Source organism: Notolepis coatsorum (assembly GCF_963971535.1).
Source record: "Notolepis coatsorum genome assembly, chromosome: 19".
NCBI classification, from domain to species: domain Eukaryota; kingdom Metazoa; phylum Chordata; class Actinopteri; order Aulopiformes; family Paralepididae; genus Notolepis; species Notolepis coatsorum.
Window position 1 is genome coordinate 55,271,110 of NC_140183.1, and position 113,497 is coordinate 55,384,606.

A 113,497-nucleotide genomic window follows, 5' to 3' on the forward strand; every position below is an offset into this window, starting at 1 on the left:
CTGATCTGATCTTTATCTGATCCTGATTTTTCTTGAACTCTACACTTGAGACAACTGACTAGCAAAATATTATCCTGTTGATCACTCCATACCATAATGTATTACACTATGGATGGAAAGAGTCAGATAAAGGATGATGTAGCAATCTACAGTAGACACACATGGACCAGTCCTATATTAAGAATTATTATAAAGATATTAAGATGAAATATCCACAGTTTACCACCGTTCACCTTTGCTCTGATGATCTAAGTAAACAGTATAAGAACAAGAATAACTGTTTTCTTCTGTCTTGTATCCCTACTGGGTTATGAAATTGTACATCAATCAATCAACCACGTAGACAAGTGATATATTTATATTTATGTATTAACACATGTGCTGGGAAAGTAAGACAATTATTCAATAAGCAGACCACAGCCTGCCCATGCTCTAAAAGTCAGAAGTGTATTGTAATGCATGTTATTATATGCACACTTCTGTGCAGATACAACTCTGAAATAACATTTAAATCCTTTACCATGTTCAAAAATAGTATAATAATAGCATATTATGAGGTTATTGATGGATTTGTCAACTCCGTCAGCTTACACGTCAACTCCGTCAGACACAAAATCTGACGGAGTTGACAAAAAGGCACACATTTTCCCTCCAAGCCTGTATTGTGCACTGCAGCTAGCTAGTTTTTTGGCAGTTGCTAGCTGTCTTAATAATCTCACTGAAACACTTGAATTCAATCCACTATTGTTTTTTAAAAGTATAATAACGGAGAGATGGTGTTGACATGTTCCAGCTGTGACCATAGGAATATTGACATTGTTTGTCTAAAATATCAAAACGTATCAAATTTACCAGACCATGTGTGGTAGTGTTGCATTCACCACAGGCAGGGAAAGGAAAAGGGGTCCTCAGGGATAGAGCTGGCCATGCTATTGCCTGATTTAATTAGGTTTATGAAAAAGTCTGACTGAGTTGACATAAACTGAGGACACAACTTTGATAGGCAGATTTCTATGGAAAATATTATTTGAGTTTCATGGCATGCATTGTTTTATACATTTATAACCCTTATCCTTGATTTGATATGTATGTTTTCACAAGTGGAGAGGTTTTTCAAGCTTTTTTGGGCTGGTCAATAATGTGACCCTTGCTGAGGACAAGGAAATTAACATGGGAGCTTCTAACCACAGATTATACATTTAAAGAAATATCCCCCAAAAAACAAATATATGTGCTAAAACATAACATCAGTATACACAATACCTTTAGATTGAACTTTGAGTATGTCAATCATTATTAATTTCTTTATTTTTTATATAAATTTGACTTTTCTATGTAGGACATGTTTTGTCCCGACTCTCAAGAATCAGTGGTATACAAGGAGGAGAGAACCATTTTAAATCGGGTATTCATGCTGGCTAACAAGCTGGGTAGCTATGAGCTAACTAGCGCTACAAGCTCAAACACCCTACAACCACCACTATTGTCGCATCCACAAGCTCCCCCGGCAGAACACCCGCAAGGACAAAGGCACACAAAGAGGAGAGAACCACCCCAAATCGGGCACTCATGCCGGCCAACAAGCGACCTGCGTCTATGCCTTCTACATCGGGCATTCATGCTGGCTAAGAAGCTGGGTGTCGTGGTATGGCGTTAGCACAACAATAGCTACCAAGCTAAGCTACGTTAGCTTCTAACTGTGTATACACAATATGTACGACACAATGATTTACATTATTACATATGGTAACGTGGTTGTGGCTTTTACAAATAGTGGTTAGCTTTAGAGATGGATGGCTATGATCACGGAGCAATAGTGCTGTTAGGTGAAACAGATAGAGCTTCATTCATCACTCGGCTAGTAGTAGCAAGGCTCTCTGGCTGCCGCTAGCTGTGTGTGACTCTCAGGCGTAAGCGGCGTAAGGGGGGCGTGCTAGCGTAGGGTCACATGGGCTTAGTGGCCAATCAGGCGAACCCGGAAACCGAAATCCGACTAAATCCGTTGCGGAAGTGATACACGCGCCCAGAGCAGAGGAAGACAACAGTGTGGGGGAGGGTCGTCACAACACGTAGCATTGCGCATCTTAACCTGTTAAGCCTCTAGGTCCCCCAATTGGGCGACCCTGCTTTTCTTTATCATAAATCGATAAATAGAGACTGTATTAGATCCCCATCATATCATGGGTATCATTGGAAAGCCACACTCATTGGCTACAACCCTGTCCAAAATGTTTTGAGATCGCCAAATGATTGACTGAGCTAGAGCCCCCGGAGGTCGGGGGTGGTAATGTGTACTTTGGCACACGCCTCACATATCGGCATGTAACTCGAGAACCGCTGAACGGATTTTGTCACCTGAAAGGGCAATTGACAGGCAACAAATATGGCTAATTCTATCCATATATTGTATTAAAAGAAATGCACACCCGAGCCGCTAGAGGTCAGCAAAGTGGCGTGTTGCGAATCGTCATGTGGGCCCTTTGGATGTTAACCCATCCACCGCCATAAACGGCTTACGACGGGTTTGCTGATCATGCGAATTCCGCCAATCCACGGCGTACGACGTTTTGAGATCATATTTAATTTTTTCGCCATGGTATTCATAATTCCGCCACCCAGCCTCTGCTGAGACAGTGGAACTCGGCACAACCGTGCAACACTTCAATACCGCCGCCTGGTGGATGATCGGGCGAGTTACAACCGGAAATGGATCTCTGGTGATCTCGGTGCATCTCGGAGATCCTTGTACATTTCTTTATTTACAAACCATCTGATCAATAAATCAACCCATACTACATAAAGCATTTACTGACGATCACGGAATTATAAACGACCCCCCCCCCTTTCATCCGCGCATGATGAGTCATAACGTTTAGGAACGTATTCAGTTGGATTTTTTAATATAGCGTGTATCGCGAATAAACTGCAATCGATAATCTATATTATGCGTTTAGGCCTATAACTAGCGTTCTAGGAATTACTGCAGAAAACGATAATATTCTAGACTGTATTTTCGTATGAATATATGAATGAAAAAGTATAACGTTCCTACATTCTGAACGATAGATAATCGATGTTGAATGGGCCATAGTAATGTCAATTTAGCAATACAATTTAAAAAGTTATAGCCCTGCAAAGAAGGTGAACATCTCCATAGGCTTAGACTGGTGGCAGTGATCATACATTGATGGATGGAAGCGTGGCAGTTAATGTGTTAAGAGGTTTGTTTTTTTAACCAAGAGTAAAGACCATAACCCTACCAAAACAGCAGTCAAAGTGTATATTTTCATTTTTACAGATGTTTTGTAAGATTGACCGAAAAATGCTAATTATATCTCTTTTATCGTAAAACCGTGAGGAAATGACTAAATCCAGATGTAACCCTGCCATTGGAAAGAGGAGCATTTTCCCTATCCATAGGTGTATGATTTGGCCATAATAAGGTCAAGTTCAAGGTCGAATATGAATTCATAATTAAAATCGATTATCATTTATTACTGTATCTACAAATCTTTCTGTTTAATCATCTTCCCTTTATTCATTTGATTAGATTTGTAATATGGTGTTATTCACCGGCACAGATGCAAAAATAAATAATTTATATTCTCCCTTTTTTCATTACAATTTACTCAAGCCTAGTAACAGACACACTATTTCTGACACTGGAAATGCATACCCTCAGGTCCCTAGATACCAAGAACATGCTAATTGGCCTTGTAGAAGTGGAGCAATCTTCCATTTACTTAGGCATACATTTAGGCGAGATTTCTGAAAATAGGGCTACAGCTTAGATGTGAGCTGAATGCGGGAAAAAAATCCAAACTGAAACCGAGCCATCTCGAGTCATCTTAAATAAATAGTCATTGTAAAAATGAGGAACACAGGATTATCTGCAACAAGGTTGTTTTTATTGCTTTGGGGAATTCAGTGTGACAGACGTTTCTTTAATAACTGCATTAGTTTAGTGGAATCCATGGCGAAATGAGAAGTAGTGGTATATGGGGATGGCCATAAACAGGCCACCATATTCACTTTATCATAGCTGATAATAATGTTCATTTTCGACCTTGTTTGCACACGCTGGGTGTGATGGTCACACTGAGCCGCAGGCCACGGTGAACGGCTGGAGGTTCTTCGTCTCTGTCATTTACCGTACTTTTCGGACTATAAGCCGCGGCTTTTTCCCCCATTTTTCGACCCTGCGGTGCGGCTTATATGTGGACCAAACCCGAAAATATTGCTTTTTTTACTGCATTGAAATGTTATTTATCTGTTCCCTTATTTGCTAAACTTAATACAACTTGTAAATGAGTTCATTCTTGTTATTTGTCCGACAGTATTGTGACAATCCCCTCTGTGCACGAACCCTTACATATGGTAATTAAACATTAAAACACCTGCGGCTTATAGTCCAGTGCGGCTTATATATGTACACATCATTCAATTTAGCTGCTGCGGCTTATAGTCAGGTGCGGCTTATAGTGCGAAAAGTACGGGTACTTCGTTTGCGTTTCTTTTTGTAGCAAAATGGACGTATACAGGCAGCACAGTTGTCTTTTTGGAGTGCACCCATTTAGATCACTTTCTTTGTCAATGTTGCTTATTTGTTTCCATTAACTTAAAGGGGAACTACTCCCCTATTTCAGAATCCATACATGTTATTGCACTGGTCTAAGACGGTACAAGAATATCGGTATATATATATACTGTATATATATATATTTTTTTATTATAAAAAAATAACTATTCTAAACCACCTGTGTCTCTCTGGTCTACCAGCTCAGTCTGTGACACCAGAGAAGAAGCAAAACAAGTACGTAATTTTTTATGTCAGGAATTCAAACATCACCAATGAATAAAATTAATTCCGTCTCACATTACATACATTTCTTTTATATATATTGTATTTGGGTCAGCTGTAAAATGGAAAAGGATAAAACAATCTTGACATGTTTGAGATCATACACATATTCAAGATGGAATAAATTTAATATCACTCAAATAGCTCAAGGGTCACTTCACCTAATTTTGCACGTAATCACACACATCCAAAAACTAAACAGTTTTGCACACATTCATTTAGTTTAGCAGTTATTGAGAGTAAATGAGTTTGAATATGGCCACCAGTGATCTCATCAGGGACATTGGATCTTTGTGTTGTGTTACTTAATGAGTGTGTGCAAAACTGTTTAGAGTTTTGAAATGTGTGCAAGATTATGTGCATCAGCATTGTTTTTTTGGTGAAGTGCCCCTTTAAGCCCTCATACATGCGGTTGCTGAGTTTGTAGACTGTTCAGTAGAACAGAACATTATGCGGTGCTTTCTTCACCATGTCTCTGAGGACCTTGTCCACAGACTCGTAGTCATCGTCACTGTCCACATCTGCCTGGACATCACATAACACCACTGTGGGGAGATAGGACTTAAGTTCACATAAAGAAGTCTGAATACCGGTAGTTTACTGTTAGATTAAATGCAGTCCTTCAAAACATGGAAACAAATTGTAAAAGGCCAAATGCCACCCATTTTAATAACTCATGTCACCTGGATGTAAGAAAATAAATCAAATGTTTGCGTGAGCTCTCGCACCCAGAAAATATTTTAATTCAGGTTAAATCAGACCCCTTAGTAATAACATCCTATAGAATATAAATGTCATTTGGGTTTGAGAAACATTTTATGTCTTCACAAAGTCAACAGAACAGCCCCCAGATCTTACATCCAAGTTACATCTTAATGTCTAGCACTGGGAGAGAGTACTTGCATGTTCAACGACTAAACTGTCCCGGGGGAACTGGAATCACAGGAATTCTTAAAAAGGTTTATTCTAACGATGTACATAAATGATTCATATTAATGGTGGGGGAACATTGTGTATTTTCAATAAGGAAAATAAAACTGCATCCCACACAAACTATATTTCTGTAATATGCAGCCAGGGCATATAGAGCCTCACCTTTCTGCTTGGAATCGTCAATTGTCACGTAGGTGTTGGGCAGGGCCTTTCCTGACTTCACTCTGGCCATGAGCTTTCTGGGTCTGACTGGTGGAGGCGGGTCAGCTGAGATACTCTGCATCAGAATTAGAATCAGAAAGGTCTTTATTGCCAAGTGGTTTACACATACAAGGAATTTAATTTGGTCGCTTGATGCGACAATTAAGGTCAAATACAAATCAAATGGAATATAAATTAAATTAAAATAGAAGTACAATCGAATAGAATACAATTCTAAAATACAATATGCCAGGGCTGTACAATTGAGGAGGACGAAAGCGTGCATTCTTCTTGCACACAATTTAAAATAGGAACCACATTTGATATGCATTCGCAATAATAATAATCTAATAATAATTATTATAATCTAATAATAATGATTTATTTGCTGAGATGTCAAAAGCCCACAGTGGTTTTTCCTACGACTCGCTCAAATGACTTCTGATCTTGGAAAGTCTTCCTTTTCCTTTAGCGCTCCTGACTCATGGAATGACCTTCAGCACAACCTAAAGATTGATACTCTTCCAACCTACCTAATTTTGCACGTAATCACACACATCCAAAAACTAAACAGTTTTGCACACATTCATTTAGTTTAGCAGTTATTGAGAGTAAATGAGTTTGAATATGGCCACCAGTGATCTCATCAGGGACATTGGATCTTTGTGTTGTGTTACTTAATGAGTGTGTGCAAAACTGTTTAGAGTTTTGAAATGTGTGCAAGATTATGTGCATCAGCATTGTTTTTTTGGTGAAGTGCCCCTTTAAGCCCTCATACATGCGGTTGCTGAGTTTGTAGACTGTTCAGTAGAACAGAACATTATGCGGTGCTTTCTTCACCATGTCTCTGAGGACCTTGTCCACAGACTCGTAGTCATCGTCACTGTCCACATCTGCCTGGACATCACATAACACCACTGTGGGGAGATAGGACTTAAGTTCACATAAAGAAGTCTGAATACCGGTAGTTTACTGTTAGATTAAATGCAGTCCTTCAAAACATGGAAACAAATTGTAAAAGGCCAAATGCCACCCATTTTAATAACTCGTGTCACCTGGATGTAAGAAAATAAATCAAATGTTTGCGTGAGCTCTCGCACCCAGAAAATATTTTAATTCAGGTTAAATCAGACCCCTTAGTAATAACATCCTATAGAATATAAATGTCATTTGGGTTTGAGAAACATTTTATGTCTTCACAAAGTCAACAGAACAGCCCCCAGATCTTACATCCAAGTTACATCTTAATGTCTAGCACTGGGAGAGAGTACTTGCATGTTCAACGACTAAACTGTCCCGGGGGAACTGGAATCACAGGAATTCTTAAAAAGGTTTATTCTAACGATGTACATAAATGATTCATATTAATGGTGGGGGAACATTGTGTATTTTCAATAAGGAAAATAAAACTGCATCCCACACAAACTATATTTCTGTAATATGCAGCCAGGGCATATAGAGCCTCACCTTTCTGCTTGGAATCGTCAATTGTCACGTAGGTGTTGGGCAGGGCCTTTCCTGACTTCACTCTGGCCATGAGCTTTCTGGGTCTGACTGGTGGAGGCGGGTCAGCTGAGATACTCTGCATCAGAATTAGAATCAGAAAGGTCTTTATTGCCAAGTGGTTTACACATACAAGGAATTTAATTTGGTCGCTTGATGCGACAATTAAGGTCAAATACAAATCAAATGGAATATAAATTAAATTAAAATAGAAGTACAATCGAATAGAATACAATTCTAAAATACAATATGCCAGGGCTGTACAATTGAGGAGGACGAAAGCGTGCATTCTTCTTGCACACAATTTAAAATAGGAACCACATTTGATATGCATTCGCAATAATAATAATCTAATAATAATTATTATAATCTAATAATAATGATTTATTTGCTGAGATGTCAAAAGCCCACAGTGGTTTTTCCAAGACTCGCTCAAATGACTTCTGATCTTGGAAAGTCTTCCTTTTCCTTTAGCGCTCCTGACTCATGGAATGACCTTCAGCACAACCTAAAGATTGATACTCTTCCAAGCCATAATCACAAACCACTGTGTATCAATGTGTAACTGCTTTAGCTGATCTTCTTTGTTTTTATCATTGTTTTTATCTTGTGTTTTGTGTAACTACTTTTGACTTGTCTGTCACTCGACACCACTGTAAATGAGGGCAATCTCAGTGAACCTTTCGAGTTTAAATAAAGGTTTGCATCTAGAACACATTGTCTAATAAGGCAAATGTACATTTGTTAATTTCAAAAAGACACATTTCAAGGAATCTGTAAAGACATTTCTAAAGCTCTCTTGGACACCATAGTAGATATCAGGGCCTGTATTTATCATACTTCTAAGATTAGTAGTACTGATCTACTGATCAGGTGTCATGGCCATATGACATATGAGCCTAACTGTTCTCAGATCAGCACTTCTACCTTGAGATACTTAATAAATAAAGGCCCAGGAGAGCAGCATTTACCGGAGGTGGGGGAGAAGGGGGCCTCTTTTTGTTGACAAGGGCGAAGTTGTTCAAGCCTGTGGCCAAGATGCCGGGTTTTGTTGGAAGATCAGGCAGGTATTTGGGGGAGGAGCCTTTCTCACAAGACTTCCTTGAAGATGAGGAGGGTTTTCGCTTTGGTGGCCGTGGTGGTGGCGGCTCACCTGAGTCACTCTTCTTGCGGAACTCACAATAGAATGAGTCTGTCACCTCGGTAACTGTATCCAAGTGACGTTTTGGAGGTTGACCCACAGGCCATGGCAGGGGGTCACGGGTGAAAGAGATGGACATAGAGAGCCAGCGAGTTGGGATGTCAAAGCAGCGCTGTGGACTGCCTGGAAGGCTGGCCTGGACGACAGGTTCAAGAGTAACCTCCTCTAGTGTGAGAGAAGGGAACCCAACCAGAGGATCCATCTCAAGTTCTCTATCACGACTCACCACCTTAACGTCCAGTGGCAGAACAAAGTCCTTACCCAAATCTTTCAGCTTATACTTCTTTTTATCAGTGATCTTCTCCACAAAGTGTCCCTGCATGTACAAAGGCAGAATAAGCTCCTCGCTCTCGTCCTTTTTCTCCACATCCACTTCATCGTCATCATCATCATCTTCATCTAGCTCTTGGAGTCGCAGACAAACGAGAGCCTCAGTGGACTGCTTCTGCCCGTCGCTGCCTCCACAGGCCAACTCCACCCTCTCGCAGCGTAGAACCTCCAGCTGTTCTCCCACGCCGAGGGCTGGCAGGCTCTCCTCCTCTATCCCCTCACTCTGCCTCGTTACACTAACCCTGAGACTTTGCGCCCGAGTTGAGGCAACATATAGTTCGTAAACCGAGCTGAACTCCCGTGGCCTTCTCCTCAGCCATCCGCCGTACTGCTGAGAAACCAGGAAATACTGCCGTGCCTTCCGGCCCTTCATGCTGGAGACCAAGACCATGGCGCTGGTTCCTTTACTGTGGAGAACCAGGTGGCGGCCCTGGCACAGTTCTGGCAGCCAGCTACAGTGGAACAGGGGCAGACTCTCTGGGCCCTCGAGGATCTCTGCCATGGTGGGGAAGGCTTCGTCCGGCTGGGACAGGACGTCCGTCAGAGTGAGCGGCGTTACGAAGGTTGCATCCTTACGTTGCTCAGTCACGTCTAACACGTCCACGTCTAAGCTAGAGGGGAACTTCAATATATTCTTCCTCACTGAGACAAAAGGGAAAAGTTACTTTAGGGGCGTGAAGGGAGGTGAAACATGGAACAGAACTTAAAGGAACACGCCAACATTTTGGGAAATTAGCTTACCGTCTTCTCCAGAAAGAAGAAGATAGATACCAGTTTCCTCTCTGTGCATTCAGTAGAAAGCTATCTGGCTGCATGTTAGCCTAGTTTAGCACAATGAATGGAAGCAGACATGACCGGTTAGCCTAGGCATTGTCCAACTAATACCTCTCCCGGAGGCTACCCGTCACTGTCCGCTCCCATTCATTGTGCTAAGCTAGGCTAACATGCAGCCAGATAGCTTTCTACTGAACGCACAGAGAGGAAACTGGTATCTATCTTCTTGTCTCTCTCTGGAGACAAGACTGTAAGCTAATCTCCCTAAATGTTGGCGTGTTCCTTTAAATCTATGATGTACAACAAAAATAAATGTAATACAAATGTAGGTACATTCTGATCAATATCCATAATTCAGAGCATTCATTATGTGATCCATTACACAAAATATGTAATGAAAACGGAAACGGAAGTTCCCTGTGCCCAGGCTGATAACTAAATGTTACTGGGCCTTTGTCATCAGGTCCCCAGGCTTTAGAATGTTCTCCCAGTATCATCTTTTAAAAATGTTTTGTCTTTTTTTTTATTTTGCTTTTTTTTTTAAATGTATTCCTGTTTTAATCTATTTTAAGATTTATTTTTTATTTATTGGTTTTGATTTGGTTGGTATTTCTTTTTTTAAAGATATATTTCTAGCGTTTTTCCAGCTTTTTCATGGTCAGACATGACCGACAGAGGAGGAGAGGGTGAACGGGAGAAGAGGTGGGGAAGACATGCGACAAATTATCCCCCTGGAGTCGGAGGCGAACCCGGGACGGCCACGTGGGTGTGCAAGTATAGGCTACTCACAGTGCATGATGGCCTGGACCTCGTATATGGGGCTGAGGACAAGTGGTCCACCACACGCAGTCTTGCTGAGGTGAAACGTGCGGCTACTCAGGTGAGGTGAACACACGATCTCCTGGGCGGTGAAGCGTTCGTCGCTCTCGCACTCGTGGAACTCCCCGCGGCAGGAGAGAGGGATCCGCACCTCCGCAGACGCGCCATGTGGCCCTTTGATGTGGCAGCGCACGTGCCCCTCCTCCCCCTTAATATGCTGCTCCACGGACAGCATGGTCACTGCACTCCCGGCACGCAGGGTGAAGTTCTCAAAGCTCAGCTCACAGCGGCTGGTGAAGGTGAAAGGGAGGCAAGAGTCGAGGCCCACCGGCCTAAGACTCACCATCTCCTCCACCGTAGTGTAGGGCATCTTCTCTGCAACCAGCTGGAACAAGCCTGGGAGACACCACAAGGTCTCATCATTAAGATCAAGCTGTTTTATTTCATGAGAAAATAATGGCACTACTTTTTGCACGTGTTCAATATTATTTGGGCTTACCTCTATGGTTAATAGGTAGTTCAAACTTGTCATTGTTGCTGATATCTTCACAGCTGATTGATAGTAGCTCAATGTCAATAACCTTTATTAAATCCCCAGTGGACAGGCATACCTCACACCCAGAGAGCTCATATACAGACCCTGGAACAGAAAGACAACCATGAGCAGATGCAAGCACACACACACACACACACGCTCATGCACAAACATGCACACACAGCAATAGGACTCCCAATCAGACATGAAGACTAACAAGAGATTTGTATACAAGACTATCACCTGAACCCATATGCAACAGGTCAGACCTCTCCTTCACTCAAAGAACATCGCTTATTCGTAGGTGTTCTTTATCGAGTTGTTGTGGTTGATGTCTGTTCAATCCCTTGTATTTAGGGGTTTGTTTGTGCTCACTGTGTTCACACACATCCTGTTGTGCTCTGGTTCCTTCTGCTATTTACACAGAAGGTGCAACTCAGTCCAATGGTTTAGAATAAACATCACTTTGATAAAAGCAATTGTCATTTTAAAACTTGGAGCAGCAGTACTCAATTTATGTTTTCTTTAGTTATTGTCAAAAGTAAGTGTCTTTTCAAAATAAAGTGTCTTGGCTTTGTAATTTGGGCAGCTTATGTTTTTATAGTGAAAGAGTATTTAACTTTATGGAGAGGTTCAGGATGTACACGTAGCATTGCGCATCTTAAGCGATGTGTGCTGAATGCGGGAAATAATAAAAATCCAAACAAACGGATCCATCTCGAGTCATCTTAAGTATGAATGAATTTATATAGCACCCTTCACAGCACGAATGCACAGGGTGCTTTACACTACAGCTTAGTATATAAAAAACAACAAAACTAAATCAGAAATAAATAACAACAACAACAGACAGCAGTTAAAAAACAGTGAAACCAGATAAAAAAAGTAGAATAAAAGAATTTGGATAAAATCATGAGTCACTAATTAAAAAAACAAAACTATAGGAACAGTGAGGACAAGAAAGAGTGCCTATGTATGACCAAAGGCCTGTCTAAATAAATGTGTTTTTACTTGTTTTTTTAAAAGAGATTTCAGAGGGGGCAGTTCGCAGGTCCAGGGGGAGAGCGTTCCAGAGCCTTGGTGCTGTCACCTCGAAGGCTCGATCACCCCTTGTTTTTAGCCTGGACCTGGGGACCACCAGGAGGTGCTGATCGGCAGATCTGAGTGAGCGGGTGTTGGTGTAGTAGGGATGGATGAGTTCAGTGATGTAGATAGGGGCCTGACCGTGGAGTGCTCTGAAAGTAAAAGTGAGGACTTTGAAGTGAATTCTATAGTGTACACTGTACAGGTGCCAGTGCAGGGATACCAGAATGGGAGTGATTTTTTTGACCTTGTGAGTAGCCTGGCTGCAGCATTTTGGACCATTTGTCGTTTGTCTGTGGATGATTTGGTGAGACAGGTGAAAAGTGAGTTGCAGTAGTCAAGCCTAGAGGAAATAAAAGCATGCACGGACAGTTCTAGTTCAGAGTGAGATATGATGGTGCGTAGTTTTGCAATGTTTCTGAGGTGAAAAAAGCAGGCGAGTGTTTTGACATGTTTGTCTAGGTTCATGGCCTGGTCGAAGACAACACCCAGGTTTCTCAGGTGGGGACGTATGTTGTCTTTAAGGGACCCCAAGTGAGTGGCCACTCTAGCTGCAGTCTTTTCAGCTGCTACGATCAGCACCTCCGTTTTTTTTGCATTTAACTGGAGGAAGTTGCTCCCCATCCAACTCTCAATGCTGAGCAGGCACTCCTGGAGAAGGCTGAGTTTCTCCAAATTGTCGGGTTGAAAAGAGCAGAGTAGTTGTATGTCGTCTGCGTAGCAGTGGTATTTAATGCCGGTGAAGTCATTGTAAAAATTAGCAACACAGGATGATCTGCAACAAGGTTGTTTTTATTGCTTTGGGGAATTCAGTGTGACAGACGTTTCTTGAATAACTGCATTAGTTAGTGGAATCCATGGGGAAATTAGAAGTAGTGGTATATGGGAACGACCTTAAACAGGCCACCATATTCACTTTATCATAGCTGATAATAATGTTCATTTTCGACCTTGTTTGCACACGCTGGGTGTGATGGTCACACACTGAGCCGCAGGCCACGGTGAACGGATGAAGGTTCTTCATCTCTCTCTGTGTAATTTACTTCGTTTGGGTTTCTTTTTGTAGCACTACACTCAAAATGGATGTATACAGGAAGCACAGTTGTCTATTTGGATTGCACCCATTTAGGTCACTTTCTTTGTCAATGTTGCTTATTTGTTCCCATTAACTAAAAGGGGAACCTAATTTATGCAAATGACATGTCGTCAGCTTGTGACTGCAACTTGGTCCTGTTCGCGGACGACTCAGCCCTGCTGGTCTCTGACAAGAACAAGTTACAAGTTGAAAAAACCCTCAGCTCGGAACTCAGGCAGAATCTGCACCTGGCTCGCTGACAACAAACTATCATTATCAACTATCATTACACCGGCTGTAGATGTATTCTTACTATTCTGATATAATATCACCATAGTCAATAATAGGAAATAAAAGCTGTTGAACAATAAATGTTCTCACTTTAGAGTAAAACAATTAATTGATCTGTATAGTATTCTAAGACTGGCATTCACTTTATTCCCAATAAAATCAATATGAGACCTAAAGGAAAATTCTGAATCAAACCAAAGACCAGTTTAAATTTGTGAACTTTAAATGGAAACCATCAGTAAAAATAATAGCTAACTTCATAGATTAATAATTGAGACAATGGATTGCACCTAACATGACTTTTTTTTAAATTGTTATATGAAACAATTTTTTAACACTTTTTTTTAACACATACTCAACCACACACACACACACTAACTACAATAATGAATCACAAGCCAACGCTTTGAACTAAGGCTGACCTTCGATTTTTTTTTTGGAATTCGAAGCTTCGGGGCCGAGATACGATTTTAATTCGAAGCTTCGAAATAAAAAATAATAATAAAAAAAGTATAACTTTTTTTTTATTATAACTTAAAAAAAATTATGTTGTGGGACTTGTACAGCACTTTGTTCAACTTTGTCAGTGCTGTAAAGTTAAAATCTTAGACAAACTAAACACTTTGCTTCCATGAAATATTGTAAGCCGTCATTTGAGGCTTTATAAAAGCAGCACAATGAACACAAATCTGTCAGTGCCGAGTCCGACCTCATCTTAAATAACAAACAGCATTGCTTGTTGTAATTAACAGAGAGGCAGAGTTGATTTTGCAACAAAAAAAATCAATACATTTTTATTTTTTTTATATATTCTAATTTTATTTTCATATTCGAATCCCATGCCCATCGAACGAAGCTTCTAAGTATTTAAGACAGCCCACTTCATTTATCTTTTCCTTTGTTGTAGTTGCTCTACTCAGCTAAGCCTTCTGTCATTATCAGGCCTAAGTGGGTCAATTCAGAATATGTAATGAATTTAGGCTATAGAATATCCACAGTAGGTGGTATCTAATAACAGTGTAGGCTACATTGAATCCAATACAGTGTACACTGACAATGGTATAAATCAAACTGATAATAAAATATCTTGTATAGACAATTAAACATCTTTAACATAAAAAAGAAAAAGTAACAGTGAGAGAACTGGGTTTGACTTTGCAGAGTGACGTCATCCCCCAACCTGTCTGTTTCTGGTCGATGGGTCTAGCTGGGTCCAGCAAAGGGTAATATCTCAGGAGGAGGAAAAGGAAACGCATACCTTGGAAGTACACTCCAGAGCACACCTGCAGTATCCTGGGTAGACAAGTTTTATCCAGTGATGCTATGAATTCTTGCAGGCACCGAGACGTCCCTGTGGCTGCCATCACTGCCGCGCCGCCTAAATGAAGTGCAGTCAAAGTGTAGAAAAAATACAGCACATGAAGGGTGTGTGTGCTTTCACTACTGTTCCTAATTTATGCAAATGTCATGTCGTCATCAGCTTGTGCACGACTCAGCCCTGCTGCTGGTCTCTGACAAGAGGCGTGTTTGAGATTCATTTCGGCTAGCCTCGAAATTAGACGAGAGTAGACGATTGCAGCCGGGGGAGGAGTCAGAAAGTCGAACACGTCAGAGTTCCAATAGGGGATATCTGCAGAGCCGCAAGCCCAACGTCTGGGCGGGGCTTCGGGTTCTGTACTTGGTTTGAGGCGGGACTCGGGCTTGTAGTCGGTTTTACTGTGCGTGGGCGGGGCGTCGGGGCCTGTACCTTGTTTTGTTGGGCGGGGCTTCATAGTGCCTATTGGCCATTGGCTGACAGATCTGTCCACCCCCGCTGCTGGACTGTAGTTGCGACCCAAACGACTGAGGCGCTCTCAATACTAACCACACCACAGGGGTCTCTCTCTCTATCTCTCCCTACGTGTTACTAGTGCAACAGACACGAATACAGTACATTGGAAGAGGTTGGGTAGGTGGGGGAAACTACATTGGAGGTGGTTGGGTGGGGCGGGGGGGACTGTGCATTGGAGGGGTTTGGACATTTAAGTTTGTGACATACAAGATATGCAAATATGGTTAGAGTTACATAGATGGAGAGACTGTTAACTGGTTAGAGTTACATCAGAATCAGTAAATAAGAGGTTGAATAAAATTATATGGGATATAAACAAAATTAAATATAGCACAATGTAACACAGTGGGGGGTGTCAGTGAGGGTCCCGAACCTTGTTGATGAGGCTCACTGCAGAGGGGAAGAAACTGTTCTTGTGGGGTGAGGTTTTGGCCCTGGTGTACCACAGCCTCCTTCCAGAGGGGAGTGACTCAAACAGGTTGTGACCGGGGTGGTAGGGGTCGGCCACAATCTTACCTGCACGCTTCAGAGTTCTGGAGAGACGTCCAGGTCCTGGAGAGATGGCAGATTGCAGCCGATCACCTTCTCAGCAGAGTGGATGACACGCTGCAGCCTGCCTTTGTCTTTGGCTGTAGCGTACCATAGTGTGATGGAGGTGAGGATGGACTCAGTGTACCTATAAATACTAACTAGATAGTTGATGATAAACATTTAATTTCATTATCTGAAATATTCTAAAATCAAATTGTTTTACCCCGTGCACCCCAGACACAAACGTTGGTTACAATTTTAATAATTTTCCAGAGGTTTAAATTGGTGGGGTGAAATTTACCTCAAGGAAACCAAATGTAATGTAAATAGTAAAATTGAGGGTAGCAGGATGTTAAATGCACACAAGATTACTTTATCCTTTCCTGAGCTAGACATTATCAAACAGATCTATAAGCAGATGTATGGATGTCTGGCATATTTATGTCATGACAGCTAAAGCTTCTTTCGGTTTAGTGTCTGTGGCTGTGCAGGGATTCATGGGAAAAGAAACGGGTTGGTACGTAATGAGCTGCTGGAGTTAAAATGACTTGTACCTGAGGCCTGCCTGGACACATGACATCAGTGGTGGTCCACCCGTCACCTCTCACTTTACCATGACTGCACATTAACCTGGCACACAACATACTTGTTGTTTTCTTTCACTCAAAGGAAATATGTCTCACATACAGGAGACCCCCCCCCCCCCCCAGTACTTTGTGGAGACGAAGATGCGAGGCCCGTCGGTGGACCTGCTGATGAGTACCAGTCTTCTCCTGACATATAAAATCAGTTTTTCACATTAGGATCTAACATCCCAACAAGCCACCTTGTTTATGGTTTGATTCAGTTTTAGTAGAATGTGAAAGACATGAATGATGTGACATACTATAAAATCTGTTTATTTACAGTGCAATGAAATAGTTCTGGATTACTGTACAGTTCAAAGTAATGTTTACCTTCTGTTGGTATCCACAGTTTAAAACCTGCGTCTTCCCTCTTGTCTGACACCCACTTTTAATGGTTTATATGGTATATATAGTAAACACAGTAAACACAATGGGTTTGATAAGCGATTGTTTTGATAATCAACCATGTGAGAAATTACTGTATATCAAGTGCAATGCTGCATATTTCCATCTCTAGATTCCACATACTATAAAAATACTGCCAACAATGTAGAATGCATTAGTTACCAGGAATGGAAAGATCGTCTACTTAACTTCAACGAAATTGATCTACCCATGTGCCTTTACTTTAGGAATGTTACAGGTTGGAAACTGGCTGACAACTTATTAAATGTACATGGACATTTGAGGCTCTTACAGATTGAAACTTTATTAACAGATGCAGAATACAATACAGTACGACTCAAGACACAGAACATGAGTATGCAAAATAAAAAATGAACACAGATTTGAGGGCGAATAGAGTTACGAGGTTTTGACAGATGATCTGTTTAATGCTTTCTCTTTTACAAGTCGATTATTCATTTCGATATAGAATATTCGTTGACAGCCCTACAAGTATAATTAGTTATTGCACACTACATCACCCCTGAGTGGAACATGGAAAGCCAAACTTTCCCCCACTGTACCGAAAACACGTACCGAACTTCAAAACCGAGGTACGTACCGAACCGTGGTTTTTGTGTACCGTTACACCCCTATTTCCCATTGTTTACTTTGTAAAACCACACACACATGGAGGATGATCTACAAAGTTGATTTATAAAAAATAAAAAATGATATCCTGCTTTCGTGGAAACATGTGCCAAACCTTGTCATACCATTGCCATTGTGTGAATGAGTGAATGAATGAATGAATGAATAAATTAATGAAAACTTTATTTAACAGATTGCAGAATGGGTACAATACAGTACGGCTCAATACACACAATTGTTAAGGGGATGCAGACCAGAGAAAGGAAAGCAGCAATGGCGCAGATGTCCCAGGCGTCCTCGCGGTTGAAGCCCGATTCCTCCAGGGCCAGGAAGTGGTCTTCTGTGATGGTGTCACTGCGACACACGTATAGTCCAGCATGGCCCGCTACCGAGGAGACAGCTCTGCCTTCTCATAGTTCACTATGACCTGGGTGGAGGGGACAGGGAGAAGAGTTGGAGTAAGACCAGGTGAAGACAAGCAAAGACCTTCTTCTTAGGATTCACATCCATAGGAAAGGACAGCAACACACAATGGACAATTAAGTAAATTCAGTGATGCATTGTTATTCCATTTGTAACAAGAGAATGGGATGGGCGTGAGGTCAGAGTGACTTTGGACTACCAAAATAGTTTCCAGTGATACCTATATCTTTGTTCTAGCTTCAGAATTGCTACAAACTACTACAAACTATGTTAGCCATATCACTATTTTGTTATTGTTTTAATGGGCCGCCAAATGAGTACCATTTAGACTTATCCGCCATTAAACCGGCTGTATCTTCAGCGATACGGTCAGCATGACTGTTTTTAAGAGGTTGTAGTGGGCTAAACCTAGATAGAGTTATCATTGGAAACTAGGTATATTGAGTAATCCGTAGGTACCAGCTGTTTTATGCTAGCTTGTCCTGAAAAGGCAGAAACTGTGTTACAAAGCATGTAACACCGGGCGAGTCTAAATGGTCTGTCTTGAACAACAGCATCAATGTACACTTGCTGTTGAAGACTTCTATTGTCCAATCCACCTCCCCGCAAATCAGTTCGGGATGCTCTTTAGTATGGCAAACACTTCACATGAAAGCACAGAGTGGATAGGGTGAGGGTGTAGTGAATGGAATGAGATCGAGCCCGTGAGAGTGCTGAGGGTGCTTCCCATCAAATACTGTAAGTAGACAAACCATTATGTGAAAGAGCACTGGCGGTATCTGTACTTTAATCTCAGTCTAAATTATTGACCTGAAGATGATATGCCGCCATATACCTGGTCAGCAAGAGTGGGCTTCTTGGAGTAGATGCGGTGCAGTGCACTGTGGGATACCACGCAGTAGAGGCACTTGTTGTAGATACTGGTGGCCACAACTATCAGCTCCCGGTCTGCCTTAGTCAGTCCACCTGGAAAATAAAACACAACTGATTTCAAACCTTTACCCCAGGTAGATTTGCTGAGCGTGTATGCCCTCTTTCAGCAATGCCATGGTTAATAAACACTCCCAGTTAACACACATCAAAAAGATTTTTTTTATCAATGACAAAACCGAGGAAAACAAAAACAAACCACGTGAACTTTGGAAATGACTCAATAACCAACTAGGCTGCAGTAAAAAACTTAAAACCAGATTCTCAAACATAAACATAAAGACGGACAACACGCTCATCACAGACAAGCTGGATGTAGCCAATTACTTAAACAGTTTCTTCACAAACATAGCCACAACACTGGTAAACAAACTACCCTCCCACTCAGGGCAGTATGGGGTAGAACACATAGTAGCATACTACAAGAACCTAGGGGTCCACAAAGACGACTTCAAACTGGAAATGGTAACAACAGATGAGGTACTCAAAAAACTGAGTGCCCTCCAACCTAACGCCGGCGTGCTCGCGCGAGGTGCCCGCGCATGCGACACGAGCGGAGCTCAATATATATAAGTCACCGCCCCTTATTCAGTATCTAGCAAATAGCTCAATTGGCAAGGACACATGGCTGTGGATCCTATGGCTTGTTTGCTGGCGAGTTCGAATCCCATCGAAAATATTTTTTAACGTGATTTTTTTTTAACGTGTATTCTTTCGCCGATTAAGGTTAGGCATTGTTTCGGAGTTGGTTAAGGTTAGAACGGTTAAGTTTAGGCGCTGTTAAGGAGCTGGTTAAGGTTAGAGTTTGTCAAAGAGAATGGCAATAGACAGCCTATTTCCGCGCGACCTGGGCGCTGGGCGGCGGAAAATGAAAGGCGCATTACTGCATGCCACTACGGTAAATTTTTGCACTGCTTGCTTGGCATAAAGCTACACGCAACAAGGCCACTGGCCATGACAACATCCCCTCCAAATTCCTCAGACAGCCGCCATCACCCCAGTCATCACACACATAATAAAACTCTCCATAAAACAGGGACACGTCCCCAAGGACTTCAAAATTGCGAGAGTAACACCCCTGCACAAAAAAGGCAGTAAATTAGACCCTGGCAACTACCGCCCTGTTTCTATCCTAACCTCCATCTCGAAAGTCATGGAAAAAATTGTATACGAACAGGTCGAAAAATACCTTGCGGAAAAAAATCTAATCTACGAATTCCAATCTGGCTTCAGAACATCCCACTCCACTGACACATGCCTTCTCTATTTAAACGACCACATCAAACAAGAGGTGGCATGTCCCCCCCAAATTTGGAAAAATATGAATTGCCCCCGTACCCCCCTACTCTGCGTCCCCCCCAAACCTGTCATGAGTTCTGCAGCGCTGACCATCCCCCCTGTTTTTTTTTCACAACTCGAGTACTGGTTATGATGAATTGAAAATGGGGGACCCTGATGTAAACAAGACTAAAGTCTTTCTCTGGTCTGCATCCCCTTAACAATTGTGTGTATTGAGCTGTACTGTATTGTACCCATTTTGCAATCTGTTAATAAAAATTTCAATCAATCAAACTATATACCTATAGTGGAATAGACTGTATTAATATACCTTCTCTATTTGAACGACCACATCAAACGAGGTGGATGGGGCAAATACTGCGGGCCTGTGGCATGGTCATTGGTCATGCTGGACCTACAAAAGGCCTTCGATACTGTCAATCACTCCATTCTGATTGACAAGCTAAAAGCAATTGGTTTTGTTTTGATAGTCTATCAGTGAGCTGGATGCAATCCTACCTGGAGGGGAGAGAACAGATGTTGGAGGTAAACAGTACCCTATCCCCCCCGCCCCCCTCCCAGTGAGCTGTGGTGTTACAAGGAAGCATACTAGGACCTCTACTGTTCCTAATTTATGCAAATGACATGTCGTCAGCTTGTGACTGCTACTTGTTCCTGTTCGCGGATGACTCAGCTCTGCTGGTCTCTGACAAGAACAAGTTACAGGTTGAAAAAACCCTCAGCTCTGAACTCGGCAGAATCTGCACCTGACTCGCTGATAACAAACTATCATTAAACCTGGGTAAAACAGAGTCCATTCTCTTCGGTTCAAATAACAAACTCAGCAAGACCGACAGCTTCTCAGTTACAGTGGGTGACAATATTGTCACAAGGAAAGATGAAATAACATACCTAGGTTCCATCCTAGAGGCAAATCTTTCCTGTGACAAAATGGCATCCAATATAATAAAAAAAGTCAACCAACGAACTAGATTCTTGTACCGGATCTCCTCTCTGGTAAACAAGAATACCCTGAAGACTCTGGCAGGAGCACTCATTCAAGGGTACTACGACTATGCTTGCACCTCATGGTACCAAAGCACCTCAAAGGCACTAAAAACAAAATTACAAACATCACAAAACAAACTGGTCACTACTGCTTGACCTTACTCCTAGAACCCACCTCACCCCTGCCCACTTTGACAACCTATAGGATGGCTTAGAGTAGACGACAGAGTACAGCAACTTGCAATGGGCCTGGTCTACAAGATACACTACACCACACAGGTACTCATTTACATGTCTAAATACTTCCCAAAGGTCAGTGAATACCACGCCCACAACACCAGGGAGTTCCACAAATCATGTGCAACCCAGATACGGCACATACAAGGGACTAAACACATTTCGCAATTATGCCACAACAATGTGGAACGCCCTACCCACAGCCGTAAAATATGTGAATCCCTACCCTACGGGAGGCTGCCATTCAAAACTGGCCACCGTAAAGGTCCAACCCCCCCCAAATAGACAGTCTCCTCCCCACCGTATGTATATATCTTTTCCCCACCATGTGTATATAATTTTTTTTCTCCCACCCGCCCACCCCCTCCTAATGTACAGTCTCCTCCCCATCATATAATCTCTGTTAGGATCTATGGGTAACAGTACTGTATATTTGCATATCGTATATGTCACAAATGTAACAGTATATACCTGTATGTCCCTATGCCATAAATGTAATTTGTCATGTATGTTGTGTATGTCATAAATGTCACTATGAATTGAAAATGGGGGACCCTGATGTAAACAAGACAAACATCTTTCTCTGGTCTGCATCCCCTTAACAATTGTGTGTATTGAGCCGTACTGTATTGTACCCATTCTGCAATCTGTTAAATAAAGTTTTCATTCATTAATTCAATCAAAAACCACAAAAATGAACAAGGAAGTTGGTTGTTCGCACAATGCGTTAATTTCTTGGGTTCTTTTTTTATTATCACTTTTGTGCTTTTTTAAATAATATTTTATATTCAGATTCAGTTTTTATTGCCTATATTTATTGTCTTTCTATTACCCTGCCCATACCTGTACCCCCACCCCCCTCCCATGTGCTGCTATATGAGGCCTGCATTTCCCCTAAGGAATACCTTATCTTTTAGGAGTTAAAATTGAATTAACAGGACTAGCTGAATTGAAGTGTGTACAGATGAAGTGCATCAGCCTGTCTACTTCCTCAGACGTCTGTGGATGTTCAGAATGGCCCCTAAGATACTAAAGAACTTTTATACCATAGAGAGCATTACCATGTCAGGTATTATCACTGCCTGGTATGGAAACGGGACCGCAAGGCCCTGCGGAGAGTGGTACGGTCAGCCAAGTGAATTCCAGTCAGCCAAACAAATTATACAACAAATTATACCTTGAACCTGGGTTACTGGAATAATTCCTTGTACACTGGGTCTTGAGATCTAGCCTCGTGAAACTAGGGCCTTGTGGGCAGAAAACTACTGCTCTAATGGACTCCATAATTTTTTCTGGAATTTGTTATAAAATGATAATTGTGTATCTATGCCAACCGCCAATAAAAATTGGAAGAAGTATGCTAATAAATAAAGTGTAGGCTGAATACTGAGATGTTGGTGGAACAGCAACTCCCAAGAACCGAAGGCTCCCTTTTACCCAGCATGCAGTGTGGGTTGTAGAAGATGAAGCAAACATGGCGACTAAAACAAGCAAAGAAAGTCTTCCCAGTGCTCCACCTTTCGATTGTCCATCATGGTGAGCAGACACATCATCAAACTGCGCGTTTTATTGTATGATGTTAAAGCTCAGTCGGCTACAAATCCATCCATGCGTTACTTCGCTGTGGTTGAGTCAACCTCGGCTCAGCTACTTAACGGACGCTTGCCTGCTGAGGTTAGCTCATGCTAGCGATTGGTTGCTAGCTAATGTGATATTACACTGCAGTAGGACACTACTCCAGTTAAGTTAACGTTACACACATTAGTTAATGTTAGCTACAGGACAAGCTTCCCCTAATCCCCTGTTGTTGTTATTATTGTTGAAGGATCCCCCAGTGTTTCATTCCCCCAGTGTTTCATAGTCAAATCTTCATTGAAGATTCCCTGCGTTTCTGCTTTCCTCGTTTTCTCTTCTTTCTTGCACCCTTGAGCTGGGCTTACTGTTAATGTTTGCTAGTAACTAAGGTCATGTTATACTTAAAGATCTGCGAAGTGAGGCAACCATATTAGTCGCCATTCATTCATTCATTCATTCATTCATTCTGTTGTGCGTGTTATTATTTCCGCTTTTCAGGGCAGGCAAGCCGCCCCCCGGGCTCCATCTAGACGTGATGAAGGGGGACAAACTGGTCGAGGTAATAACTTTGTCTTCGTCATCAAACGTCTTACATTGGTTGGACATGTGTGTGGCCATTAACATATCTGGTGGCTGGTAATTGGGGTATACAAGTCCATCTCTGTTTTGAAATCAAGACTGAAAACTCCCCTCTTCAGCCATGATTTTCTTTGATGTAGTTCTCCCTGTTGTTTGCTGTGACTTCTGTTTTTCTTTTCTTTTTTAAAGCATCCTTGGGTTACATGAAGGTGCTTCAAATTAAGTTTATAATAATAATTATTACAAGTTCTTCATATCACTGATTAGGCTTCAGATGATGCCTTTGAGCCAGTCGCACCAGATACAGGCTTGGCAGCCCTCCCCTCTGCCCTGCTGTGTTGCACACTCGGTATGGAGTTCCATGGCTGTCTGGCTACAACGCCGTGCCACAGCAAACATGAGCCCTGATATTTAAGCTTTTCAGTGAGAAGTGACACTGTTGAGTTATGGCTCAGAGGCACAGAGACATTTGAGGTCTGTTTTTCACATGTGTCTTATCTGTGAGAACACTGTTGTTACGCATGTGAAACGTGTTGTTTGTGTAGAAACTGATCATAGACGAGAAGAAGTTCTATATGTTCGGGAGGAACCCGGACTGGTGTGACTTCACCATGGACCACCAGTCGTGCTCCCGTGCCCATGCCGCGCTGGTCTACCACAAGCACCTGAAGAGAGTCTTCCTCATAGACCTCAACAGCAGTAAGATGTGCATTAATTCCTCCTACTTAGAAACACGTCATTCGCTGGTGAATGCGCAACTGCACATCAACAACTTATTAATGTTCCACCGTATGACAGACACAAGGCACATTTACTACAGTACATTACATGTAGTGCACAGGGATAACATGATAACACCCGATACTACAGGCAGTAGACTATTACATAATGTATTTATAACTACTTTACTTGTGAAGATAATTTTACTTTACCCCCTTAAGTCAACCCTAATATGGCATTAAAAACTGCATCCATGCATTCCCTGAAATCATTCAGTCCCATAAAATATTCTTACCTCTTGATGTTTAGGTGAATAATCTGTCCCATCGGCATGTGAAAACTAGGGATGCACGATCCGACTTTTTCAGTCCCGATACCGATACCTGGGCTTTGGGTATCGGCCGATACCAAGTACCGATCCGATACCCATTGTTCAATTAATAAACTGTATGCCTCACTGTGTGGAAGAGACTGGGATAATTATTTTGTGCAAGGCAACATCAGGCTTGACTTAAAACACTACTTTCCTAACTTAGTGAAACAAAATGTAACAAATAGATATAAATGTCATCTGTACATATATATATATATATATATATATATATTACATTATATACTATTATATTATATTTTATATGTATTGAATAAAGCATAAAAAAAAAGGTCACCGATACCCAATCTAACTATTTTAGTCATATCGGGGCTGATATCAATATCAGATCGGTACATCCCTAGTGAAAACTCAAGACGTATCTGATCACCCTCACCCCACAGCGCACGGCACCTTCCTCGGACACATCCGTCTGGAGGCCCACAAGCCTCAGCAAGTTCCCATCGACTCCACCCTTTCGTTTGGCGCGTCGACGCGGACTTACACCATCAGAGAGAAGCCCCAGACCCAAGGCCCCGCTGGCGGAGGAGAAAACAAGACTGGAGAGGACGAGGAGCTGAAAGGACTCCTGGGACTGCCGGAGGAGGAGACGGAGCTGGAGGTGAGCTGGTGGACTTACTGGAGACAGGGTTTGCACAAGGTCCTTGAAGTGCTTAAAGTGCTTGATTGTTTACAAAAAAAAGTCAAGGCCTGGAATTCCTTGAAAACAGCCAATTTTTTAACAAGGTGCTTAAAAAGTCAGTGAAATTCAAATCACATTGAATGTTTTGTTCATCTATGATAAAATTGTTCTGAATCAAGAAATTGCATTTTTTGATCTAAAGTGTAACTAATTGTCGGAAATTATCCTTGATAATATTTTTTTTTTATCCACTTTTTTCTCCCATTTTCTATATTTTCTCCCATCCCAATTTCGTATCATCCAATTCAACCCTCCCCTGTCACGAACGCTGTTTCTTGCCTCCCACAATCCGGCTGCAATGTGGACTACCGTAAGTCATACATAGCACAAGTCCCCTCCGGTAACAGCAGTCGCATCTTTTCACCTGCGCAGCTCGATCTCTCAGTGGCGAGGAGTAACGCGTGGGAGGCTCACGCTGCCCCCGATACTTCCTGATTCTGCTGTACAGGCGCACCAACCGACCTGTAGGAGTCGCTGTCCACAACGTCCGATCCCCACCCACCGGCTTTCCCACCCCCTAATACTGCCAATTGTATTAGTATGAACGACCAGTGGCGTCGCGTGGGTAAAATAACAGGGGATGCCACATTTTTTTTTATTTATTTTTTTATGTATTAAACATTTGTATTACATTTTTTTTTCTTTTTTTTCTTTTTTTAGTCAAGCAGTCACCATGTACAGTATGGCTCGGCGGCCAGTCAAACTTTATTTTTATTTATTTAACAGATTGCAGAATGGGTACAATACAGTATGGCTCAATACACAACATTTTATAAGGGGATGCAGACCAGAGAAAGACGTTTGTCTTGTTTACATCAGGGTCCCCCATTTTCAATTCATAGTGACATTTATGACATACAAGACATCATGACATTTATGGCATAGGGACATACACAACATACATGACACTATTTCTGACACTGATCCATATATGTCCCTAGATTCAGATACCAAGAACATGCAAATGGGCCATTTAAAAAAAAATTGTAAATGTTTATTCTACGTCATTATGGAATGAGTGACATAAAAAAAAAGAAAAAAGTAAAAAAATAAAAAAAAAAATAAAAAAAAATTTTTTTTATTTTTTTTTATGGATGGAAGAGCCGCACATTGACGGGCAAAGAGCCGCATGCCCGCATGCCCGTCAATGTGCGGCTCTTCCATCCATAAAAAAAAATAAAACAAATTTTTTTATTTTTTTTTTTATTTTTTTTTTTACTTTTTATTTTTTTTATGTCACTCATTCCATAATGACGTAGAATAAACATTTACAATTTTTTTTTAAATGGTCCATTTGCATGTTCTTGGTATCTGAATCTAGGGACATATATGGATCAGTGTCAGAAATAGTGTCTGTTACTAGGCTTGAGTAAATTGTAATGAACCAAAGGAGAATATCAATTCTATTTAAAAAAAAAAAAATCTTTGACTGTAAATAACACCATGCTAAAATTGACCAGACCTGAAAAATCTAAGCAAATGAATAAAGGGAAGATGATTAAACAGAAGGTTTTGTAGATACAGTACTGAATTCTGCCATCTTTTTTATAATGTAAATTTCTCCACCATTTTTCATCATATTGCAACACCGTTTTTTGCAAGACGTTCACAGAAAGGTAGAGAAACTAACTGCGTTCTGTTTTATGGCAATAACGTTCAGGTTTGTGGGAGATAATCCCAAAAAATAAGAGAAATTAAAAAGTAAATACAGAAGTCAGATGATTGACAGGGGCTGGTGTGAGCTGGGTAGGGTAGTTTTTCGAAATTTGAAAGCCCTGAGTCTCTTCCTTCAAAAGACTACACTCACTTTTGGCTGTGCCACTTCCTCCTGTCAATATGCGCCGGTTTCCGACTCAATGCCCTGAGATTTCTATAATCTTATAGCTAATAACAGTTAAAATAATTGGTAAACAAACATAATGCTGAAAATATACACTTTTACTGTATATCTCGGGCTTAAGAGGTTAACCCTGTGAGGCCCAAATTAAAAAGAAATTAGCAACTTCAGAGGCCAGAGGGTGGGACATATAAACACATTTACTATCAAATAGCATTGTGAGGCTGAACAACAGGACCAATTGACTATACATGTGCTTAAAGGGGAACTATCTTATAAATGGCTTTTTTCAGTGTTTACCATTGTTTCTTAGCTATGTGGACTTATATTAATAGGATATATGTCTCTAATTCTCATATTGGCGAATTCTTCCAATTCTCCTCTCACAATATTCACCCTGAAAATGTGCATATCTGTGATGTCAGAGATTTCTCAGCTGCATAATAATGTGGCAGTTGATGTGGCTCTTGAGGTAGAAAAATGCGGTTTTTAGTACTTGATTAGAAATACAAAACAATGCATTTTTTTGGAAAAAAACCTAGGTGTTCCATAGACTCACAGGAATTGTGTAAAAGTGCCCAAATAGTGAAAGAAATAGTAAAATAGTTCCCCTTTAACATTTTTTAAATAAACATTATTTTTTTAAATGGCTAAAAGTGATTTTGTAATTTTGCAACCGTGGGTCTCACAGGGTACTTTTAACCCTGTGAGGCCCAAATAAAAAAGACATTAGCAACTTCAGAGGCCAGAGGGTGAGACCTATAAACACATGAAGGGTGCCGTGACTGAAAAAAAAGGTTGAGAAACGCTGGTATATGGTGTGGCTCTTTGTGGTACCACAGTCATTTTTTTGTGGCTCTTAGTCTCTGACTGGTTGGCCACCCCTGGTCTAGAGTCTAGACAAACAAGACGAGACAAACGTATTTCTCTGGTCTGCATCCCCTTAACAATTGTGTGTATTGAGCCGTACTGTATTGTACCCATTCTGCAATCTGTTAAATAAAGTTTTCATTCATTCATTCATTCATTCATTCACGTGTCTGTTGCGCGGCGCGCCCAGCCATCAGAGCGCTCCTACTGTAAAATGCGGAAGCAGCCTCAGCCTCAGTTTTACTCGTTTATAAAAATGATTTAAAATGTTTATTAGCAACGCCGAGCTTTCAAACCCTGCCGCATCTGTGTGTGAAACCCTAATGGAACGCTGGGTACCTTGACATTTATATCCGATATATTTTGGACCCACCGCTAGCTTTTAAGCAGTGCTTGATGGTGCACATTAACCTGGCTACTACGGAGGAATAAGTGACTGCGTATTCCAGCCCCTGGCTTGCATTGCAGTCATGAAAGGGTCTACAAGCTTGCCTGATAAAGTTAGTTAGAAAGTTAGTCAGGCTGCTCAGTGCTTACCTGGTCAATAATGTGGTCCTCCTCTTGGACAGATAGAATAATATCCACAGTGGTGTGCTCTGCTGGTCCTCAGTAAATGTCCCGCCGGCGAAAATAAGTTGCTATTAAAGTGCTAAATGTTAGATACACTAATAGAGGATTCGAACGTGCCCGCTCTGTTAATAAAATTTTCAATCAATCAATCCCGCGAGGGGATGACGTTCAGACGTGTTTTTTTCTTACAATGGCACTGTAGTAGACTGAGTGACGACAGACAGTTTGATTGACAGTTTGATACTACTAATGGTTGTCACGTTAGGTAGTCAGGTGGAAACGTTCTGACCTGCCCCGCCTCCAGGGCGAAAAATTTACAGAGTGCAGAGGGGATGCCACACTCATGATTCTGCTCACAGCCCCGTTTTAAACTTTTAAGGTGTGGCAGTCAGCTCGAATCTGATTGGCTAGGATCTGTTTTGGACTCTACATACATGAATCACATGGTTGAGGCTGGAGAAAGAGACCTACCCCCTGCCTCCTCTCTATAGCTGCAGTGAGCACAGTGAGTCTGACTGTGTGTTAAGAGGGAGTGAGAAGGAGAAGAGGGAGACATAAAAAAAAAAAAAAAAAAAAAAATGTAAACTATATTAAAAAAAATTATATATATATTTTTTCATATTTCATATTTGATATTAATTCATATTTTAATAGGGAGGCCTGGCTGCGTGTAGCTTCTGTCAAATGAGCCATACCATTTTCCCCATAGCTAATATAGAATATATAAATAGCTCCGCAAAGATCATGAATTATTGCGAAAACAGTAACGAAAAGCCGGCCTACTGACCGCAAGATGCGCGGCCAGCGTGGCAGAGAATGAGTTGATGGTTATTTATTCATCTGAAGCTTCTATTGTGATGAACCTTGAATTAATCTGTATCCTCTAGGGATGTACCATATATCGGTGACTATATCGGTATCGGCCGGTATCTGTGATTTCTTTTCATATATCTGTATTGGTCCGATGAGCAAAACTGGGTAGACATTTACATTTAGCTAACGCTTTTATCCAAAGCGACTTACAAGTTTGTACGACAAGTCATCAGGAAGGGTACAACTCTATCAGCTGAGTAATGTTCATCAAAGTGTTGCATGTTACAGTGTAGGTTAGTTTATTAGGACAAGTGCATGACAGTAAGGTTAGTTAGGGTTAGAGTTTTATTTTTTTAATTTATATTATTATTTCAGATAATGGTTGAAGAAGTGCGTCTTAAGTCGACGGAGGAAGATTGGACGGTTTTCGGCTGTCCTAACTGGGGTGGGTAGTTCATTCCACCATTGTGGGGCAAGGACTGAGAATAGGCGGCATCTCTTTGATGACCCTCCCGGGGCTTGGATAGGAGTAGGTCTGAGGCGGCCAGAAGATGCAGAGCGTAGGGGTCTTGGGGGTGTGTAGTTAGAGACCATTGACCGGAGGTAGGCGGGAGCGGTTCCCTTTGCCGCACGGTATGCTAGATCGAGGGCCTTGAAGCGGATACGTGCAGCAATGGGGAGCCAGTGCAGGTCCCTAAGAAGTTGGGTGACATGGGCCGACTTCGGTAGGTTTGAGATCAGGCGGGCCACTGCGTTCTGAATGAGTTGAAGAGGCTTGGTGTCAGTGGCCGGGAGGCCAGCGAGCAGTGCGTTGCAGTAGTCGAGGCGGGAGATGACTGTTGATTGGACGAGGAGTTTGTGAGTAGATATATACTGATAAACAAACATATCGGCCCGTGATAGTGATTTCTTTATTGATTGCATCGGTCCGATGGGCATAACTGGGTAGGGATGGGTACCGAATTCGGTACTTTTAAAGGTACTTACCGAAACACGTCGGTACTACCGAGTATCGATTCACGGGAGATACCGTTTACATTTTTTATTTTATTTATTTTATTTTGTAACTTTTCTGTTCATGTCAACGCTCACACGCACAATATACGCTTACCTAGGATTTGACTTGATTCAACAACAAAGCAGTCGGGGCAATGGCAAGCCGAAAACGGTAGAAAATGTGGTTATTTGAATTTTTTTTCACAACCGAGGTAGGTAGATAACATTTTTAGAGACTAAAGTACAGAAAAAAGGTACCGTTGGGTACCGGTATCGATTCACAGGTACCGGTACCGTATCGGTTCAAATGTGAACGGTACCCATCCCTATAACTGGGCCGATGTGAACAACTGATGATTATTTCTCTGTCTAGCTGCTGTGTGCGTGTGTGTTTTCTTTTTTTGGCTACGCAGTTTGTTTGGATAACGTTACTTGCATGTGAAATTGACACAGCACAGGATTGTGGGCTGAACATTGTTTCAGTATGTACAAAATTATTATTATAATTTTTTGTGTGTCTTTCTCAGATTTTTCTCTGTTTTCTCCCCGTCCCAATTTAGTCGTTATGCCAATTCCCCCCCCTCCCCTACCTGGTTGTTGTGCTCATGTTCTCCTACTGGTCGGTACAAGGGAACCCTGAAGTATCCGCACGCTTCCTCCGACACGTGCGGCGACAGCCAGTGGCTCTCTTCTCACCTGGCAGCGAGGGCTCTCATTGGTGAAGTGTAACGCGTGGGAGGTCACGCTGCCTTCCTCAAGTCCTGCCTCCGCTGAGCAAGCGCCCAGACCTGACCTGTCTACAACGCCAGTTTCCCACCCACGGCTTCTCTCCCCCTAACCCAGCCAAACGAGTTAGTATAGCGATCAGCCCAAGCCAAGGCAATGCTGACTCCGGGAGTCGAGAGACCGCAGTCTCTTGCATTGGTGACGAGCGCAATCTCCGCTATGCCACCTGACCGCTGTAACTGAGGGGTACAATTCCCTGACTGTATTGATAAGTATGGTATTATTAAACCACTACCGCTTGTACTTTAACTTCTGGCCATCCAGTACATGATATAGATATGATGAACACTTTCCCACCTGATGAAACGAAGTCCACACAAATGTATAAATCGAATATTTTATATAGCAAAGGGTATATACAACGTTCACTTAATGACATTTATGATTTGAAATGCACTTGTAAGGCAAATGAGTATTCGTAGGTAAATCAACATTGAATGTCCAATCTCTGGTTACGCAGGGAGCAAGTATACAACCTGGTTCTTTAGGGAACTATAGCGATGGTACTTAAATGATTATAGCTGGATACACTAAAGGGGGGGTCCCGCTGGTTGTAAGTCAGTAGGGGGGGGGGGGTTAGAAGAGCCGCTGGCGGTATCCCATCTGGCCGACGATTTCTTGGGAGAATTCAGAGTGCTGAACACGGTGCCCACAGAACCTCGGTCCACAGATGAATACAGCTGGACCCTCTGGTGGACGGTAGCTGCCGGTCCACAACGAAGAGACGTGAGGCGACCTCACTCGGGGTAGAGCGCCGTCTCACCTGGACTCCTCTCCGGGGGGTAGTTCCAACACTCAGCAGTGTTGGCCGTTATCCATGGCATAATCAAAGCACCCAAAGCATGTAGATAATCCAAGCCGTGGAAGGCTCGCCGTCGTCCGGGTAAAGTAATCCAATGTACAGGTCCACTCGTCCTGGCCCAGAGCTCCTCGGATGCAAGCACCACACGTGGTCTGCCCAGCCTGGTTAAGACTCCAGATAACGTCAGGAACGATGGGGGTACTGCTCACTTTATAACTCTAACCGAACGATGCACCATACATAATAGACTATTATTAGCTTAATAGAAATACGTCCCACTCGACGGTATAGTGCCAAACTATGACAATTCAACTATTAATCCACACAATGTCTCAATGCCTATTCTGAGGCCAAGTAGGCCTTACTGCACCACACGTGCGTCGTGGGTGAGGCTTCGCGTCTGTTACTAGGTTGGAGGGTAAAGGACTAATGGACTAAAAGAAAGTTCTACTTTACTTGCGCCATATATATATGCGCTGTGAACAAATAGTACCATTCGTATTTCGCCAGACGTATTCCTACGCGGAACCGGGCTTGTAACGACATGTTGGTTGGCACGATTGAACTTGAACCAAGGGGCTTGGCTGCTGGCGCCAGGTTCTCGTCCAATGGTAGAATGAAACTATTATGGGCTGTTAGTAGACTAAAGGGATATTCAGTGCATATTGTACAAGGAATATACAGGGGATATCAAACGATATACAAATACTATTAAATATATATCCATAAATAAATATATATATTCGGTTTAATCTGATCCTTCACAACAGCCGCCCCCTAATTAGTCCCACCTAATTAGCTAAGCAGAGACAGATTAACCGCACTGTCTACCACTCAAGGTCCGCTGTAAGGGTCAGTCAACTCACAAAGTCATGGGGTCATGGTCATCATCGATAGTGTCTGGGAGTCGGGGCAGTTCTATTAGCCTCGCCACGGGTCGTGTGTAAGTTCGCCCTTGGATGAGCACTTCAGCTGCTCGGACCTTGCCATCGGCACCGGTGATCACTTTGCTTACGCGGCCAGCCGGCCACATAGCTCTGGGTAGTGACTGGTCGATAATCATGACGACTGTTCCTTCTGTCAAATTGTCTCTCTCTTTTACCCACTTCTGGCGGGTCTGTAGAGACGGTAGGTAGTGGAGTAGGAAGCTGTTCCAAAACTTGTCAGCTAGCACTTGACTGTACCTCCACATTCTTCGGCCGTTCGCTTCTTCAGGCCTGTACATTGTCTGGGGTAGCGCGGGGTCCAGCCGCCCCATCAAGAGTGTGTTGGGGGTGACTGGGTCGACATCTGCTACATCACTGGAGACGTAGCCGAGGGGCTTGGATAGGGCTGGGCGATATGGAAAAAAATCATATCGCGATAACGATATGATAATTTTATTTTATTTCTCGATATTGATAATTATCGAATTGTTATAAGTATAAAAGAATTAAAACATTTTTTTTTATTTTTTTTTAACAACAGATGTATGTTTATTTTGCAGCAATTCTTTGTCATTGCCGCCATCTTTAGTGTTACATCCCCTCACACTCCAGTTCTCAGGCTGCAGCTGGTTTAAAAGCTAAAGTAAACCGGCTTCTCTGCTGGCTGTGGCTCCAGAGGAGTTGAACAGTTCTGGCTCTGCTAGTTTATTTTTGATCTTTTGGCGCTTTTTTGGTGGACAAACCACCGCACATGTGCACTGTGACTCGTGACTGGAGTCTAGTTCTGCTAGCACACATAGCCTACTGTGTACAGACGGTTTCAAAATGTATTTTAAATTAGAAAGCAAACAAAATAAATGGACAAGAGAAAAAGAAATCTGAATTTGGTCAGTATTGTCATTTGGACAAGCACAGCCATTACTTTAAGTTGCAGGCAAGAAAGACAAGTCTGTCCACTGTCTCTGGTTTTAAAACTGCCCTGTTGCAGGTAAGAAAAAAAAAAAAAAAAAAAAACTTTTTCGATTTTTTTTTATTTCCGATATTCGATATCGATTATTAAAATATATCGCGATATTTATCGTTATCGTTATATCGCCCAGCCCTAGGCTTGGAGTTCAATACTCCCTCGATCTCCGTGAGGACTGTCATTAGGACTTCCTCCGCCACAGTCTGGGCCCCAAGCACGGCGTACAGGGCTGTCTTTATAGAACGTACTTCTCGTTCCCAGGTTCCACCGAAGTGGGGTGCGTTCGGGGGATTAAACTGGAAGTCAATCTGGGATGGAGCGAGGTGGGTCTTAAGTTCTGGGCCCATAGCTTGGAAGCTCTCTCTCAGCTCTCTTTCTCCGCCTTTGAAGTTTGTCCCGTGATCAGACAACAATGTAGACGGTTTTCCTTTCCGTGATGTGAATCTTCGGAAGGCCATAAGGAATGAGTCTGTGCTCATGGTCGGAAGGAGTTCGATATGGATCGCTCTGGTGGTCATGCATTTGAATACAATACCACACCGCTTCTCGGTTCCTCTTCCTCTCTTTATATACAACGGGCCAAAACAGTCCATGCCTGTGGAGTGGAATGGCTTGTCGCCGAGTCGGAGGCGACAGGGAGGTAGGTCAGCCATCCGGGCTATGCTGGGCTGCGCGCGCCACTTTCGGCAGTCTAGACAGGTTCGCTGGAAGCGTCGCACCGCTTCTCTTCCTTGAAGTATCCAATAGCGACGTCTGATCTCCGCGAAGACTCTCTCTGCTCCTGCGTGGTGTACATCCTCGTCGTATTTCTTTATGATCAGCTCTGTGACCTTGTGTCGGCTGTTCAAGACTATCGGGTACTTAATGTCATCCGGTAGATCGGGGGCTCTCCGCAGGCGACCACCCACTCTGATGAGATTATGGGCGTCGCTCTCGGGTGCCAGGTGGAGCAGTCTGCTGTCTGATGGGACGGGCTTTCCTCCCTGTAGACAGTCTAGCTCATCGGGGAACGAGTCTCTCTGGGCTCGTTGTAGTAGAAGAAGTTCTGCTTCTTCGTAGTCAGCTGCTGAAATGTCAGTGGTGGACTGAATCTCTGGGTGGTGCCACAGGAATGTCTTTAGCTGCGCACTCTGTAGGGTAATGCAGTCATCTATGTTGGGGTCTGTGGAGGCGACTGTGCTCAGTCCACAGAACATAGGTTTCTTGTTCTCAGCCTCCTCTTTACTTGCTTCCCGTGGGGTGGGCGTAGGCCACTCTTCTTCCGGGAGCTTGAGGAATTCTGGTCCGTCACTGTAGATGTTGCGACGGGTGAGGTCATCCAGGGACATTCCCCGGGTGATGACGTCAGCTGGGTTGTGTTTGGTGTCCACATACCGCCAGCTCGCTGCTTCTGTTAACTCTTGAATCTCGGTGACTGACTCCCACGAAGACCTTGTATCTGCATGAATCAGACTTGATCCATGTGAGTACTGTCGTGGAATCTGACCACAAGATTGTTCTGTGCACCGGAATGGTGAGTTCACGTTGGATTAACGTGGCTAGATGCGCTCCTGCTAGGGCTGCGCAGAGCTCTAGACGCGGGATAGATTGTTGCTTTCGTGGGGCTATTCTTGAGCGAGCCAGGATGAAAGCAGTGTGTATCTCTCCTCCCTTCTCTTGGGCACGCAAGTAGGCCACCGATCCATAGGCTACTTCGGAGGCGTCACTGAAGACGTGTAGATCCATCTTGCATGTCTCTGGCCTCACCGTGGGTGGGAAGTAGCTACGGCGTATATTGATGCCTGGGAGTGAGCGGAGTTCCGTCTCCCACTCTCTCCATGTGGAGGCAAGGTGTGCGGTTATTGGGTCGTCCCAGCCCTGGTCCTTGTCCCATAGTGCTCGTACAATCATCTTTGCCCTGGTGGTGTAAGGTAGAATACATCCCAACGGGTCATATTGTCTGGCGAGTGTTCTGTACACACTCCGTCTGGTGGTCGGTATCGCCGTCGACCTTCCCTGCTCTGGAGTCAGGGGTTTGTGTCTATAGTGGAGCGAGTCTGTTTTGAAGCGCCAGACTAGTCCTAGTGTCATTTCTTGGGCTTCTCCTGGGATGGTCGCCATCCAGGTCTCGCTGCTGGCAGCCTTGTCCGCGGGGGAGAGGTTGCGCAATACGTGCGGGTCACTGCTGGCCCACTGCCTGAGATCAAAGCCGCCTTTGATCAGGGAGGCGCGTAGCTTGATTAGGAGAGCCTCGGCTTCTTCTTGAGTCGAAACGCTTTGTAAACAGTTGTCCACGTAGAAACTGTTCTTCACACTGTGTCGGACCTCTTCATCTGCTGCTGGGTCCTCTGCGACGTGTTTCTGTAGTGCAAATGTAGCACAGCACGGGCTGCATGTGGTTCCGAAGGGGAGTACTTCCCACTGGTAGATGGCTGGGTTCTCATCTCCGATCCTCTCTCTCCATAGGAACCGCAGCAGGGGCTTGTCCTCCTCCACTAGTCTCACCTGCAGGAACATCCCTTTGATATCCCCGCTGATAGCCACCTTGTCCTGGCGGAAGCGCAGTAGCACGCCCAGTAGGGAGGGGCCGAGTGTGGGGCCGGGCAAGAGCTCTTTATTCAGATTTTGGGATCCGATCTGGTAGCTGCAGTTAAACACAATGCGATCCTTGCCGTTGTGGTGGACCTTGTGGTGCGGCACGTACCATGATTCGGTCGTCTGATCGGCCTCTTTAATGTCAATCTTTGTCACGTGTCCCGCTGTGATTAGCTTCTCAATCTCAGCGCGGTACACACTCTCTTGAGCGGGGTCTTTGGCTAGGCGCCGCTCTGTGTTCAATAGATACCGCTCCGTGGCGTCTTTCTTTGCGTGAAAGGTGGGCATTCCCTCTCGCCTCAGGAGTGGAGTTGCGTATCTCATCACTCCGCCGACTGTGACTCTCTTTGTCCCTTGCTCGAGTAGGTTGATGGCGTAAATGTCTTCTTTAGAACGAATGTCTTTCTTTTCGTTCTTAAAGGGCATTGTCTCTAGTGTCCATAGCCTCTCGACATGCTGCAGGAGAGTGGTGTCTTCTTCTGTCGTTCTGGAGTGGAGGCAGCTAGTGGCTGCTGTTCGGTTGAGAGATTTAGCGAGGGGGCCTTGTAGTGTCCACCCTAGGCGGGTCTCGACTGCTGCAGGACAGCCTCGGGGTCCTGTATGGACCCGGTCAATCGGGACTATGAGTTCTGCATGGTCGGAGCCTATCGGCAGGGTCGGGGTGGCGCCGTCTATGAGCGGGATAGGTAGTTGACGCAGGTGCACATATTTATCCATCAGCTTGGCGATGGGGTAGGTGTACTGCGATAGTCCTATTTCTTGGCTGGTGAAAGCATTTGTAATCCTATACCGTCGCTCTGGCTGCCCGCTTGCTGCGATAGTGAAGGAGACATTCTCGCCTTTTATCGTCTTTAAATCTCTTCTTATTGTCCGAATCGTCATTTGGTTCTCGCTCCCCCGCAGTCCCAGCTGGGCCGCAGCGGACGCGAGCAGAAGGGTCTTCTCTGACCCGTCATCAAGGACGGCGTAAGTGTCCATGACTTTATCTTGGTAGCTCAATGTCACACGGACTACCTTTAAGAGCACTTGGGCGCCGCTGCTGCTGGCGGGGTCAATGTACATGACACTTGCCCTGGTGCCGCTCGATGGTGCAGGTGCAGGCCTTCTTCTGTTACTGTCGTGTAGTATATCTAGATGGGCTCCGTCACACCGACTGCACCTTTTCTTTAGGCGGCATTCGGCTGCCATGTGACTGTGCGCACATCGGTAACAGCGCCTGTTGGACTTTATCCATTGACTCACTTCTTCTGCATTCATCTTTGTGAACAGGTCACATTGTGACAGCCAGTGTTCCTTCTCACAGTAGGGGCACACCATCTTCCACTTCTCTTTTCTCGAGGGGGTACTGTGGCTCTTACTGCTCGGTACTGACTCTGATTGGTGCATGACAGTCACCGATCTTCTTCCATCGTTTATTCTCCTGGGTCCCTCTCTGGAGCTTGGCGTGCTCCGCACGAACGTATCCAGTCGTAAGCTGCTGACTTCTCTCGCCAGGAAGTCGGCTAGATCGAGGAGGGATGGTTCGGGACCGTTAGGATCACGGTGGTCTCTCTGCCGCCTAAAACGCTCTTGTCTTGCGGGTGGCAGCTTCTCTAGAATCCTCTCGACGTTAGAGTTGGCGTATAGCTCATGCATGCCCTTTTCCCGTTGCGCTCCCAGCATCCCTACCAGGGACTGCACTTTGATTGACAGGTCGTCTAATGAGCGATTGTCTGTTGCTGGGGGTAGGCGATCAATATGCCTCATCTCTTGGATTACGTAATCCCATATACGTCCATATCTCTGGTCCAGCGCTGCTAGAGCCGCGGTGTATGGGGTCGTAGAGGTGGCATAGGCTAGCGCTATATTGTGCGCTCGCGGTACTTTCAGGTGCTTCAGTAATATTGCATACTTGTGGCGTTCATCAACGACGTCCACCATCATTGTCTCTAAGCACATCCGGAGCTCCGTGTACTGTGCTCGATTCTCATAGGTGAAGTCTGGAAACGTCGGCGTGGCAATGTATGACGCCGCGGATGGCTGATACATCGGCGAGCGTTGGGGGAGAGACCTCCTAGGCGAGTCTCCTCTTGCGCCTCTCTGTGGGCTGGTACCGACAGGGTACCATGGCCCGCTGGTCCAGGTGCTATTCCTCGGGGCTGGTCGTGCGTCGTGCTCACCCGTGAATAGAGTCGGGGGTCTGTAGCGCAGCGCCGCGGGGGTATAGCCTGGGCTGTACTGGACCTCCTGGTCCGGTGGAGTACTGTGCTGTCGTCGGGCTTGGTTCTCCTCCTCTCCCTCTTCTTCTTCTATCAGGTCCTCTAGATCCTGTAGTCGTTTATTTAGCTTCTCCGCAGTGTATGCCGCTCCTTCCTTGTAGCTGGGTCTCGCTTGGACCGGTCTGGGAAGGGGGTCTGCGGGGGGTATAGGCTTGGTCTGTTGGTCAAGTTCAGGGTCGCTTGCTCGGTTAGGAGACGCTGCCCTTGACTGTTGTCTCGACGAGTTCCTTGAACCCCTGGCGGAGGGAGAGGGTGTTGCCTTGAGGATCAGCTGCTCCATTAGTTGCGCTTGTAACTTGTCGCGCTCGGCTTCGCGCTTGGTGAGATCTGCTTCTCTTTGGGCACCGGCAGCGGCGCGCTGTGCGTCGGCCCGGTCTCTTGCCATATTCTCTTCCGTCTGAAGGCGTCTCATCTCCAGGCGTATGCGCTCTTCTTCGCTCCGTTGCTGCGCTTGGAGTTGTTCGCGCTCGATAAGCATCTGTGCTTGGAGTCGATCGCGTTCGCCCTGAAGTCGATCGCGTTCACCCTGAAGTCGATCGCGTTCGGTAGAGGCTGTCAGGCTGACGAGGAACGCCTGTTGTAGCATCCTCTCCGCTTCGCTGGGGGAAGACGGTTGTAGAGGTGAGCCGCTCCTGGGTGAGCCGCTCCTGGCTGTACTCGTTGGGGAGTCCTGGCGCTCTATTTCCTCGGCGCTCTCCTCCTCTTCTTCCGTGCAGAGTTCTCTCTCTGTAGGGTTGTCTTCCTCCCGGGGCTGGTCGGGGACTACTTCTTCGGTATTGGCGGGGGGGGTAAAGGCATGTCAGCTCCCTCCTGGTCCCCACCGTGAGCTTGGTCAGTTACATTAGAACCCACTAGGGCCTCTGTGGTTGGGGAAACCTGGTCGTTAAGGTCAGACATAATTTTACTTTCTACTTTTACCGCGTTTACCGTTTGTCGAAGGCTAGGTAGTTGACTGACAGCGTAATCCTCTAAGTACTGAGGTGGCTGTCGTCTGCGCTGCGGGCGTTCTACGTTAGGAGGACCGTTTCGTGGAGTGTTCATCATAGGCCATTTCAATATTAATAACACTATATTAATATTACACTAGTTACCCTCCGGCTCGAAGGACCAATTGTAACTGAGGGGTACAATTCCCTGACTGTATTGATAAGTATGGTATTATTAAACCACTACCGCTTGTACTTTAACTTCTGGCCATCCAGTACATGATATAGATATGATGAACACTTTCCCACCTGATGAAACGAAGTCCACACAAATGTATAAATCGAATATTTTATATAGCAAAGGGTATATACAACGTTCACTTAATGACATTTATGATTTGAAATGCACTTGTAAGGCAAATGAGTATTCGTAGGTAAATCAACATTGAATGTCCAATCTCTGGTTACGCAGGGAGCAAGTATACAACCTGGTTCTTTAGGGAACTATAGCGATGGTACTTAAATGATTATAGCTGGATACACTAAAGGGGGGGTCCCGCTGGTTGTAAGTCAGTAGGGGGGGGGGGTTAGAAGAGCCGCTGGCGGTATCCCATCTGGCCGACGATTTCTTGGGAGAATTCAGAGTGCTGAACACGGTGCCCACAGAACCTCGGTCCACAGATGAATACAGCTGGACCCTCCGGTGGACTGTAGCTGCCGGTCCACAACGAAGAGACGTGAGGCGACCACACTCGGGGTAGAGCGCCGTCTCACCTGGACTCCTCTCCGGGGGGTAGTTCCAACACTCAGCAGTGTTGGCCGTTATCCATGGCATAATCAAAGCACCCAAAGCATGTAGATAATCCAAGCCGTGGAAGGCTCGCCGTCGTCCGGGTAAAGTAATCCAATGTACAGGTCCACTCGTCCTGGCCCAGAGCTCCTCGGATGCAAGCACCACACGTGGTCTGCCCAGCCTGGTTAAGACTCCAGATAACGTCAGGAACGATGGGGGTACTGCTCACTTTATAACTCTAACCGAACGATGCACCATACATAATAGACTATTATTAGCTTAATAGAAATACGTCCCACTCGACGGTATAGTGCCAAACTATGACAATTCAACTATTAATCCACACGATGTCTCAATGCCTATTCTGAGGCCAAGTAGGCCTTACTGCACCACACGTGCGTCGTGGGTGAGGCTTCGCGTCTGTTACTAGGTTGGAGGGTAAAGGACTAATGGACTAAAAGAAAGTTCTACTTTACTTGCGCCATATATATATGCGCTGTGAACAAATAGTACCATTCGTATTTCGCCAGACGTATTCCTACGCGGAACCGGGCTTGTAACGACATGTTGGTCGGCACGATTGAACTTGAACCAAGGGGCTTGGCTGCTGGCGCCAGGTTCTCGTCCAATGGTAGAATGAAACTATTATGGGCTGTTAGTAGACTAAAGGGATATTCAGTGCATATTGTACAAGGAATATACAGGGGATATCAAACGATATACAAATACTATTAAATATATATCCATAAATAAATATATATATTCGGTTTAATCTGATCCTTCACAACAACCGCCCTTGTACAAAATTAGTTTATCATAGGAATTAGTTTTGTTTATACAGATATCGGTGCATCCCTAGTATCCACCCTTGTAGCCTTGATTAGAACGTGGCCTTGGCGTGACTTTGTGGCTGATGCTACCACATTCTTTACATTTAGTCATTTAGCTGACATTTTATCCAAAGCGACTTACAACTCTTTCAGCTGAGTAACAATGTTCATCAAAGTGTGAAACTAAGTGCTGCAGTGTTGAGTGTATAGTAGTAGAGACATATTTGTATATTAGGAAGAGTTGGGCTGGGCGATATAACGATAATTATCGCGATATATTTTAATAATTGATATAAAAAAATATATACCGTATATAGATTTTTTTTTCTTTTCTTTTTGTGACCTGCAACAGAGCAGTTTTAAAACCAGAGACAGTGGACAGACTTGTCTTTCTTGCCTGCAAGTTAAAGTAATGGCTTTGCTTGTCCAAATGACAATACTGACCAAATTGAGATTTATTTTTCTCTTGTCCATTTATTTTGTTTGCTTTCTAATTTAAAATACAGTTTGAAACCGTCTGTACACAGTAGGCTATGTGTGCTAGCAGAGCTAGTCTCCAGTCATGAGTCACGGTGCACATGTGCGGTGGTTTGTCCACCAAAAAAGCACCAAAAGATAGAAAAGAAACTAGCAGAGCCAGAACTGTTCAACTCCCCTGGAGCCACAGCCAGCAGAGAAGCCGGTTTACTTTCGCTTTCAAACCAGCTGCAGCCTGAGAACTGGAGTGTGAGGGGATGTCAGGGTTTCCGTTAGAAAAAATTGTTGCCGGTCTCTGCGTCCGGCAAGATTTCAATCTACCGGACAAATGGGATCAATTCAAGTTTATTGAGCTTAAAAACAATTGATAGGCAGGCTATTTTTATAAAGAATGACATCCTCAAGGCATGTAGATTTATAATATTTTAACTTAAAACTAGGCTACTTTTGCGTATATACAGTCATTAATATATTCCAAATAAAATAAGTCACTCGAGACTTCGTGCTGCTGCCGACTTGAAATCAAATGGGTGTCGGTGGGCAGTCGGCCCAACATTAACACTGGTCGCCAAAACCGCCGTACGACGTCTTTCCTCGCCATGCTCATTCTGCCAAAGACGGCGTACCAAGTCTTTGATATCAATATTTCAAAAATCTGTGATCGAAATCATATTTCTCCCCCGGAGACTTGAGATCTACTGTTGAGCCCCTCTCAACTCTCCAACGGTTCAAGAGCGCCATCTGGTGGCCGATCGGATCGCTCAGGGCGGAAACAGGAAATGAAAGCTGGTGCTCATTTCAATTCGGTCCGATCACTCGGTAATAGTCTCAGGACTCGAGCTGATCACAACGGATAGCAATCCGTTACCAATAACTCGATAAACAACATGATTTGGACGTATATACTATTATACAACCTGGAAATGGATCGAATATTTCTACATCCCATAATAGGAATATTTCTGTTCCACGCTCATCGCCCAACGGCGCGAGGAAGCTACGGTAAGATTCAACGTTATTTTTTAACGTGTTCGATACTAACTGCTCTAATGATCATATCACCCACACTAGATTAATCATCTAACGTTGGCCACGGAATTATAAACGACCCCCCCCCCCCCATCCGGTCATCATCAGATCATACGTAGTAACTTCTAGAAGTACGTCCATTCCTATCAAACTGTATTTCATCATCAATATAATGCATTTGGAGCTATAAATCACGTTCTGGAGAAAGCTGCAGAAAACGATAAAAACATACTTATACTTTAGACCGTATTTTAGTATGAATATGTGAATGAAAAAGTATAACGTTGCTACACCCTGAACAATAGATATAGGACGTTGAATGGGCCATAGTAATGTCAATTTAGCAATACAATTAAAAAAGTTATAGCCCTACAAAGAAGGGGAACTTCTCCATGTTAAATAGGGCTGGCGAAGGATGGTAAATTATGAATTTAACCCTGGCGATCAAAGTGTTAATAAACGGCAGTCTGTTATAATCACATTTTTATGAGCTAACGAATTCCGTTATATTGGACATTTGTATTAATTATATCAAGCGAAGAACTGAGAAATTTGGCAGAGAGAGACTGCAACATTATCGTGGGTTTGCGTGATGACTATCTCCGCCTCCCAACGACTTGGTGCTGGATTTGCGAGAGCGTGCAGCTGCAGAGCCGCAGAGCCAGCGGTGCTTTCAGGTCCGGTCTGGGGACCGCTCAGCAGCGCCCCCCACCCAACAGCTGAATTGCCAATGGCTGAATTGGAGTATTGCACTGTGCGGGCACAGCTCTGTGGGCTCTGCGGCTCTGCAGTTGCATGTTCTCTCAAATTTAGCACCACGGCCAAGCTCCCGCTGACGCATCGTTGTCATTATTAGACCTGCTTGGTGAAGCAACAATGAAACAAATGTAACTATTTTAATACAATTCAAATTGTGCTTAGAGGGAATTATTTTCACCGGACATTATGACCGGATAGATTTAAATATGTCGGACTTCCAACAGATTTTCCCGGTCAAAAACCGGTAATTACCGGACAACGGAAACCCTGGGGGATGTAACACTAAAGATGGCGGCAACGTCAAAGAATTGCTGCAAAATAAACATACATCTGTTGTTTAATTAAATTAAATGAAAAAATATTTTTTAATACTCTATTATTTTTTTTATCAAGTGATATGATATTGTTATCGATATCGTTATCGCAATATCATTTTTGGCCATATCGCCCAGCCCTAGGAAGAGTGCATGATGGTATAAGACGGTAAGAAGGTTAGTTTTTTATTATGTGCATCATTCTGCTTCCTCTCCCCATCTAACCGGGTCAGAACCTGACTGAGTTCAACACGGCCCACAACAAGCGCATCTCCCTCCTGACCATCGAGGAGGGGAACCTGGAGATCCAGAGGCCCAAGAGGAAGAGGAGGAACTCCAGGGTTACCTTCAACGAGGACGATGACATCATCAATCCAGGTACAAATTAGGGCTAGACTTGTAGGAATTTTTTTTACTCCAATGCCAAGTTTGTTAAATTTCCAGTAACCTGTGTAGACAATTTACAGGTTTTACTCTAAGGTAATTTATGTACAATCGCATCACAAAACTGTATAATCTAATATGCTGTTGAAATTGATTAAATATGTAATACATTTATTATGTTTTAAGGTAGATGTAATTGTAACTGTTTAAAATCAGACTCATACTTTGCTTAAATACCATTATTTGGACTAAGGTCATAAGAGCAAGATGCTCTTGCCTAGTGAATGATCAAATACAGTAGAGTAGACCCCTTTACTGTTTGTGAATGGTGATGCCGTTTACTGTTGGAAGCGTCCAGGTAAAGTCTGGATGAAACCATGCAACGTTTGAAGACCTGTAGTGTTCATGCGCCGGGTTACCTTCGCCAAGTCAAATGCTTTCATCCAGAATGTCCCAGGAATCTTTACGGGCAGAAAGACAGCAGAGTGCAGTAATAGTCTAACCAGGTTTGCAATTTAAACACCAAAGATCCCGACCAGCTCTGATGCTGACTGCAGCAGTTTCACATTTTGAGAGCTAATTCTATTATTCCAACTCAAAACATATGTGTGCATTTTGGACATGGAAGCAGAATTTCGCCTACAAGATGATGTTGGTGAAAAAAGGGGTCTGTAGGCAGATTCCACCATATTTGCACGAGATGAGGTAGATATGCAGGAGGTCATGGATGTTAAATGATTTGCATGAGATGAGGTTGATATGAATATATCATCTCAAGGGACACCAATGAACTGAACAAGTCTCTGGAGCGTAACAGTAAGAAGCATTTTGTATAAAAGTATTCTGTACTTCTTAGTGTTGTCAAAAATATCGAAGTATCGATACTGAATATTTAAAACTGCTTCGATACTCATTTCCCGAAATACCGATACTTTCTGCAGTATCGGTACCAGCTGGCGAGTGTTCTACAGCAAGTTGTTGACGCGCTGTTCCGCCTGCTCCGAGTCCAGCCCTCCCCCTCACAGAGCAGTCTTCAGTTTGTATTTGTAAACAAGAGCTTTTAGCTGAAAATGATGGCAAATGCAGAGCCTCCGCAACTTGTGCTTGTGGATAAAGAAAACAGCAGAAGTGCTGTTTGGAGGTACTTCGGGTTTGAAGTAAACAACGAAGGACAAGCTAAAGCTTCCCCAATGCTATTTGCAAGCGGTGTTACAGAGCAGTGCCAGCGCGGATCTCCATAAAGAAATTAAAGAGGTTCGTGACAGCTGCTCTTTCAACGTCACTGTGACTGAAGCATTAAACCATTAACTCTAGTTTAATACATGATACGTTGTCTACTGATGGCGCATAATATCAACAGCTGATTCGTTGTAACGTTACAGCTACCAGCTAACGTTAGCTACTGCTAGCAGTAGGGGTGGGACGATACATCGATCCAGATCGATACATCGATGTAATTATCAACAATCGAATCGGATCGATGCGATGTAATAAGATCGATTCATATCGATACTCTTATTTTGAAAATCCTGTGGCGAGTCTCATATCCGCCCAAGAACAACAGCAGTAGCTCCGTGTGTGTAGACGTTACAGCATAGCATTCTCCCTTTCTGTGTGTGTGTGTGCGCGCGTCTTTGGAAAGACCAGATGAGGTCAGAGGAGTTTGATGTTTAAATGTTATTTAAACATAAACAATATAATACATAATAAATGTAGGCCTATACATGATCATGCAACATCAACAAATTGTTGTAGGAACGGTTTGGGAGAGGGAGGTTGTGAGTTTTGAGTTCCAAAAAATGTAGCTTAAAGTTTAAAGCTCAATATATAAAAAGTGGCACTTTACAGTGAACAGGAGGTCTATTTGTATTAAAAACAATAGATTGATTTTCCTTTAAATGTCTGGAAGAGCTCAAAAATACAAATGTCAAATGATATTTTCATTACCTTTTTTTTGTTGATCTAAATGTTACTGATTGTGTTAAATGGGCATATGATATCATCTCATATCGATCGCAGGCACCTGAATCTAATCGTATCGTATTGTATCGTGAGAGACTTTGTGATATCGGCAAATATCGTATCGTTGTCCAAAGAATCGATATCGTATCGTATCATGATGAAACTGGTGATTCCCACCCCTAGCTAGCAGTTAGCTCCCTTAACTTAGCTGGCCACCGTTATAAATACTGCATGGAAACGGAGTAACGTTAACGTGTAAACGTTATGTCGAGGTCATACAATACTACAGTCGACATAAGGTTAACGTTACCCCGTTTCCACCAAGTGTTTAAATAGCAGCAATCTTGTTGAAAATGTAACATTACTAAAATGCTCCGAGCATAGCCTCTCTCTCTCTGTCTCTCTCCATCTACCGCTACCTCTCTCTCTCTCTCTCGCTCTCTCTCTCTCTCTCTCTCTCTCTCTCTCTCTCTCTCTCTCTCTCTATCTACCGCTACCTCTCTCTCTCTCTCTCTCTCTCTCGCTTGCTCTCGTTATCTTTAAATAAAAACTGTTACTAACTGTTCAGTTTGTGAGGTACATGCAACACAGATTACAGTGTTTACATCTGTCTGCTTGAGAAAATACCATGTTCTGCATTTGCAATAAAAATGATTGAAGTGAGATGAACAGTTATTTTTAAATGTGTGATCTAAAGATAAACAAAGGGTTTTAAAAGTGTTATATTTATCTTCTCTTATAGTACCAGACTCGAAGCTGAGGAGAATCAACCAGCAACAAAAGCTAAATTTGTTAAAAAAAAGTTTTTTCTTTTTTTTGGGTATCGAAATGGTATCGAAGTATCGATACTTTTCAAGGTATCGTATCGAAGTCGAAATTCCAGTATCGTGACAACACTAATGTGCGTTTGATGGTTGTTGTTGTGTAGTGTTCATTGTTCGTTAAGCAGCCTGATGGCCTGGGGATAGAAGCTTCTTCTGAGTCTTTCTGTGCTCGCCTTGAGACTCCGGTATCGCTTGCCTGACCGCAGCAGTTCAAAGAGGCAGTTGTTCGGGTGGCTCGAGTCCTTAATAATTCTCTTAGCCTTCCCCCTGCACCGCTTGTTGTAAATGTTCTGGAGGGTGGGGAGCCCCCCCTCCGATTGTGCGTTCGGCTGAACGTGTCACTCTTTGTAGTCTGCTTCGGTCTTGTGCAGTGCTATTCCCAAACCAGGAGGTGATGTTGCCAGTCAGGATGCTCTCTATTGTACATGAGTAGAAGTTCTTAAGGATCTTCTGACTGACTTGGAACTTCCTTAGGCGCCTGAGGAAGTAGAGGCGTTGTCGTGCCTTCTTCACAACACTGTCAATGTGTGAGGTCCATGTCAAGTCCTCGGATATGTAGGCTCCGAGGTACTTAAAGCTGTTGACTCTCTCAACCGGTGCCCCGTCGATGCTGAGGGGGCTGTAGTCCTTGACCCCCGACCTCCTGAAGTCCACAATCATCTCCTTTGTTTTGCTGACGTTCAGGGAGAGGCTGTTTTCCTGGCACCATCCCGCCAGGACCTTGACCTCTTCCAGGTAGGCCCTCTCGTCGTTGGCAGAGATCAGGCCCACCACCACTGTGTCGTCGGCAAATTTGATGATTGTGTTGCTACTCCGCTGAACCACACAGTCGTGTGTGTACAGGGAGTAGAGGAGGGGACTCAGAACACAGCCCTGGGGGGCCCCTATGTTGAGGGTGATGGATGAGGAGGTGCAGTTGCCTGCTCTCACCACCTGGGGTCTGCCCGTCAGGAAGTCCAAGACCCACTGGCAGAGGTCATAGTTCAAGCCCAGGTCCCTGAGCTTGGCTATGAGTTTGGAGGGGACTATGGTATTGAATGCCGAGCTGTAGTCGATGAATAGCATTCTCACATAGTTCCCCTTCCTCTTGTCCAGGTGTGATGCTGCTGTGTGCAGCACATGGGCTATGGCGTCCTCCGTGGACCTGTTGGGGCGGTATGCAAATTGCAGGGGGTCCATGTTGATGGGGAGGGAGGAGCAGATGTAGCCCTTTACTAGCTTCTCAAAGCACTTCATGGCTATGGAGGTGAGAGCTACAGGGCGGTAGTCGTTGAGGCAAGCAGGCTTGGATTTTTTGGGTACAGGGATAATAGTGGACTTCTTCAGGCAGGTGGGGATGACAGCCTGTTCTAAGGACAGGTTAAATATGTCAGTGAATACCGGGGCCAGTTGGTCGGCACAGACTTTTAGGACGCGGCCGGGGATGCCGTCCGGTCCTGCTGCCTTCCTGATCAGGGGAGGAAATTAGGCCACTTTACTCGCCAAATGCGAGTATTTTTTACGTTTGGAGAGTAATTCATGAAGAGCACTCGCCAGTCTGGCGAGTACTAGTAATTACAAAACAAAACAAAAAAAATCATTCTGCAATCTGCTGATTCGCTCACTGGCACAAGCCGAACTCTGACTCCCCCCTTGATTCCTCCCATTTGCGCCTCATAATAATCCAACCATAACCAATGAACATCATCGTTGTACAGATGCGCTCTAAGCTCCTCCAATGAACACTCATTTTCTAGAAGATGCCGCCCATCTAGGGGAAGTGGACAGATCACTGCGCGCGGACCTACAGACTCCTGCCACCGGCTTGACAACGTAGACAAACTTAGACAAAAACCCATCAGTGGATGAAAATAATTGCATGTAGAGTCGTCGCTTTCGGATATCAGTGCGGTCTGATGGGGGCGAACAACAGCATGCGACGCGTCTCCTTCGAGTCGGATGAGAATGACAAGTCAACCAGCATTAGCCGGCTAGCTACCTAGCATGTAACAAGCTACCATAACGCGCGTTCAACATAGTGGACTATACTGAGCGAGCGGCTTTGCTTAAATGCAGCCGAGTGACATTTTATTATTACCGGGTTTCCCCCCATATCACCACTCGCCCATATGCCCTTCACAACGGTGATGTTGTCATACTTGGCATTCAGAATACACCTGCTGAACCCCTAGCGTTGTCGATTCGGTTCCAATGTATTGTCATCTTACAGCACAAGTACAGTACAACCAGAATACATTTGGCATACAACCAGAGTGCAAATGTAACAAGTCAAGTTGTTTTATTTAGCCATTACATTACAGTGAAATGCTTGGTTCTTTCACTGCCCAACTCAGTCCAACCTAGACCAGCCCAACCCAGTCCAACCTAGTCCAGCCCAGCCCAGCATCTTTCACTGCCTAGTTCAGCCCAACCCAGTCCAGAATAGTTCCCTCTTTCATGTTAATATGTGATATCCTAATATTTTGAAGAGTAGAGACAGTGTGATTAATACATGTTGTATGATAATATTGTGAAGAGTAGAGACTGTTATTAATGTTTTATGCTAATAAATATTTTAAAGAGTAGAGACACGTGTGATTTTTACTATGATTGAAAATCAATTTAGACGAAGACATACAAAGAAGTAATTATCACAATTAGCGATTTTTTTTGGCTGGTAAAAAAAAATCAGATACTCGCCAGTTGGCTGGTAAGCCAAAAAGTTAGTTTCCTCCCCTGTTCCTGATATTCACTTTTTTAAAGGTCCGCCTCACCTCATGCTCTGTTACCCTGAACACTGAGTCTCCATCAGCAGCAGACCCCCCCCCCCCCCATTGCCGTGGCTTGTGGGCTGGTGTTGTTATTACCAGCATCAAACCTCGCATAGAAGGTATTGAGGTCATTTGCTAAGGAGATGTCACTGTTCAGTTTGAGGGAGGTGCCTTTGTAGTCTGTCATCGTTTTGAGCCCCTGCCACATAGCTCTGGAGTCAGCCTGTTCAAACTGGAGTTCAATTTTATCTCTGTAGCGCCGTTTGGCCGGTCACTGTCCTCCTTACGTTGTATCGCGCCACCTTGTGGTCATTCATGTTGCCTGCCACCAGGCTGTCGTTGTATGCTTTGGTGCGCGCTTTCAGAGCTTCACGGACTGATTTGTCTACCCAGGGTTTTTGATTTGGGTCAACTCTAATTGTGGTAGTGGGGATTGTTTCTTCCACCAAAGTACGAACATAGTCCAGCACTGTCTCCGTGTAGACATTAATGTTATCTGTGTCGCGGAACACGCTCCAGTCTGTGCACTCAAACGCAGCCTGGAGCGTCCCCTCCGACTCCACATCCCATTTCTGCACCTCTCGCGAGACTACAGGTGTGCTCTTGATTCTTTGTTTGTACTTTGGAGAAAGAAATATGGCCGCATGATCAGACTTCCCAAAGCCACTAGCAGAATGAGCCTTGTAGCCACCCTTGAATTGCGAGTAACAGTGATCTAAAATGTTACCGCCTCTGGTGTTACAAGTCACATGCTGATAGAAGTCAGGCAAAACCTTTCTCAGATTGGCGCTATTGAAATCACCCACTACTACAATGGCCGCGTTATCGTTCGCGGCTTGGAGTTTGTTTACCTCATCGTGAAGTCTGGAGAGCGCAACACTATCGCTGGCTTGCGGTGGAATGTACAACCTACAAGGATGATCGCCGTTAACTCTCTCGGAAGGAAGAAAGTACGACACTTGATTGTTATATATTTCAGGTTGTTATATATTTCAGGTTGGTGCAGCAGTGAAAAGCATGCATGCTGTGACATCCAGATTCGCCCAGACATCCAAACCATTATTCCTAGAGAAAAGTTCCTTGACAACAAGAACAACAAGGCCCAGCTTATCCTGCTTCTAGCTGAGACATTCAGTAGTAATGGAATCCGTGTACATCAATGCTCTGATGATGCAGACACTTCTATCGTCCAGGCAGCTCTAGATGAGGCAAGAGAGTCCGCTGTTGAGGTGAGAGCTGAGGATACGGACATCCTGGTTATGCTCATTCATCATGATGCAGACCACTCAGTCTTCTTCACAATAGCAAACAATGTGTCTTACGATGTTGGAAAGATACAAGAGGCCTTCAGAGAAATACAGGAAATATCTGCTCTTTCTACACAGCTTCTCAGGCTGCGATACCGTGTCTGCAATTTCTGGCTTTAGCAAACCAACTTTGCTACGCACACACTGCAAGACGGACCAAGCTGAGAAGGCCATGGACGTTTTTCTTGACATCCAAGCCCAGAAAGATACCATCACAGCCGGCTGTGAAATATTCAAACTCATGTTCCATGGGAAACCACCCAAAGGCTTGGGGGACTTGAGATTTGAAATGTTCAGCAAGCGGGCTGCAGCAGGGAAAATCAGAACTGAGAAACTGCCCCCGACTACAGCAACAGCAGCACAACATTCTCTCTGGGCATATCTCCAAACCAGAGACTGGCTTCTACTACAAAGTCCATCACTGGATGTTCTGGACTATGGCTGGAAACTAGGAGAAGAAGGCTATGCACCAGTCCCTACCACAGACATCAGGAACATTGACTCCATCATCCCATTTAAAACCCACCTCAAAACCCACCTGTTTAGGCAGGCGTATGTCTGATTTTATATTTTAATGGATTGTGATTGTGAATTTAACTGTTTTAAAATTGTTGTACGGCGACCTTGAGTGCCTTGAAAGGCTTTATTATTATTATTATTATTATTGCCCCAGACTATCTACTGAAATTAATCAGCTGCAACTGTGAGGGAGACTGCAGTACACACAGACCGGCTGCTGTAAAAAACAGGGGGTCAAGTGCATATCTGCTTGTGGCAAGTGTAAAGGAGAGTGCCATAACAACCAGACAGACGAGAAAAGGAGTGAGGAAGATGGGGATTTGGCTTAGTAAAAAAAAACCTGAAACCATGTATTAATAATGCACATTTCTATGGAATGTTACATTTCTCGGGGCGGCTACGTGGTGCAGTGGGCAAGGCGCTCACCATGAATACTGGAGACGCTGGGTTCGCCTGTTCGAGCCCAGCGCTCCACATTGCTTTCAGTTTAGCTGGTCGTCCGTACTAATACACATTGGCAGTATTAGGGGGTGGGAAACTGATGGGTGGGGATCGGGCGTTGTGGACAGCGACTCCTACAGGTCGGTTGGTGCGCCTGCGCAGTAGAATCAGGAAGCGATGGGGCGGCGCCCCTCCAAAGCGCAGACCCCCTGACGATGAAAGATCGCGCCGCGCAGGTGAAAAGATGCGACTGCTGTTACCTCGAGTATCGGAGGGGACTCGTGCTATGTATGACTTAGTCCACATTGCAGCCGGCTTGTGGGAGGCAAGAAACAGCGTTCCAGACAGGGGAGTGTTGAATTGGATGATACGAAAATTGGGATGGGAGAAAAATGGAAATGGGAGAAAGTGGATAAAAAAAAATAACGTTACATTTCTCTTGGAATAAAGTAAAAATATTTTCTTATGGAAAAATTGTTGTTTTTTACTAAAAAAAAAAAATGGTTGGAATAGATTCAGCGCCCTGAAAAACCCTAGTTAGACACCCCACAAGTTAATATTTGATTTTTCATATTTTTCACCCAAGCCCTCTGGGTATACCAATATTTTATGGCCAGAGAGCCAATTTTACTCAAAACGAATGGTTGGAATAGATTCAGCACCCCTGAAAACCCCTAGTTAGTCACCCCACACGTTAATATTTGATTATAATTTTTTTCATATTTTTCGTCCCAAGCCCCCTGGTCTCCTTAACTTTGATTGGCTCTCCAGAATTTTCCCAGAGGATTTGGGTTTGAATAAATTGAGAGGTGTTAGACACCTATAGGAACACTTTGGTGAAGAAAGCTATTGGTAAGAAATATTTTCACAGATGGTCCAAACATCTTGCTAAAATTCCCGAACTATTCCCATTGTGACACTGTCCACAGCCGCCTCGGCCCCCACAAGTTTGTCAACATTACTGTCCTCGGAACCGTCCATGTTGACAATCCGCAGTAACGTTATGCGATGTGCGCAAGTTGGATTCAATCCAAAGTCAACGATAAGCTAGAACGCCCAGCTACCAATGCATTGGAATTCATGCTCGCAAACGCAAAGTTGTGTGCATACAATTAAATGGCCATCAATGACTAGCTACCACATACCTCAGCTGGCTACAGAAGAAGTTGGCAGCTGACGTTGGGTACCGTTGTTGGTGCGCTGGTCTGAAGGTTGGCATTCTCTATGCATCCGTGTTGACATCCACACATGAAAATGATGCACAAACAAATCCCACGCCATCCTCAATGGATCAGATCAACGTGCACATCAAAGCGAGGTTAAACAATCCAACGCTGTCCTCAATGATGTTCTCAACGAGCAAAGTTTTTACTTTGTATAAAGGCTTGAATTAACTTGTGACTAAAAAACAATAAACCTACAAGCCGTGAGGAGACTGAAACCGGCTAGAACTTAATTCACACGTCTGGTTGAAGTGTAGGCTACTCGTCAGATCAATGATAGAATTTCCACGAGGTCCATTGCAATAATACTCTACAAGTGTATTTATTTACACCACAAAATTGCCCAATGCACAATTGCATGAAAGATATAAAGCAAACTGTTCTACCTTGACAAGTGCACAACAAACGACAAAACGTGGCGGTCAAAACTGTGTGCTCTTGCCGGTAACAAACACACCTGCATGTCATCAGTACCATACACATTAAGTAGACGGGTAAGCCACCTACTGGTCATTAAAGGGAACTGCTACCATGAACCCAACTTGGATGGGTACCTTCACATTTGAACCGGTACCGGTACCTGTGAATCGATACCGGTACCCAACGGTACCTTTTTCGGTACTTTAGTTTCTAAAAATCTAATCTACCTACCTCAGTTGTAAAAAGAAAATTCCAAACTTAATATTTAATAAATAAATAATGTATTATTATTACTTTATTATTATTTACATCTTACTGATGTAAAGCACTTTGAACTGCAATCCCCTGTATGAAAGGTGCTATACAAATAAAGTTATTATTATAATTTATTTATATGCAACATGCAACGAGTAGAAATGCTCCGCTATCTCTGTCTGCAATGCATGTCGATTGTCGATTGCTGCTCCACTGTGTGTGTGTGTCTGTCAACTATGCTTCGGTCCAATGACATTCCCCCACCCACAGTCTGCGAATCAGAGTCAGAGTAGGGCGGGTTTTCACGGCATGTTTGGTTGTCTCTCACCTGGGGCAGTGCAGAGTAGAGACTGACATGTGAGTGGATTTTGACTCCCGCTCCTTCCCACTCCCACAGAAATAATCCCATCCCATCCCAATCCCAAGTGAGAGTTTCGAAAAAATCCCACTCCCACAGAGGACTGATCCCAATCCCGTCCCAATCCCGAGCCAAACCTTTATAGAATCCCACTCCCATCCCACTCCCGTTTACCAATCCTGCTCCGTTTTTCTTCCTCAGTATAAAATATGCAGTACTTGGGTCACATCATGTCTGTAGGGCTGTACGTTAACTTTTTTTGCACATAGCACTGATGCTACAGAGGTTGATAGTTTTGTAGTACAGGCCAAAATCTTGTAGCACAAGTATAAATGTGTTATATTTGTAACAGTCACAAATGTGCCTATTGTATTTGCAGTGCCATGTTTGGCTGTCATTTTCATGCTGACAAGTTGACGTCACACAGCCAGACACGTTACGTGTAAGGAATTATGGGATTTGGTGTTGGTTGTATGGACTCTACTAGGGGTGGGAATCACCAGTTTCATCACGATACGATATCGATTCTTTGGACAACAATACGATATTTGCCGATATCACAAAGTATGCCACGATATGATGCAGGTGCCTGCAATCGATATGAGACGATATCATAAGCCCATTTAACACAATCCGTAACATTTAGATCAACTCAAAAAAGGTAACACATATTATTTGAAAAAAATAAATGTAGCTCTTCCAGACATTTAAATGAAAAACAATCTATTGTTTTTAATACAAATAGACCTCCTGTTCACTGTAAAGTGCCACGTTTTGACATATTGAGCTTTAAGCTTGAAATAACTACCGGTAAGTTAAATCTTTTGGAACTCGCAACACACAACCTAAAACCCCTCCCTACCTCCCTCTCCCAAACAGTTCCTAATTTATTTGTATGTTGCATGATCATGTATACATTTATTATGTATTATATTTGTTATGTTTAAATATCAACATTATTTGGCCATCCTCAGTAAATACTATCAAACTCCTTTGACCTCACCTACTTAAAATCTTTGACGTAGAGGGAGTGACAGAGAGAGGCTGAGGCTCCCCCGCCCCCTCCCTTTCCTCACTGTTTTCTCTGCCTCTGAGTTGCGTTAGCTTAGTTTAGTTACCGGTAGCAGCTAACTAGCTAGTTTTGGTGAGGATGCAAAGCATCTAAGATGCATTGGAAGCGTTGCGGGGAAAAACAGGCAGGGACTTATTTCCTGGTCACAAAATGTGCACTCTAACATAACATAGCACGCTGTTGTTGGGCTGCCGGAGCTGCGCTTGGGAGGAAATGAGACTTGCCACAGGATTTTCAAAATAAGAGTATCGATATGAACCGAACGTTGTTAGCTGCCGGAGCCATAGATATTATGGCTGGAGTTGCGCTTGGGCGGAAATGAGACTTGGCACAGCATTTTCAAAATAAGAGTATCGATATGAGGGGAGCTCCAGTAGCTCACCGCGTACCTCGAACGCTATTTCGGCGTCGGGGACAACCGTGCGCGTCACGGATCTGGGGTAGCGAGTTCGACTCCCGGACAAGCCGTACTTTCTCAGAGTGTCTTTCCCCCCATCTATACCCCCATTCAACCTGTTTCTGTCGGTCATACTTGACCAGAAAAAAGCGATAAACGCGAAAAGAACCAGCTGACTGGTCAAAGTTTTAAGAGTATCGATATGAACCGAATGCCTATCGCACGGGTGCTAGTGCAGTAAATTCATTCATCGCACAGACTGATTTTTTCATAGCACGCTGTACAGCCCTGATGTCTGCCTTAGTTAAATATAAAACCAAACATTTACATTAGTGATGCACCGATGTATCACTCCCGTCCAAATCCTGTTGATTTTGTTGTCATAGTTCCCACTCCCATCTGCTCCCGTTGACTTTTACTCCCGGTCCTGCCCAATCACGTGATTCAAAGTGAAATTGACTCCCATCCCGCGGGAATCCCGAAAAGATGTCATCCTCTAGTGCAGAGGCAGCAGAGCCAAGTTATAATGGATCTTTTTAGAATGCTCTGGGTCTGCACTTGGGCAGTGTAGCGCATATGTTTATTATATATATCTATGGTGTAGCGTGTTAGCGGGGCTCCGTCGTCTCGAGTCTACTAGTAAGTAACTTACTCCCATGCTCGCGCACACACGCGCTCTCTCTCACGCTCGCGTGCACGCACACACACGCATAGTGCCAACGCTTGGTTTGCACAAGCTGAGCTGTTTAACGTGTGGTTTCGTTTTGCGGTAAACAAAACGTTGACGTCATCTGACCTTTTTTTCTTTTATATAAAAAAAAGTATTATACATTTTCTGCAAGAATAATAATAATAATAAAAAACGTTTTTTTTTTGCATTACCGACGAGCACCATTGGATCTCACGTGAATCTATACTCTGTAGTACTGACGTGTTTCGGTAGGTACCAAGTACCGAATTCGGTACCCATCCCATAATGCATAGAATTTTACATACAATAAAGAAAGGCAAACAAATAAATGAAATATGGCACTAAACCAGCTAAACTAAACTGGCTCTAACACTTACTCTTAGTATATATTCAGATTCAAATTCTTTATTACCTATATTTACTGTAACATATAATATATATATATATATATATATATATATATATATATATATATATATATATATATATATATATATATATAATATAATATATAATCTGATGAGGCATACAGACCGTCATCTGCACCTTTCATTACACTTTACTTTTCTCATATTCTTATTTTCAGAGTTAATTATATTGTTTACACTGTTTATACATTTCTCAGTTTTTATATTCAGATAAAATTGTTGCTATGACGCCCGCATTTGTCCAAGGGGATTAATAAAGGAATATCTTATCTTATCTTATGCAGGAGGTCATGAATGTTAAATGGATTTTGTATTACATGTTTACAGAGGATATCGATCCCTCGGTCGGCCGCTTCAGGAATATGGTACAGACTGCTGTCGTCCCCATCAAGGTAAGCTTGGATTCAAGTGGTGTAAAAGAGCACTGATGCATGGTGATTGATGGATTGGACTGGCATTTTACAAAATACCATGTCTGTAAACAGCTACTGGGGGCAGATTGTTAGAGAGAGAGCGATGTTGTGCTGCTGTATCCATGAATGAATAAATATGACTATTAGAAAACAGCAGGGTATGCATGTGCAGAATATTCAATTTAAACCTTTATTTATTCTCAAAGGACAATTGAGGTCACCCTCATTTTCAATGTCGTCGAGACTTACTATTGACTATTAGAAAACAGCAGGGTATGCATGTGCAGAATATGACTCAGAAAACAGCATGGTATACATGTGCAGAATATGAGTCAGAAAACGGCAGGGCATGCATGTGCAGAATATTACTATTATAAATCAGCAGGGTATATATGTGCAGAATATTAAAATCAAACCTTTATTTATTCTCGTAAAAGGTCACCCTCATTTTCAATGTCGTCGAGACTTACTATTGACTATTAGAAAACAGCAGGGTATGCATGTGCTGCAGAATATGACTCAGAAAACAGCAGGTTATGCATGTGCAGAATATGACTCGGAAAACAGCAGGGTATTATGCAATGCATGTGCAGAATAAGACTATTAGAAAACAGCAGGGCATGCATGTGTAGAATATGATCATTAGAAAACAGCAGGGCATGCATGTGTAGAATATGATTATATTGAAAACAGCAGGGCATGCATGTGTAGAATATGATTATTAGAAAACAGCATGGTATGCATGTGCAGAATATGACTATTAGAAAACAGCAGGGCATGCAAGTGTAGAATATGATTATTAGAAAACAGCAGTGCATGCAAGTATAGAATATGATTATTAGAAAACAGCAGGGCATGCATGTGCAGAATATGACTCATTAGGAAACAGCAGGGTAAATAGGGTTAATGTTTGTCCTATTGAACTAGTAAATATTCAATCGATTAAAATATTTAACTTGATTAATCGCATGATTGTCCATAGTTAGTTAATAATTAATCGCAAATTAATCGGTTTTCTTTTCTACCTTAAACATCTTTTTCAAGTTCCAAGTTGTAATACTCTTATCAACATGCGAGTCAACAAATGCTTGCTTTATGCAGCCATTTAACACAAAAGGATGACCCTCATGCATTGCAAATTTGCATCAAATTCAAAACAGTGACGCACAAAATAACTTAAAAGAAAATAATAATTAAAAACAATGAATAGTGTGCATGAAATAATAGGGGAAAGAAAACGTTAGGAACTTGTTACATTCACCCACACAAGGGCTGAGTAATCACACACCCCCTCTCTCTCTCACACACACACACTCCCAGCTCTCTTTCTCTCTTGCCCCTTCCTCATCTCTCTCACCCCCTCTCTCTCTTTATATCTCACACACACACACACACACACACACACTTCAGAAACAAACATAGTATCAATGAGAGCATCAATAATACACCTGAGCGAAGTATTTTTTATTTTTTTTTTAGTTAATCGCGAGTTTAAAAAAAATAGTGGCGTTAATAGAATCAGGCGATAACGCGTTAATTTTTTATTTGATTTGATTTGATATTTTTTATTTTCGTGTCTTACATACAGATGTATGCCCAGCCCATATGGGCTTACAAGACACATAACAATAAGTATATAATAATATACTTTACCAATTACTTAACAAATGACATAGACCAAGATGGCCATACAAAAAATACAAGAAAATACAATAAAACGTAATATAACACAAGCTGTACTCAATGTAAATAAACAGAAAAGCAAGGTGAATTCAAATACAATTATATAGGATACAGTGTGTTTTGTCTCAGGTGCCATGCCTTCTCCAAAAATCCTGCAAAACCGAAGATGTCCTCCACAAAAAAACAACTCAACATACAGCTCTCAGACTGCCAAAACAAATCTGGGTTTACAATTTGATTTTTTTTTATAAATAAAGCGTTAATACCGGGTTAACTTTGACAGCCTTAGTAAATATATATATATTATTTATATATATATGACCGTGACCCAGAAAATGTATCGCCTGCATAGCTAACGTTCTGTCTTTGCTGCCTTTTCATAGAAACGGAGAGTGGATGGTCAAAACACTCTGGGGCTCGAGGACTTGGCTTCGAGACGCATTCACAACTACACGTTCGGTGGGGGTCTTTATGGGGACCTTCCTCCCACCAGCCACGAGAATCAGCCCACGGGAGCCCCAGGAGGGGCCGCCATCCTGGGAGGACTCCCCCTGCCCTTCCCCAACCCGGCCCCTGAAGTGGACCTGGCTCCGGAGACCCCCCAGCCGCCCGTCACCCTCAACCCTGCTCCCGTCACAGGCCCCTACCTCCCTGATGGTTACAACGAGCCACGCAAGAAGAAGTACGCCAAAGAGGCGTGGCCGGGCAAGAAGCCCACCCCCTCCCTACTCATCTAACCCCTTCCCCCGCCACGGGGGCAGGACTCTCAGGTTACCAGCGGAGACATCAGGGACTGTGACCTGGCGGAGGTGGAGCCATTCATCTCTCAGACGATTTAGGATTTTTTATAGTTTTATGTTTTTTTTTATTTTAATTTTAATTATTTTTTTATGTTATTCCATCATCATTATAAAAACTGTTCGAAAGACATTCCGCCAATTCCCAGGGGGCCATCACACTGTATCGTCCATAGCTTAACGTACAGCACACATTCAATGGGTTGTGTCAATGAATGATGGCATTAAATATGGCTTCCCCTTGTGTTTGACATTATTCAGTCCTCCCCACACTGCAGTTTCCAGTTAGCTATTAACAAATGTACTACAATAGTGAAACACTTGAAAATAACTGCTACTAGTAACATTAGCTAATGTTCGATCTAGTGATTGGTCACATTAGTCTTTGGTGATACTAGCTAATGTTGGCTATAATGTTTGGTAGCTAACATTAGATCTAATGTTCCGCAGCTGATGTTGGCGCTAGCTGACAGCAAAAGCACAACTTGTGTCGGACGCCTTGCACTGTGGGGTAGACGAGAGGGACTGAATGATGTCCAACATCAGGGAAGACATCTTTCATACCGTCATGCATTCCGGTGTATCTGAATGAGACGAGTGTCCAGTAAGTTATGGTAAAGAAAACACCGGAGTATTTGTTTTTTGGTGCGCTTGCCCGTTATAGACTCTACCATTATATAGTCTGTTATATGACTGTTTGTGAACAACGATGTGGGCGGAGCTCTGCTTCTGGAGACGAGCCGGTACGCACATCTTTTGGGGGGAGAGACTCCAGGGCACTACTCCACGAAGAGTCTGAATGAAACCATGCAATGTCTACCTACCTGTCCATGCAAGCGCTTTCATGCGTGCGGCTTGGTTTCGGAAGCGGAGATTATCCCCTTGAGATGACATAGATGAAAAAAGGGTCTATTGCCAGGCAACATAAGTATGGTCGGTCGGTTACAACTCCCTTTCATGGTTTTGATGTTGGGTGTCAAGTGGAAGTATTTTTTTCCTAATGTGTTTCAACATTTTATTTTTTTCACTCACTTTTTTCCCCTCCCCACAAATATTTTTGATAAAGTGCTAAGTAAAATAAATCTCTTTTTCTAGAGATATTACTGTAGGAATTGATACATTGAGTATCTGCATGAACTCAGTCTCAACAAGATGGCTTTTATTTTACTATTAAGAAAGTTATATGAAATGGGCCTGGGCGATAAACCTAAAATGTATCGATAGCAGCATTATGATTCTCTTACTGGCCTAATTTGACCCATATCGATATGTTGGGTAAATGCATTCCTCCAGTGCATAGGCTGTTTCAGTTTGTGCTCCTTTTAATTCAGCTAAATGTACAACAACCAGTCACATTGAAAGACAAACACATTGACTGACAAACAGCATGTTGACAGAGGGCCAACACAATGGAGAATATGGTACCTGTGCTCTGGTGTAAAAAATAAATAAAAATAAATGTAGGTAGTTTAATTTATCGTTACTGATGTCAATTGGATAATATACAGTCATGGATTTTCACGTTCTATCGCTCAGCCCTAATATGAAATAATCAGGTGATCGATTTGTTTTTCTACACATTTGGATGTTTCCTTGAGACGAGTTGGATCAATAGACCCTACAGACCATATTTATAAAACATTGAATGAGTTGTAGCCTCATCTGTTCATGTGTCTTACAAGCCACTAGATGGGGATGTGCCCATTGGTCAGAGATCTCTGTTGATGTGCCAAACTCAAGAACATAATTGAATAATCGGCCTACTTCAAACCCCCCCCAACTGTAACTGTTTTAAGTGGTGTTTGTGCACATGCTTTTGGAAATGGACTCGGTGCTACTGTCTGTGAATGTCATGGGATCAGAACCTGTCCTTGTTACTTTCTACACGTTCACAGTTATGACATCCAAAAACAGGACACACAACATTTTATTTATAAAGCTATTCTGTTTCTACCAACTTTGTACTGATGACATGTGGCCCGACTTTTGTCCTCCTTTTGGGTGAGTGTGTCTTTTGTAAAACCTATAGCAGTGTAAATAATAAAAAGGTGACACTTTGACTCGGGAAGCAGTCATCAATCTTTTTTGTTTGTATCTTAGTGTACACTAGTCAGTTTATTTTTACAAGTTTCAAAATGGCGTTTTTATTTAATTTTTCACTTCACAAAAATAATAAATTCAAGGCACTCCCCTTATATTAATACTAAAAATCTTTAATTTGATTGGCTATTGCATAGCAAAAACAAAACCAGTTAATTTAATGCAATCACAAAGACTTTTCCAGTAACTGGGTCTTGGGTAACTAATATGGAGAGTTGAAGAACATGTTTGGAAAGGGGAGGGTCGAGGGAGTTACTGGCTTTCATTATTTCCTCAGTCTATGCTTATTTAATTTTTTTTTTTTTATTTACAATGTGTTTTGTTTACATATTAGGTTTAAATGAATGAATGTACAAAGGAAATACACAAAGAAAACAGTATGACTTTGGAAAAATAAACATTTCATTCATCTTTATTTTGAAATAGTTACAATACAAATTAGGGCTGCTCGATTATGTCAAAAATCATGATCATGATTATTCTAATTGATATTGAATCTTTCTGTCATCTTCTACAAGTTACCAAAGATGGTTCGAAATAACTAGAAACAAGCCGTGGCTCCCACCTCCCTGAACACGAGCTGAAACTGTTTGGGTTTGGCCCCCTGGGGAGCCGAGGGGTGAGGCGCACCGCTGTGAAGGAAGGGTGCACTGCATTTACAACATGTTTTATCTCGATTCTCTGGTTTTCATGGTCGATGTGTCGCCCTACTACAAATACATTAAGACAATCCTACGATAATGTAAGTGTCTGATCAATTATATGGAAATATGTTTTCCTAATGTGTTTAAAGAAAAATGTTCACTCACTTTTCTCCTCAAATATTTTTGATAACACTTGTGCAAAGAAAAATAAAATTGTATGTACAGTATGTGTTAAGTGTCTGACAATGTAAGTGTGAGTGTGATCAATAATATGAAACCGTTAAAGCTGTTAGACTCAAAGTCAAAATGACAGATTGACAAAATGGTATAGCGATGGCAGAAGAGCAAAACCTATGCATAAGAAAGTGGACTTTTGCACTTTGTGAGGCACTAATACCTGATTGGTATTGTTAACACAATATAGTAATATGGTCCAAAAACAGTATTGTATTGGTATCCTTAAAAAAAATCTTCAGATAGGAGGCCATATAGCTTTGTTAAAGCAACTTATTCTACAGAAGTAATGAAGCAACTTATAAAATAAGACCATTCCATTCAAAATCATGACATTACATTAATAAAACAGTAATGATCCTCATAATTTGTGTGTCAATGTAATGTAAGCTACTGGCATTTTTGCATATTAAAATATTCAACTTCCACAAATATGTCCCTGATCAAAATGCACAGATTGTCTGATAACTTTCCCCTTTGAGGTGAAATTCCCTACATTTCTCCCTTTTAAGGTTCCAGTTCCACAGGCTTGAGTTTGATGTGGATGCCGTTGAGCGAGCGAAGCACTATCATAGTAACCAACTTTGGTTTGGTAGTTGGGTCCTCAATCAGGTGATACCTCCTTAGTGTCTGCGCCACCACAACCTTCAGCTCATTCATGGCAAAGGTCTGACCTATGCAGTTCCTGTGAGAGAAGAGGAAGGTACGTTATTGTCCATTCACAAACGGCAGTTGAAATTCTGTCTTTCTGTATATCCCTCCTAGATAGACTCATGGTGTGCTTGGTTGGTCCCTGTCAAGTCGTAAATGTGACCAACTGGCATTTTTAGGTCAGTAAATACCACGACTACAACACCAGAGGGAGTTCCACAAATCATGTCCAACCCAGATTCGGCTCAAACAAGGGACTAAACACGTTTATCAATTATGCCACAACAATGTGGAACGCCCTACCCACAGCCGTAAAATAATGTGAATCCCTACCCACCTTCAAAACTGCTCTAAAAAAGTACCTACCGGAGGCCACAATTTTAAAACTGGCCCTGGTAAATGTCCAACCCCCCCAATGTACAGTTTCCTCCCCCTCAAATGTATATATTCTCTTTTAGAAACTGTCTGTCTCTAAATAAACAGTACTGTATATTTGTATGTCGTGTAGGCTATGTCATAAATGTTATGAATTGAAAATGGGGGACCCTGATGTAAACAAGACGAAAGCCTTTCTCTGGTCTGCAATGCATCTGGTCTTATTGTGTGTATTGAGCCGTACTGTATTGTACCCATTCTGCAATCTGTTAATCAATGGCAATTACGAGGTGATGGCGTTCAGGTGTGTTAGGTCAGAAAGTCAGGACCAAACGGATCCAAGGCAGCAGATTCAGCCAGATTATTCAACATTTCTTGATGCAGGTGATTTGATCAACTCTTAGGAATCCCAGTATGTCAACATCATATTTTTGATGATATTGACTCCATTATCCCATTTAAAACCCACCTCAAAATCCACCTGTTTAGGCAGGCCTATGTCTGATTTTATAATTTTTTTTATTGCGATTGTAAATGAACTGTTTTTAATTGTTGTACGGCGACCTTGAGTGTCCTGAAAGGCGCCTTATAAATTAAATGTATTATTATTATATCATGATACTTCATGTGCATGTTTGCACCATGAAAGGTGATAGGTCACAGATACATCACAACTCATTTAAACTCATAAAACTTTGGCTGCTGTTTCCTGGTAAACTCTGAAATGTTCTACTTTATGAGTTGACAAAGACCGGCCGAACACACAAATAGTTCCCCACATGTGCATTTCTTCAGAGAGGTGTGCCACTGCAGGAACAAGGTCCGGATAACATGACAGTGACATTATAAACAATGAAGTGGCGAGTCTGGCGACACGGTGGTGGTGGGGCTGATCTCTAACAACGATGAGGAGGTTGATGTCCTGGCACGCTGGTGCCGGGATAACAGCCTACTCCTGAACATTGGTAAGACCAAGGAGCTGATCGTGGATTTTAGGAGAACACAGCAGGGGACACACACGTCACTGTGGATTAATGGGGCTATCGTGGACAGGGTGAGCAGTTTTAAGTACCTGGGAGTCCACATCACAGAGGACCTGACATGGACAACACACATAGACTTATACAACAGGAGGTGCAAATCCATAGCCTGCAGAATAATGAAGGACCCTCACCACCCCAACAATAGCCTGTTCAAGCTGCTGAGGTCAGGCAAGCGCCTTCGCATACACACAGAAAGAACAGAGAGACTCAGGCTCAGCTTATTGCCCAGGCCATCAGAACATTGAACACTGATCTCTCCACACACAAGCACACATGAACACACACACACACACACACACACACACACACACACACACACACACACACACACACACACACACACACACACACACACACACACACACACACACACACACACACAAACTGTATATTGTATAGTAGTGTACATAGGACTCATTACCTAAGCTTAGCATTGTATTTTATCTTAGTACTTTTATCATGTCTATTTTATTATCTATTCTATTATTATTTGTATTTTTTGCACAATCGAAGCAGGCATGGCCACCTTCATTTCATTATATGTCTTATATGTATGTGATGAATAAACCCCTTGAATCTTGAATCTTCTTGTTGTGGTCTTCTTGCCTTTCTAACTCAGAAAGCAGCTACTGACCACAAGCGGTACTGTCTCTGTGTTTTCTATACATTTCCCACGACCCTGGTGGGATTATGTCAGGGATACAGTATGCAGATAATATACTCCAAACTGTACTCTAGTGTGAACTATGGTGATTGAGCACTCTAAACAAAAAAATACTAGACACTAGAGGGCAGCAAATCCCCACTGTAAACAAAAGAATGCCTTGTCACTATTAACAATCTTGTTGTAACTAAGAGATTTAGGCTCTGATATCATGTTTTTGCAGGAAACTCATCTACGATCAAGCAAACATACAAAACTAAAGAAAGCCTGGCCTGGACAGGACACATTTATTGTTCAAGAAATGGGGATAGGACGCAGGGCACAGCTGTCTTGACCCTATCCCCCCCCTCTCAGCTACCCTATCCCCCCCCCTCCCAGTGAGCTGTTCGTGTTCCACAAGGAAGCATACTAGGACCGCTACTGTTCCTAATTTATGCAAATGACATGTCGTCAGCTTGTGACTGCAACTTGTTCCTGTTTGCGGACGACTCAGCCCTGCTGGTCTCTGACAAGAACAAGTTACAGGTTGAAAAAACCCTCAGCTCGGAACTAGGCAAAATCTGCATATGGCTCGCCGACAACAAACTATCATTACACATGGGCAAAACAGAGTCCATTCTCTTCGGTTCAAATAACAAACTCAGCAAGACCGACGGCTTCTCAGTTACAGTGGGTGACAATATTGTCACAAGGAAAGATGAAATTACCTACCTGGGTTCCATCCTAGATGTAGCAGTCTGAAAATATTGTCTATTATTCAGAACTGCTGACTTGTGTTTTATATCCCCTTTGTACACAAAGACATCATTGATATTCCCACGAGCAATGATATGAGTTTCTCTTCCTTCTATCGACTGAAGTATGGACCATACACAGTATCGCTGGACCATAATCAACATCCTTCCCTGTGTGACTAGTAGGCGGGACCAGCAGGGGGCGGTGTCTGACAGAGAGTGTTGGAGAGAGATGGAACGTGATATATGGGAGCGGAAGACGGAAAGAGAACCTCTTTGGCTTTGGACTTGACCGTGAACGGTCGCAGCCACAACGGGCGTGTGCTTTGGAATAGCCCCGTTGAAGAAGTGAAGCTGGAGAGCCCCGTGGGATAGCGACGGGTGATAGGAAGTACTTGCTAGTTGACGTGACATCCTAGGAGTACCAGCGATAGTGTGTGAGCAAACGGTACAGAACAAGGTACTAACATTATCGGGTTACAGTAGTATAAGTAGCGTGCGGCTAATAACATATCTGAGTCCTTAGTAGTCGGGTTATAGCAGTTACTGTGTCGGTATAGAGTGCGAGCCCAGATACGTGTGCGTGGACCTACAAACAGTCTGCTCCAGCCGTCAGCAGCTGTCTTCACCGGCGTTCTGCATCAGCTCTGCACCGGCTGTGAGCAGCCAGCACGGGAGTCGTCCCGTCCAGCAGAGGTCGTCATCGCCCAGCACACACTCTCAGCCAGCACTGCCTCTCTGCCCAGCTCCGCCTGCTAGCACCTGCGACGAGAGCGTTCGACGCCATCTTGCCACCAGGACGGTGGTGGAGCGGCGCGGCCGCCATTTTGGTAGAGTAACATTAGGGCTTCGGTGCCCAGGATCTATTGCACGTTACACAGTGTGCTGCGGCCTGCGGGCGAAGTGAACGCTAACAACCAGTGTCTAAGGGGTACCCCAGACTATATATGCCGGCATTAGAATAGGGCTTTTTGCAAGGTATTAGTGGGCCCACACTTTTGTTTTTTCGTTCCTTTCCTTTGAGCGTGATAACATGTGTGTTTAATAATATTTTCCCATCCAATTAACTCTTTCCCTGTGGGGAAGTTACAGACTGGTGTATTATAAATAAAGCCTAGAGAGGTATTATTCTGGCCGTATAATTAAAGCCTTTTGAGGTATTATACAGGGTGAACTACCCAGACGTGGGTGATGAGTCAAACACAGTGAAGTATATTATCCCTGATATTAACCCAGAGGTGGGTGCATAATATACGTGTTTAGGAGGTATGGAGTTACCAACGGTACTATAGTGGGACTTCCGTCCAATTGGCCACTAGTAGTAGATCATTGTAACTGACCAGTACATAACATTAAAGAATCGGATGGGAGATTTGGTGTGTGTGTCTATCCATGGGCCGGTTGACAATCCTTTTGGTGTGGGTAATGTTAATATAATTAACCCTTTCCTATTCCACCGTTCCCTCTTCATTGTAAGGTTTCTAGGGTCATTGAGGGAGGGTACTGCTTGCAGGGGGAACTCAGAGTATTTGATTACAATTCAGTCACGAGGTGTGGGAGGGTTTAAGGAGCAACTGGGGGGAGTGGGAGCGTGTTGGGGAGTACTGCTGACCGCCCTGCTGCAGGGAAGGAAGACCAGAGTACCAGACCAGGTTGGTAAATCCCGGGCCCCATCCACTCACACTACCAGCCTCCAGTCGACGCCCCAGGCCCAAAGACGAGGGTGCAGTCAGACAGAGTTCTACTGTGTCCAGCTACCTCGTGACTGCCAGCAACCGTTCCCACGAAGCAGGGATAATCCACCCTGCTACATTGAGGCTAATCTTTCCTGTGACAAAATGGCATCCAATGTAATAAAAAAAGTCAACCAACGAACTCGATTCTTGTACCGGATCTCCTCTCTGGTAAACAAGAATACCCTGAAGACTCTGGCAGGAGCACTCATTCAAGGGTACTATGACTATGCTTGCACCTCATGGTACCAAAGCACCTCAAAGGCACTAAAAACCAAATTACAAACATCTTAAAACAAACTAGTCAGACTACTGCTTGACCTGACTCCTAGAACCCACCTCACCCCTGCCCACTTTGACAACCTAGGATGGCTTAGAGTAGACAACAGAGTACAGCAACTTGCAATGGGCCTGGTCTACAAGATACACTACACGACCAAGGTACCCATGTACATGTCAAAATACTTCCCAAAGGTCAGTGAATACCAGGATCACAACACCAGAGGGAGCTCCACAAATCATGTTAAACACAGATTCGGCTCAAACAAGGGACTAAACACGTTTCGTAATTATGCCACATCAATGTGGAATGCCCTACCCAAAGCTGTAAAGGAATGTGAATCACTACCCACTTTCAAAAACACTCTCAAAGAACACTTACGGGAGACTGCAATTCGAAACTGGCCCCTACAAATGTCCTAACCCAGTTGTACAGTAAATTACCAAGTATGGCTTTGTCAGTATTCCAGTGTACAGTGTCCCCCACCCACCCCCTACCCAACCCCCCCCCACCTCCAATGTACAGCCCCCCCCCAACCCCACCCCACCCCACCTACCCAACCTCCTCCAATGTACAGTTTCTACGTCAAATGTATATACACTCTTTTTCTGGACACTTTTTGTATCACAAACAGTACCGTATTTGCAAATCTGGTATGTCATAAATGTATAGATGTAGCAGTACTGTCTATCTGTATGTCGTGTGTGTCATATATGTTATGATGAATTGAAAATGGGGGACCCTGATGTAAACAAGGCGAAAGTCTTTCTCTGGTCTGCATCTCCTTAACAATTGTATTGAGCTGTACTGTACTGTACCCATTCTGCAATCTGTTAATAAACTTTTCAATCAATCAATCAATCAATCAATCAATCAATCAATCAATCAATCAATCAATCAATCAATTGATTAGAAAGAGTATTCCATTCATCCCACTGCAGACTATAGCTGACCCCAAATGAAGGTATGTAATAGTAACAGATAACCTCTATGGCCCCAGGGTGGCCTTAGTTCATGTACTGTATATATGGGCCAAATTACATGACCAGTTTCATAGTAGCCCTTCCAGACCTCAATGACTACCAACGTATATTGGGTGGTGTTTTTGTGTTTTTAGATCGGTCACACCCTGACCCAAGACGGAATAGTAAGGTCTCAAAGGCAGATGCTGTTATTCAGTCATTAATTCATAAAAACCTATGCACTTTTTGACCTCTGGAGGAGTAACAACCGGAATATTATAATTTTTGCCTCTGAAATAAGAGAGAATTACTGCAATATATTGATTATTTTGTGTTGTTCTTCTCAAATAAGCATCTTGACAAATGAGGACTTTGTCTTCTTTCTTAATCTTGGATTTTAAAGCAAAATAGCCAAACATTTATTTGAATGCTATACTGTTAAGAAGTAATCAGGAGCAAGTGCTATCATCTGCATTTTAACGGTATTTTTATTGTTGTTTGATTATATCAATGTTTAAAATACTTTTCTCCCCAGATACTCAGAACTTTATAAATGGGGTTAATTAATTATTAACCGTTAAAAAGTAATCAGGAGAAAGTGCTATCATCAGCAATTTAAAGGTCCCATAAGTAATTTTATTTATTTATTCATGAAAAAAAGAGAAAGAAAAGATATATTATTATCATTATTATTATTGTTTGATCATATCAATGTTTAAAATACTTTTATCCCCAGGTAATCAGAACGTAATAACTCTAAACACCAGCAGTAATAATCTCACATATCTGTGCAATAATCATCCCTCTATATTCATATTCACATTGATATGTTATTTTCATGATGTTGGATTTATTTCTTTATATATATATTGATATCTTTTAAACTTTTTATACCTGTCTATGCACTGTTTTATACTGACCTGCACTTTTAATCACTTTTAGCAATGACATGTGTATTGTGAGGAACTATGTGTTGGTGTGCGGACAGACCTGGGACCGGCTGAGAACGGCACAAAAGCATGAGGAGACCTGTTTGAAGAATTCTCAGGCAGGAAACGGAGAGGGTCAAACACCTTTGACGATGCAGGATAACAAAAAGGGGGAAACATCATTCCGTTGTAAATTATAGTATTCCAGTTTGAGTGAGTCTTAAAGGGATATTTCAATTTAGTAGTCAAAACTCTGTAGTCTTACCCCCATTAAAGGTCATCTACAAGTAAGCTAGTAAGTATGACATTTAGACTATCATCTAATTAAGCCCCAAAATGAATGGAATTGAATGCGGAGCCTGACACCTGGGAGGGAGGGTGGTGTTGACGGTGGACGACAGGGACAGAAGTTGCTAGCTTACTTGTAGATGCACTTACATAGAGGTAAGACTGCTGACACTTGACAAGTTCTACTGAAGTGAAATGTCCATTTAAAGTTGTGTATAATTACATAACAGAGCACTGGTCAACAAGGAAGCATTGTATGAACTGTAGGCATGCTTACATTGGGGTTCTCCCAGACAGATGCGTTCCTGTGAATCCCAAACACATTGGTTGCAACAATACAGCCTGTGGGGGGGGGGGGGAGAATGATGAGAATGATGTTGACATTGTAGACAAAGCTTCCAATGCGTTAAGCCCTATGATGATGGCCTTTTGCTTACCTGCTGTGGGCTAGCAGGGAAGCAAAGGCTAGGGCAAGGATGAGCAACCTTTTCAGGTACGAGATCTACTTTGCTCTTTTCCCAGGCTGGAGAGATCTACCATCACCAGCCAAGCAGACAGTGAGAATGACCACTGCTTTTAGGTGTTATTATAGGCTGCTGCTATGCAAACATATAATGAGTCAATCATTTCATATTATTAATACATTTTAAATGCATTCTGAGGAGAAAGGTATGATGTGACTATTCATGTGACTCATGTCTATTCTATTCTATTATTATTTGTATTTTTTCGAATACGGGCATGGCCACTTTAATTTCACTATATGTCTTCTTGTGTATGTATGTGATGAATAAACCTCTTGAATCTTGAATCTATGATCAAATAATGATAATAAATAAAGACTTATGGGACCTGTAAAATGCAGATGATAGCACTTGCTCCTGATTACTTACTACAACAGTTCATGATAAGGGTCCTACTAATCACCATAAAGTACCACAAAGAACCACAAAGTACCCCAAAGTACCCTAAGAATACCCCAAATTACCACAAAATACCCCAAAATACCACAAAGTACCACAAAATACCACAAAGTACCACAAGATACCCCAAAGTATACCCCAAAATACCCCAAAGTACCACCAAATACAACAAAGTATACCCCAAAATACCACAAAGTACCACAAAATACCACAAAGTATACCCCAAAATACCACAAAGTACCCCAAAATACCACAAAATACCCCAAAGTATACCCCAAAATACCCCAAAATGCCCCAAAATACCCCAAAGTATACCCCAAAATACCACACAGTACCACAAAATACCCCAAAGTGTTTGAAACAAAGTCTGAAAACAATAGTTGACTCAAATGTGCTGCTTTCAGCCTTCTGCATCACACAATAGTTTGCCCCAATGTTTATCATTGCTAAGCAACCTCATACCAGTTAAATTGTAACAATCTAAAATACAGTCAGCGGCACAGTGATACTTTTACAAGTGATTTAACCGTTCATATATCATGAATATCAGCACGGTTCAGAATGCCCCTCTTATATATAATAAGTATAGAATGTAATGTAATAACACAGTTAGAATGTCCTGTTATGTTGTCATGTATTATAGCCTACTGTTGTCTCTTTTCTTCCATCATTACTGGAATTTGTTCAAACATGTTATACTGTTTGTTCAGTGTTCAATACAGATGTTATTATTACATTTGGAGATTATAATATATTATAATTTAATATTAATATAATAATATAATATTATGAATAAACATTTGTTTTGATTATGTGGTACTTTGGGAATGGGAAATGGACTGCACATATATAGCGCTTTCCTACCTGCACACAAGAGCTTTATAATTGCCTCTCCTTCACTAAATTTTGGGTTCAGTGTCTTGCCCAAGGACACTTCGGGCAGAAGGAACAGAAGGAGCTGGGATTCAAACCACTGACCAAACCATTGACCTATGATCATTAGTTGACCTGCTCTACCTCTGAGCCAGTATTTTGTGGTACATTGGTTATTTGGGGGTATTTTGTGATACTTTGTGGTATTTTAGGGTATACTTTGGGGTATTTTGTGTTATACTTTCGGATATTTTGTGGTACTTTGGGGTATTTTGTGGTACTTTGGGGTATTTTTAGGGTACTTTGGGGTATTTTGGGGTATATTTTGGGGTACTTTGTGGATCTTTGTGGTACTTTATGGTGATTAGTAGGACCCGTAGAGGACAGCTCTAGTGGACACAAAACAAACAAGTTAATCTTCCAACTGGTACGTAGTGAGGGAAAGGTCACGGAGGGAGCCATTGTAAAATGCATTGTGTTGAATATAAATGGCTATTCTAGGACAGAAGAACTCCAATAAGTCGTGTCCACGTGGAGGTGAACTCATCGCACACACTTCCTTACTTCATTACTTTCTAGTTAGACACAAATACACAAGGTACCTTCTGGTGCAGTCCTTCCATCGATGAAGGTCATTGGTTTGGTGATTTTCCGGGACATTCCGGGTACAGGGGGGTAAAGACGAAGGGATTCCTTTATGCACATGGTGGTGTACGGGATTTTACTGAGGTGTTCCCTAAAAAAAAGATAACACTCACAATGAATATGCCTTTGGGGCGAACACACTGTGATCACTGTGTTAAGAGTTGTTCGTCTTCATTGTTTAAACTGGATCGCTGGAGCACTGTTTGAAACCAGACATCATCTTTTTGCTGTGCTCCCACCACCTTTACCGTACAAAGATTGGTTTACTTTGTTTCAATGGGGGATTTGGGGGGGATTTGTGTTGGGGGAGAGTGTAAGCTATGATCAGGATAGTCATTCTGTGCTGACAACAGCCTGAATGATAAGGACAGCTACTGAGAAACATTGCTTTAAACTGGAACAGAGTTCCAGCTAGTTAATCTTAAAATCAGCTGTCAGGAAAGCAGACTTCATTACTGCCTATGCCCATAGTCAAAACCTCCAGCTTCTGGCCCTTACTGAGACCTGGATAACGCCAGATAATTCGACAACACCGGCAGCTTTATCTACAAACTATAACTTCTCTCACACACCACAACCTTCCAGACTTGGTGGATGCACTGGTATTTGACCTCTCCATCATGGTCTACAAACTCAATATCACTTCCAGCTCTGTCACTCACCTCTTTCGATTATCATGCAGTATCTGTCTCTAATCCATTCAATCTCACCATTGTTACTCTCTATCACCCTCCAGGTCCCCTCGATCACTTCCCAGACAAGCTGGACATGCTTCTAAGCTCTTTCCCAGAAAATGGCACTCCCCTCCTTCTAATGGGCGATTTCAACCTGCCTGACTCGTCTCAGTCAGACACAGTGGTCTCTCTCCTACAATCCTTTGACCTGACTCCCACTGTCATGCTTCCCACTCACAAAGAAGGCAGCTCCTTGGATCTCATATTCTCCTGTAACTCCAGCATCATTAACACCATGGTAACTCCCCTGCATATATCTGACCACTTCTTCATATCCTTCTCACTAACTCTTATGCTTAACCCAAAACCATCCACCCCAACGTCTCAGTCAGACGCAACCTACACTCCCTATCCCCCTCCACCCTCTCCTCCGACATCCTATCCGCTCTACCTTTGAGTGAGACTTTCTCTGCTTTCCCCACAGATACAGCAACCTCCACCCTCCTCTCAGCCCTCTCAACCCCCTTCAACAAGCTCTGTCCCCTCACCGAGAGGCCTGCCCGCCGTTCCCCACCCAGTCCATGGCTGTCGGATGCAGTGAGAGAAGAAAGACAGGTCCTGAGAGCGGCTGAGAGGAAGTATAGAAAGTAGAGCTGGGCCGTTAACGGCGTTAACGTGCTGCGTTATCGCGAGACTAGTATCGCGCGATAATATAATTGACGCCGTTAATCTTTTTCTCAACGTTGGGTCTGTATTGTCCTTAAATACTTGCCGTAGTTCCCAGCTGTGGTACCAGGAAGTGATTGCACTACCGGAGCTGTAGTCAGAATAATGTGTTAAACTAAAGTAGTGGTCCGGTAATCATTTGTAACACTTCCTCCGGTCCTGGTCCTATGGGACCAAGATCCAGACATTCATATTCACAACCTCCCATCAATAACAATAACTCTCAGTCATCATTTCCAACCGGTGGGCTGATGCCGATCTGGCATCAGCCCACCGGTTGGAAATGATGACTGAGAGTTATTGTTATTGATGGGAGGTTGTGAATATGAATGTCTGGATCTTGGTCCCATAGGACCAGGACCGGAGGAAGTGTTACAATCATTGTTATACAGGTGAGGTTAAGAAGTCCTCAGGATATAACACAATTCGGCGATGAGGACGTCTGAATCTGCGCAATGCAAGAAAAAAGAAGTCTGTTGCAAGCTTTGTTTACATTATTAACGACGCAAGTTAGCATGTTAGCTCACGTTGATACGGGCGGCACTGGGAAACATCTACAAGAGGAGGAAATCCACTTTACACACTAAAGGAAGGATCGACTGGACTATCGTGAGTGTTTACAACAGAAATGGCTTGGGTTATTGGAAATATTGGACCGTTTGATGACAATGTAGCCCCTTTCGTGACTGTGATGCACGGAGTGAATCCACAGTCACTTGCTCCTCAATAGGAAACTAACCTAGATTTACCATGAAGGACTGGTTCTGGCTGAACCGTTCGTTATACAAGAATCACAGAGACGTTTCAAAGGTGCTCACAGTTGCACGAGGGTTTCGGACAGAGATACGGGATGGTTTGAAAGCTCTGCGTTGCTAATAAACATTTTAAATAATTTTTATAAACTGCTCAAAACGGCATTATTTCCGTCGTTGGGTGATCACAGCGCATGCGCACCATCCCTTATCTCTGTCCGAAATCCTTGTGCAACTGTGAGTACCTTTGTAATTTCTCTGTGATTCTTGTATAACGAACGGTTCGGCCAGAACCAGTCCTTCATGGTAAATCTAGGTTGGTTTCCTATTGAGGAGCAAGTGACTGTGGATTTACTCAGTGCATCACAGTCACGAAAGGGGCTAATGACAATGTGGAGCAAATAAATGAAAATGGGGGACCCTGATGTAAACAAGACAAACGTCTTTCTCTGGTCTGCATCCCCTTAACAATTGTATGTATTGAGCCGTACTGTATTGTACCCATTCTGCAATCTGTTAAATAACGTTTTCATTCATTCATTCATTCATTCATGGAACTGTTACACTGAGCTTGCACTGAATTTGTTGAGAAACCTGCTTCTGCAGCAGTCTGTGTGTGAGCAACCAGTCAGCAGCATTGTGAATTTAGAGATTCACTAAAAGACACATTGAGAGACAGGTTTGTGTGTGGATTAAGAAATGAAGGTTCACAGAAGAAACTACTGACAGAGAGTGATTTGACACTGGAGAGAGCTGTCAATATCAGTGTAACAATGTTAATGGCATCAAAGGAAGGGCACAGAAAATTACGATAAATCTGGTTTTAAAAGAAACACTGGAAATTACAAAAAGAAGAGACATGTTCATGCTGTTGAACAAGGAGATAGAACACCTAGTGACTCCTCAGATGAAGAGGAGAGGATAAATCTCCTCCTCTGGTCATTATTTGGGTAGAACACACCTATTTTGAACACCTTCGGCAGACATTTTTTTTTGAGCCATTTTAATCTAGATTAATCTAGATTAATTCCAGGATTGCAGGTAGATTAATCTAGATTAAACAATTTTATCTATGCCCAGCTCTAATAGAAAGTCACACCTGGTGACATCACCACCTATCACAGCATCTTGTTTGCTTTCTCCAAAACCTATAAGATCGAGGCCTCAGCTAAGAACCTTCGCAAACTGCACGCCACCATGTCCTACCTCCTCTCTCTCTGACGAAGACTTTGTGTACAAAGTGGAGAGCATCCGCAGCTGCTTCTCCCAACCCCCGCCCATTCCAAATGCTGAATCGAGAACCTCATCCTTTACTCTGTCATCTTTCTCTCCCATTACAGACGCAGAGGCCTTGACACTGGTAACATCGAACCGTCCCACTACATGCCAGCTGGACCCGATACCCTCCCCACTCCTCCAGACCATAGCACCAGACATCCTCCCATTCCTAACGGCAACCATCAACTCCTCCCTCAATTCGGGGGTGGTTCCCACCTCCCTAAAACAAGCCAGAGTCTCTCTTCTCTCCTTCCTTTCTAAATCACTTGAACATGCTGTATCCAACCAACTTACTGATTATCTTTTACAGAATGACCTCCTGGATCAGTCAGGCTTCAGGACTGGTCACTCCACAGAGACGCCCCTCATAGCGGTCACAGAGGCTCTTCACTTAGCAAAAGCAAAGGGCCTCTTCTCTGTCCTGATTCTCCTGGACTTGTCGGCAGCCTTCGACACAGTCAACCATCAGATCCTCCCCGCATCCCTCGCAGGAATGGGAGTGGCAGGCTCTGCGCTGGTATGGCTGACATCCTACCTCGACGATCGGTCTCAGTCCTTGGACCCCTTCTCTTCTCCCTCTACACCAAATATCTGGGTAACATCATGTCTCATGCCTTCTTGTATTATTGCTAAGCCGATGATACTCAACTCTTCCTCTCCTCTCCTCCCTCAGATATCCATGTCTCTGAGTGAAAATCTCTGCCTGTCTGTCCGACATCTCCGCCTGGATGACGACCAACCACCTCAAACTGAACCTAAGCAAAACAGAATTGCTTCACCTGCCGGCCAAATCCTCCCCGCTGACTGACCTTTCCATCACAGTGGAAAATGTAGCCGTAGTCCCCGACCGCCAATAACCTTTGTGAACTCCTTGACCGGCTGAACACTAACCTTTTTACTGTCTTACCTTCATGCACTCTTCCTACTATACTTATATGTCTTTAGTACTATGCACTCAACACTGCAGCATCCAGGTTTCAGCACTGTTTGATGAACATTGTTACTCAGCTGAAATAGTTGTACCCTTCCTGCTGACTTGTGGTACAGAACTTGTAAGTCGCTTTGGATAAAAGTGTCAGCTAAATGACAAATGTAAATGTAATAGTCATTCATATACATTCTCTAATTGTCCTAACTTGCAGTGAATGAAATAATAGTGAAATGTAATTTTCTTGCTAGGGACCCCCTCAAGGGCCCATGGGTTATATCTGGGAACCAATGTGTTAGCTAACCCAAACAAGAGAGCATACACGAATCACTGACTTCCACAACATGGTGATCTGTCTGAACACAGTTCCTACCATGCCATGGTGTCCTTGCCATCCAGGGCTTCGATGATCTCATCCCTGCAGATCTGCTGGTGCTCTGGGTTGCAGGCCAGAGCGTAGAAGGCAAAGGAGATCCCACTGGCTGTGGTGTCATGGCCCGCAAACATGAAGGTGTCCACCTCCGCTCGCAGGGCCTCGTCTGACAGACCCTGCTGCTGTTCATCCTGACAGGAAGATAGAAGAGGTCAACTAATGATATAGTAAAGAATCCGATGTGCTCTTTGTTCATGCCATCATAGTACTTTGCAATAGCAAATCCAAGTTCAAGAATTCAAGAGTTTAGGTTTATTTGGTTGCATAGTCTCGCACATACAGACTCTTTGGAGTCAAGAGTCTGACAGCAGGTACTGTGTTTCCACTGTCTACTAAAAGTACTGTGGCGGCCTATATACAGAAAAGTATTATAAGAAACATATCATTTCCACCTTCAGATATCACTACTTTTCTAATTTCATCTAATGCATGCTGCTATGTGTTCAAATAAAAAAAATATATATATTATAAATAATTGCCCAGCCCAGTCATATATAAGAAAAATATATGTGGATTAACTGGCATATGTTTTACATATAAAAACATGGTAAGATTCTGATTTGTTTACATCTTTTCCACATGAGGAAAGCATTTCAACTTAACAACTTTTTCAGTAAAGCATAATGCAGGGTGTGGTTTTGTGCAGTGGGTAGGTAGACCTACTCAGAGCCATTTATTACCAGAACACCAAATCGCTCTAGAGCATTCACCGTGACATTTCAGGAAAGGGAAAGAGGTTTAGCGGCCAATAATCTTCGACTTTGAGTCAGTAAACTGCACCCGGAAGCTCTCTCACACACACTACACAATTAGCTGCAAGAGTATCTGGGTTTTCCAGATGAATGGCTGCATAACAGCAGCATTGAAATGACAACAGTGTATGGTGAGTTCTACCTAAACCAAGGTATTGAGGGTGTGATGATGTGTGACATACTCTTGCACAAAGAAGGATATCGAGAAAGTCCAAGTTTCTCTTAGCTTGTATCCTGCCGAGCTCCTTCTCATCCTTTAGTGTTTCTTTCCTCCTCCTTATGACTTCATCTGCAAAGAACATTGGAATATTAGAGGCACCTCTCAAAATATATAAACTTGATTATTCCTCCCCTTTAATAATACCAATTGGTATTGTATTTTATATCGTTGGAAAGCCTAATTTGATTTGATTTTATTAGATTTTATTAGGAAAACCACAGTATCATACACAACATTGTAGTATCATGACCCTGCACTCCAGAGGATTGCACTAAAAAGCATAACTTAAAACACTTATTTCCAAAGTGGTCCTTGATGGAAAACATAAAAACACAGTAAAAACACAATACCAATAAAAACAAACACATAAAAAACAAACACAATAAAAACACAACAAAACAAGCCATAAAATCTGTTTCGTACCCTGCACTACACTAAGAGAAGATGGATTTTTTTTTTAAATTAATGACCTTTACAACGAGGTACAACTTTTAAGGAGCGTGCAGTCCTGGAATAAGCAACATAGCACAGTGTGTGTAGCGGCCTAAAAACTATTTATGCAATATTCTTCTGTTGGTATTCACTCTCGTTTTGAGTTGCTTGGTGGATTGGATGATTGCACTCTCCCACTGTAATAGGTATGTGCTAGAGTGACCAACGCAACCATGTTGGCTGACTTGCGGCAAATCCTGGTTGAGGAATGGGATGCCATCCCACAGCAGTGTGTGACCAGGCTGATGACCAGTGTGAGGAGGAGGTGCCAAGCTGTTGTGACTGTATGGATCTTCCACACGCTACTGAGTTCTCTGACGGTGTAAAATTAATAAAGTGTAAAAATTGCCAATATGTGTTGTTTTTCCTTATTACTGTGGGAGAGTGCATTCATCCAATCCACCAAGCAACTCAAAACAAGAGTGAATACCAACAGAAGAATATTGCAGAGGATTTTGGCACATTCTTTTGGGCCGCTACACATGGTTAGCTGTGTTGCTGATTCCAGGAATGCATGCTTAGAAGTTGTACCTCATTGTAAAGGTGACTAATCAGGCTTTCCAACTATATAAAATACAATACCAATTGGTATTATTAAAGGGGAGGAATAATAGACCGAAATAACGTTTCCAGACCTTTTTTGAGGAGTTTATGTACACAGTGTCCTATGATTAAGTACAATTGAGATTTGGTAACATCATTATTAATGTCATTATCATACATGCAGGGATGATAACCCTGGTGATGTCAGAACCTACCCGTGTGACTGTGAGCCACCTTGAGTGCATTCCGGTAGCGAAAGCCGTGTGGGCTGAGGTGGAAGATGATATCGTTGTGGTATGGGAAGGTCCGGAACCGTAGATTAGCCAGAGAAAGGAGCTCGAACACTGCGTTGATGTAAGTGTTTGTTCCCCTGAAATGTGAAAACAATATTAGAGATTTCCCACAGTTTTTAAATCGTATATGGATGAAGTGAGAGATCAGTTCAAATATTGCACTATACTATGGCTGTCCTCTGCCAAAGATATTCTTATTGACTATAGTCAATGATTTTGTTGACTAGTCAATGACTCCATTTTAATGGACAAATCTGGGAAAATTGTGTTTCATCACGTTACCATGATACCATGTGATACAACATCAACCCGCTTGGGGCAGTTTCAATAAAGTATATCATATCATAATAATTTGGGACACACAACTATCCAGATTTGTAAATGAAATGGACTAATCAATTAGTTGACAGAATACTATTAGACTATTAGTTGATTAAGAATGTTTTCAGTAGAGGACTCTTACTTCTGTATGAAATAATGAACCCTTTAAATAAATAAAGACAGATAGATAGATAGATAGATAGATAGATAGATAGATAGATAGATAGATAGATAGATAGATAGATAGATAGATAGATAGATAGATAGATAGATAGATAGATAGATAGATAGATAGATAGATAGATAGATAGATAGATAGATAGATAGATAGATAGATAGATAGATAGATAGATAGATAGATAGATAGATAGATAGATATAGATAGATAGATAGATAGATAGATAGATAGATAGATAGATAGATAGATAGATTTCTGTATTTTTAATAGTGAGGAAATATAGAATCTAGGCATGGCGTCTACTGACCCTTCCGTCTGACAATTGCTGTTGCAGCTGAAAGCACACTTCATGATGTTATCCAGTGTCATGAGGCTCACGTGTTCAAATAATTCAAATGATTCGTTGGTTTTGGCGTAACCCTCCCATTTGTCCTGGGAGAGAGGAAGAACAGAGGCAGGAGACCCAAAGAAGTTTCTAGAAATTACTCAACCATACACTGTTCGTATTAATTCTGTCAAAAGAAAATTCAATTCATTGACAATAATGCATCAAATAATAATAATAATAAAAGTCAAGAACATACCAACATAGTTTTTGTAGAATCTGACATCAGTTTTACATAAGGCTTCAAAACTTCATAATGGAAGCCCGGGGTTATGAGTTTTCTATGACTAGACCACTTCTGGCCTTTTGCCACTAGCAAACCATCCCCTAGAAAGATAGAAAGAAAGGAGAGAGAAATTAATATCTAAAATATCATAAAAATGTGTATCTCATGGTCAGCATTGATCTCTATTTTATGAGCAACTCTGTAATAGGCTTTTGTAAATATGATAGGCAGCCTCACCGAGCCATGGTAACAGAAACCTGTATGTCAGGTCATCTTTGGGTTCTGTTGACAAATTACAAAAAGATATTGGCTATATTGTATTCCATTTGAATAACTGAATGAATCAGATGTGATGAGACAGCACGCACGCATACGCGCGCACGCATACGCGCATACGCGCACGCACGCACGCACGCACGCACGCACGCACGCACGCACGCACGCACGCACGCACGCACGCACGCACGCACACACACACACACACACACACACACACACACACACACACACACACACACACACACACACACACACACACACACACACACACACACACACACACACACACACACACACACACACACACACACACACACACACACACACACACACACACACACACACACACACACACACACACACACACACACACACACACACACACACACACACACACACACACACACACACACACACACACACACACACACACACACACACACACACACACACACACACACACACACACACACACACACACACACACACACACACACACACACACACACACACACACACACACACACACACACACACACACACACACACACACACACACACACACACACACACACACACACACACACACACACACACACACACACACACACACACACACACACACACACACACACACACACACACACACACACACACACACACACACACACACACACACACACACACACACACACACACACACACACACACACACACACACACACACACACACACACACACACACACACACACACACACACACACACACACACACACACACACACACACACACACACACACACACACACACACACACACACACACACACACACACACACACACACACACACACACACACACACACACACACACACACACACACACACACACACACACACACACACACACACACACACACACACACACACACACACACACACACACACACACACACACACACACACACACACACACACACACACACACACACACACACACACACACACACACACACACACACACACACACACACACACACACACACACACACACACACACACACACACACACACACACACACACACACACACACACACACACACACACACACACACACACACACACACACACACACACACACACACACACACACACACACACACACACACACACACACACACACACACACACACACACACACACACACACACACACACACACACACACACACACACACACACACACACACACACACACACACACACACACACACACACACACACACACACACACACACACACACACACACACACACACACACACACACACACACACACACACACACACACACACACACACACACACACACAACCTGATGAGGCCAGTATGGTTTTCACATAATCTGGGTGGTGAACGTGGAGGAATCCAGCGAAAGGACCAAACCACAGTGGAAAAGTGTAAGGGAATTGCTTCCCCCAGTTCAGCAACATCTGCAAATCTGTGCCATCTCGTTTAAACTGCAAGACAAAAGAGAGAGGTTATTTACACCTGAAAATCCATGGTCCTTTATCTCTTACGTCAAAGGACCATACCAGTGTAATCTTTACTTCTGGCCATTACCAGAGATTGTCCCTGTCTTTAACTCGTTTTTTGGACGTTGGATGGATTTTTTTTTGGTTTTTGGATGAAGTGTGTAAGGGTCCACAATTCCCAGGACTTTTCTCCCCTGTCTGTACTCCTCAAGAGCCCCCACCTTTTCACATTCTCTCCCATGGTCTCCCTCCACTCATGAACAATATTCCTCCGCCTATTCTAGGACCCTTCCCCCTTGTCTGTACTCCTCAACAACCCCCACATTTACCCCCACCTTTGCACAGACATTTCCCATCTGTACCTCCCCCTGCTGGAAATTCATCTGAACTTCCCCTTATCTCCCTCATGCATACCCTCCTGGTGCACTGGTGTATCTTTAATGTCTACATGTCTCTCTGTGCCCTTCCCCTGCTACTTTGTCTCTTGTTCCCTTGTTGATTGTTATGTTTACTCTGTCTAGTGTTCAGTCTTTTGTTCTGTGTGTTCCCAGTATATTCATATGTTCTTTTCTAGCCCTGTGTTGTATTTAAGCATTACATCACGCGCAGGAGTGGTTTGTGACCAATAAACCATGCCTAGGGGTGGTCGTTAGACCCCCCTAGGCATGGTTTATTGGTCACAAATCACGACTGCAAGTGATGTAAAGCTTTTATACAACTGCCAGATTCATCCAACCTTATTTCTATACAATAAACACACATTAATCGAAGATTTATTGAAAAAACCATCCGCCAGAAAAAGTAGTTCCCACAACTACAAAAAAGACAAGTTGCCTCCATGTGGAAGCAGCTTGAAGTGCATCCAACCAAACTAACACATCCAACTGTGTATTATTGGAATGATTGAGAGAAGTTGCCTCATGTGGAAGCAGCTTGAAGTGCATCCAACCAACTAACACATCCAACTGTGTATTATTGGAATGATTGATTGAACATTTTATTACCAGATGCAGAATGGGTACAATACAGTACGGCTCAATACACACAATTGTTAAGGGAATGCAGACCTACTTTCCATAGAACTTCATTCTTAGATGCTTCTATATAAAGTAGGTAAAACAAATTAAAAAGTCTTCTTTGCCCTATAGGAAAAAAACGTTTTCTTCGCCCTATTCTTTTATTTATTTTTTTAAACCTACTGTAGAGGGCCTAAACTTAACCAGTTGGAAACCAAGCGTACAGTAATAAAATTAGCAATCAATCAATCAATCAACTCAATAGGCCATGCTCACTTAGAACAGCGCAGCACCCAGCTCTCTGACTATCCCCCGCGTTGCAGGCAGAGTGTGTGTGTGTGTGTGCGTGCGTGTGCGTGCGTGTGTGTGTGTGCGTGTGTGTGTGTGTGTGTGTGTGTGTGTGTGTATGTGTGTGGGGGGGGGGGTGTGTGGCGGTGGGTGGAGACTAGAGCGAGCGCTGACAGTCGAAAGGAAAAAGAAATTGAAAAAAAAATCGCAAATTAATCCATCAATCAATCCGCGATTTTTCTTTTGTTACAGAATGATTCAAGACCCATCAATTACATCATCCAACATTGTTTAAACGACTAAGACATTCGCTGTGACAGAATCGCTTGATATTTAGTCGTTTAGTCGCCATTAACATACCATTTGTAAAGATTATTGGCCACCTTCTTGTGATCCGGCGGAGTGATGTGATGTGGGTCGGTTGTGGGCGGGTCCTGGGCCAGCAGCGTGGATTGTTGCCAATAAAGACGTGTTAATGGCCAATCAGAATCGAGAAATTTGCATGCCGTTGTATAATGTGTTCTAGTCTAGTTTATTTCCCCAGTGTGTTTGGCCTTGTGTTTTCCTGTAGCCCTGTGTGTTAGTTCTGCTTTCCCTCTCATGTGCGTCTCGTTTTGCTAATTGCCCTGCTGTCTCTCTAGTGTTAATTGTTCCCCCTATATCTGGTGTGTGTTCCCTAACCTTTTTTGTGGGTTCAATGTTTGAGATTCCTGTTTGCTGTTTGATGTTGCTTTGCTCTCTGTCTCACCCTGTCTCCCGTGAGCCAGTTTTTGCCTCATAGTAAGTGTTCCCAGTGTTAGTGTTTGTTTTGTTACTTTCCTTGTTTTTGCATTTACAGTTCGGTTTTTTGGTTAGTGTTTATTTTGTAGCTGAGTTTTGTTCTTGTCCTTTGGAGAATCCTTTGTTTGTTGCTACTGCTCCTTTTCGAAGTAAAGCTATTTTTGTTACACTTCAAGTTCACCCCTGGCTCCACGTCTCGTCTGCCTATCTGCCTGTGCTCACCTGTTCTGTTCTGCTATTGGGTCCTCTACCAACACGATCCCTAACAAAGTATGTTTTTCATACTGCCATTGGTGTTAAAAAGGTGTGGACACATATTAAATGAAACGTGAACGTCACTAGTCATAGCTAATTCACCCTTGTGATTGTGAAAGTGCAATAGTAATATACAATGTAGGCGATTAAACTGGGCATTCATTATATAAATTATTACTACTGAATAGTGATAATAAGATGTATGTACAGAGTTGTAATATTAATATGTTCAGTGATACAGGTATAAAGACAACAGCAATGTGGACAATCTCTGATTGAAAATGAAAGTGAAAATTACACTTTTGTGGTCCTTTAATGCTAAACACACTCCTGCAAATTCTGGAATTATTTTAGAATGTTATGAACAAAACAGAGGGACAAAAATACCCAATCATTACATTGTATGTAATATATCCAGTAGAGACAAAGTGCATGAGCCATCATTACATTGAAAATGGCAGAAAAACCTTCACCAAACCTTGGGCAAACAATTCTGCATGCAATATTCTAACATATGCTTGAATACAAATTACATTTTGCGACACGCGGTGTGTAAATGTGTTTGAGTATAATCAAAACGTATATGTTTAAATAATAGGCTGCATACGGGACATGAATTCCACAGAATTCTAAAAAAAAATTAGTAGCATTGGCGCAGTTGATGTTTCCAATTAATTAAATACACAAGCTGCCTATACTCTAAGGTCATGTCCACACTAAAACAATTTTGGTCTGTTTCGTTTTCATTTAAAAAAAGTTTTCCGTAAACACGAAATCGTCTTCAGAATTGCGCACTCTGGAAGCTGGTATCAATAAGTACCGTCTTCAGGCTGCCAGAATGCAGTTCTGTGTGGCAGAACGATGCAAACGATCAAATACTTTGCCTAAAATTACCAAAATCGTTTTTAGTGTGGACTGGACATGGCCTGCAAACGATCAAATACTTTGCCTAAAACTACCAAAACCGTTTTAGTGTGGACATGGCCTAATACCTGTCTGATAAAGTCTGATAAAATGCAGCTCAACAATGTTGCAGTCCCATTACCTTATCCATTTGTCCAAAAAGCCAGTGGGACGGTGGTCCTGGAAAATCTTCGAAATGTCGAATCCATTGCCTTCTTTTGATGACCAGTTTAGTGATTTTAAAGATGACAGCGACTAGACAAACTAGTGCAAACAAGTGATGAATGCGAGGCAAATCCAGAGGAAATGGAGTCATTTTCTTAACAATTTCAACTATTGACATCTCGGCGAGGCTGTACGCATCTACTGGATGCTTCAAAGACAAGAAGGTTGTAGGTTGGAGGATAATTACGCACAAACCATTTATAATGGAGTATCACGTCAGTGTTGCTCACTGTGGGTGGAGCCCATGATAGTATTGCAATGTTCCCCATATACAGTAGGTGGCTCAATATGTCAGTGTTGCTCACTGTGGATGGAGCCCATGATAGTATTGCAATGTTCCCCATATACAGTAGGTGGCTCAATATGTCAGTGTTGCTCACTGTGGATGGAGCCCATGATAGTATTGCAATGTTCCCCATATAGGTGGCCCAATATGACATCTTCCAAATAAAAATAGGCAACATTATTGACCGGACACATCTTCTTTAAACAAATCAAGAAGAAACATCACAATAAATCAACAAAACTAAAAACATCATGTAAAATAAATAGTTGGTATGTATGTACATATACGTGTAATAACACACAAATATGTACATGCAATAGCAACTGGGGTACATAAGAACATTTTTGAAAGATTGAAATTAATTTAACTATTATTTTTAATGATGGGTTTCCACTTATTAAAGTTGACAAATGTCAACTTGGGTCTTTGGTTTGATTCTAAATGGTCCTTTAGGTCTCATATTAGGAATAAAGTAAATGCCAGTCTTAGAATACTATACAGGTAAATTAATTGTTTTACTCTTAAAGTGAGAAAATGTATTGTTCAGCAGCTTTTATTTCCTATTATTGATTATGGTGATATCATATATCAGAATACCTCAGAATTGTTACAGCCAGAGCGGCCAGGTGGCGTAGCGGAGATTGCGCTCGTCACCAATGCAAGAGACTGCGGTCTCGACTCCCGGAGTCAGCATTGCCTTGGCTTGGGCTGATCGCTATACTAACTCGTTTGGCTGGGTTAGGGGGAGGGAAGCCGTGGGTGGGAAACTGGCGGTGTGGACAGCGACGCCTACAGGTCAGGTCTGGGCGCTTGCTCAGCAGAGGCAGGACTTGAGGAAGGCAGCGTGACCTCCCACGCGTTACACTTCACCAATGAGAGCCCTCGCTGCCAGGTGAGAAGAGAGCCACTGGCTGTCGCCGCACGTGTCGGAGGAAGCGTGCGCATACTTCAGGGTTCCCTTGTACCGACCAGTAGGAGAACATTCGCACAACAACCAGGTAGGGGAGGGGGGGGGGGGGGATTGGCACAACGACTAAATTGGGACGGGGAGAAAACAGAGAAAATCGGAGAAAGAGAGATACAAAAAATAAAAGGAAATAAATAAAAAAAAATTGTTACAGCCACAGCCAGGGCCTTCCTCTCCCCTGTCTGGCAGCAGGTCTCCACGCCCTTATATGGGCTTCTTTCCTGTTTCCACCTCATCACCACTCTGTCTACCTGGGCCGGTCTACACACCAGAGACTCATCTCACCATCACCGAGTCAGGATAAGAGGCCTGCAACCATGCCGCTCCTCGTCCGAGTGTTCTCCTCGCCCCCTAAAAAGCCAGAATCTGTATACTGTTTGAAAAGGAGATGGAAGAAGCAAGGCTTATCCATCCCCCATCAAATAACTAATGGCAAGATTACATATATTTCAGCAAGTACAATATACAATTTACAATACACAACATATGATACAATACAATTAGCAATTACCACACACAACACACACGCACCCAAACACACACACGCACACACACACACACACACACACACACACACACACACACACACACACACACACACACACACACACACACACACACACACACACACACACACACACACACGTGTATATTATCATTTCGTTTATATATTCCATTTCATTGTATTCTACTTTAATTGTCTGTTAATGTTGATGCACCAAAAGACTAAGACACATTCCTTGTATGTGCAAGTTTATACTTGGCAATAAAGACATGATTCTGATTCTGATAACCCTTAACTTGCTACCACTTCACTCTAAAATAGATTTTCATTGGTTGTTTTTTGTTTTCAAATGCATTCACTTTAACAATCCATTATACCCAAAACAGCGTAGTTCCATTTTGATAATCATATTCCCTTATGCCGCTTTTCCACTGCATGGTACATACGACTCGACTGTATACTCTCTTTTGGTACTGGTACTTCGTTCGTTTTCCACTGCAGGTAGTACCTCCTCATTAAATTGAATGTTTACCCATTTGTCCTCATTAAATTAGGAAAAGTAATGAAATAATAAGCAAACCACTCATAGTTCACATGGGGAAGGGGAACTCTGATATTTCCCGCAACATGGGGCTCCAGACCACATGTTTCCTGACATTGATGCAACACAGGGAGAATGAGAACACTGATATGACTCGGACTCTGGTGGGGACACAGGTTCCCGTAAGGATTGGTAATTTACGCAACATAGGAGAGGAGCAGTTTTACTTTCCAAGGAAGTGAAGTTATCATGAGAGCAGAGATGGAGAAGTTGGCTGCCATGGCCTGCTGCCAGAGGTCAACTCACTATTCTACTTGGAAATAATACATACATTGCTGACCAACCCTTGGCAGAACCATTCACAAGGTTATATTGGGTCTACCTAGCTGAATAAGAACTTACATGAAGGTTGTAAATTGACCCCAATGATAACAGGGGTGTTATAAATAAAAACATCCCTCTTCTTTAGGGCCCTAACCTATCATACCATACCTGCAGTGCGAGAACGACTCATAGTTCACATGGGGAAGGGGAGACTACCCGTGAGACATGGGACCCCGGACCACATGTTTCCTGACATTGATGCAACACAGGGAGGGGTGAGAACTCTGATATGACTCTGACCCTGATGGGGACACAGGTTCTCATAAGGAATAAGAACTTACATGAAGGTTCTCTTGGGTCTACCTTGACGAATAAGAACTTACATGGCCACAATGTTCTGCATGGCTGCCACAGATGATACAGAAATACCATGTTTGAAAAGAATGAAGAAAAAAAGGTCACTTCAGAGGTTGATATTGAGGGAGGGGAGAGAGTTATTAATTTACTTCCCCGCCCCACCAGCAGCAGATTTCTTCTGCTGGTCTGAGAGATCGAACCGGCGACCTTCCGGTCACAAAGCAGCTTCTCTTATTTTTAGGCCACCGCTGCCATAATAATCTCAGAGCAGGACTTTATGACACTTGGCATTCAGCAAGTCACAGTAATGAAGGGAATTGAAATTATTGATAAGAAATCATGAGAAAGGGTTTTTCACTTTTCAGTAATATAATATTAGACACTTGATCAGAATGGTGGTGATGTCTTTGCCCCTTACTCTTTTGATTATATCCTATGTTTATGGTCTAAACATCACTAATCACCAACACTTTGACACTTTTGCCTTACATGCATCACAATCAGTCAAAGCTCGGGTTTTCCACAGGGTGGCTGTTGAACTACTTCCTGTTTCATTATGAACTTGGAAATCATGCTTATTACCAAAGCTTCAGATGTCAAACATTGATTCTCTATTGTGTTCAGGGTAAAGCAATCTAATAACAGAACCTATAGGTAAAAACGTATACAGTTGAATTACTTTAGATTTATTGTTTACTATTGATTAGATGAGATTGGGTGTATTGTAATTTCATAAATACAAGTACAGAGTACAATGAAATTAAGTTGGCATCTAACGAGAATGCAAAGTAGTAAAGTGCATTGCACTATAGCATGTGCATACAGTATGTGGAGTATAAGTATGAATATACTACTAGGGGTGGGAATCACCAGAGGCCTTACGATATGATACTATCACAATACGATAGTATTGCGATACTAAATATATTGCGATATGCTGAGTATTGCGATATTAATATTGAGATATATTGCGATGTATTACCTTTTTTCAACTGCAAAGTAAAACTTTGTCAACATGTTTTATCTAATAAAATAAAGTTCAGTCTGTTCATCTCACTTCAATCATTTTTATTGCAGAACATGGTATTTTCTCAAGCAGACAGATGTAAACACTGTAATCTGTGTTGCATGTAGGCCTACCTGACAAACTGAACTGTTTGTATTACAGTCATATTCCAACTTAACTGAATGCACATGTGTGCGTGTGTGTGGACTACTGTACTATTACAGGTATTGAAATGAACAATGCAACTTCCTTATACAATCTTTTTTTTTCAAATAAATATTTAAATATCGATACTTGGCGTCCCTGTATCGATACAGTATCGCTACGCAAAGTATCGCGATACTACTACGTATCGATATATCCCCCCACCCCCATACTACGGTAATAAATTATACTAACCAGTGGTTTAACTAGTGTAAAACAGTTTAGGCGGTAGATGAGTATGGATTGATTATAGGCAACAGAGTTCATAGTTCATATGGTATAGGTTGAGTATAGACAACAGAGCCTTAAGTATACATTTACATTTACATTTAGTCATTTAGCTGACGCTTTATCCAAAGCGACTTACAAGTTCTGTATGACAAGTCATCAGGAAGGGCACAACTCTATCAGCTGCAGTAACAATGTTCATCAAAGTGTTGAGTGCTACAGTGTAGGTTATTATTAGGACAAGTGCATGACAGTAAGGTTAGTTAGGGTTAGACTTTTTATTTTAATTTTAATTTTATTTCAGATAATGGTTGAAGAAGTGCGTCTTTAGTCGACGGCGAAAGATTGGACATGTTTCGGCTGTCCTAACTGGGATGGGCAGTTCATTCCACCATTGTGGGGCAAGGACTGAGAAAAGGCGGCTTCTCCTTGATGACCCTCCCGGAGCTCGGATAGGAGTGGGTCTGAGACGGCCAGAAGATGCAGAGCGTAGGGGTCTTGAGGGTGTGTAGTTAGAGACCATTGACCGGAGGTAGGCGGGAGCGGTTCCCTTTGCCGCACGGTATGCCAGGTCGAGGGCCTTGAAGCGGATTCGTGCAGCAATGGGGAGCCAGTGCAGGTCCCTAAGAAGTGGGGTGACATGGGCTGACTTCGGTAGGTTTGAGATCAGGCGGGCCGTTGCGTTCTGAATGAGTTGAAGAGGCTTGGTGGCAGTGGCCGGGGGGCCAGCAAGCAGTGCGTTGCAGTAGTCGAGGCGGGAGATGACTGTTGATTGGACGAGGAGTTGGGTGGCTTCTTTTTTCAGGAAGGAAGACTGATGTTTGTCCTTCTGAGGAATCTGCAGGTTGGTAAATGGCTGCTTTTTTATATAGCGCTTTTATCCAAAGCGCTTTACTATTTGTTACTCACATTTTACCCATTCACTCACACATTCACACACCGACGGCGGAGGCAACCATGCAAGGTGCCAACCTGCTCATAGGGAGCAATTAGGGGTTAAGTGTCTTGCTCAAGGACACATCGACACGCTGCCCGGGAGGATCGGGAATCGAACCGGGAACCTCCGGATTGCCAGACGACTGCTCTACCTCCTGAGCCACTGTCGCCCCTACTAGGTTCTGGTTGTCGCTGCGATGTGAGCGGAGAAGTTCAACTGGTCGTCGAGGACAACACCACGGTTCTTGGCGGTCGGGGACGCGGTCACAGCTGCATAGGCAAGTATACTGTAGGCAACAGAGTACAGGGGTTATATGGTATGAAGAGATAGTGGGTCTCATTCCCGAACGAAGTTACGACAAAAAATTTCGTCTTAGCCAGATTTCGGCCCATTTAAGACATATTAGGGCTGGGAGTGGGAGTCCCCAAATTTTACTGAGATCAGATTTGATCGTGGCTGAGAGCAGATTTAAGAGTGCTGAGGAGCACTCTTAAATCTGCTCTCAGCCACGATCAAATCTCATGATTGATTGACTAATTTAAAATTTCATTATAACTTGACAGACTGTGTTCTCATAGTGATTCCTTCACGTCAACGCTACAGGCCTCCTTGGAATTAATTACTTAATCATAATTAAAATAAATATGACAATATTTGTACGATAAGAAATTACGCATTTGATGTCAGAAAAATAAATAATATGGATTCATCTGATCACAGGGCAGCTGCTTAACCATATCTGAACCAGCTATTTTGGACAAATGTATAATTACTTTAATTACTCAGATATTCAAACACAATTATGCAATTATTGTGAAATGATTGAAAATAATAATTATTATTAAGGCGGTTAGGTGGCCGAGCGGAGATTGCGTTCGTCACCAGCCCCGGAGCTGAGCTGGATTTGCCTGTTCGAATCCAGCTCACAGCTCCGGGGTTGTCACCAGCTTGGCTGGCCGTCTGCACTGATACAATTGGCTGTATCAGAGGGTGGGAGAAGCTGGCGGGGTGGGGCCGGGTCGTTGTAAACAGCGACTCCTACAGTTCGGTCGGGGCGCCTGCTAAGCGCGGATTGGACGTGAGGGGGATAGTGTGGTCCTCCCACACGCTACGCCCTCTCAATGAGAATCCGCGCTGCCAGGTGAAAAGAAGCAGTGATTGGCTGGACGTGTGTCGGAGGAAGCACGTGGTAGCCTCCACTCTCCCAGATGATCTGACTGTGGGGGGTAAGTGCGCAGCAACCAGGAAGGGACTGGGAATTGGCATACGACTAACATTGGGATGGGAGAAAATCGGAGGAAAATGGAGGGGGAAAAAGACCAATAAAAAAAAAATAATAATAATTATTATTTAATGCCTTCTGTGGAATTTGTATTTCTTATTTGTTACACATCTGTTTTAATGATTAATTATATACATTTGAAAGAATGCAGGTCAACATGCAATGTATCCCATTGATTGGTATACAATGGGACAGACCTTTGTTTGATTGATCTGTTAATAAACTTTTCAATCAATCAATCAATCAATTGATTGATTGAAAACTTTATTAACAGATTGCAGAATGGGTACAGTATAGTACAGCTCAATTACATAAGGGGATGCAGACCAGAGAAAGAATTTCGTCTTGTTTACATCAGGGTCCCCCATTTTCAATTCATCATAACATATATGACACACACGACACAGATAGACAGTACTGCTACATCTATACATTTATGACATACCAGATTTGCAAATACAGTGTTTGGTGTTCGCTATCAAGTATGACACTGATGGTATTCAGTTGAGTACTTTATTGAACACTCGCATCAAGTCCAGCTACTAGCATACAATGCATATCCTTCCGTCTCCTTCTACAGCCTCTACATATGACTCGCCTCTCTCAGGTGGAGAGCGCCCTCTCCTGGCCTGGTGGAGGTATCGTAACATCTCTCTTTACATAACAAATTGAAAGCATAAATGTGTCTTTTAGACTACCCACATCTGTGTCACTTAGATTAACTCCAAAGTGTACTACTGGGTTATGATAACTTCATATGCCCTTAACCTTGAACTTATACATCACTAACATTTTGATGAAAACTCTTAACATTGTAATAACATTGTTCAACGCTCTCGCCTCTTGTCTTTGTTCTCTCTTTATGTTACATAGTCTTTTGAGTATCTCACAGGTCTCTGAATGTTGGATCTGGTTCTAGTGTGTTTTGGGGTTTGGGTGTCTTGGTGATATTCTGACTCCCCCCTTGCGACCTGTGGTTCTCTATTCTCTGGTGTGTCTGTATCAGTCTCTGTATCCCCGTCGATTAGTTCTTCCCCAGGGGATATAGGGATCTTTTCTGTCACTGGCCGGATGTCCTTTCGGTTCCGGCGGTATTTCCTTCCCTTTACCAGAACAATGTAAGAGCGGTCACTGTGTTGATCGATGCATGTTCCGAGTGACCATCTACTGTCTGGGTCTTTGGGGTGAAGCAGGACTCTCACAGTTTGTCCTTGGATGATCACAGGCATGTCCCGTGCTTGTGTGTCATATTGGCGTTTCATTGTCACTGTTTTGGCTTGCTTCCGTTCAATGACATTCCTCACCACGGTGGGCTTCATCTGCGTGTCCCTGGTGGGCAGGAGTGTCCGTGTCCTCCTGGACATGAGTCTCTGCACTGGAGAGCTCCCTAGACCCTCTGTTGGAGTGTTCCTCCATGCCAGGATGGCTTTCCATGGGTCTTCTCCATCCAGGATGGTCTTCTTCAGCAGAGTCTTTGGTATTTTCACTGCCGCCTCTGCTTTGCCGTTGCTCTGACTGTGGTAGGGTGATGATGTCTTGTGGCTGAAATCCCATTCCTGCGCAAAACATTGAAAGTCTATTCCTGAAAACGGAGGCCCATTGTCCGTGAACACAATGTGAGGGATTCCATGTCTGCTGAAGTGCTTTTTGCAGCATTCCATAACGGTAGATGATGTGTAGTCTGCCAGCTCGTCTAGTTCCCAGTAATCTGAGTAGTAATCCACCATGATGAGGTATGTGGACTTGTTGACTGTGAGCAAGTCCATTCCCACCTTTGACCATGGGATGTGAGGGATTGGTTGGGGAATCAGTGTTTCCCTTTGTTGTCTTCGTTGGACTGCGTTGCATGTGGAGCAGTCATTGACAAAGTTCTTTACGTCGTTCGTTATGCCTGGCCAGAAGACGGTCTCTCTGGCTTTCCTGAGGCTGGCTTCTACGCCTGAGTGGCCTGTGTGAATCTTTGATAAGAACATGGGGTGTAACACTGTAGGAATGAGTACTCTGTCCCCTTTAAAAATAAGTCCATTTTCGACCGTGAGTTCCTCTTTGTAGGTCCAGAATGGATGTAGTAAGTGGCCTACGTCCTGTTTGTACTCTGGCCATCCCTTGATGACTCTCGCTTGTAGTGTTTGAAACACTGGGTCTTGTGCTGACTGAGTTCTGATGGTTTTCAGCGTCTGTGTGGAGATGTTGATGTTACTTGCGTGCTCTACGTGTTCTATTTCCTTCGTAGTGAGGCCCATGGCGTAGATCGTGGTTGGTGTCTGCATCTCTGTGTGCACCGTGTTGGGTAGTGGCGCCCTGGATAGGAAGTTGGCCACATGTAGGTCTTTGCCTTGTTTGTATATCACCTGTAGTTGGTATCTCTGTAGTCTGAGCAGCATCCTCTGTAGCCTCTTGGGTGCTGAAAGTAAATACTTTTTAAAGATAATTTCCAGTGGTTTGTGATCAGTGTGTATTGTGATATAGTCTCTGCCATGTATGTACTGGTCGAACTTGTCGCACGCGAACACAATGGCTAGGCATTCCTTCTCTATCTGTGCATACCTTTGTTCTGTGGGCGTCAGCGTCCTGGAGGTGAATGCTACAGGTTGTCCATGTTGTAGGAGGACTGCTCCTCGGCCTGTCTCGCTGGCGTCACACTGGAGGGTGACCTCTTCCTTGAGATCGTAGTATTTGAGTACTGGGTGGTGTGTGACCAAGTGTTTTATGTTCTCTAGTTGTAGGAAAGCCCTGCTAATAAGACTACTTTGTTCCGTACTGACCCTTTAAGAGCTCCTCCCCTTTAATGTGAGCGAGCTGGTCTCAGTGTTATTGTCTGACGACTACTTTGTTCTGTACCGGTCCTCTAGAGTTCCTCCCCTTTAACGTGAGCGAGCCGGTCTCAGTGTTACCGTCTAACGACGTGCTGTAGTAGTTTACCCTGTCCCCTTGGGATAACGTGTGCGTCAATGAACGTGAGTACTTTACCTGTGTTTAGTTCGTTCATTCATTTTACTCTGTACTTAGTGCGTCCCCGCTGATCCATTCCTGTTGACGTCATTCCCCCCGTTATTGAAACACTGCGCCGTTAGCTTAGCTACACGTTAGCCAACCTACGTTCCCCCTCCTATGATATGCTGCTGAGCTGCGTGGCTAGCTTAGACGCACGTTAGCTAGCCTAAGCTATAACTATAACTCACTCATTACCCCTAGTGAACTGAATGTATCTTACACCTGGTTTACAGTCCACCTACCTATACTGTTTACATGCACTGAAGGAGTAATTCCCTGCCTAGGTTATGTAGGTTATGTATATTAACTCTGGTTAAGTGAATGCTCTAGTTACTATTTGCACTCTACTACTAATGGATATTCTTGTTTATGTACATCACTACTGTGTTATTAATGTATACTGTATTGTATTCCTCTGTAGACAACCACACCTGGAAATCTATCAACTGCAGCACGCCTCTGTGTAATTCTTTAACGGGTGTTACAACCCCATAGTGTCCGCCAGTTCCATCAAACGCACCCTGTGGAGGCCCTAGCCCTCCGTTTCATGGTCCTTCGAGCCGGATGGAGCTCCTTCAAGACGCTATGGCAGACCAGGACAACACAGAGACCACCGCTCACCCGCAGAGAGAGCGCCACCTACCAAGCCACCTACGTGACTTCGAAGTGGGATACGAACCTCAACCCAGTACTCAACTCAGTACCCAACCCAGTACTCAACTCAGTACCCAACCTAGCGCTCAACCTAACACCCCGCCTAGTACTCAACCCAGTACTCAACTCAGTACTCAACCCAGTACTCAATCCAGTACTCAAACCAGTACTCAACCCAGTACTCAACCTAGTACTCAACCCAGTACTCAACTCAGTACTCAACCCAGTACTCAATCCAGTACTCAATCCAGTACTCAACCCAGTACTCAACCTAGTACTCAACTCCGTACTCAATCACAAGATGAACCCCCAAAGGCCCTACCCCACGCATCACAGCGCCGGGATAGCGAGACGAGGAACCCATCTACGAGGAGCGAGCGGTCAGGTGTTGGCTCCCATCGTTCATACCCGGCGAGCGAGGCAAGGGGCCCGTCTGAAGGTAGTAGGCCCTCACATCAGCCAACTCATAGATCCACCATAAGGTCAGGTGCCTGCTCCCATCGCTCATGCCCGGCGAATGAGGCAAGGGACCCGTCCGAAGGTAGTAGGTCCTCATACCGGTCAATTCCTAGACCCACCATAAGGTCAGGCGTTGGTCCCCATCGTTCATCCGGGAGCGTACACACACAACATGCTCTCTCACCAGTCCAGGAAGCTATCCTCCAGGAGCACATCCACTCCCTGGAGCTCGAGGAGCTACAGCGCCAGGTAGAAGAAGACGGCAACGCCGACCTGGAGTGCCAACGCTTACAGCGCATACAGCAGGAAGCACAAGATGCAAGAGAAGCTATCGCTACACGCCTCGACAGGCAGAGGCGGCTTAAGAAGAAGGAGCAGGAACTTCAATTAGCCAAAATTGTCACCTCACTTCTTCAAGAGTCCGAGACGGGACCACGTAGCGGTGCATCGTCCCCCCGGGGCTTATACTCCCTACCAGCGATGCACGCCCCACCTGCCAACGCTCCCGCAGGCTCACCGCATCAACCCATCTCTCACCTACACCCTGCACCCCCTCTTGTGCCCGCAGCAGTATCTGAGCCGACCTATCCACCACCTGGACTACAGCACCACGTAGTGGCCCCTGTGCCTCTAGCACTCCCTACTATACCACAGAACATGCATTCCCTGCCGGCTAACCCAGCCGCCATCACCCCAGTGATGCACCATCCAGCACAGGCGACGTCTCGCTCTGCCGCTCCCCCTGTGTCATGGTACCCAGCTCCTAACATGCCTGGTCCAATTGAGCAACCTACGACCTCACACGAACCTTCTGTAGCTACACACAGTACCCAGAGTCCTACCTACGGTGCGACCATCTCTACTGCAGCCCCACCATACCAGAACGCGAGTCCTGCTGCACCTCACATGGCTCTTACCCCGCCACAGGTTATATCGGGGCATTTACAGCACCCAGGATCAGAGATGCTGATTACCTCTCCCTACGGCATCCCACAGCCGATACTGCCAGTCTTTGAACGTGACCGCGAAAGTGACTTTGCCCTACTCAAGATAGCCTTGGATAACTTGATGGGTAGTACCGGGCACCTGTCTGAACAGTATAAGTACCAGGTGCTCCTCGGCCACTTGAAACTCCCCAGTGCTCTCCACCTTGCCAGAGCCTACATGTATGACCCTCGACCGTATACCGCTGCATTGCAAGCCCTGCAAGACAAGTACGGCCAACCCAGACAGCTCGTCCAATCAGAGTTAGGCGCCATTCTCAACTCACCTCCCATCAAGTTCGGTGACACTGAAGCCTTCGACTCCTTCGCCCTGTCCATCCAGTCTCTGGTGGGCATGCTCGGGACACTTGAAGGTCAAAACGGGTACGAGTTGAGATGCGGATCCCACGTCGACCGGCTCCTGAGCAAGATGCCCCCTTCAGTCAGGGACGGATTCATCGAATACTGCCTCAGCCGCGGCATTCTCCGGACAGGGTCAGACCTGACATACACCCTGCCCGACCTGGCAGCCTGGCTCCAGATGAAGTCACAGGCTAAGCGCCTCTCAAGTCGAGCCGGAGCGCTCTATCAGTGCGACGCACCCAAGCCAACCAAGCAAGACCAACGTGTCACCCACTATAAGGAGAAGACCACAACCATCCTCCTCAATGCTGGGAAAGTCGCTAGTACCCCAGAGCCTACTCGCTACAAAACCCCTTTCAAGTCCAAACCGTATTGCCCCTATTGTGACAACAAGGAGCACTTCTTGAATGCTTGTGACGACTTCAAGACGCTATCTACCAGCCAGGCCGTGAAGTGGATCAGAGAGGAGAAACGGTGCTGGAAGTGTGGCCGCAAACACTCTGCCGAAGCATGTACTCTGACGCGCCCATGCAATACATGCAAAGAACAGCACCTTACCATTCTGCACGACTCCATACAGCAGGGTGAAACCACAGTCTGTATGGTCACTACACCACCCACTAAGGTATACCTCGACCGGCCCAACCGTCCACAACAGGTTATGTTAAAGGTCATCAAGGTCATCTTGAGGAACGGGGACCAAGCCCTGGAGACCTATGCCGTGTTGGACGACGGCTCTGAACGAAGTATCGTTCTGCCTCAAGCCGTGCGGCGGCTGAACCTAACCAGAACGCCAGAGACTCTCCATCTACAAACCGTCCAGCAGAATGTCGAACAGCTCCAGGGCAGCTCCGTCTCCTTCGACGTTTCTCCATGGTGCACGCCTTCCCAGAAGTATCGGATCCACCAGGCCTTCACCGCCGAAGGCCTCAGCCTGGCCGAACACTCTTATCCTGTGGCCGCACTACAGAAACGCTACAAGCACCTCCACGGCCTGCCCCTACCACCAGTCGACCATGCCCAGCCACTACTTCTGATTGGTTCAGATATGCCACACCTTCTGACCCCAGTACAGCCTGTACGCGCAGGCCCACCAGGCGGCCCCGTCGGTATTTGCACCCGACTAGGTTGGTCACTCCAGGGCCCTACAAACCTTGCCCAGACTACATCTTCTTCACAGTGCCTCCACACTGCCACTGCCTCTCCAGCCACAGAGCTCTTCAGGAATGTCGAGCGCCTCTGGCAAGTCGACACTCTCCCTTACATCAGCACGAAGGCAGTCACCCGCTCCAAGCAAGATCAGCAAGCCATGGTCGCGCTCCAAGCACTCACTACCAGGGTCAAGGTCGACGGAGTCCAGCGCTACGCTACTCCCCTGCTTCGGCAAGCAAATGCTACCCCATTACATGTCCCTAAGGAAGCTGTGCTGCCATGCCTCCGCAGCATAGAGAGAAGACTTACCAAGGACCCCAAACGAGCCGAGGTCTACTGTAATGAGATACGGAAACTGGAGAAGGCTGGTTACGTGGCAAGGATAACCCCGGCAGAAGCCGACCAGTCTGCAGAATCCTACTACATCCCGCACCATATGGTGACCCACAACAGTAAGGACAGGATCGTTTTTAACTGTTCATTCCAGTACCAAGGCCTGTCCCTAAATGACCTTCTGCTTCCTGGACCTACACTCGGGCCAACCCTGCTCGGTGTCCTCCTCAGGTTTCGTCAGCATGCCGTGGCAGTCAGTGGCGACATCAAAGGTATGTTTCACCAGATCCGCCTGCTGCCTACCGACAAGCCAGTGCTGCGCTTCATCTGGAGGAACATGGAGAGGGAGAAGGAGCCGGATATCTATGAGTGGCAGGTACTTCCATTCGGGACAACCTGTAGCCCCTGCTGTGCCATTTACGCCCTCCAGCAACACATCCAAAACGACACAGAGGGCAATTCCAACTTGATAAAGACAGTCGAGCAGTCCTTCTATGTCGACAACTGTCTGCATAGCACACACTCCGCCGAAGAGGCCAAGCGTCTCGTCGATGAACTCCGCCATCACCTACAGACGGGAGGGTTTGAGGTCCGCCAGTGGGCAAGCAACGTGCCTATGGTCATCGAGCACCTTCCGCCCGAAGCCCGCTCCGAAAGCAGCGAACTGTGGCTCTCCAAGAGTAGTAGTGATCTTCAGGAGCCTACACTGGGCCTACGTTGGAACTGCCTCAATGACTCCCTGGGCTATAAGCATCGCCCTGTGGAGACCTCAGCACCTACCATGAGGAATCTCTACAGAGTACTTGCCTGCCAGTACGACCCCCTTGGCTACATTGTACCTTTCACCACAAGAGCCAAGGTCATCATACAAGACCTTTGGAAGGAGGAGGTTGGCTGGGACGACCCAATCTGACCCCAAAGCCTGCTCGACAGATGGCGCACCTGGGAGCAAGAGATCCCTCACCTCATACACCTGGAGTTCCACCGAGCCTACGCTCCACCACATGCGAACACCTCTACTTCGACCAGGGACCTCCACATCTTCTGTGACGCGTCCGAGCGTGCATACGGCTCTGTCGCCTACATGCGGACCATGGATGACCAACAGCAAGTCCACATTTCCTTTGTGCTCGCTAGGTCTTGGGTGGCCCCCAGGAAGCAGCTGTCGATGCCCCGACTCGAGCTGAGCGCTGCCCTCACAGGTGCCCAGCTTAATGATGTACTTCAAGCCGAGCTCACCGTCCCCATCCAACGGGTCGTCTTGTGGTCGGATTCCACCACAGTTCTCCATTGGATCAAGTCAGAGTCCTGTAGATATAAGGTCTTCGTGGGCACACGAGTTGCGGAAATCCAGAACCTGACCGAGCCCGATAACTGGAGATACGTGAACTCTGCCTCAAACCCAGCAGATGACATCACTCGGGGCCTAACCTTGGAGGAACTGGTACGACCACATCGATGGCACAAAGGTCCAGAGTTCCTCTACCTACCTGAAGACCAGTGGCCTACTATGCCCTCTGCTCATCCCGAGTCTGACGGCCACGAGATGAAGAAGTCTGCCATAATCTGTCATGTAACCACCTCTCCCAGTCCTCTGCTCCCTGCCGTTGAAGACTTCACTTCATGGAAGGATCTCGTCCAAGCAACAGCCAGGTCCCTTCACGGTGCGGCTGACGCCCAGACTACAGATCAGCCCTACGAAGCAGCTGACGTCCTCAATGCCGAGAAGGTCCTCCTTACACGAGCCCAGCTGGACTCATTCCCCGAGGAGATCAAGGCCCTCCAGTCTGACCGACCTCTTCCCTCAGACAGTCGTTTGAGCTCCCTATCTCCGGAGTACGACAAGGCTACAGGTCTCCTCAGAGTAGGCGGTAGGCTGCGCAGAGCCGAGAACTTGGGGATGGATGCCATTCACCCAATCGTCTTGGACCCACATCACCCCCTGACAAGGCTGATCATCCAAGACTATGATCAAACCCTTCTCCACCCCGGGCCTGAGAGGGTATTCGCTGATCTTCGATCCCGATTCTGGGTTCTACGAGGAAGAGAAGCAATCCGCAAGCATCAACACACCTGCCGAGAATGTCATCTGTGGCGAGCAAAACCCGACATGCCTAAAATGGCCGACCTTCCGCCCTGTCGCCTGCGTCTCTACAAGCCCCCATTCTATTCTACAGGAGTAGACTGTTTCGGGCCATTTCACATCAAGATAGGGCGCCGGAATGAGAAGAGGTGGGGGATCGTCTACAAGTGTATGACTACACGCTGCATACACCTTGACCTCCTAGAAAGCCTGGACTCTGACGCCTTCTTGATGTCCCTGAGGCGTTTCATCTCACGCCGCGCACACCTTTCGAGCTCCTCAGCGATAATGGCACAAACTTTGTCAGAGGAAACAGAGAGCTGCAGGAAGCCTTTGCCGAGATGGAACCCAGACTGTAGGAACAGTTAGCTAAGCAGAAGATTACGTTCCGCTTCAACCCGCCGAGCGCACCGCACTTTGGTGGAACTTGGGAGAGGGAGGTGAAGTCGGTGAAGACTGCCCTCAGAGTCATCCTGAAAGATCAGATAGTGTCTGAGACCGTCCTCCACACAGTCCTCATCGAAGTGGAGGGCATCATGAATGCAAAGCCATTGGGCTACCTCTCCTCGGACGTTGCAGACCCTGATCCCGTTACCCCGAACCTCCTCATCATGGGACGCCGTGACTCGTCTCTACCTCAAGCAGTTTACGACTCCAGTGACCTCCTTGGGAAACGTCGCTGGAGGCATAGTCAAGTGCTGGCCGACCACTTCTGGTCTGCATTCATTCGCCACTACTTACCGGGTCTACAGGAGAGGCAGAAGTGGAGGAAGGACGGCAAGGAACTGTCACTAGGCCAGGTGGCCCTAATCGTTGACCCACAGCTCCCTCGGGCACTCTGGCCTGTCGGGAAGGTCACTCAGACATACCCTGGAGCTGACGGGCGCATCCGCACCGCCGCTGTCCAAGTGAAGGACCGAACATACCTGCGCCCTGTGTCCCGGTTGGTGCAGCTCCCGAGCCTCCCGGATACCGAGGACTCCAGAGACTTTCCCGTTTTAGTTCAAAAGGTCTAAGTAGACTTTTGGGTGCGGCTGTGTAGGAAAGCCCTGCTAATAAGACTACTTTGTTCCGTACTGACCCTTTAAGAGCTCCTCCCCTTTAATGTGAGCGAGCTGGTCTCAGTGTTATTGTCTGACGACTACTTTGTTCTGTACCGGTCCTCTAGAGTTCCTCCCCTTTAACGTGAGCGAGCCGGTCTCAGTGTTACCGTCTAACGACGTGCTGTAGTAGTTTACCCTGTCCCCTTGGGATAACGTGTGCGTCAATGAACGTGAGTACTTTACCTGTGTTTAGTTCGTTCATTCATTTTACTCTGTACTTAGTGCGTCCCCGCTGATCCATTCCTGTTGACGTCATTCCCCCCGTTATTGAAACACTGCGCCGTTAGCTTAGCTACACGTTAGCCAACCTACGTTCCCCCTCCTATGATATGCTGCTGAGCTGCGTGGCTAGCTTAGACGCACGTTAGCTAGCCTAAGCTATAACTATAACTCACTCATTACCCCTAGTGAACTGAATGTATCTTACACCTGGTTTACAGTCCACCTACCTATACTGTTTACATGCACTGAAGGAGTAATTCCCTGCCTAGGTTATGTAGGTTATGTATATTAACTCTGGTTAAGTGAATGCTCTAGTTACTATTTGCACTCTACTACTAATGGATATTCTTGTTTATGTACATCACTACTGTGTTATTAATGTATACTGTATTGTATTCCTCTGTAGACAACCACACCTGGAAATCTATCAACTGCAGCACGCCTCTGTGTAATTCTTTAACGGGTGTTACAACCCCATAGTGTCCGCCAGTTCCATCAAACGCACCCTGTGGAGGCCCTAGCCCTCCGTTTCACTAGTGCTGCGTCATGTTTCGGTAACCATGTCCATTCTATGTCTTTATCGGTCAGTCGTCGCAGTGGTTCGCATACGTCTGATAGACTAGGTAGGAACCTTGACAGATAGTTAATAAACCCCAACAGCCGTTGGAGTGACTTGACATCTGTCGGCGTCTGCATGTTCTGGATGGCAGTGATTTTCTCCGGATCTGGACACAAACCTTCTGCCGTGAGACGATGACCCATGTATGTCACGCTGGGAAGCTTCAGCCTGAGTTTCTTCTTGTTGAGTTTCAAGTTGGACTCTCTGGCTCTCTGCAGCAGGGCTCTGAGATTTCCGTCGTGGTCAGCCATCGCTTCTTCATTGGTGTTTCCACATCCGTACACCAAAATGTCATCTGCTATCACACTCACCCCCTTTAGGCCCACCAATATTTCATGCTGCCTCCTTTGATATTCTTCTGCTGCTGGTTTTATACCAAAAGGCATCCTCAGCCATCTGTATCGTCCTTCGGGAGTCCAGAATGTGGTTAGATGACTGCTTGCTTCATCTAACTTCACCTGCCAGTATCCATCTTTGGCGTCCAGCACTGAAAATATTTTTGCATTTGCTATGTCTGGTAACACTTCTTCTACCGTGGGCATCTGGTAATGTGACCTCAACAAAGCCTTGTTTAGTGCACCTGGGTCAAGGCATATGCGTAGTTTGTCCTTCTTCTCTGTGACCACCATGTTGCTGATCCATGGCGTCGGCTCTGTGACCTTGGTTATGATGGCTCCCTGTTCCATTGCTCTTATGGCTTTGATTACCCTCTCTCTTATTGGAATAGGCGTCCGTCGTGGCAGTTGTTGTACTGGCTGCACTTTGGGGTCTATTTCCAGGTGTAACTCTCCTGGTAGACAGCCAAGCCCCTCAAAGACATCTTCATATTTAGAAATAATCTCTTCTGCTGTCTGGGGATTATCTGTGTTCGGCTGGCTCTGGATGTCAACACTGTGAATTACATGTTTATGATTCACATTGATCAGGTTCAGTCTCATGCAGGTTTCCGCTGAGAGCAGTGGGGTCTGCTCTGTATCCATTATCTGAAATCTGAGGTTGTATATCGTCCCTTCGTGATCCGCTTTGAGTTCATATTCTCCTCTGGGCTTTATCAGTGTGCCATCATATAGCTTCAGTGTGGCTTCGCTGTGTAGTAGGTTCGGGTTCCCGTCCTGTAGGATGCGTTGTAGGTCAGTGAAGCCCATTACATTGACTGTAGACCCTGTGTCAAGCTGACACTTCAGAGTCTCGCTGGGATCATAACTCAATGGTTTATCCGTCTGTGCTGTTAGTTTGAGATTAATGAACCATTTGTTTGTAGCGTTTTCCAGTGAGTTCACTTGAGAGATATACCACATTTCCTCTGATTGTTCATCCGAGTCTCCCTCTTTGTCTATCATGTGTAGTTGAGGTTTGTGTTGGTCCTTCTTACACACTCGGGCAAAGTGATTCCGTTTGCCACATGCTTTACAGGTGACCCCATATGCTGGGCATTTGGCCTTCTCATGCATTGATCCACAGTAGTGGCAGAGAGAGTCTTTTTGTGGTCTGTGTTTGGTGTCACTGTAAGTATTGGGTTGCCTATACGTCTTCTGGGTACGTGGTTCTGACTGACGTCCTCGTGAGGTATAGCTTGATTCAAAGCTGCGTCCCCGGGAAGCGTAATGTACAGCCTCCTGTTCTCCTCCTATTTTCTTAATTTGGATTTGTGTCTGTTCACTGGATCTACATGTGTCTATTGCTTTCATTAGTGTGAGTTTTGGTTCTCTCAGCATTCGTGCTTGTGCACTGGAATCTTTGGTGCCCATGACTATCCTGTCTCGAATGAGCTCTTCTTTTAGTGCATTAAATTCACATGTGTCTGCTAGCTTCCTCAATTTGGCTACATATTGGTCTGACGTTTCACATTGGCTTTGTTTACAGTCATTAAACAGAAATCGTTCATATATTACATTCCTGTTTGGTTCAAAATGTGCCTGTAATGCCTGTAGTATTTTCACTACGTCAGCCCTGTCTTCATCTTGCATGTGCAGGTGTCGTTGTAGCTGATGGCATTCTTTACCCATAATAGTTAGTAGAGTAGCCACTCGTATCTTCATTTCCTTTTTATCTCGTCCCGTGGCTATTTCATAGTTTTCCCATTGTGCGCGAAAAAACGTCCAGTTATTGTAGACGTCTCCTTTCATGTCCATTGGTTCTGGAACTGGGATGTTGTACGTCGTCATGTTAGCCACTTAGCTGTCCGTGTCGTTACCTTAGCAAGTTAGCTGTTCGTGCGGCTACTGGTTAGGTTATCGTTCGACGTATTTTTTATTTCTTTTTTCATCTTTATCCTTGTCTTACTTGTCCTCTTGGCATGGTTCTGGCTTCTGACACCATGTTTGGTGTTCGCTATCAAGTATGACACTGATGGTATTCAGTTGAGTACTTTATTGAACACTTGCATCAAGTCCAGCTACTAGCATACAATGCATATCCTTCCGTCTCCTTCTACAGCCTCTACATATGACTCGCCTCTCTCAGGTGGAGAGCGCCCTCTCCTGGCCTGGTGGAGGTATCGTAACATACAGTACTGTTTGTGATACAAAAAGAGTCCAGAAAAGAGAGTACATTTAACGTAGAAACTGTTGGAGGAGGTTGGGTAGGAGGGGTGGGTGGGGGATACAGCTTTATTTACTAAATTATGGAGGCTTTTTAATCGTCAAGGTAAGAGAGGATTTGTCATGATCAACTGAAGGCGTATGCTATGGAACAATATGTGCTTGGGTTTTCAGAAAAAGGCGAGCTATGTGACGCTAATTATTTAGCGTCAACGCTGGAAACAACAATGGAGGATGATATTCTCTGCGGGACTAATATTATTCTATGACAGCCCCGCCCCCATTCACTAACCAACCAATCACTGCTACGCAATATCAACGCAACGGTTGTTTAGGTTAGATTTGAGGGACATGTACGCAACGTCCAAGCAACACAGTCTACAAGACCCTCTAAAACAACCGCGCTGAAATCGCGCCGATGTTGTGTTGCAGTTGCTCTGAAGTTTCTGTAGCATGCAGAGGCCTTTACACCCCCAGTATGTCTAGGGGAAGGGGTGAATAACATAAAAGATGATTGTGTTGTAATTTGTGATAAATGAACCAAAGGAAAAATAAAGCAATGCCCACACGTTTTAGGTGAAAGAAAGTAATATATTGTGCCTTATATATACAGTGTATACAGACAAAAACACCTAAACTTATATACAATGACAATGGTGGATTTGAGACACACAACCAAGGGGGAAGGGAAAAGGAGCATAAATGATGCCAAAGGAACAAACTAAGTAAAACAAAACACAACTAACTTAGTAAGGAATATCTTGTCTACCTATACACAAACACAAAGGTCAAATAAAAACGACTCCTCACTGCCTATACACTACCTAACCAAACATATGTCCAAAACATACAATGAGTGGCATCACCTAGTGCAGGGGTCAGCAACCTTTACTATCAAAAGAGCCACTTTTCCCCCCTCCCACAAAATAAAATGCTCAGGGAGCCGCACAACCTATTTACCCTTAAAATGAAGATAACACAGTGTATAACGTTTTATATATCCCCAAGCATACCCCACATTTAGCATAAAACGCCTGACAATTGCATACTCAAAGTAATTTGCGATTTATTATACTTTATACGTATAGCACACAGTTTGTTGCATTAATGGAATTATAAAGCAACAAAAAGAAAAATGTTGATTGAAAAAATACTGGCTGTGTAGACCTATTTTTAAATAAAACACAGAAGAGGAGACAAAACACTGGTGTCTGTAGACCGACTTTGAAATAAAACCCTGAACTATTCAGGTCTATTTGAGTCCTTCCCTTATTTGTGGAACATTTATAAAAAAAAAAGTAGTCCACTTTGAAAAAAGACTACCATGTGTAGACCTACTTTAAAATAAAACACAGAAAAGGAGAAAAAACACTGGCATCTGTAGACCTACTTATAAAACCCTGAACTATGTAGCTCTATTTGAGTCCTTCCCTTATTTGTGGAAAATCTATAAAATCAAAAGTAAATTTTTCGTTGTTCGCAAATTTCGCACCACATATCAGGTAAGCCTGCATCGTTAGTCGTGAAAGCAAATTAATCTGTCCACGCTGAATTAAACCCTCTATTTTCCTCAGACTTTCCTTTTTTTGGATTCATCCATGGTTAGCTTACTGGGGGGTCGGAAACTCAAGATTAGCCACTTGCAGACGGCAGGGAGAGGCGTCGGGTGTGACGTACTGTATATTTTAGTTGATGAAATATTTTTGTTGACTAAATATTTTAGTTGATGAAATCTTTGTTCATTTCAGTGTCACAGTATGACATCGATCTCCAAAATAAGAGAACAAAAAAAAAGAGGCAAAAAATAAAAACTCTTTTTGGGCCAGGGAGCCGCAGCTGATTGGCTAAAGAGCTGCATGCGGCTCCGGAGCCGCAGGTTGCCGACCCATGACCTAGTGTGTCTAGACAATAATACCACTACGTGTAGCACCAATTGTGTTGGGCCCCTTACCTGCTCCAATTCCCAACACACACACACACACTTGTACAGAGTTGGCTAACTAAGTCACATAACATTTAACCAACAGCAAAACCAGAAACAAAAAGGAAGGGAAAGGCAAGGCTGCCAACAGGAAGTGCCACATGGGTTTTTAAAACAGGAGGGCTTCTGATTGGCCAACTGGTGATTTGCTTGATGGCTGAGATGACTGGCTGGTTTCCAATTAGTGTCCTGATGAATGACAGGAACCTGGATCAGAGTAGCAGGTGGAGTGAGTGAGAGAGTGAGAGTGAGAGAGAGAGAAAGGGGGGAGACACAAAAGTACAAACAACATACAACAGCCACATGCTGGAACGTAACAAGGAGTTTGACATGGTGTGGGACATGGCCACAGCTACCAGTGCATCACTGAGACAAACAGAAACTCTGAAATGAAAATACACAACAAACACGAATATGGATGGGTATGTGGTTGAGGGAACTACAGGACAGAGGAATGCTGACTGCAAAACAGAACTCAAGAGACTGTACTACAGCATTATTGAGTCAGTTGTTGGAGAAATGGATCAGAGATTTAGTGAACGCAACACTCAACTGGCTAGGGCACTTGCTGCACTCAATCCAAAAAGTGATACATTTCTAGATGCTACAGCTGTGAAGCATATCATGGACCTGTCACGATCGCCAGGCAGTTTGAAAAGAGCAAAAGAGTTTTTCAAGACGGAAAAGGAATCACAGCCAATCGAGGAGGGGATCTGGACCACAAAGTACATTTTGTCACACTACCACAAATCTTTCGTGGCAATGCCCAGTGTAGGGAGACCGGGGCACAGTGGCTCAAGGGGCACAGTGAATCAGTGGCTATTTATAGAAACTTGTACACAGGAACGCCTTGATGATGTCATCAGTGTGTGCCTCTGGTTAATCCATAGCTAAAAACTTGCTTAATTTCCAGGCAACACACCTTTGTGAAGAATTGAAAGGTAATCCCTGTTTTGTACCATCAAATGTAAAATTTCGGGTTTCTTTTGTTTTTGTGATTTAGTATAGATCATCCAGGAATAAGAAACCAAGCACATGTTGGTAATTTGAGGGATATTTAATGAAGTTTTATGAGCATGTGTCCTCTCTGCTGCTAATGGCCTTGATTGAAAACATTTCACATGATTGCACATAGTGCATGCGGGGCACAGTGAATCGGGGCACAGTGGATCAATTTTTCAAGTGATTCACTGTGCCCCGGTAAAAGGAGGTCGCTTTGTTTGTTGACTAACGGCAATATTAACTCCTCAATTTAACTATTTTTTATTCCAAATATAACTATATATATATATATATATATATATATATATATATATATATATATATATATATATATATATATATATATATATATATATATATATATATATATATATATATATATATATATATAGTATATAGTTATAGTATATAGTATATATATAAATTCTCTGCCATACTATTGCGTGCTTTGTCTGGTTTCAGAAAAATGGTACGCAACAGAAAACTGGACTCCAGAAAAATTGGGAATACCGACAATGAAAAAATGAAAGAGGCCGTCAAGAAAGTACTTGACACGGGACAAAGTATTCGCAATGTTTGTAAAACAGACGATATAAAGTTCTCAACTCTACGTAGATACGTGGAAAAAGCACGAGATGCTGAAAGCAAAGATTCAATGGCATACTCACCAAAGTACAATTGCCGCCAGGTTTTGACGCATGCCGAAGAGACACTTCTGCAGGATTATCTGATCAAAGCATCAAAAATTCAGTATGGACTGACGCGAAAACAAGTTTGTGTGCTGGTGTATGAATTTGCTGCTAGAAATGGAAAAACATTCCCAGAATCCTGGAGTACAAATCGTTTGGCTGGCGAAGATTGGTTTTCAGGGTACATGAAGCGCTTCCCGAACCTTTCGCTACGTCGTCCTGAGGCTACCAGTTTATCACGGGCAACAAGTTTTAACAAAAAGAATGTGAAAGATTTCTTTGACAACTTGGAGAAGCTTATGAAGAGACATAAGTTCGGCCCAAATGACATATACAATACAGATGAAACTGGATGCATGACCGTCCAGAAAGTTGGCAACACAAAAGTGATCGCCTGCAAAAATGAGAAGCAAGTTGGGAAGATTACCTCAGGAGAGCGAGGTACTTTGGTAACAATGCTTGGTACAATAAATGCTGCTGGAAATTCCTTTGCTCCATTTATGGTATTCCCCCGAGTGCATTTCAAAGATGCAATGATCCATGGTGCTCCACCAGGGACTGTTGGAGCTGCCCATAATACAGGATGGATGACTACTGAGAACTTCACAGCATTCATGCGACACTTCATCCAGTCAACCAAGTGTTCCAAGGAGCGTCCAGTTTTGCTAATACTGGATAACCATGACACCCATCTATCGATTGAAACCATTGATCTTGCCAAGGACAACGGTGTGGTTATGCTAACTCTGCCACCACACTGCAGCCACAAAATGCAACCATTGGATCGATCTGTGTACGGACCCTTCAAGGCATTCTTCAACCAGGCAGCAAATGCTTTCATGCTCAACCACCCCGGTCAAGCTATCACAATCCATGATATCGCTCAGATAGTGGGCAATGCTTACCCGTTAGCCTTCACTCCAAAGAATATCACATCCGGTTTTTGAGTATCTGGCATCTATCCATTCAACCCCAATATCTTCAGCGATGATGATTTCCTCAGTTCATATGTAACAGATCGACCTGTTGCAGTAGAATCTGCAGAGCCAATTGCTAAAGTCCCAGAACCACCTCATCCAGCTGAACAGCCTCCACAGAGAGCACCAGAGCTTTCAGACCCAGATCCAGAACCTCCACAACCAGCCAAAGAACTTCATCGACCTGCACCAGAAATTTCACATGAAGCCCCAGATGACACCGCAACATCTTCAAAGGCACTCGAAGCAGTTGGTTCAACTTCAACAGAATTGCGTAGGCCTATCATCACACCAGAAGAAATCAGCCCTTTTACAAAGGCACCACCACGCAAAAACAAAGGTGGAAAAAATAAGGGAAAAACCCTTGTTCTGACAGACACTCCAATCAAAGAACAAATCAGGGCAGCCAACGAGCAGAGCAAAAGGAAGAAGAATAAACAAGGCAGTCAACAGTCTAAAAAGCCAAAAGTAGCTAAAAAGAAGGAGCGGAAGCTGCAATTCGATGATGATATGGAGGGAGACACGTCAAACTCTGACGCGGATGCTGATGCGAGAAGACTTTGTGATGACGCATCAGATTATGATGACCTTGATGATGGCCAACTAGAGGATTTAGAATTGCCGGATTGCAATGCTCTGAATGCAACAGATTTTGTGTTGACAAAGTTTGCAACAAAGAAAACCAATGCAATGTATGTAGGGCAGGTCCAAAGCCACATTGTGCATGCTGATGAAACCACATTTGAAGTGAAGTTTATGCGACGTGAGAAACCATGTTCATTTTCCCAAATATCGATGACATATCAGAAGTTTTGTTTGAAGATGTTGTAGCAAAGCTGCCCAACCCCATTCAACATGGTGGGGTGGGACAGCACGTGTTGCACGCCATATGATATTTCCAGTCAATTTCTCCTTGTATTCAAATATGCTGCACTAGGTATTGTAAAACAATTCAGCATCTGCAACTGATGGTTTTCAATATTGAATAATATGTTGAAGCACTGTTGTGCGTTTAGTTTGCGATGCATTTTTTTTTATTATAACCATGAAAATAATACAATGTTAGGTGTTGCCGTGATTATCTTGTTCACAGATAGGAATGTAGCCAGGAGGGGTCCTTTGTACATCAGTAAACCTGGACAGACAGAAGTCAGAGACCATGATGTATCATTCACATTAATTTTCCCAAATGTACAGGATGTGTCAGATGCGTGTGCGAAAGTTCCAAGCACTACGCTGGGTTTTACATAGGCTACTAGTATAGCAAAACATTTCATATTGTTTCAGTATTTTCAACTGTTGGTGTGGTTGATATGTCTATTGTTGACATGTCTTATTTGTACATGAAAGTTTTGCTTCGTTCACACAATAAAGATGCCGTTTGTGAAAAAATAATGTACCATATCTGGACTGATTCACAGTGCCCCAGGTAGCGATCCACTGTACCCCGTTACTGGGGCACAGTGGATCAAATATATTTTTACATTCAACCCCATCTCAGCATCTCATATTTGGCAGTTGGCAGGATATGATAGACATGTTTTATAGAGAACATATTCTGCTATCAATTCCACAATAGACCAGAACCATGCTGTCATCAAGCCAGGAAAAAAGCTGAAATATAAGATTTCTGATCCACTGTGCCCCGGTCTCCCCACTGACTGCGTTCAAGCACGCATTAACCTTTGGCGCCTCCACAGCAATGTGCGAGAACTCGTTCTCAACGTTACAGAAAGTTTTTTCGGACCATAGATGGACAATGCTCCACAAACGAAAGGCCCAATTGGTTCAGCTGGAGTTTGAGAAAGACATCACGCGAAAATGTACAACTGAGTGGAAGGACACCATCCTGAGGAGGTTCAGTGCCACTCGCCGCCTTCAACTCTTCTGATGGTAAGTCATAATGTATAATTTACATAAGCCAGCCTGAAGTTATTCTTGGTATATACTGTATAGGCCTAATCATTTGCAGTTTCGCCTAATTTGTGTATAGTGTTTGACGTAACGTAACGTAGACCAATCTCGGTCACTCTCTTTGTCTGTAGACCAAATTCGGTCACGCCCCATTTTGCGCGACATCTAGGCTTTTTTTACTGTCAGCATTTGGGAATTTCATGTCGACAGCTAGGTGAAGTGAAATTATACTTATTCGCATCTACTATTAGATATGAACGTATGTACCAGTAAAAAGTGGGAATCTCTAGAATGTGTTTTGGGCGACGGTGTTTACAAGTGTGCGGGTAGCC

The 113,497-nt window shown here is 43.7% G+C and overlaps 3 protein-coding genes across 3 annotated transcripts; 1 reads left to right on the forward strand and 2 right to left on the reverse strand.

The window, feature by feature from the left end:
• Positions 1-5,234: 5,234 nt before the first annotated feature.
• themis2 (thymocyte selection associated family member 2) lies at positions 5,235-14,970 on the reverse strand (the record flags this gene model as incomplete). The annotated part of the gene is made up of 8 exons (XM_084335840.1): positions 5,235-5,406; positions 5,957-6,071; positions 6,836-6,912; positions 7,463-7,577; positions 8,470-9,671; positions 10,593-11,018; positions 11,122-11,262; positions 14,865-14,970. The coding sequence occupies 8 exons, from the start codon at positions 14,968-14,970 to the stop codon at positions 5,294-5,296; spliced, it is 2,295 nt and encodes a 764-aa protein (XP_084191966.1). The 3' UTR covers positions 5,235-5,293.
• Positions 14,971-22,968: 7,998 nt separating this feature from the next.
• ppp1r8b (protein phosphatase 1, regulatory subunit 8b) lies at positions 22,969-62,876 on the forward strand. Its single transcript, XM_084335862.1, has 7 exons — positions 22,969-23,041; positions 23,579-23,639; positions 24,205-24,358; positions 25,154-25,371; positions 44,213-44,357; positions 57,338-57,402; positions 59,490-62,876. Exons 1-7 carry the CDS (start codon positions 22,980-22,982, stop codon positions 59,841-59,843), a joined length of 1,059 nt encoding a protein of 352 aa, XP_084191988.1. The 5' UTR covers positions 22,969-22,979; the 3' UTR covers positions 59,844-62,876.
• Positions 62,877-63,388: 512 nt separating this feature from the next.
• On the reverse strand, positions 63,389-94,863 carry LOC311246503 (cytochrome P450 4B1-like; the record flags this gene model as incomplete). Its single annotated transcript, XM_084336653.1, has 12 exons — positions 63,389-63,566; positions 70,314-70,396; positions 70,818-70,882; positions 72,939-73,072; positions 77,713-77,903; positions 78,707-78,813; positions 79,995-80,149; positions 80,879-81,003; positions 81,156-81,283; positions 81,420-81,464; positions 82,834-82,978; positions 94,300-94,863. The coding sequence occupies 12 exons, from the start codon at positions 94,861-94,863 to the stop codon at positions 63,389-63,391; spliced, it is 1,920 nt and encodes a 639-aa protein (XP_084192779.1).
• Between the last annotated feature and the right edge of the window lie 18,634 nt (positions 94,864-113,497).

Bases quoted from the DNA above. Each gene is read 5' to 3' on its own strand.
- ppp1r8b (XM_084335862.1), top strand. From the start codon at position 22,980: ATGGCGACTAAAACAAGCAAAGAAAGTCTTCCCAGTGCTCCACCTTTC. The intron at 23,640-24,204 runs GTAATAACTTTG...TTGTTTGTGTAG, and splicing joins AGGGGGACAAACTGGTCGAG to AAACTGATCATAGACGAGAA. The intron at 57,403-59,489 runs GTAAGCTTGGAT...GCCTTTTCATAG, and splicing joins CTGCTGTCGTCCCCATCAAG to AAACGGAGAGTGGATGGTCA.